This window comes from Schistocerca americana, chromosome 8 (assembly GCF_021461395.2).
Source record: "Schistocerca americana isolate TAMUIC-IGC-003095 chromosome 8, iqSchAmer2.1, whole genome shotgun sequence".
NCBI lineage: Eukaryota > Metazoa > Arthropoda > Insecta > Orthoptera > Acrididae > Schistocerca > Schistocerca americana.
Window position 1 is genome coordinate 383,428,474 of NC_060126.1, and position 136,600 is coordinate 383,565,073.

The following is a 136,600-nucleotide window of genomic DNA, read 5'->3' on the forward strand; positions in this document are numbered from 1 at the left end:
GATTCACATTTTTAACGTGGTCAACAAAGGTGCATGGGGTTAGGAAAAACTTATAACTTAACAGTTCATTCACAGGTTACAACAAAAGTTGAAAGTAGCTGATCTGTAGCCTGGGTCTACGTAATATGCCTTTATATGCTTGTAGCCCTTGAAAACGGACAAATTAACACGGAAAATATTCTTCATTCTCATTTTTCTCTCTTAAGCCTTCACTATTCCTAAAGCCCAAACAGAGGTATGATCCTCGATTGCAAGTTGATTTCTGAGCACAGTTTCAAAAAATTAGAATCAATAGGAGAATACTGCTGACTTTTTGTAGTACCCAGAAGCAGCGAACGGTGGATGGACTACGTTTTCTTTAGTGAATTTTAAAATTTTCCCGGCGAATTGAATGTTCGAACAAATTTCTGGCTTGTAGCCTGTCGTCGTTGAATCCACCGCACGACATTTTGACTGGGTACCTGTCAGTCATCTTAAGGTGAGCCATCGAAGATGCAAGCCATAAATTTGTTTGATCACTTTTTCTTTTATTTGCTTATTTAATATAGTGTTTTGATTTACGTGTCTTGGAACTCAGGGCGCCAAAATTTTTCAATCTTTGCTCGATATCTACGCGTATTACTGGAAACCATAGGAATAAAAGAAATCGAAAATCTGTTATTTCAGAAATCGATTATTTTGAGCGGTTTTTACACCCACGTTAAACTGGCATTGAAGAGACATTGTAACCAAAAACAGGTGCTATCAGCGGCAACCAACATCCCTAGTATGCGCTGATTGTTTTCTTGGTAAGTCGAAATTGCGTATTTGCTATGATTATAATTTCGTGTACCAGGTTAGGAAAACGTTTTTCCTATGTACTCTAGTCCATACGAGGTGAGAAATTACAGCGTTCATCTAGGAATTACTCTAGATATTTCTTTACTACGTTTCCTCCAATCGTTACATAGTTTAGCGTTATTTGAGTGTTTATTACGAGATTCTATTTCAGAAGGTTTTAATGATAGCTTAACATATCAAACCGTCCTTCACCTCATGGATAGAGGGATAGAGAAACAATTAAAATCGCTCAAAAGAGGAAAGGCCTCTGGACCTGATGGGATACCAGTTCAATTCTACACAGAGTACGCGAAGGAACTTGCCCCCCTTCTTGCAGCGGTGTACCGTAGGTCTCTAGAAGAGCGTAGCGTTCCAAAAGATTGGAAAAGTGCACAGGTCATCCCCGTTTTCAAGAAGGGACGTCGAACAGATGTGCAGAACTATAGACCTATATCTCTAACGTCGATCAGTTGTAGAATTTTGGAACACGTATTATGTTCGAGTATAATGACTTTTCTGGAGACTAGAAATCTACTCTGTAGGAATCAGCATGGGTTTCGAAAAAGACGGTCATGTGAAACCCAGCTCGCGCTATTCGTCCACGAGACTCAGAGGACCATAGACACGGGTTCACAGGTAGATGCCGTGTTTCTTGACTTCCGCAAGGCGTTCGATACAGTTCCCCACAGTCGTTTAATGAACAAAGTAAGAGCATATGGACTATCAGACCAATTGCGTGATTGGATTGAGGAGTTCCTAGATAACAGGACGCAGCATGTTATTCTCAATGGAGAGAAGTCTTCCGAAGTAAGAGTGATTTCAGGTGTGCCGCAGGGGAGTGTCATAAGACCGTTGCTATTCACAATATACATAAATGACCTGGTGGATGACATCGGAAGTTCACTGAGGCTTTTTGCAGATGATGCTGTGGTGTATCGAGAGGTTGTAACAATGGAAAATTGTACTGAAGTGCAGGAGGATCTGCAGCGAATTGACGCATGGTGCAGGGAATGGCAATTGAATCTCAATGTAGACAAGTGTAATGTGCTGAGAATACACAGAAAGATAGATCCTTTATCATTTAGCTACAAAATAGCAGGTCAGCAACTGGAAGCAGTTAATACCATAAATTATCTGAAAGTACGCATTACGAGTGATTTAAAATGGAATGATCATATAATGTTGATCGTCGGTAAAGCAGACTGGGATTCATTGGAAGAATCCTAAGGAAATGCAATCCGAAAACAAAGGAAGTAGGGTACAGTACGCTTGTTCGCCCACTGCTTGAATACTGCTCACCAGTGTGGGATCCGTACCAGATAGGGTTGATACAAGACATAGAGAAGATCCAACGGAGAGCAGCGCGCTTCGTTACAGGATCATTCAGTAATCGCGAAAGCGTTACGGAGATGATAGATAAACTCCAGTGGAAGACTCTGCAGGAGAGACGCTCAGTAGCTCGGTACGGGCTTTTGTCAAAGTTTCGAGAACATACCTTCACCGAAGAGTCAAACAGTATATTGCCCCCTCCTGCGTATATCTCGCGAAGAGACCATGAGGATAAAATCAGAGAGATTAGAGCCCACACAGAGGCATACCGACAATCCTACTTTCCACGAACAATACGAGACTGGAATAGAAGGGAGAACCGATAGATGTACTGAAGATACCCTCCGCCACACACCGTCAGGTGGCTTGCGGAGTATGGATGTAGATGTAGATGTAGATGTAGATAACAGCATAACGTTTGTCTTCTTGAGTCACCGTTAAAAGCATACAACACGCCACTTGCAAATAATCACACGATTCCTACTGACATGGTCTACGTCTGTTTCTCTCCTGGACGTATTAAAGATGCGTTATTCGGAGGCAGTAGTGATTTGGGAAGTTGCAAAGCACCTCTGGATAAACTACGTAAGGCAACGAGAGAGAGACGGCTGTCATAGGTTATCAAAAATGCTGGTAATGTCGATCATCATCGACAGAGCGTACATAGAACGAGTGTCCATCGATAGCGAGACCGCCTTATTCACTGCATCTTCTGCACAACAGTGATGTCCAGAAGACAAATGAGTCTGTAGGATTTAATTGTCATGGGATCATTGTCTTACCCTTTACTAATAACCTCACAAATCTCCCGCGGTACCAGGGTGATCTACTGTAAGAGACACACGTTTTACAGTTCACGCAAGTAGATGCCTAACTGAGGACATGACATTTATATTACTTCAGTGGGCATTTCTTTTTGAATCTTAGAATTATTTCCCTCAGCTCTTCTTGCGCTAATGGTCACACAAGCTTATTACTTCTACAGTCCGTCTATATCATACTTGGTAATCTGTGCTGTCTAGTCTCATTCTACGTCAGGAAGCAATATTTCCTTCAGCAGGGCAGAAGACTGTTCCCAGCTTTCTGTTACCATTCCAGCACCTGTTTTGAGATACTCGTTTCTACATTGATATTTGATTTGAAGAGCGGGACGGATTCAAAACAGATGACACAGTTTTCATGCTCAGACTAGGGGAACCCATTGAGAACACGGCAAGTTTCCTCACAATGGCATTCTTCAGTACATGTTTTAAACTGCTGGAGAGGCATATGTATATAACAGCTGACCCGGTGTTGCTGGTCCTAAAAAAGCTGGATTTAGAGACAAAGAAAACTAGTAAGCCGTACTATACAAAAATTGACTATCCTATCGCTAGGTGTTAGGTACTATTCTATTTCACGTTTACGATTGTGACATGCCACTAACGAATTCACAGAAATTCTGCTATGCTAATGACATAATAACCATACAAACATCGAGAAGCAGGCATGGATCAGCTGAATCACTATTGTGAGAAGTGGCGACTGTGAACAATCTAGCGGAAGTAAACTTGGCCGGTCGGTGTGGCCGAGCGGTTCTAGGCGCTTCAGTTTGGAACCGCGTGACCGCTACGGTCGCAGGTTGGAATCCTCCCTCGGCCATGGATATGTGTGTGATGTCCTTAGGTTAGTTAGGTTTAAGTAGTTCTAAGTTCTAGGGGACTGATGACCTCAGATGTTAAGTCCCATAGTGCTCAGAGCCATTTGAACCAATAAACTTGCACATAGCTCCTCTGCAGCCAAAGCTGAATGATTCTTACAAAAACAGCTAGACCTAACTGAATAAACACTGAAGACCAGAAATAATATAATATTGAAACTGATAGGAACAGTTTGCAGGTAGACTACGCAGCGGTGCACAGTACCAAGTGTACTCAACTGCAGAGCTTTGGTGCAGGAATGACAGATGTCCATATACAGTTTTTTTTTTTTTTTTTTTTTGAGTCATCAGTCTTCTGACTGGTTTGACGTCAAATTCCTCTCCTGCGCCAACCTCTTCATCTCGGTGTAGCACTTGCAACCTACGTCCTCAATTATCTGCTGGATGTATTCGAATCTCTATCTTCCTCTAAAGTTTTTCCCACCACAGCTCCTTCTGGTACCACGGAAGTCCTTCCCTGATATCTTAACAGATGTCCTATCATCCTGTCCCTTCTCCTTGTCACTGTTTTCCATGTATTCCTCACCTTATCAGTCCACCTAATTTCTAACATTCGTCTGTAGCACCACGTCTGAAATGCTTCGATTCTCTTCTGTTCTGGTTTTCCTACATTCCATGTTTCAATACCATACAATGCAGTGCTCCAAACGCATACTTTCACTTTTTACCAGTGTTAATCTACTTTTGATGTCCTCCCCGCTCTCTCTGTCATTGGCTATTTTGCCGCCTAAGTAGCAGAATTCCTTAATTGTGAACATTAATCCTGATGTTAAGTATCTCGCCATTCTCATTTGTGCTACTTCCTATTACTTTCGTCTTTCTTCGATTTACTCTCAGTCCATATTCTGTAGTCGTTAGACTGTTCATTCCATTCAGCAGATCATGTAATTCTTCTTCACTTTCACTCATCATAGCAATGTCATCAGCGAATCGTATCATTGATATCCTTTCACATCGAATTTTAATTCTACTGCCGGCCGGGGTGGCCGAGCGGTTCTAGGCGCTACAGTCTGGAACCGCGCTACCGCTACGGTCGCAGGTTCACATCCGGCCTCGGGCATGGGTGTGTGTGATGTCCTTAGGTTAGTTAGGTTTAAGTAGTTCTAAGTTCTAGGGGAATGATGACCTCAGACGTTAAGTCCCATAGTGCTCAGGGCCATTTGAATCATTTAATTCTACTCGAGAACCATTCTTTTATTTCCATCATTGCTTCTTCGGGGTATAGATTGAGCAGTAGGGGCGAAAGACTACGTCCCTGTCTTACACTCCTTTTAATCCGAGCTCTTCGTTCTTGGTCGTCCACTCTTATTATTCCCTCTTGGCACTTGTACATACTGTATATTATCCGTCTCTCCCTATAGCTTACCTCTATTTTTTTCAGAATTTTCTTTCATCTTGCCCCATTTTACATTGTCGATCGCTTTTTCCAGGTCGACAAATGCTATGAACGTGTGTCGATTTTTCTTTAGTCTTGTTTTCATTATCAACCGCAACGGCAGAATTGCCTCTCTGGTACCTTTACCTTTCCTAGATGCAAACTGATTGTCATCCAACACATCCTCAATTTTCTTTTCGTTTCCATCTAAAGTCCCGAAAAATAAAAATGTGACAATCCCAAGGTCAAGGCCACTTTATTTACAAGCGATGTGATAAGTAGAGTATATGATAACAAACTCAGACCAAATGAAGCATAGATGTCACAGTAAAGAGTGACCTAACAGTAGCATCAAATCTGATGATAACGCAGGTGTGTAATGTCACATGCAGACAATCATAAAGGTGTCGAATGGCATCCTGAATAGACTGTCCCAAGCATCTTGCATCTTTTGTTGCAACTCGGAAATGGTTCGTGCAGGCTCTGGAGAACGAATAAGTTCCCGCTTCTCCATACGTGCTCAGTTGGCTAGAAATACGGTTTTTTTGTTGGGCAAGACAATAGTACACCACGAATAGCATGTTGCATCGAGGCAGCTGTACGCGGACGTGTCGGGCTGAAAAAGTTCCTGTCGAAGAAATACACTCCTGGAAATGGAAAAAAGAACACATTGACGCCGGTGTGTCAGACCCACCATACTTGCTCCGGACACTGCGAGAGGGCTGTACAAGCAATGATAACACGCACGGCACAGCGGACACACCAGGAACCTCGGTGTTGGCCGTCGAATGGCGCTAGCTGCGCAGCATTTGTGCACCGCCGCCGTCAGTGTCAGCCAGTTTGCCGTGGCATACGGAGCTCCATCGCAGTCTTTAACACTGGTAGCATGCCGCGACAGCGTGGACGTGAACCGTATGTGCAGTTGACGGACTTTGAGCGAGGGCGTATAGTGGGCATGCGGGAGGCCGGGTGGACGTACCGCCGAATTGCTCAACACGTGGGGCGTGATGTCTCCACAGTACATCGATGTTGTCGCCAGTGGTCGGCGGAAGGTGCACGTGCCCGTCGACCTGGGACCGGACGGCAGCGACGCACGGATGCACGCCAAGAACGTAGGATCCTACGCAGTGCCGTAGGGGACCGCACCGCCACTTCCCAGCAAATTAGGGACACTGTTGCTCCTGGGGTATCGGCGAGGACCATTCGCAACCGTCTCCATGAAGCTGGGCTACGGTCCCGCACACCGTTAGGCCGTCTTCCGCACACGCTCCAACATCGTGCAGCCCGCCTCCAGTGGTGTCGCGACAGGCGTGAATGGAGGGACGAATGGAGACGTGTCGTCTTCAGCGATGAGAGTCGCTTCTGCCTTGGTGCCAATGATGGTCGTATGCGTGTTTGGCGCCGTGCAGGTGAGCGCCACAATCAGGACTGCATACGACCGAGGCACCCAGGGCCAACACCCGGCATCATGGTGTGGGGAGCGATCTCCTACACTGGCCGTACACCACTGGTGATCGTCGAGGGGACACTGAATAGTGCACGGTACATCCAAACCGTCATCGAACCTATCGTTCTACCATTCCTAGACCGGCAAGGGAACTTGCTGTTCCAACAGGACAATGCACGTCCGCATGTATCCCGTGCCACCCAACGTGCTCTAGAAGGTGTAAGTCAACTACCCTGGCCAGCAAGATCTCCGGATCTGTCCCCCATTGAGCATGTTTGGGACTGGATGAAGCGTCATCTCACGCGGTCTGCACGTCCAGCACGAACGCTGGTCCAACTGAGGCGCCAGGTGGAAATGGCATGGCAAGCCATTCCACAGGACTACATTCAGCATCTCTGCGATCGTCTCCATGGGAGAATAGCAGCCTGCATTGCTGCGAAAGGTGGATATACACTGTACTAGTGCCAACATTGTGCATGCTCTGTTGCCTGTGTCTATGTGCCTGCGGTTCTGTCAGTGTGATCATGTGATGTATCTGACCCCAGGAATGTGTCAATAAAGTTTCCCCTTCCTGGGACAATGAATTCACGGTGTTCTTATTTCAATTTCCAGCAGTGTAGTTGTAGCAAGGAGTCAACGAGCTGTGCAATGTAGGGGGTGTCGGTTACTTTACCTTGCTGAAACACCAAATGCGACGGCGGGTTGTAACCAGTGACCCACCAGGCCAATAATCCTGGGATGTGACCTGTGTCTCGTGGGCAGATACACTACGGAATAGCCCGCTCACCAGGTGTGCGCCGCGCATGCGTACGTCCACGGCTCACATGCAGACATACTATAGTCTGTACCACAAAATTTCTGGGGAACTGCCGTATTTCTGCGGCTACTCCAGTGTCGTGAAGGCGTCGACTGGAGAATGGAATAACATTCAGTTGTCTTTAGTGATGAGAGTATAGTCTGTGAGCTTTAAAACTTTCCTGGAGTACATCTTGTTCCACAAAATTTCGGAAGAACTGGCGGAAGGTCTGTAACTTCCTGCCACAATATTTAGGCGCAGAGTCTTCTAGCCATCTTGAGCTTTTGCAGACTGTATTTCTGAAGAATGGGTATTCATCCCAGCAAGACAGCGGTGCAGACTCATAAGCGACAGAGCCAAGAAGAGGGAGAGTCCTGTAAAATTGCCTATTTACCATATATTGGTAATAATTCAGCCCAAATATACAGAATATTGTTGGAGTTCGGCAAAAGTAAAAGAAATCTCTCGCCCTCCTGCAAAAATTTCGTCGCTCTTGGGATCTGTCAAAGACGACCTAGAGCTGTGCAAGGCAGTTGTTTACAGCATTCCGTGCGAATGCCGCAAATCTTATATAGGGCAAACTACGCGTACTGTTCAATGGCTCTGAGCACTATGGGACTCAACATCTTAGGTCATCAGTCCCCTAGAACTTGGAACTACTTAAACCTAACTAACCTAAGGACATCACACACATCCATGCCCCAGGCAGGATTCGAACCTGCGACCGTAGCGGCCACGCGGTTCCAGACTGTAGCGCGTAGAACCGCATGGCCACACCGGCCGGCGACGCGTACTGTGCATTATCGCATTGTAGAACGTGTGCGGCATTCTCCTTCAGCCTTACAAGTCTGCCATCGCCGAACGTTGTATTTCCAGTGGTCATGTATTGAATTACAGTGAGACAAAAATTGTTGCTCATACGTCCAACTTTTGGAGTTCTATTATTAATGAATCCGTGGAAAGACGACTGTCTGAAGTGTGTTGTTGAAAAATCTTCCGGGTTATATAGCCGTGGTCCATGGAATTCTTCCATTCCCAACGTTTCGTCCAATACTACGTTGGACATCTTCAGAGGTATGGCTGGTCCCGCTTAGTCCTGGTGACTGACGAGTCGGGCGTCGGAGAGCGGCCTACATACCGAGGAAAGTGAGCCTGGTCTAGCTTGCACATAGTAGCAGAGAGAAAGTTAGTCAAAGATGAAATGTAAGTATCGATAATAAAAAAAAAAGGTTTTGAGCACTATGGGACTTAACATCTATGGTCATCAGTCCCCTAGAACTTAGAACTATTTAAACCTAACTAACCTAAGGACAGAACACAACACCCAGCCAACACGAGGCAGAGAAAATCCCTGACCCTGCCGGGAATCGAACCCGAGAACCCGGGCGTGGGAAGCGAGAACGCTACCGCACGACCACGACATGCGGGCTATCGATAATAGTCAGTCATAGATAACAATCACGTATCGATTCTGTAACGCCACTGTCCATATCTCGCTTAATTTCAAGGCCTCTTCTTTTCTATTAAAGTTATCTTCATGTTTATAAATTTCAATAGCCTCCCTATAGAGTCGTGGATAATAGTTTGTGGAAGCACTTAAAGCTGTAGTTTCAGAAAACTACATGCTCACCTGACTGGAGTGCATGTTCCGCAACGGCCGATTTATCTATTTTTCCCAGTCGTCAAAGACTTTTATGCTCCTTTACCCTCGTATTCACACTTCTTTTCGTAGTACCAATATAGACCTTGCCACAAGTACACGGAATTTTATACACACCGCTAGATGATAATGGTGGCCTTCTATCTTTAACAGAACGAGGTACTTGTCCTATTTTCCTGGTAGGTTTGAATACCGGTTTCACTTTATGTTTCAGCAAGATTTTGCCGATTCAATCTGTAACCTCACTAATGAAAGGTAAAGACACCGTGTTCTTCCATTGCTGCGTACCGTCCTTGTCCTTTGGCCTGCTGTAATTAGGTCTTAAAACACTATTAATTTCTTTGTTTGAGTACCCATTCTTTTCGAAGGCCTTTTATTCCATGCACCCCGGACATAAAACCCGGAAGAATTATCAGCAACAGTACCATCCGGTCGTGAAAGCCTTCTTTGTATGTCTGAAGTCTCTTTTTAATCGAGACGGCGGTTTTCAGTTGAATTCGACGTGGAATGCAGTCGTTGAAAAACTTCGTGTTCTCCGTAGCCGACGTAGTTCTGTGATGCAACCGAGGGAAGACAATCGAATTGATGTCGATGTGGCGAGTTTTCAGTACGGAGGACGCGCGGCGCAGCAGAATCAAACGCGCTTAAGTAAGGCACGCGCAGAGCCAAGTGACTCCAGCACGCACGCGCCATCGCGGCCTTAACTATCAGAGGTCAGTGCCTTTTCGGCAGTATCACCTGACGACTCCGCGCCGAAATATTGTAGGAAGTTACAGACCTTCCGGCAGTTATTCCGAAATTTTGTGGAACAAGATGTGAATCTCACAGGCTATACTCTCATCGCGAAAGTCAACAGAGTGCTATTCCATTCTCCAGTCGACGCCTTCACGACACCGGAGTAGCCGTCGTGTCGTGGTGGTCTGCCAAGAGGCTCGCTTGTTCTTAGTCCTGCTGCGAGCAGACAGTTGCCATTGGCCCTTGGTGACGCAGCAGGTACAACACGCGCCCAGGTTTCTTCCCTGGATGATGCTAGGTCGACCGTCGCCGCTCACACAATACGTCCACCTTGACACACGTCTGTACTACGTGTATGTCTAGAAGCTGGTCTACAGATATCGGAATGTTCCACAGACCTTTGCTGAAAACTGCGTAAAACTATATACACTACTGGCCATTAAAATTGCCACACCACGAAGATGACTAGCTACAGACGTGAAATTTAACCGACAGGAAGACGATGCTGTGATATGCAAATGATTAGCTTTTCAGAGCATTCACACAAGGTTGGCGCCGGTGGCGACACTTACAACGTGCTGACATGAGGAAAGTTTCCAACCGATTTCTCATACACAAACAGTAGTTGACCGGCGTTGCCTGGTGAAACGTTGTTGTGATGCCTTGTGTAAGGAGGACAAATGCGTACCGTCACGTTTCCGACTTTGATAAAGGTCGGGTTGTAGCCTATCACGATTGCGGTTTATCATATCGCGACATTGCTAATCGCGTTGGCCGAGATCCAATGACTGTTAGCAGAATATGGAATCGGTGGGTTCAGGAGGGTAATACGGAACGCCGTGCTGGATCCCAACGGCCTCGTATCACTAGCAGTCGGGGTGACAGGCATCTTACCCGCATGGCTGTGACGGATCGTGCAGCCAAGTATCGATCCCTAAGTCAGCAGCTGGGGACGTTTGCAAGACAACAGTCATCTGCACGAACAGTTCGACGACTTTTGCAGCAGCATGGACTATCAGTTCGGAGACCGTGGCTGCGTTTACCCTTGACGCTGCATCACAGACAGGAGCGCCTGCGAAGGTGTACTCAACGAAGAACCTGGGTGCACGAATGTCAAAACGTCATTTTTTCGGATGAATCCAGGTTCTATTTACAGCGTCGTGGTAGTCGCATCCGTGTTTGGCGACATCGCGGTGAACGCACATAAGCGTGTATTCGTCATCGCCTTACTGGCGTATAACCCGGCGTTATGGTATGGGGTACCATTGGTTACTCGTCTGGGTCGCCTCTTGTTCGCATTGACGGCACTTTGAACAGTGGACGTTACATTTCAGATGTGTTACGACCCGTGGCTCTACCCTTCATTCGACCCTTGCGAAACCCTACATTTCAGCAGGATAATGCACGACCGCATGTTGCAGGTCCTGTACGGGCTTCCGGATACAGAAAATGTTCGACTGCTGCCCTGTCCAGCACATTCTCCAGATCTCTCACCAATTGAAATCATCTGGTCAATGGTGGCCGAGCAACTGGCTGGTCACAATACGCCAGTCACTGCTCTTGATGAACTGTGGTATCGTGTTGAAGCTGCATGGGCAGCTGTACCTGTGCACGCCAGCTGAGCTCTGACTCAATGCCCTGGCGTATCAAGGCCGTTATTACGGCCAGAGGTGGTTGTTCTGGGTACTGATTTCTCAGGATCGATGCATCCAAATTGTGTGAAAATGTAATCACATTTCAGATCTATTATAGTATATTTGTCCAATAATACCCGTTTATCACCTGCATTTCTTTATGGTGTAGCAATTTTAATGGCCAGTAGTGTATCTCATCATGGACGAGGCTGATTTTTTTTAAGGCTAAAATGGGTTTCATCAAAATAACTTTATCGTACTTCATTTTCAAATATTTGACATCTTTCGTGGCAGAGCACTGTCGTCATCCAGTCTTCCAAATGTGTCACGAAACTAAAGCAAATGATAAAATGAAGGTCAAGAATCACAAGCTACACTACTACCACTTCGCTGAGAGGGTCGAGAATAGGCTAATTTTCGATTTTTGCATTGTCAATATTTTCTGCACCAGAAACCTTGACAGCTATGGTCCGTTCCGAGTGTCCTGTTCCATTCCGTTGACGATCTTTGTTGCTGACGATCTTTGTTGCTGCTGCCATTTTAAATGCATTTTGCAATATTTTGACGTTCACTTCTGTTCCTGATACCTAATACTTCGACCCGATGAATACCAGTTCCTTACCTTCAATTATGAAAGAGCAAGATGTACGTCTCGGTAAAAGGATTGCACCATTTAAACATATCGAGAGGAAATGTTTGCGACATCGTTTTACAAAGTTGTTGAATATTCATTTAAGGAACAACATGCTTCTTCATGGTCTTGTTTCACTCAGATCGTAGTAAAGGTGTCTTAGAGATCCGCAGAATAAACATCGTAGTACACAGAATCTTTCAGAAGACAATCGAATGAGGAAGGGAAAGTGAATGTAGGCTTGTCTATTATTTTTTTATTTTTCGATTGCACAGACTCCAGGAATACTGTGATACTGCGCGTTACATTCGATGCTACTGTGAAGAGTCTGACGCAGGCATCTGTACTTGACGGTCGCAGTCCGGCTTCTTCCACCACACATGAAGTCGGCCACAACAGGGACCCCATTTTCCACTTTATCCCTGTAAGCAGTACACGTGTTTTACAGAAATTCGAAATTTAATTGCAAAATTAACATTAAGATGAAAATATAATAAGATTGTCAAATGGTTCAAATGGCTCTGAGCACTATGGGACTCAACTGCTGAGGTCATTAGTCCCCTAGAACTTAGAACTAGTTAAACCTAACTAACCTAAGGACATCACAAACATCCATGCCCGTGGCAGGATTCGAACCTGCGACCGTAGCGGTCTTGCGGTTCCAGACTGCAGCGCCTTTAACCGCACGGCCACTTCAGCCGGCAAGATTGTCATTGTTCCCCATTATGTGATGAACTAAACGCTGATACTAAACCTAAGCACAGAATACTGTGTGAAACGTATCTGCTTCTTTTTACCAAGTCATGTAATTTAAGTAGTGAGCACATACTCCGAACTGTTTACCATATACGAAAACTACAACATTCGAACAGTGGTTACAAGCGCTTATTTAATGCAGTGATTTTGGTAATAATTACGTCGTTCATTACGAATTATATTTGTTCGATGTCGCCGCATTCCAGTGCTTCAACTAACAATAATACTGTACGCATTTTTGCCGCGTCTTCATATTAATTATCACTTTCAAGAATAAAACTACAGCGGCATTATTTAGCAAGGATCAGAATTATTGGAATATGTTTGCGAGCCGCGAGCCTTCGACAACTACTCGTTATTTTCTCACATCTAAGTTTCTTACGATAATTATAATGATAGTGAACTCTCCTTCGCTATTATATTTTTAGAAATGATTTGTTCAATAAAACCTACTTTTCTTTTACATGTATTCTCGATTGCAAATACGAACTACCGTCAGCTGTACAAGGGAATGACGACAGTGAAAATTTGTGCCACACCGGGATTCGAACACAGACAACTCGCTTCACACTAACGGTCTCCTTAACAGCGCCCTACGTGCACGGGCTTCGTCTAGACCAAAATTTCCATACGTCGTCGTTCCTGCGTCACAATCTCTACTCGTACAAGGGAGGACATGCATGAATGCCCCAAGATACAGTGCATCGTTCTTCTTAACAACACAGGCATATTTATCCGCCGATACCGGGCAGAGACTTTCAGTTAAAAAGTCCTCCCATGTACGGGAACTACAGAATGTTTGTACAAGTACAGACTGAGACGCTCGAATTGCGACATGTGGAAGTTTCGGATAGCCAAACGCCGGCACGGTAACTCAGCGTGTTCGGTAAGAGGGTCAGCTGCCCTCTGTAATAAAAACTGAACTCGAAAAAGCTTCACGGCACGGGACGCCCGCCCCGAACAAAACACCGACCAATAACGAACAAAATGAGATTTAAATAAAGTGGTTGAGGTGATCACTCGCATAAAGCGGGAAATCCGAGCTCGAATCCCGGTTTGCCACAAATTTCCACTGTCGTAATTTCCGTGTACAGCTAATCGTTGTTCGTATTCGCAACCGCTAATACATTTCATGTATTTCATAATGGCTGCGATCGCCTCAATCCCAAGAACGTTGCGTCTTTCTTCTTAACAAAACAGGCACTCGAATATCGTACTTTGGTTTTGCTGAATTCCAGTGCACGGTTCCTCGTTGCTGTTATTCACTTCTGGTAACTTCGTACCAAAATCATTTAAATACTTCTTCCATTAATTTCAAAGACTACACTAAAACTGAATCCACTGTGCCAGTACCATTAATATGTGTCTACATAATATTCTTTTAGCATTTGTAAGCATTATTTTTTCTTGACTTACTACAGTAATATCAAAGTAATTTATATTTTTGTCTTATCTTATTACATATAAAATCATACTGTCACCATTTGCTAGTTTTGCTCTTTCTTTTGTATCTATGTGGATATTTTACAGCGCTTTCATTCGAAGTGCTTGTAAAATATGCGAGTCTTAATGTTCGCTATCAGAATAGTTATCTTCAACCGGTCAGGGCAAAGTAGGCGGATTATCGTTGGTAGAGCGTTTGGACAACGACAACACTTGACAATTGACTGTACTGTGCTGAATAAAGTTCGTTCACATCTAAAAACTTATCATATTGCAGTTTGTGTTGATGTATGTTAATGATCATTCTGTTCGGTAAATTCTGGGGATGGACAGATTTTATAACGTCTTTCAGTTGCTCCAAAATTACGTACGACCGATTTTGTATTCGCTTCATTGTGGAGGAATCAGCTCTTTTCCACTTCCTTCATCGTTATTCGCCAGTTTTCGCTTTTTAATATATCAGATTAAATTTTATTAGCTTTTTACTTAAACACCGTGATTACTAGTGGGAATATTAGTTATGAATATACTTTGTCGCTATATTACCAGTACAAAACACTGAATTGACCATTCCATAGCATGACTTTGACAACTATTGTATTCATTTCTAATCCATGAGCACAGCAAATTGGCAGTACAACTCAGTTGGTAGATATTCACAGAGCTGTGATAGTTGAACAACAGTAGAGATTCAAACGTGTTAAGGAACCGTAGCAACTTTATCAGCTTCGTTCGTCATAATTACTAATGCCAAGCGTGTATCTTTGTGACAGCATAGAAGTTTTGATAGACAAGTTCATTTATTTCTGAGGCGTGTTCCAAAGATCCCTTGATGAAAGTAAGCCTGGAGGATGTGAAGCGCGTGTACGCTAAAAAAGGTGAAGCAGCAGTCAGAAACTACATATATAATTAATTATTGTTAAATTTCTATAAATCGTTTGGATCTACTCAAGCCGATAAGAACTTCTACACTCCTGGAAATGGAAAAAAGAACACATTGACACCGGTGTGTCAGACCCACCATACTTGCTCCGGACACTGCGAGAGGGCTGTACAAGCAATGATCACACGCACGGCACAGCGGACACACCAGGAACCGCGGTGTTGGCCGTCGAATGGCGCTAGCTGCGCAGCATTTGTGCACCGCCGCCGTCAGTGTTAGCCAGTTTGCCGTGACATACGGAGCTCCATCGCAGTCTTCAACACTGGTAGCATGCCGCGACAGCGTGGACGTGAACCGTATGTGCAGTTGACGGACTTTGAGCGAGGGCGTATAGTGGGCATGCGGGAGGCCGGGTGGACGTACCGCCGAATTGCTCAACACGTGGGGCGTGAGGTCTCCACAGTACATCGATGTTGTCGCCAGTGGTCGGCGGAAGGTGCACGTGCCCGTCGACCTGGGACCGGACCCCAGCGACGCACGGACGCACGCCAAGACCGTAGGATCCTACGCAGTGCCGTAGGGGACCGCACCGCCACTTCCCAGCAAATTAGGGACACTGTTGCTCCTGGGGTATCGGCGAGGACCATTCGCAACCGTCTCCATGAAGCTGGGCTACGGTCCCGCACACCGTTAGGCCGTCTTCCGCTCACGCCCCAACATCGTGCAGCCCGCCTCCAGTGGTGTCGCGACAGGCGTGAATGGAGGGACGAATGGAGACGTGTCGTCTTCAGCGATGAGAGTCGCTTCTGCCTTGGTGCCAATGATGGTCGTATGCGTGTTTAGCGCCGTGCAGGTGAGCGCCACAATCAGGACTGCATACGACCGAGGCACGCAGGGCCAACACCCGGCATCATGGTGTGGGGAGCGATCTCCTACACTGGCCGTACACCACTGGTGATCGTCGAGGGGACACTGAATAGTGCACGGTACATCCAAACCGTCATCGAACCCATCGTTCTACCATTACTTGACCGGCAAGGGAACTTGCTGTTCCAACAGTACAGTGCACGTCCGCATGTATCCCGTGCCACCCAACTTGCTCTAGAAGGTGTAAGTCAACTACCCTGGCCAGCAAGATCTCCGGATCTGTCCCCCATTGAGCATGTTTGGGACTGGATGAAGCGTCGTCTCACGCGGTCTGCACGTCCAGCACGAACGCTGGTCCAACTGAGGCGCCAGGTGGAAATGGCATGGCAAGCCGTTCCACAGGACTACATCCAGCATCTCTACGATCGTCTCCATGGGAGAATAGCAGCCTGCATTGCTGCGAAAGGTGGATATACACTGTACTAGTGCCGACATTGTGCATGCTCTGTTGCCTGTGTCAATGTGCCTGTGGTTCTGTCAGTGTGATCATGTGATGTATCTGACCCCAGGAATGTGTCAATAAAGTTTCCCCTTCCTGGGACAATGAATTCACGGTGTTCTTATTTCAATTTCCAGGAGTGTATTAAAGCGGTGAGGGTCACCTTAGGCATCTGAAATGAGTTAAATCCTACAGGCTTTCGTTGAATGGTAATAACGAATCGTGCGTAATAGTATTTTATATAAGGTATGTCCAGCTGAAAAGAAGATCTTTGCTGTAACGGCGTTGTATATAATGCCAGTGGGTCAATTACTTACGGAGAGACCGCGTAGTGGTATTCCCAGTTATAGAAACGGAGTTAACGACTTAGCAGCAATTTATTGATTTCTGGAGAGTAGTTCTCGCAGTTAATTGCCTGACGGTTTGCTCCAGATCAGCACAAAGAGCGATTATCCAGTTTCTTCGCACAGTAGAGGAGCATACGTCACAAATTTATCGCAGGACGAAAGAGGCATAAGAAGAGCAGTAGCTCGCACGGTGAACAATATTCTGGTGATGTCGACGTTATGGGACGGGACAAGTAGACATCGAGGACATGCCGTGCTGTGGCCAGGCGCTCCTTGTCACCACCACTGCCACGATTTCGATCGTTAATGAGCTCATACGGACGAATCGTCAGATTGATGTTGAAGTGTAGACTTATCGATATTTCAGCATCAATTTCTTAAAGCGAATTGAGCATCATATAATCCACGAGAATATTGGTTAGGGTAAAGTTTGAGTACGTTGGTGCCCAAGCATCTTTCAGAGAATCCAAAGACGGCGAGAATGGGTGTTCGCCTCACCCTTCTATTGAGATACGGGGAACAAGGAATGGATATCATTGTTCTGTTTGTGGCATGTGATGAAACGTGAAACGTGGCTTGCCCACTTCGACCCTGCCTCTAAATGGATGAGCATCTCGCCTCACCTCGTCCAAAAAAAGCCCACTCTGCCCCGAAGGTCAGGAAAGTGATGATCACTTTGTCTTGCGACAAAGAACGACCTCTACTCGTCGACTGGCTACCACTGGCCGCAACGGCAAACGGTCAGAAGTATTGAAACACGTTGCTGATGCTCAAACAGGCCATCAAGTACAAGCGCAGGGGCAAGCTCTCGGATTGGATAGTGCTTCTTCAGGACAACGCTAAAAACCCTCGAGCTCCTTAAAAAATTTCAATGGGGGGTCCTGGAATATTCTCTTTACAGCCCCGATATCTCCCCATTAGACCCTCATATTTTTGGCTCCTCAAAATAATCCTTGAAATGCCAGGGTTTCACGTACAGCAAGAAACTACTGCATACCGTGGGAAACTGGGTCCTTGAACATCCCAGGAATTTCTACAACGAAGCCATCCACTTACTTCCTACATGCTGTGATTGATGCATCATTGTATGTGGCAGGTATGTATAGCTTCCATGTGAACTGTAATTATATTATCGTTATTAAAACTTCTTTGCATATATCTGAAGTCTCCTTTTAATTTGGATACACCTTATACCTTTACTCACTAAGCAAGTTTCCCACTTCTTTGAGAAGATTTGCAGGAGGCCAACGATTACATACTTGTTTCTGCTGTACCTACCGAAATGGCTAGAGATGATTATAAAAACTTTTCAGTGACTGTTAAGGACGAAAATGAGGTGTTATTTCATCTTCATCTCTTCAAACCAATATCAGATATTTCCAACTGTAGGGTATTGAAGATGCTGGGTACATATATTTCCAACTGTGGGATATTGCAGATGCTGGGGGCAATAGAGGTGTTGATTACAGAAAGAGTACTCAGAAAAAAAATAACATTATTCGGGACAGTGAAAAAGACTTCTAAATCGTTTGATATTCTTTACTGTTCTATAGACATACCCAAAGCGTTCCTGTGACTTCTTAGCAACGTGTAATGCAACCTGAAATAAAGAAACATGTTTCTATAATACACACCTCGCCCGCAAGGGCCGTATTCTTCACAGAAAATCGTTCTGGGAGCAGGAAAAAAAAAGCAATACGACAATACGTTATTAACTTCAAGGTACCCTAAAATTTTCTATCAAAACGATAAAGCTGTATCAAAAAAGGCTTAGAAAACTGCAAACCAATCATCCCAGTTTCCCACATTAAAATTTTTGGTTTGAACCACATTCAAGTTCAGTCCATCTTCATCCTCTCTTGATGGCGCGATGGAAGAAATTTTACGCTCAGTTATCAAGAAAAAGATACTTGGCACCTTGGACATGTGACTAAACGTGATTAAAATTGGCCATGTGTAAGTGGGAACCGCGGTTTGAGGATTGAGTACAAACTTAATTATGTATATACAGGGTAGGTCAGGAGTAAAGATACATGCTTTGACAAGTGATACGATTAGTGATTCTGAACAATAGCTTTATACGAACAAATACTCTTTTCCGAATGGTTTCCGAAATAAAACACATTTAATATTACTCGTACATTTTTCCAGAACAACGTGAAAACCAGCGAAAAAGTGCCCCAGTACATAAATTTCCTATAAAAAAATATTATTTCTGTTTTTCTCTAGGACTAATACTTAGCTCGAAAATAGAGGAACAATACTGAAAATACCGCGCGGCGCACATACTCTGCAACTAAATAGTTTTTGTAGGCCAATGTGAGGGAGTTTTCTGGCTTGATAGACCACAAGTGTCATGCATTCAGATGTTCGTCTTATCCTCCTCTACACTGCTGTACTACCTCGTAAACAGTGACAATGAATAGACAGAAAATAAATAATAATGCACCATAAATATGTCATATCTTGGAAACCATTTGGAACAGGACACAATCCATCTGAAAGGTCTTGTTCAGAAATACTATCACCCATCAAAGTATGTGCCTTTCCTGCTAACTCACCCTACAGATAGTACATCCATCGCTGGGATGGAGAGTTTCTACAATTTTTGCTTGTTATCGATATCGATACTTGCAAGATTATGAAAGCCCACTCTGCCCCGAAGGTCAGGAAAGTGATGATCACTTTGTCTTGCGACAAAGAACGACCTCTACTCGTCGACTGGCTACCACTGGCCGCAACGGTAAACGGTCAGAAGTATTGAAACACGTTGCTGATGCTCAAACAGGCCATCAAGTACAAGCGCAGGGGCAAGCTCTCGGATTGGATAGTGCTTCTTCAGGACAACGCTAAAAACCCTCGAGCTCCTTAAAAAATTTCAATGGGGGGTCCTGGAATATTCTCTTTACAGCCTCGATATCTCCCCATTAGACCCTCATATTTTTGGCTCCTCAAAATAATCCTTGAAATGCCAGGGTTCCACGTACAGCAAGAAACTACTGCATACCGTGGGAAACTGAGTCCTTGAACATCCCAGGAATTTCTACAACGAAGCCATCCACTTACTTCCTACATGCTGTGATTGATGCATCATTGTATGTGGCAGGTATGTATAGCAGGTGTTGACAGATGCGAAAATTATCGAACTATCAGTTTAATAAGTCACAGCTGCAAAATACTAACGCGAATTCTTTACAGACGAATGGAAAAACTGGTAGAAGCGGACCTCAGGGAAGATCAGTTTGGATTCCGTAGAAATGTTGGAACACGTGAGGCAATACTAACCTTACGACTTATCTTAGAAGAAAGATTAAGAAAAGGCAAACCTACGTTTCTAGCATTTGTAGACATAGAGAAAGCTTTTGACAATGTTAACTTGAATACTCTCTTTCAAATTCTGAAGGTGGCAGGGGTAAAATACAGGGAGCGAAAGGCTATTTACAATTTGTACAGAAACCAGATGGCAGTTATAAGAGTCGAGGGGCATGAAAGGGAAGCAGTGGTTGGGAAAGAAGTGAGACAGGGTTGTAGCCTCTCCCCGATGTTATTCAATCTGTATATTGAGCAAGCAGTAAAGGAAACAAAAGAAAAATTCGGAGTAGGTATTAAAATTCATGGAGAAGAAGTAAAAACTTTGAGGTTCGCCGATGACATTGTAATTCTGTCAGAGGCAGCAAAGGACTTGGAAGAGCAGTTGAACGGAATGGACAGTGTCTTGAAAGGAGGATATAAGATGAACATCAACAAAAGCAAAACGAGGATAATGGAATGTAGTCAAATTAAGTCGGTGATGCTGAGGGAATTAGACACTTAAAGTAGTAGAGGAGTTTTGCTATTTAGGGAGTAAAATAACTGATGATGGTCGAAGTAGAGAGGATATAAAATGTAGACTGGCAATGGCAAAGGAAAGCGTTTCTGAAGAAGAGAAATTTGTTAACATCGAGTATAGATTTAAGTGTCAGGAAGTCGTTTCTGAAAGTATTTGTATGGAGTGTAGCCATGTACGGAAGTGAAACATGGACGATAACTAGTTTGGACAAGAAGAGAATAGAAGCTTTCGAAATGTGGTGCTACAGAAGAATGCTGAAGATAAGGTGGGTAGATCACGTAACTAATGAGGAGGTATTGAGTAGGATTGGGGAGAAGAGAAGTTTGTGGCACAACTTGACTAGAAGAAGGGATCGGTTGGTAGGACATGTTTTGAGGCATCAAGGGATCACAAATTTAGCATTGGAGGGCACCGTGGAGGGTAAAAATCGTAGAGGGAGACCAAGAGATGAATACACTAAGCAGATTCAGAAGGATATAGGTTGCAGTAGGTACTGGGAGATGAAGAAGCTTGCACAGGATAGAGTAGCATGGAGAGCTGCATCAGACCAGTCTCGGGACTGAAGACCACAACAACAACAACTTGCAAGATATCGGTCCCGGTAATTCCAAGACGTTTGACAATTTGTTAATTTTATGTTTTAAGTTTAAATTTTTTGTGTAATTTTGCGATTGCTATGACAAAAAATCCTTTTTTTCGTGTGATATAGTAACAAATTAACAGTTTTATGATTTGTTCCCTTTACGTATACAGTAAAAACCATGCTTCTTGCTAAACTTCGTGATTCTACGTCAACGGTAAATACATTTTCGAGTATCAACATTTATGACTGAAGTGGCCCCATTTTTGTATTGTATTGACGTAGCAGCTTAAACTTTTTATATTAGGAGGGATTATAGACTTTAGTATGAGACATAAATTTCAACTTAGTACGTCTACGCCTTCCTGAGAAAAATATTCTCAACCGTCAGCCAGCGAGACAGACGGACGACAAATTGACCTGATAAGGATTCCGTTTTTAGCGATTTAGGTACAGATTCCTCAAAATGGAGTATCGTGGAAAATTAATTTTGTGTATTTGAATGGGAATAATGCTGCAACATTCCATGCTGAGTTGTCCCCGATGTTCGACAATGATGCACCATTATATGACACAGTGGTTAGGTGGCACTAATGTATCCAAAGTGGTCAAACATATTCTCATGAGAACGAAGAAATGGGAATCGCGGTAGAATTGGTGACCCAGCTGCTCGAAGATGATCGAGGCCATATTGGAGAAAGTGCAGATTATTCACGGATCTGTTTTCATCAACTTGAACGAAAGAATCGCTGCCGTCTGGGTTACTTAATAGTTCCCACTCATTCAAAGCTGCCGTCTCGTTCTGCAACTATCTTGTTGGTCAAAGGAAATTGAGATCTCGTGCTTCGATCTTACGAATCACTTATTTATGAAGGTCCTGATATTCTGTGTAGGAGTTCGATTTCAACGGTGAAGGATGTCGAAACAGTAACAGTAAAATGTGTAACAGTGGACGAGAGCGAAATGAAGCACTGGGAGGAAGTTTCTGGTTGCTGGCAAGTAATGACAACAGACCCAGCACTGCGCGGTAGCTGGCAGTCGGAGCTAACACTGATCAGCTTAAAAACATATTCTCCATCACCATAACGCTCCTTATTGTACTAGAGATGAATGCTGAAGACTACAATCCGAAGTGTTAACGTGCAACCAATCAAGAGGTTCGGGGAGGAAAAATCTCTGTGAGAGAACTTGACTAACAGGAGGGGAGTGGGGGGGGGGGGGGGGGGGGACGTTTGGAACGTAGATTTACTGCAAAGTTCTTACACTCGTAGTACTCTATGAGGACAACAAAATGTGTAGGCAGTAGCGCGACTTCTCAAGCACTGGACCTGACGGGATACCAATTTGATTCTACACAGAGTACGCGAAAGAACTTGCCCCCCTTCTAACAGCCGTGTACCGCAAGTCTCTAGAGGAACGGAGGGTTCCAAATGATTGGAAAAGAGCACAGATAGTCCCAGTCTTCAAGAAGGGTCGTCGAGCAGATGCGCAAAACTATAGACCTATATGTCTTACGTCGATCTCTTGTAGAATTTTAGAACATGTTTTTTGCTCGCGTATCATGTCATTTCTGGAAACCCAGAATCTACTATGTAGGAATCAACATGGATTCCGGAAACAGTGATCGTGTGAGACCCAACTCGCCTTATTTGTTCATGAGACCCAGAAAATATTAGATACAGGCTCCCAGGTAGATGCTATTTTTCTTGACTTCCGGAAGGCGTTCGATACAGTTCCGCACTGTCGCCTGATAAACAAAGTAAGAGCCTACGGAATATCAGACCAGCCGTGTGGCTGGATTGAAGAGTTTTTAGCAAACAGAACACAGCATGTTGTTATCAATGGAGAGACGTCTACAGACGTTAAAGTAACCTCTGGCGTGCCACAGGGGAGTGTTATGGGACCATTGCTTTTCACAATATATATAAATGACTTAGTAGATAGTGTCGGAAGTTCCATGCGGCTTTTCGCGGATGATGCTGTAGTATACAGAGAAGTTGCTGCATTAGAAAATTGTAGCGAAATACAGGAAGATCTGCAGCGGATAGGCACTTGGTGCAGGGAGTGGCAACTGACCCTTAACATAGACAAATGTAATGTATTGCGAATACATAGAAAGAAGGATCCTTTATTGTGTGATTATATGATAGCGGAACAAACACTGGTAGCAGTTACTTCTGTAAAATATCTGGGAGTATGCGTACGGAACGATTTGAAGTGGAATGATCATATAAAAGTAATTGTTGGTAAGGCGGGTACCAGGTTGAGATTCATTGGGAGAGTGCTTAGAAAATGTAGTCCATCAACAAAGGAGGTGGCTTACAAAACACTCGTTCGACCTATACTTGAGTATTGCTCATCAGTGTGGGATCCGTACCAGGTCGGGTTGACGGAGGAGATAGAGAAGATCCAAAGAAGAGCGGCGCGTTTCGTCACTGGGTTATTTGGTAACCGTGATAGCGTTACGGAGATGTTTAATAAACTCAAGTGGCAGACTCTGCAAGAGAGGCGCTCTGCATCGCGGTGTAGCTTGCTCGCCAGGTTTCGAGAGGGTGCGTTTCTGGATGAGGTATCGAATATATTGCTTCCCCCTACTTATACCTCCCGAGGAGATCACGAATGTAAAATTAGAGAGATTAGAGCGCGCACGGAGGCTTTCAGACAGTCGTTCTTCCCGCGAACCATACGCGACTGGAACAGGAAAGGGAGGTAATGACAGTGGCACGTAAAGTGCCCTCCGCCACACACCGTTGGGTGGCTTGCGGAGTATCAATGTAGATGTATATGTAGATTACTGAGAAAATCGCAAGATAATTTCGGTCGTCAAATATGTACCTGTACGTGGCCGTTATTATCACAAAGCGGCGGCCATTAGTAACATGATGCGGCGGCGGCTGAGTACGCCGGCACGGTAGCTCAGCGTGTTCGGTCAGAGAGCCGGTTGGCCTCTGCAAGAAAAAACTGAGTGGAAGGATCAACCACCGAGCTCGAACAGGATGTCTTGCGACGTCCGCAACGACCAAACACAGCGATCAATAACGAGGGGAAAGAAAGGAAGAAGTTGGTTAGCGCCCAAGCCCCCACAATCGTAGGTCGTCGGTCCCTGGATCGAGTCCTGGTCGTCACTTTTTTTTTTCAACACAGTCCTATTCTTTACTATTTACATTACAGTTGACATAACGGGAAAAATACGTGTAAACAGATGAACTTTTATTAAATTTACAATGTTATTTGGCAGTCTACAAAGTTTTATTATCACAAATAATATAATAATCATAACTACCGACTAGTAAACGACCAACGAGGGGAGGGCCAGGCCAACACCGACTCAAAGGAAGGCCTCGGCGCTTGTTGGTGACGTCACGTCAGCTAGGCACGGCGAACGCCAGGCCTGTTGCAGGCAGAAACGCCTTTTGGACAAAATGTTTGGTACTGTTTTGGATTCTGCAGTTTTATTTAGATGAAAGATTTTCTTACTATAGTAAAGCTACAAATGAAGATCATAATTCTGTATTACTAAATCCTGTCGAAACAAACGTAGATCAATATGAGAAGCTGCTTTGACCCATTGCAAGCTTCGGAAATTTTACATTCAAGTAACTATATTTACTTGATCAATTTTGTTATCGAAACTTACCACAACCCCCTTACAATTAACTCGTTTCTTTCATTTATTTATTTTCGTTTGACATCGTCACTGGAAATGTTAACTAATTTACATGTTTAAATGCCCAACTGTTGCCAGTCATTAGATTACAGTCGTTTTCAACGAAAGGAATTCTAAACTGGAAACAAAATAGCTCCATACATCGAAAATACTGCTGAGCTTAAACTTTTTTAAACATGCACATTAGAAAAGATAAATATTCCCCTTTTGCAACTGAAAGGAGAAACTTTATAAGATAAGAAAATTTTATTTGATAAAACAAGTATCTCTCTTTTGCCTCTTCTTCTGTCCCCCACCCCTTCCCCCAACGTGTATAATCGCAAGATATTTCATTAACATTCAGTGATCCTCACCCCATAGTCAAGCAAGATACCTAAAGAAGAGCACCAATATGTTCACAGTTTCTCGTAAAAGCAACCCAGTACAAACGTAACTTCCTCAGATTTACAAATAAGGTAAAGAAGCACGAATTCTGTTGCTGCTGGACCATGAAGTTGTTTTTGTTATGTCAATCCTTAAAAGAGGTGGAAATTTAAGTTCAGGACTACACTATTTGTTAAGAAGTGTAATGAATTGCACAATTAATTGATTGCAGAAATCTCTCAGAACAATGTGTGTTGGTCAACTACCGCCAATAGTTTCACATTTTCCTGTGTCAGAGAGGGAGACACCACCATTATGGGTATGCCTGCAACAGACCTGGCGTTCGCCGTGCCTAGCTGACGTGACATCACGAACAAGCGCCGAGGCCTTCCTTTGAGTCGGTGTTGGCCAGACTCGAACCGGGTAGAATGGGGATCATTCGACGGTTAACTCGCACAACGGTGGGACGTTGCTTACGTTGCAGGAAGAAATAACGTACGTGCGAATTGTTTGTGAAGTATAAAACCCTACGTCGTGACTAGAAAAATGGAAGTGGCACCCGGTTCGTCGAGAACTGTGGACGAGGAATGTCATGAGTATTCAATCCATAGTGCAGTTGCGAAACGTCGTTTGAAAGATGCGTTCGTATATTGTGAGAGTCTTCTTCAAGAAGCGGACGTCATTGATACAGCAGCATTAGCAACGATTTCTGCCGATGCTATGGTGATTGGAGTAGAATTGTATCGGGCTACCATGCAAATGTTAGCAGAAAAAATACTCATCATTGATGAGGACCTTATTAATTTTGATGAAGTAGACAAAGAAGATCAATTCCGTGAAGTCGAAGAAAATTCTTCAGACGATGAAAATTATGAGCCAGCAGAAAAGGCGTCAAAAGGCGATTATGTTCCGTTGGCGACCAAAATAAAAACTGTTAAACTGGCGAATGAACACCTCAAATGGAGTCTTCGAACTCTCCAGATAAAAGGGTCTAGAAGTTTGAGAAGAAAAGACGAATTGAAGAGATGGGAAGAAAACATGAAATCTGGAGGATCGACGTTCGATAAATATTCGGTAATTGATTCGTGGACCTATGACCGTTTCGTAGAGTCTCGCCAAAATTATCTGCAAGTAAGTGTACATTTTTATCGCTCTACGTGTAATTTTTTATATCTTCAACAACCTCATTCGAAGAAATAATCATATTAATAAAATGAAATTTTGATTTTACTTTTCAGGTAACAACCAGAAACCTACAGCAGTGGGCTCTGGCTGCTGCAGGCCAACTCATATCGGAGAAATTCATCTTCAAAGTATCGCTTTCACGGTTAAAAATATTCAAACAACGGCACAGAATTCGGCAGAGGTAGATCACGCAGTATGTGAGTTTGAGGGAATGTGTGTCTGCAGAAGAAACGCTGGAAGTCGCGAGAAAGTTTCAATTGCAGACGAGGGCAGTCATCCGGAATTTCGAAAAGAAATTTGCTATCAGTACAGACCAGACAGGTTGCCAGTACCATTCCACATGCAACAGAAGTCTCGCTGAAAGAATTCGAAGACCGTGTTTGCCAGAAGACGTGACATGAATAAGGTGACGCACTCGTACACGGCACAATATGTGATAACATTGTGTGGCGAATTATTGCCACACGTGTATCTTTGTTTGCGAGAAGCCACGGGGGAACTTTGGACCAAAGGTTCAGAACACTGTTGACAAATTAATGAAAGATCTTCCGAACGTCGTCGTAATGAGTTCGAAATCCGGGAAACTTACCACGCAATTATATTGATGCACGCCAATTTGCCTACCGTGCGATGCTTATTTCTACAGGCAAGTTAAACATTTTATTAAGCGTCTTCAAAATTTTTCTTATTTAATCGAAAGACAACGAGAAATTGCTTCTCATGAAGACGCTATTAAAATACACTCGATACTACATGACCAATTATCAGCAGCGATATTTAAGGAAATGCTGTCTTATGCATGGTTTGCTTCCAAATTATCGGATGAAAGAGAGATTTTTAAAAATGTTAGCGAGATTTGTTTTTCCATGGAAAACCTCAAAAGACCTTGCGTATGTGGAAACATAGCACTTATTCAATGCAGCTAGTGCCGTTTAACTTTATGTTTTCCACGTTTTTACGAACCATCCTGCAGCTTGTAGTGGTAATGTTGAAAGCGATGATTAGTTGAACTTTTTTTGAAAGATGTCTGTGGCAGTCAAAACTTGCAGGTAACAAGTAGTTTCGGGCTCCTTCAAGGTATAAGGAATTTCTCAAATTACGGACAAGCAAACATTTTCATTATCACTTTATGCGTTTATATGGTTTATATGGTACGGAGACTTGGACATTGAGGAAGGAAGATGAAAGAAGATTGGAGGCACTAGAGATGTGGATATGGAGAAGACTGGAAAAAGTGAAATGGGAAGACCAAGTGCGGAATGAAGTAGTATTAAGAAGGGTTGGAGAAGAAAGAAACATACTGAAAGTTATCAGAAAGAGAAAACAGCACTGGGTTGGACATTGTTTGAGGAGGGACTGTTTATTGAAAGAAGGAATAGAAGGAATGGTGGAGGGAAAAAGGGGAAGAGGAAGAAGAAGATATCAAATGCTGGAAAATATAAAAGGAGACAAATATTCAGAAATGAAAAGACTGGCTATGGACAGACGAAAGTGGAAGAGGCTCAATCCATGACAAGACCTGCCGTAAGGCAGAACACCATACTACTACTACTTATGCACTTGGTCGTTTACTAGTGGGTAGTTATGAATATTAGATTATTTGTGACAATAAAAATTTCTAGACGGCCAAATAACATTGTAAATTTAATAAAAGTTCATCTGATTACATGTAATTTTCCCATTATATCAATTGTAATATGAATAGTAAAGAATATTACTGTGTTGTAAAAAAAAAAAAAAAAAAAAAAAAAAAAAAAGGCAACGAACGTGACTCGATCCAGAGACCAACTACCTACGATTACGGGGCTTAGACGCTAACCACTTTTTTTTTTCTTTTTGTTCGCTTTTGTTCGTTGCATCTGCTCGGGGCAGACGTCGTAAGACATCCGTTTAAGTTCGTTGCTGATCGATTAATACAGTTTTTTTATTACAGAGCGCAGCTAACCCTCTGACCAAACACGCTGAGCTACCGTGCCGGCAGTCACTCAGCTGCCGCCGCTTCGTGTTAATTACGGCCGCCGCTTTGTGATAATAACGGCCACGCACAGGTACATATTTGACGACCGAAATTATTTTGCGATTTTCTCCATAGCGTTTGCGAAGTACGCGCTACTTGATTACACATTTTGTTGTCCCCATGCAGTGCTTCGAGTGTACGAAGTTTGTAATAAATCCGTATTCCAAACGTCGTGGCCTCCCCTTGTAAGAGAAGGGATAGCTTGATTGGACACCTGGTGGGTCGTGAAAAAATTGTCGAGTTGGTAGTAACGGGAAATGTAGAGGCGGGAAGGAGGGGGAGGGATATTGTGATACGTCACCAAGGCCTGTATACTACAAGTAGGTTAAAAATGATGTAGGCAGCGGTAGTTATACGGAGATGAAGACGCTTTTACTGCGTAGATGAGGATGATGTACTGCGTCGGACCAAACACATGACTATAACGACGACTGTCATTTGACCTATTGTCACATGTTTTGCAACACTGCAATCGGCTCTGTATGCAACGCTGTAAGCAGTAATTCTCGTTGTTTCTTTGGGATTTTGCATCCTTCTTCCTTGCCTTACGGAAGGTAGAAGGGGAGGGGGATAAGATCCTAGAAAAGGTGGACGTAGTTCTGATATCACGGGTGTATTCTTGTAACGCAACTATGATATTTACCTCTGGGTATGCAGGAACGTCACCACGGCAGAAGTTGTTGCTGCACGTCGATTCCTCATCGTTCGGCTTTTTCCCGCATGTGCAGATGTTGCATCTGTGTAGATATGACGAGCCAGGTGTGCATTCTTTACCTACAACAAGGAAGAACAATAAGTATCAATAATCCGTGATAACGAAGAAACAAGAGTGGCAGATGTTTCGTACTGATACTATTGTGACGAAACAGCAAGTTACGTCAATAATGCTTCGTATTGAAGCCTTGAGCTGGAACATATGAGTATTAGTACAAATTATCAGACAATGTAATCCCAGTGGAATGGTATGGAATACTCGTACCGTAAGTGATCTCTAGTATTGGAGGGCAGCGTGAAAAACCGTAGAGGGAGACCAAGAGATAAATACGGTAATACGGATTCAGAAGGATGTAGGTTGCAGTAGTAACTGGGAGATGAAGAAGCTAGCACGGGATAGAGTAGCATGGAGAGCAGCATCTAACCAGTCTCTGGACTAAGGACCACAACAACAACAAATGATCTCTATAGCTAGATTTGTGAACCATGAAGCATAACGTCTTATATAACGTTATAACTACGGTAATGTCTCGTAAATGCGAATGCGAAGCGAAATACAAAAAAAAAAAAAAAAAAAAAAAAAAAAAAATAGCAAGACTATGTTTTTCAAAACACGACCACAAAAAGAAAAGAAAAATAAATATCGGAGTGTGGCAAGTACTCGGGTAGGAACGATTTCCTCGGAACCAAAAAGAATGGAACGAAAAAAAAAAACTAAAGCAACAAGCAACAGTTTATTCTATTTCCGACACAAGAGAAGCTTCTATGGACAAAAAACCAAAGAACATACATCTACGAGCGGTCCGTAGTAATGATAATAAGCCTACAAATAGTGGATGAAATGTTCGCTTACATAATTTTGCGAGGAAGAAACGTGCTGGTTTCAGTGAAATGCTAAAATGTCGCTATTATTTCTTCTGTTGTTAGGATTTCATATTAAATGGTACAAATCCAAAACCAACCAAATAATTTCAAATTAAAATATGAGAATACGTCATAGAATTTGTGTTAAACTGTATGAATATTCAAAAACATAATTTTGTGTCTCTGTATTGACCATGTGTTACTTACGCAAAATGACACGATAGTTTTCATCTATTGTGAATTTTTGGTGTGGGATGTTACTAGTTTTAAGAATCTTTAAGTCAGTTCCAATGTTTGTTGCTTGGTGATTCTGTGCTATCAGGTGATCTGTGAATGATGAGTATGAGTTATTGCTTCTTGGTGCTCTGAGACGCTCTGTGCACCTGGTTCTGAGATTCCTGCATCTGTATATGCAGGAATTTCAGAACCAAGTACACAGAACCTCTCAGGGCATGATTCCATGAGAAAAGATACAGACGATTTATTAGTTTTACAAGCAAAATTGGTGTAGTTTTGAAAGAACTATCTGTATCTACCACTCCTTGTAATACAACCCCCTATAAGATTTTAACACATCTCCCTCTTCTGGTATATCGAAAAAAAAGAACAAGTACCACTTGCATGTTGACATCGAGCATATTCCATATACACTTATCGCTCCATTGGAATGGTTGACCAATGGTTGAAATCGCTTGCACAGACCTGTGTAAAGTTTTGTCGACTGTACCGGGGGAAGATCATATGCAGCAGACTTTCAATCATAAGAGAGAGTTCCTATACTGTTCTTTCGTAAGCAGTCTGATACATTGTTTTTTTCAGCTGTAACACATCGAGTACACCGCCATACATTTTGTTTTTCTACCATGACGTCGAGGTCTGTGTCAGGTGCTAAACCAGCATTAACACATTTTAACAACATTAACACATTTCGACTCATTGGCTCCCACAGAAAGCTGAACACCATGTGGTGTAAACTGTGCAGCTCGCACGACACACAGCAAGGTAGAAATAAAACACAGAGGAAATGCTTCTCATTGACAAAAATGTGGTAGACAATGCAACATATGGAAACTATAAGAGTCTGTGGCATTGTTCAAATGGAGACCTCGCAATTGGTAATATGCATGCATAGTCTCTATATGTACATGCGTAGAGCTATCAGCAGCGGACATTTGCAGTTTGAATGCATAACTTGCTAACTGTTCATCCATTAATTACGTTACTGGAGGTGCACACTCGGTAGGTACAGAGAAGAGAATTCTCACATTCCAGGACACTAAGTATAATAGACACACTGTCAACTAAGGAATAACTTATAACTAGGATAAAAACGTACCAAAAATCCATAGTTTGTAGATCTCCTACAGGAGTTTGGGGACGTATGAGAGTTGGATGATGTAAATAAAGCGTGGAAGTAGTGAAGTTCATCTGGTAAGCAATAAGAGCATACACTTGTGGGAAAAAGTATCAGTACCGCCACTACTACTAATAATAAGCACTGAGGCTCGGAAGTGTGATTGAGAGTACATACATGGACAAAGCTCGCTCTGTTCCTTCACAAGATCCTTCTGGTCAGTTTTAGATTAAATTGCCGGCAGTGTCGGAGGGAGTATTGGTCAATGGAAATGTGGGGGGATCTGTTAATCTCCGACTTTGTCCTACGAATGTGAGAATACCGTGTGATGCCCATCCACACAGGAAAAGGTGGCCAGTCGTAATCGTAAATTCTGTACTAAAATCCATGTACTGGAAATGTGTAGATAACCCTAACTGCATCAGTATAGGATACTGTCTGGTATACTTTGGTGTATACGACCAAATGGACATTCTGGACTGTTATCTATCTGCATTTGCAATCCAACGTATGGTATTTGCAAAGTAGTGGAGGGGTGATTTAGCGATGATACAGAAATCGGGAAGCATTCTGTTGTGTCATTGGCTCATGTTGAAATTATGGAACAACTGCTAAAAATGAGCGCTCTATTAGCTATGGTGCATATTACAGTATATCGTCCCACATCAACGATGTCTTTCTCATCCAATCTGTCCACTGGTACCCTGTTGATTATCACGTAACGACTGACTGACACATCATGGTTGAAATGGAGAGAGCTTTGTTAGAGCACTGGATATCTGCTACTTGTCACTGTAGAGCATGGGAGTAGGTATATAGGTCATCACCTCCGTACAGTTGTTTGGAAGCATTCCTCAATGCTGCAGACTCATCATACTTCCATCTGCTGTGATGCCCTCCACATATTTTCTTCACCTCTTTTTCATTTCTATCTCACACATGTTGTGAACAGCAGCTTCATGTGATGTTCAACACTGGAACAGTAATCATGTACATGACTGCAAAATGAGGAAACAATGCTTTTCGAAATGGAACACCGACGCATCTGTTACCCTGTCACTGTGGAAGATGAGGTTAACTGTATACCTTCAGATAGCTGTTTGGAAACACTCTACAGTGGTGCAAACTCTTCTGGTTTCCGTATGTTGTAATGTCTTCCACATTTTTGTCAGTGATAGACATCGCCTCTGCGTTTTATTTCTAGCATCCTGTGTGTTGTGAGAGCTGCATAGTTTACACCACGTGATGTTCAGCTTTCTATGAGAGCCAATACATCGAAACATGTTAATGTCAGTTTAGCACCTGATACAGACCTCGAAGTCATGGTAGAAAAACAAAATGTATGGCGGCGTCCAAAGCTGTAGTCATACACTGCGAGACACCCAGACACGCGTGGTAGCGCGCCATGTTTGAGAGGCGTCCTGCAAGGGTTCCCGCGTGGCTTCCTCCCCCCCCCCCCCCCCCCCCCGTCTGTGGTTCGAGTCCTCCCTCGGGCATGGGTGTGTTTGATCTCAGCAGTTTGGTCCCATAAGATCTTTCTACAAATTCCCAAATTTTCCATACAATGCCTGGAAAACAGTCTATTAAACTCCTTAGGAAAGAAAAATACAGGAACATTCTCTTGTGATTGATAGTCTGTTGGACGTGCCTCTCCCGCACAGTTGACAAAACTTTACACAGGTCTGTACAAGTGACTTCAACCACTGGCCACCTGCTCCAGCGTACGAGGGTTGGAACTTTAATAGTGGCAACTATTTATTTACAGCTCGTACAAAATAGATACGTGTTTTGAAGTTTTACTGGCGTTCAAAGTAGTCACCAGCATTGTGCGTAACCCGGTGCCAGCGATGTGGAAGTCGTAGGATACTCTTAGCAGTGCCAGTTGTGTTGACAGTTCTAGTGGTGATGTCTATCGCCCGACGAATTTGTAGCAGTTCTGAAGCGAATGGCGTGAAGTGTTTCCTTCAGTTTAGAAATCGAGTTGAGCTCACGAGGGCTTAAGTCAGGGGAGTGCAGTAGGTGGTATAGCACTTAGCAGCTCCATCAGTCAAACAAATCAGTAACAGCTTCCACTGTAAGTGCTTGAGAATTGTCCTGCAAAATGATGGTCAGGTCTTGCAGGATGTGTCATCACTTCTGTCTCTAAACTGGCCGTAGGCTGTGTTCCAAAAATGAACAGCATACAGACAGAAGTGATGACACTTTCTGAAGGACCTGACCATAATTTTGCAGGACAGTGCCCAAGCACGTACAGTGCAGGCTGTTACTGATTTATTTGACTGATGTGGCTGCTAAGCGCTATACCACCTACTGCACTCCCCTGACTTAAGCCCTTGTGAGTTCAACTCGATTTCTAAACTGAAGGAAACACTTCACGGCATTCGCTTCAGAACTGTTACAAATTCGTCGGGCAATAGGCCGCGCCGCTCGAACTGTCAACACTACTGGCACAGCATAGAGTATCCTGCGACTTCCACATCTCTGGCACCGGGTTATACACAATATTGGTGACTACTCTGAAGTTCAGAAAAACTTTGAAACACGTACCTATTTTGTACGAGCTGTAAATAAATAGTTGTCACTATTAAAGTTCCAACCCTCGTATACGCAATCCTCTAGATGTCAACACGCAGATGGTATTTGTTTTTTTCGACATATTGGAAGAGAGAGATGCAGTAAAATCTTATAGGAGGTTGTATTAAAAAAGGAATAGTAACTTAAATATTTTAAACGTAGCTGCACAACAGCAACGGTTTCACGTAATAAAATTATAAACAGCCGACCAGTTGCAATGGATAAATAAATTCTTTACCTAGGTTTCGACAAATATAAATTTGTCTCCTTCAGAAGGTAGCAATTTTACATTAGTAGAATTTTAGTAAGGACTAATGTAAAATTGCTACCTTCCGAAGAAGACAAATTTATATTTGTCGAAACCCAGGTAAAGAATTTCTTTATCCATTGCAACTGGTCGGCTGTTTAAAATTTTATTAAAAGGAATAGTATAACTGGTTGAAGTTTAGATGCAGACAATTCTCTCAAAACAACACCAATTTTGCTCATAAAGCTAATAGAAATCGGCATTTATTCTCTTGGAATCACGACTGCTTTTATTATTATCATCATGATTGCGTGCTTAAAAGTAGGTCATACCGCAAGTCTTGTGGTATTTCATACTTCATAACCTCTAATTATAAAGTAGACACCATGTGAATTATAGCTCGTTATGGAACCTGGAAATTATAGTGTTTTTCCCGACATGTGTGTAGATTGAATAAACAGGCTATCATGATCAAATTGCTAACAAAACTAGAACGCAAGAATCTACAGCTATTTCGAATGATTGTCTGCTGATAACAGAAACTTTACAGGCAGGTCGATAGAGGGGAGCTATGGAGTAAAAATGTCAAATGTAAGCACACAGCCAGCACTTATTTTCCATGTATCACAAGAGAGAGACGCAGTAAAATCTAATAGGAGGTTCTATTACAAGACAGGCTCTCAGAATTTGTTTCGTAAACGCTAGTGTGATATAGCATTGCATTGGTAAAACGGTACCTACCATAGCGTTAAAACAGCAATGTTCTCTTGTACTCGTATTATACCGTATTGTTGTCGAACGTAAAGTGGCTTTGTTTTTCCAAATTGTGAGCAAATAGTGTGAAAGGCTATATTCTCTAATGTTATTTGACATGTCTGAAGTGTTTGTAATAAACATGTGTATGACAGTTTATTTACAAACACTGATCTGAATACAAGGGAGGCTCTGAAACCATGTAATTTGTCCATCAAGCTGAAATAACTCACTTAACATAGATTTTTGCTTCTAATTCTCTGTTTTTCTTTACTCCAGTGAAGGTTTAGAAATAACATGAACGTTCTGAAGTGATCAGTAGTTTTCACAGCAAAATAGTGGAAGTCTTTTTTGATTTTACGCTGGGTGACATGTGCAGGGAGTGTGTAGCCTGACCTGTGTAGTTGGGTCATCTGTAATCGGCGGTGTTGCTGCAGTTCTTTCTCCCTTCGGTGGATGTCGCAAAAAACCAGAGGTGGGGGGGGGGGGGGGGCTGAGAGAAAGAGAGAGAGAAATGCCTATTGTATCCAGCAGTCGAACGTAAAATACCGATTTTGTTCATAAAACTAAAAGTAAATGCACTGTGTCTACTTTTGTGGAAAGAGGACATTTATCATCGTCACGTTTGTGTTTTCTTTTTTTAAATAGATGCTCACTTATAGGAGGTGTTTTGACGTTAAATACAACTGTTAAAGCCTTGCAGAATGGCGTGCACTTGCGGGTGTAGCCACCAGAGGGATGGACGCATGTTCCATAGGACGCAGCAGCTGCTCTTTTAGACAAGCAATCTGTGGTCAGGACAGTCATATTTATGTCGCTTTGTTCCGAGGGATATCAAAGTCGTGGCCTATTGCATATTATAGCTTTTGTCGGCATCGATAGCTCTGACCACCCGGCGATGTGCTCGTCAGGGACTCATTGTACTGAAGAGTCTTCCACCATATTCGCGGGAGATTGCTGTGACCGCAGTTGGCCAAAGATTATGTTCCCTGATACGGGGGGGGGGGGGGGGGGGGCAGGGGGGAAGGCTGCAGTCAGCATACACAGTGGAAGCTGCCAGCCGCCTGTTCTCTAATGAATGGACGTTTGAAAAGTCAATGTGTAGAGTTCTGTGGAATTTCTTTGTTGTTCCAGGGGGTCCAGTCTTCCCGAGAATGATATTTAACAGATTGCATGAAGCGTCCTGTTCTTCTCTTTTGTCTATCTGTCATTGACTTCAGCAGACTGGAGGCAGTACACCAGTGCCACCAGAAGGATTTCTTTGTGGACCATCAGTGACAAGGTAGAACAGGCCTCTTCCTCTACCTACGGTGAGGACTGGGATGGATGAGTGGTGGTAGGGGGAGGGAGGGTAAAGCTGGTTCAAAGTTGGTTAGCTCGTGATCGCCTATCAGCGAGAATACACGTTCAGCTACCACCTCTCCCTCATGATACAATCTTCTGGGGACGGTTTTTGTGGCACTTTGTTATTACAATGATTTTTCCCTATCCCCACTACAAGTGTTGCATTATGATCCATCGTTTACGAGCACTGTTTTTGGTGTAGTTAGAACAGTGGAGCATTTTCCATCAGTTATGGCAGCATGTATCGGCCTTCCTGAATTTCGAACACCTGGGTTGCAGGTGACTGTCGAGCAATCCAGCAGGAGGCGTCTGTAGCGAACTCTGACGTCCATGGCTGTATGCTTAGAGGTAATACACTTATTAAGCTTCTCTCTGTTCGTCAGCAGCATCTCGTCAGTTGAACACAATCCTCGCCAAAAATAAAGATATTACCTTCCAGTCAAGCCTTTTTACCGACAGTATGTAGGTGAAGGGTAGAGTTTTTGAGTGCGTCTGCCACTGATTTCGAATGGTATTGTAGGAGGTGGTGTCTTCATTGCAGTTGGCAAAAATTCTGTGACTACTGAGGTCGAAGTAGAGTGTGATTGTGAAGTTATCGGGACACGTTTAACAAGGCTAGGAGAAATAAAGTTAATTGTTGGGTGTTTCTACCGGCCACCAGGTTCCACCGTGACAGTTCAAGAATCACTCAAAGCGAGTCTACACTCTGTATCGCAGAAGTACCCGGTTCATGCCATGTTAGTCGGAGGCGACTTCAACCTACCTAGTATAGACTGAGATGTCTATGGATTCATTACAGGTGGTACAGACAAGCCGTCGTGTGAAGCACTTTTGAACACATTATCCGAAAACTGTCTTGAGCAGCTAAATCGACAGCCAACGCGTAATGGAAATATTTTAGATCTGGTAGCCACGAACAGACCAGACCTCATCGACGGTGTCAGTGTTGACATGGGGATTAGTGATCATGATGTTGTCATTACAACTATGGTTACAAAAGTTAAAAAGTCGGTCAAGAAGGCTAGGAGAGTATTTTTACTAGAAAGAGCAGATAAGCAGTGGTTTGCATACCACTTAGTAAATGAATCGACTTCATTTACTTCCGGTACGATGGACGTGGAAGAATCATGAGCAAATTTTAAACACATTGTAAATCACGCATTGGAAAAGTATGTGCTGAAAAAGTGCGTTACGGACGGAAAAGACCCACCGTGGTTTAACAGCGCAATTCGGAGGATGCAAAGACAGTTGCAGTCGCGGTACAAGAAAAATCGGGAGAATGAGAACAGGCAAAAGTTAGTAGAGATTCGTGCTGCTGTAAAAAGAGCGATGCGCGAAGCATACAACCACTACCACCGTCATGCCTTAGCAAAAGATCTTGCTGAAAACCCAAGTAAATTCTGGTCTTACGTAAAATCGGTAAGCGGGTCGAAGGCTTCCATCCAGTCACTGACTGATCAGTCCGGCCTGGAAACAAGAGACAGCAAAACGAAAGCTGAAATTTTAAATTTAGCATTTGAGAAATCTTTCACGCAGCAGGATCGTACAAACATACCGCCGTTTGAGTCTCGTACAGATTCCCGTATGGAGGGTTGTGAAGCAGCTGAATGGGTTGAAAATAAATAAATCGCCAGGTCCTGATGGGATTCCAATTCGGTTTTACAGAGAGTACTCTACTGCATTGGCTCCTTACTTAGCTTGCGTTTATCGGGAATCTCTTGCCCAACGTAAAGTACCGAGCGACTGGAAAAAAGCGCAGGTGATGCTAGTATATAAGAAGGGTAGAAGGACGGATCCTCAAAATTACAGACCAATATCATTAACATCGGTTTGTTGCAGGAGTCTCGAACATATTCTCAGTTCGAATATAATGAATTTCCTTGAGACAGAGAAGTTGCTGTCCACGCATCAGCACGGCTTTAGAAAGCATCGCTCCTGCAAAACGCAACTCGTACTTTTTTTACATGATATTTTGCGAACCATGGATGAAGGGTATCAGACGGACACCATATTCCTTGACTTCCGGAAAGCGTTTGACTCGGTGCCCCACTGCAGACTCCTAACTAATGTACGAGCATATGGGATTGGTTCCCAAATACGTGAGTGGCTCGAAGACTTCTTAAGTAATAGAACCCAGTATGTTGTCCTCGATGGTGAGTGTTCATCGAAGGTGAGGATATCATCTGGAGTGCCCCAGGGAAATGTGGTAGGCCCGCTGTTGTTTTCTATCTACATAAATGATCTTTTGGATATGGTGGATAGCAATGTGCGGCTGTTTGCTGATGATGCTGTGGTGCACGGGAAGGTGTCGTAATTGAGTGACTGTAGGAGGATACAAGATGATTTGGACAGGATTTGTGATTGGTGTAAGGAATGGCAGCTAATTCTAAATATAGATAAATGTAAATTAATGCAGAGGAATAGGAAAAAGAATCCCGTAATGTTTGAATACTCCATTAGTAGTGTAGCGCTTGACACAGTCACGTCGATTAAATATTTGGGCGTAACATTGCAGAGCAGTATGAAGTGGGACAAGCATGTAATGGCAGTTGTGGGGAAGGCGGATAGTCGTCTTCGGTTCATTGGTAGACTTTTGGGAAGATGTGGTTCATCTGTAAAGGAGACCGCTTATAAAACACTAATACGACATATTCTTGAGTACTGTTCGAGCGTTTGGGATCCCTACCAGGTCGGATTGACAGAAGATATAGAAGCAATTCAGAGGCGGGCTGCTAGATTTGTTACTGGTAGGTTTGATCATCAAGCGAGTGTTACAGAAATGCTTCAGGAACTCGGGTGGGAGTCTCTAGAGGAAGGGAGGCGTTCTTTTCGTGAATCGCTACTGAAGAAATTTAGAGAACCAGCGTTTGAGGCTGACTGCAGTACAATTTTACTGCCGCCAACTTATATTTCGTAGAAAGACCACAAAGATAACAGAGATTAGGGCTCGTACAGAGGCATATAGGCAGTCATTTTTCCCTCGTTCTGTTTGGGACTGGAACAGGGAGAGAAGATGCTAGTTGTGGTACGAGGTACCCTTCGCCACGCACCGTATGGTGGATTGCGGAGTATGTATGTAGATGTAGATGTAGATGTAAATATTGTGATTATTTTTTCCTAGAAGGATAACGCCAGATGTACGGCATCGTCAATTTTTGAACTGTACTGCGATTTTAAGCACTCCTTGTTAGCGCAATGCACGTAATTGTGCAATTAGGACCGATCTTCATGACTGATTACGTAATTAGGACCGATCGTCACTTCAGTGTCCTAACCAAAATAAGCAAACTTCCTCTCCTGCAACTGGACTGTTTCATTGTGTCGGGGATTGTACTTGGGTTTCCTGTCCTGAAGGACCAGGGTTCGAGACCCTGAAAGGGCGCCGCCATTTTTAATTTCCCGCCAGTTCCCAGCTGGGGTGGGAGGTCCACATAGTCCTGGGACGAAGAAATTCCACCAAAATTCGAAATTTCCGCCAAAATTCGAATTCCCCCCAATAGGGTAGGTGGGCGTAGGGGAGAGGGAGGGATACGGGGGGGGGGGGGGGAGGGGTGCACACGTTCCATCTTGGGAAAACACATGACATCATCCGAGAGGGTTGGGGAGATGGTGGGGATAAATAATTGATCAATTTAATTAATTGGCTTATCAATTTGATACCAAAATTACACCTGCAGCTCCAATACCCTGCCGTTACCAACTCCTTGTCACTTGCACTGCGGGACGGAGACAGGCTGGCCACGGATTTCGTGTTATTCATGATAAACGTACAATAGTGACATTCAAATGCACCTCCACGCCGTCCTCACCCATCACCAGTCAGGTTTTCTAAGATGTTGTTCGCGGCTTTCCGTCCTACTCATGTACAAAAGTTTGTACACGAAACATTCCCGTTATTTGACCCTTTTTGGTCTCTGTTGATTCGGCTATTACGCCACCAGAATAGTCAGCTATTCGTTAACATTTTTAATTTAACTGTGCCCGTGAGGGTAATGAAAGAAAAATTACTTTTGCGAACGTTACAAGTAATTGCGTTGACAGCTAGATCTAAACTTAACCCTTGCAAGCACAGTGGTTTCGTAGCCAGTAGGTCTGACGAATAAAACGATGTAATTGTTTATTTTATGATGTTAAAATTCACAAAATTACTAGGCAAAATTTTACAGTTTTTTAGTGCTTGACTTAGTCAGTGGCGTGAACCGTCTAGTCACTTAAGACTAAAAGAGGTCGAATGTTGGAAATAATTCGTGCAGTCGTAAATATTTGTACAGTGGTAGGAGGGAGTGCCATGAACAATATACTAGAAATCCTGACAGGTGGGGGCTGAGTGTGAGACTGGTTGTGCGTTTGAAGATCACTTTTGCACGTTTTTGTTGAAGAACTCAAAAACTAAGACCTCTAGCGAAAATATATCCCAGTATAAAATAAAGCTATATAAAATTTTCTACAAAAAGGTCGTGTTCATTTTTCTGTAGGATTAATAATTTGGGCGTAGTGAGAGAATATGAAAATCTCGGTCGTGATTTATGAAGTCCAGTTGTAACATTGAGGGTTGCATAAAAGACGACGGTAGGGGCAGCTGTGTCACCCTGTATACCCTACCAGGCGTGGCTACAACACTAAACACGAAAAACACTGATGTACTCTGGTAGCCGTTGTACTTGTAACAGAAAATTGCAACTCGTATCATTTACATACCCGCCGAAGCTCTATACGAATATGAAATTAAATAAAATCCGACCACATATATGGGTGCTTCACTTTTCTTCCGGTAGTGTAGAAAAAATTGCCACATTTAATGAAGCGACTGCGAAGTATCTTAGAAAATCATAATTTTACCGACATGTGAATACAATGATACTTTGATAACTATCAAACATCTCACTTAAACTCGAGTACCAATTACCATTTTTGACTTCCATCTCTGAGATAGTTGCAGCTCCTGTATCGACATATCGTCGTTTTCATTTGTATCCAAACACTTTACATTCATTACCAGGGCCAGATCGCCGGTCATGCAATAACATCTGTGACACATCATTTCCAACAACTGCTATGAACTTGTATAGTCCTGTCTTCCTCAGTTGCGTGTAATATTACGGTATATTAATAATTTTTACTTACGGACCGTCTGACAGCAAGTGACACACACACAGGAAAAAAAAAGAATCACACACACACACAGCACAAAAAAATATATATCACACCAAGAAACACTCACACACACACACACACACACACACACACACATACACAAACGCACACACAAATACATACACGAACAGACCACAGATACTTCAATAATTACACTCATAAGTTTGGCAATAACATTCGATCTTTGGCAAAAAAATTTGACAGTCGTCAACAGAACTGCGATTTTAAGCACTCCTTGTTAGCGCAATGCACGTAATTGTGTAATTAGGACCGATCTTCATGACTGATTACGTAATTAGGACCGATCGTCACTTCAGTGTCCTAACCAAAATAAGCAAACTTCCTCTCCTGCAACTGAACTGTTTCATTGTGTCGGGGATTGTACTTGGGTTTCCTGTCCTGAAGGACCAGGGTTCGAGACCCTGAAAGGGCGCCGCCATTTTTAATTTCCCGCCAGTTCCCAGCTGGGGTGGGAAATATTTGTACAGTGGTTGGAGGGAGTGCCATGAACAATATACTAGAAATACTGACAGGTGGGGGCTGAGTGTGAGACTGGTTGTGCGTTTGAAGATCACTTTTGCACGTTTTTGTTGAAGAACTCAAAAACTAAGACCTCTAGCGAAAATACATCCCAGTATAAAATAAAGCTATATAAAATTTTCTACAAAAAGGTCGTGTTCATTTTTCTGTAGGATTAATAATTTGGGCGTAGTGAGAGAATATGAAAATCTCGGTCGTGATTTATGAAGTCCAGTTGTAACATTGCGGGTTGCATAAAAGACGACGGTAGGGGCAGCTGTGTCACCCTGTATACCCCACCAGGCGTGGCTACAACACTAAACACGAAAAACACTGATGTACTCTGGTAGCCGTTGTACTTGTAACAGAAAATTGCAACTCGTATCATTTACATACCCGCCGAAGCTCTATACGAATATGAAATTAAATAAAATCCGACCACATATATGGGTGCTTCACTTTTCTTCCGGTAGTGTAGAAAAAATTGCCACATTTAATGAAGCGACTGCGAAGTATCTTAGAAAATCATAATTTTACCGACATGTGAATACAATGATACTTTGATAACTATCAAACATCTCACTTAAACTCGAGTACCAATTACCATTTTTGACTTCCATCTCTGAGATAGTTGCAGCTCCTGTATCGACATATCGTCGTTTTCATTTGTATCCAAACACTTTACATTCATTACCAGGGCCAGATCGCCGGTCATGCAATAACATCTGTGACACATCATTTCCAACAACTGCTATGAACTTGTATAGTCCTGTCTTCCTCAGTTGCGTGTAATATTACGGTATATTAATAATTTTTACTTACGGACCGTCTGACAGCAAGTGACACACACACAGGAAAAAAAAAAAAAATACACACACACACACACAGCACAAAAAAATATATATCACACCAAGAAACACTCACACACACACACACACACACACACACACACACATACACAAACGCACACACAAACGCATACACGAACAGACCACAGATACTTCAATAATTACACTCATAAGTTTGGCAATAACATTCGATCTTTGGCAAAAAAATTTGACAGTCGTCAACAGAAACCAAAACATTGCTTTAAAAAAAGCGTTCTGTGCATAGTGTTGTAGAATGGCGAAAAAAACCGCAAATTGGCGTTCATAAGAAGAAGAACAACACTAAAAATGCAACAGGAGCGTAATATGTAGGAAATTGTCCACGCAACCTGTAAGTACAGTTCAAAACATTACTACTTAATAGGAAATACCAACCACCAGAACTGTTTATAACCTATAGGCACAATGACAAAAATGTAAATAAATTAGCTAACATATGTACATATTCCAGGCCACTGATGATGCCTTGCAGAAAATAAAGGCGAAACGCGTATGGCACTAAAATTGTGTTTTATTCAGCTGCTGTCAGTAAAAATTATTAATATACCGTAAAACTGCTATGAATGTTTTTTATGCGTTCTTAAATGAGGATTCCAACTCACTTCTCACTGCCTGCATTACAACAATAGTATTCTCTTTCCTATAACTCCTACATCGGTTTCATACAACATGCTTACCAATTCTATCTTAAAAGTACGAATCTTCATCTACATCCTACTCCGCATGCCAAATAACGGTGAGTGGTGGAGGACACTTCTGGTACCACTGACCGATTGCCCCCTACGCCGTTTCACTGGCGGATAGCGCTTGGAAAGAGTGATTGTCGGTAAGCCCCTGTATTTGCTCTAATTTCTCGAATTTTCTCATCGTGTCATTAGCGGAAGAAGTAACTTGTTCCCCGACTCTTCCCGGAAAGTGCTCTCTCGCAATTTTAATAGTTAAACGATCCTGTGACGAAACCCGCCGCTTTCCTTTGGAACTTCTCTAACTCCTCTATAGTCCTACCTGGTAAGAATTCCATATTGATGAACAAGTCAAGAAGCGGTCGAACAGGGGCCTTATAAGCTACATCCTTCGTGGATGAGTAACATTTCCTTAAGTCTCTCCTATGAATCTTAGCCTGGCATCTGATTTTCCTAGCATCTGTTTTATGTGGTGATTCTACTTAACGTCGCGCTGGACACATTCCTAGATATTTTACAGCGGATACTGTATCCAGCAGTTTCTTGTCAACAGAACAGTCGTACATTTGTGACTTTCTTTTCCTATGTGTGTGGAATATCCTACAATTATTTACGTTATGCGTCAACTGTCAGAGCCTACACCATTCATCATTCCTCAGCAGCACATTCTGCAAATCGATTCTTTCTGGCTTTGCTGCTTTGTTACAGACAAGTGCATCATCTGCAAACAGTGCGAGAGAACCTCCGACACTTTCTGCTAGATCAATTATATGCATTGTAAACTGTAACGTTGCTATCGCACTTCCATGGGGTACTTCGGTAATCTTTACATCTGTCGGTTTGTTCCTTTAAGAGCAACATGTTCATTTCTATCAGCAAGGACATCTCGAGTCCAGTCGCGAATCTGGTCAGCATTTTTTTCGCTAAACGACGGTGCGCGACGGTGTGAAATGCCCTCCTGAAGTCAACGAACACAGCATCAACCTAAGCGCCGTTGTCTGCGGCGCAGTGGATTTCATGGAGGAACAGAACGATCTGAGTATCATAAGATCTCTGTCTGCGGAATCCATGTTGACTTTTGTAAAGGAGATTTTTATTCACCAAAACTTCATAATTCTTGAAGATAAATCAAGTTCCAAAATTCCACAACACATCGCCGTCAACGATGCAGGTCTGTAGTTGTGTGTATCTGTTCTAAGGCCCTTCTTGAAAACGTGAACGGCATACGCTTTCTCGCTGTCGCGAAGCACCGTTCTCTGCTCTCAGAGTCCTCCCGCAAATTGTCTCCACTACCATTGTTACTGAGAGGAAATCACACTAATCACCTCCATGTCATTAATGGCACTACAGTTTTATGGACGTTTGTTTTGCTTGTAAATCAAACGTTGAAGAAAGACAACTTGATTACTGTGAGCACTCACGCCTACAATGGTAGTAATTTCAATAACAAATAAATATAAAATAAATTTTTAATTATTTATTTTTGTTTCCAGGGTATCAGATTTCCTTCACTTCGTCTACTTTGTCGTCACTAATGCGGATTTTAAGTTTATCGATTATCTCATTTCTACTAATCGTCATTACTTTCGTCTTTCGTTGGCTTACTCTCAGTCCATAATCTGTACTAATTTGTTATTGATCCATTCGGTAAGTCCGGTAATTCTTGTTTACTTTCACTCAGCATAGCGACGCCATCAATGAAGCCCATAATTCCAGGTTTATGATTCTGGAAAAATCGCCCAGGCTTGTGGCTAAGTCACATCTAGGGAATATCCATTATTCCAGGAATCCTAGTTCCGCAAGGTTCTCAGGAAAACATCTGTGATGTCTAGAAGGTAGGATGTGAAGAACTAGAGGAAGTTAAGGTGTGAGGACGGGTCGTGTGTGGTGCGCTCGTAGCCGAGTAGCTGAGTTGGTAGAGCACTTGCTCGCTAAAGGCAAACGTCCTGACTTACGCTGGCATGATTGCTCAGAGGGCCCGCTTAGATGATTCAGTTCTCTGACATTCAGCCAGACCAAATGAAAAGAATAAAGAACAAAATGAAGAAAGAAAAAGATAAAAAGTTCGAGTCTCTTTCCAGCACACAGTTTCAATACGCCAGGAAGTTTCACTCTTGTAATTGATATCATTTCACTCTGAATTTTAATCCTAGTCTTGATCTTTCTTTTATTTACATTATTGCTTGCTCGATGTAAAGGTTGAGCATTATGGGCCAAAGACTGCAAAACTCTCTTACATTCTTTCTAATCAGAGCATTTCGTTCTTTGCCCTCCATTATTTTGTCTCCTCTTGACTCTTGCAGATATTGTATATTACCCTTCGTTTTCCTATAGCTTACATATATTTTTCCGAAAATTTTGAAAATGCGTCTTCCGATTTTTCTCTATCTGCAAATCCTATGAACTTGTATTGATATTTCTTAAGTCTAGCTTCCATTATCAAGCATAACGTCAGAACTCTTTTCGTTGCTGCCTTTATCTTATGCGTATTATTCTTGTCAGTAACTTGGATGTATGAGCTGAGTATGCGACAGTTCTCAGACTTACCTGCTCTTGCTTTCTTCGGGACTGCGAGGATATATTTTTCTGAAGGCCTGATGCTATGTCTCTTGTCGTTTAGCCGTGTCTTCCCTCAATAATTATAGAAATTTTTATCAAACCAGTCCTATCCGTCGTAGAGGCTTTCAGTGTACTCTTTTCCACCTGTTAGCTCTCTCCTCTCCGATTAACAGTGTAATTCCCAATGCACTCTTATGTTGGCGCCCTTGGTTTTAATCTCACCGAAGACTATTTTGACTTTTCTATATGTTGAATCATTCCTTCCGACTACCATTTCTTTTGTGATTTCTTCAGATTTTTTCCTGCTGTAGCCATTTCTCCTTGGCTTCATTCTTTACCTGCCTACAGGTATTTTCAAAGTATATCTCATGATATCGTAGTTTTGGGGGTGTTAGCTATTACTTTCCGAAACTCACCGCAGAATTCAGCCAGTCTTTCTCTTCTCTCATTCCTACTAGTAAGCCCATAATCACCTGTCACTCACTCCTCTACGCCTTCCTCTATTACCGCGTTCGCATCATTCCTGATTATTATTAGCTTATCTTCTCCATTTACGTACTGAATTGCCTGTTAAATATCCTAACATATTTGCTCTACACTCCATCTTCTCCTTGTGACGTTATCGGCTGTATGTAAGCCATTATTACTGGCGTTGGTTTGGTGCCGATTTTGATGAGAACAACTCAGTCACTGCACTGTTCACGCTAACTCACTCTCTGTCCTACCTACCTATTAATTACCAACATCACTCACGTTATTCAATTTTCTGCTGCTGTTGATATTATACTAGACTAGTAACCTGATTCTTCAATCCATTTCACTACATTGAGCCTTACTATGTGTAGAGTGGGCCTTTAGGTTTTACTTTTTCAAGTTTTCTAGCCTCCTTACCATGTTTAAACTTCTGCGCTCGTGATCGTAAGAAGTTCTACTTCTATATATATAATCGTACATCTGCATACATGTTCAGTAGGATACTGATGGAGGGTACCAGGTACCAGTACTATACGTTTTCTTTCCTATTCCACTCGTAAATAGAGCAAGGTGTTTATGAGCCTCCATATGGGCCCTAGTTTCTCTTATCATGTCTTCGTGGTCCTTACGTGAAATGTACACTATGTGATCAGAAGTATCCGGACATCCCCAAAAACATACGTTTTTCATATTAGGTGCATTATGCTGTCACCTGCTGCCAGGTACTCCATGTCAGCGACTTCAGTAGTCATTAGACATCGTGAGACAGCAGAATTGGGCGCTCCGCGGAACTCATGGATTTCGAACGCGGTTAGGTGATTGGGTGTTACACGAGTCATACGTCTGTACGCGAGGTTTCCACACCCCTAAACATCCCTAGGTCCACTGTTTCCAATGTGATAGTGAAGTGGAAACGTGAAGGGACACGTACAGCACAAAAGCGTACAGGCCGACCTCGTCTGTTGACTGACAAAGATCACCAACAGTTGAAGAGGGTCGTAATGTGTAATAGGCAGACATGTATCCAGACCATCACACGGGAATTCCAAACTGCATCAGAATCCACTGCAAGTACTATGACAGTTACGCGGGAGGTGAGGAAACTTGGATTTCATGGTCAAGCTGCTGCTCATAAGCCACACATCACGCCGCTAAATGCCAAACGACGCCTCGCTTGGTCTAAGGAGCGTAAACATTGGACGACTGAACAGTGGAAAAACGTTGTGTGGAACGACGAATCACGGTACACAATGTGACGATCCGATGACAGGGTGTGGGTATGGAGAATGTCCGGTGAACGTCACCCGCCAGCGAGTGTGGTGCCAACAGTAAAATTCGGACGCGGTGGTGTTATGGTGTAGTCGTGCTCTTCATGGAGGAGTCTTGCATCCCTTGTTGTTTTGCGTGTTACTATCACGGCTCAGGCCTACATTGGTGTTTTACGCACCTTCTTGTTTTACACTGTTGAAGAGCAATTCGGGGATGGCGATTACATCTTTCAACACGATCGAGCAATTGTTCATAATACACTTTCTGTGGTGGGATGGTTACAAGACATCCCTGTAATGGACTGGCCTGCAGAGTCCTGACCTGAATGCTATAGAACACCTTTGAGATGTTTTGGAACGCCGAATTCGTGCCAGTCCTCACCGACCGACATCGATACCTCTCCTCTCCGGGAAGAATGGGCTGCCATTCCCCAAGAAACCTTTCATCACCTGGTTGAACGTATGCCTGCGAGAGTGGAAGCTGTCATCAAGGCTAAGGGTGGGCCAACACCATATTGAATTCCAGCATTACCGATGGAGGGTGCCACGAACTTGTAAGTCAAGTCACTTTAAGCCAGGTGCCCGGGTTTTTGATCACATAGTGTACGTTAGTGGCAGTAGAATCGTTCTGCAGTCGGTCTCAAATGCCAGTTCTCTAAACTTCGTTAACAGTGCTTCGCCGTCTTTTCTCCGTTCTTCCCCTTCAGGGATTACTCTTTCGCTGGTTATTCTGTCTTTTTCTTATACTGCTTACGATAGCATCTCCCCTTATCGCTGCCTCCGCCCCAATCACAAGGTTTCCGAAAGTGAGCTCAGCGTAGGATGAAACTGAAATGTGAACCATCTGAAACGCAGTGGAAACGAAGAGAGGAGCATGACATGTGTTGTGATTACTTATAAAGGTGCTAGAAAAATTAGTAGAAGAAAGATCTCCAAGGAAAATCCTCAATAACAAAAAAGTTAGAATGGTGTTGCTTTTACTATGGAACAGAAAAGAAGTATTAGGTGTGTGTGTGTAGAGGGGGGAGAACTAGCGAAGACTAGTCATTGGTGAGGTTTTGGAGTGTAGTACACTACGCAGAGTTGAGTTCTGCTGTAGTGAATTATTAACGAAGATTACACATTGGTGGGGCATTCTGGTGCAGTAGGCAATGTAGAGTTAAGTTCTATATTAGTCAATTATTAACTTTAACAATCATAATAATGCGAAAGTAATGATGAAGTGTGGTGGAAATGCGGAAATACGTTTTGTCTATTAGCTCTTTCTATAAATGCCCGCTACTTAATTAGATATCAAAAGCTTAAAACAATGATTTTAGAATTTGTACATACCACCATTAATATTAGTTAAACACGTGTACTGGACGCATACTTTATGTGGCCCAAATTGTTTGCACCATACGCAGTTCTTGACGTCTGTAAAAGAAACAGACACATTAGCAGTTTACATACTTATTCACATTAACATTATAACAGCTGGAGCATTTAAATTAACAATGAATGAATGGTAAGTATTTGTTGTCTGTTTCACAAATAATAGCCATTTAATATCATTTGTCTAAAATGGACCGTAGTTTACCTATTAAATTTACTTTTAATAACAATGTAAACAATAAGCGGGTTAGCTGTCAATCATATGTTAATACTCCATAACAAAGACATCAAAGAAAAGTAAAATTCAGCGGACCTGCCAAAAGAAACTATTAATTTTACATATTATTATTAATTCTAATAATCTGCTGACTTTCATACACAGAATATTATTTCTTGCACTTTGTTTTTGGATCATCAGACTTCTGAACAGTTTAATAATGCACGACACTAATTTCTCTAAAACAAAGACGTCAGACAAAGTAAAATTCAGCCTGCCTACCACAAAAGGAAATTCTTAATTTTAAAGATTTTGATTAATCCTAATGATCTACTGATCTTCATATACAAAACATCGATTGCATGTAATAAGTTTTTGAATCATCAGTCTTGTTACAAATTTGACGTGACACATCACGAATTCCTCTCCAAGCCCACCTCAAAAATCTCAGAGCAACACTTGTACCCTATTTCTTCAATTGTTTGTTGGACATATTTCAATCTCTGTCGTTTCCGTTTCCTACAATTTTTACCCCCTACAGTTCCTTCTAATTCCATAGAAGTTATCCTCTGATGTCTTAATACAGTCCCAAGCCCTGTTCTGTCTCCCTGTCAGTGTTTTCCATGTCTTTCTTTCTCCTCCAGATCTGCGGGAAACCTCGCCATTTCGTATCTTTTCAGACCACCTAATTTTCAGACATCATTATATGACACCACATCTCAAACGCTTCGATTTTCTTCTTTTCCATTTTTACCACAGTCCATGGTTCACTACTGTACTCCAGACGTACATCGTTAGAAATTTATTCCTCCAATTAGAAATTTACCTATGCTGGTCTCCTTTCTATCTCCACCTTGCTTTGTCGATCACGTATTGTCTTGCTTCGAAGGCAGCACAATTCTTTCACTTTATCTACTTCGCTGTCACCACTTCTGATATTACGTTTAACGCTAATCCTGTGTGTGCTACTTCTCCTTACGTTCGTCTTTCTTCGGTTTACTCGCACTCTATATTCTGTACTCGTTAGACTGATCATTCCACTCAAGATAGCCTACAATTCTACACTTCCACTGAGAACAGCAATTTTATTAGAGAATTTTATCATTGATATCCTTTCATCCTGAATCTTACTCTCAGTGTGGAGTTTTCTTTTATTTCCATCGTTTCTTCTTCTGTATTTATATTGAACAGCAGGGTCGAAAGACTGGAGACTACACTTATATCCTTTTTAATGCAAACTCTTCGTTCTTGTTCTTCCATTGCTACTGTCCCCCCTTGTTCTTGTACGTTTGTATAATGTCCGTCTTTCCACATAACTTACTCCTATTTTCATCAGAATTCCGGACGCCTTGTATAGCTTTACATTTTCGAATGACATTTTTTAAGACGACACGTCGAACGAACGTCTAATGACTTTTCGCAAGTCTTGGTTTTCTTTCCTGTTCTCCGTGTTAAGTTGATCGTTCTATAGTTCTCGCACATATCTACCTTTACTATCTTCGATACTATATGTTTTTTCGAAAAGACTGATAATACGTATCCGGAATCAGAGATTCTACTCCCCAAACAGAACAGTCGTTCAGTAGGCAATAGAACGATTGCATGTACAAAGTTGGTGACTGACTCTTGCAGCCTGTAATATAGTTGGGTTAATTGTAAATTTAGACAGTATTTTACATGAAATTCGATTTCACACAAGATGTGCTTGACGATTGTATTTGCTGTGGTTTTCAGTACGAACATTAGTTTGATGTAGTGCTCACCCTATTCTATTCTGTCCAGGTATCTTCATCACTGCATGACTACTGCAACCTAAATCTATTTGAATCTGATTGCTATAGTCAACCTTGGCCTCCGTCTTGCTGTGGAGAGATTGTAAATTTAGTAGCAACATGGGCTGTGAAGCGGCAGTGAAAACACGACTATAAACACAGTCTCTAAACTAAAAGTATTGTTCCAAAAATGTGTTTGAAAGGAGCACAATAATGTAATCAAAATCTTATTCGTTTCTTTGATAGAAATCACTTATCTGATTAGAACTGTGTGCCGGACTGGGAAGCAAAACTGTACATTGTCACTTTCGGAGGCAAGCGCTCTATCGGCCAAGTTATCAATACATGTCGGATGACCTTCTATCACAGTTTACTTCTCCCTGTACCTCTCTGCTATCTTCAAAACTTCACAGAAGATGCCCTCCCATATCTAGCGGAACAACGACTCCGAGAAGGAAGGGTATTCCGGGGAAACAGCTCAGCAAAGCATAGGGAACTGTTTACAGAATGATTGCAGGGTAACTTTTCGCGAAGGTGATGGGAGTTGAAGCTGTGTAGATCGGTCAGTAGTCGTGGCTGGATGGCACAGTCTGCAGAATACAGTGCATGTTTCCCTTCTTTCTTCCTAACTTGTAAAAGCCTACTGCCAGGTGAGTTTCTGGGCAAATACGACATGTCAAAATCACCACGAGGGTGTAATACATGAGAGATTGTTATAAAAATGGTTCAAATGGCTCTGAGCACTATGGGACTTAACTACTGAGGTCATCAGTCCCCTACCTGTATAACTTAGAATTACTTAAACCTAACTAATCTAAGGACATCACACACATCCATGCCCGAGGCGGGATTCGAACCTGCGACCGTAGCAGCAGCGCGGTTCCAGACTGAAGCGCCTAGAGCCTCTCGGCCACACCGGCCGGCATATTGTTATAACTTTTCTCGTTTTCCTGTTTATGTGTCCACTCCCTGCCTGTCTCCAGTTCATGGTGTGGGCAGTGTACCTGACGTTAAACATTATTCATGTATTCAAGGTCTTGACGGCATTGCCGACAGTCAAATTGGTTTCCAAATTTTTTTTATTGAACCTGTAGTTACATACTACATACTTTACTGACCACAGTTTTTATGCTAGATACTATTCAGTTGTAAACTGCTGCAGACTTTATGACAGCAATGAATCAACTCTGGTTGAAGCCAATTATAGGAAGCTTCTCAAGGTGCAGAAAACCAAGATTCAGCACCGGAAAGCCGGACTGACAGCCTGAGAAAAAAAAAATGCATGAGCGGTTTTTTGAGAAAAACGAAGGCAAAACACATAAAGGAAAGACCTGGTCTTGGCTGACCAACTGAACCCTAAAGAAGGAAATCGAAGATTTTTTCTGTATGAAAACAAGCTATCAGAACTAATGCCGACAAAGTAACAGTAGAGAAATCAACAGCCGCGTGGGATTAGCCGAGCGGTCTAGGCGCTGCAGTCATGGACTGTGCGGCTGGTCCCGGCGGAGGTTCGAGTCCTCCCTCGGGCATGGGTGTGTGTGTGTTTGTCCTTAGAATAATTTAGGTTAAGTAGTGTGTAAGCTTAGGGACTGATGACCTTAGCAGTTAAGTCCCATAATATTTCACACACATTACATTAGAGAAATCAACAAAATACCCAAAATGTAGACATTGCAAATAAGCAGACGAAACTCTGAATGATATCCTTAGAATTTACCAGAAGATCGTCCTGGCTAGTTGCACGCTAACGCACAAGCATGTGACACGAATGGTCCTGTGAAACGTATGTCAAAATTGCTATCTACCGGTGGCAACGAACTGGCGCGACCACAAGCAAGAAAAAGTTGTTGAAAACCAACATGACAAATTATTGTGGGACTTGTAACACGTCGAAGTTTGAAACACAATACACCAGACCACAATTCTTGAGGAAAAGAAAGTGTAGATCATTGATATTGCCATACCAGGTGATAGCAGTATCGACAAACAACAAACTGAAACCCTGTCAGGTACGACCTACAGTGATCAAGGAATAATCCTCTGATAGTGGTCACATCGCTTTCCGGCACACTCAGAGCAGCTCTGAAAGGCCTGAGTGACATTGATAAAATATCCGTCTGGCAACTACAAAAAACCGCAACCATCTTTTACAGTGCAAGACGTGCAGGAGAAGAGTCAAAGAGTTTGTGGAAGGTACCGACACGAATGTGGAGCCTTGCTGCCTGTAGTATTGTGGCCAGCTGCCGCTGGATTTCTCAGTTGTGGATCTATGTAGCGAACAGCCCAATCGAGGTGGTTCCATAGATTCTCGACTGGGTTTAAACTCAGGGAGTTTGGTGGCCAGGGGAGCTTGTAAAACTTATTCTGGTACTCGTATATCCACTCACGTAGACGTCGAGCTGGTGGCACGTTGCATTGTCCTGCTGGTAGAGGCCTACGCGAAGAGGACAAATAATTGCACTCAAGGATATACATGGTCTCCAAGGAGAGCTGCACACATGTGTCGATCCAGTGTGCCTTTCAGAACGATGAGATAACCCAGGGAATGCCACGAAATCATTCTTTAGAGCTAATGGTCCCTCCTGGTTGCAGGGTGTTCGCTTTCAGACGTTCCACGCCGTACACGCCAACGGCCGTCTGCATCATGGAGCATAAAGCGTGATTCATCTAAAGAGGACACCTGTTGTCGCTTAGTGGCCATCCAGTTGTGGTACTGGCGTGCAAATTCCAGCAGTGAGCGTGGGTGGATGAACCAGGCGCCTGCTGTGGACGTCTATGCGCAGCAACCTTCGCTGAACAGTCGTTGAGGAGACAATGTTGGCAGCCCCTTGGTTCATCTGAGCGGTCAGATGCTCAAAAAGTTGCACGTCTACTCGCCCATACACATTTATGCAGCCATCGTTCACCTTCCGTCGTCTATGGCGCGTGGTGCACTACAACTGCCTCGGCGCCGGATTTGGATAGTGCCATTTTGCCATACACGGTATACCTTAACCAATGAGTTACGCTAACAGATTCGGAAATGCTTCCACCTTCGGCCCGGAAGCCAATGATTATGGCATTTTGGACGTCATATAAATCCCTCCTTTTCCATATTTCGACAGCGACTGCAGTGGCGTCCTCGTTTCCCCGATACGATTTATATACTCCCCACTCCATGCTGGCACTTACTGTCTGTGAGTGGTTATAGCACGTTGACATTTAATATAGGCGTTGGTCTCATTAACGTGATCGGATTGTGTAGCATCAGTAATAGTAATAGCAATAGTTACTCCGCCTTGAGTAGTTAGTGTATTGAGAAGCTCAGTAGATACTTTTCATGGCCCAAAGTCATCTGAAATGAGGAGCAGGATGACTATAGCAGGCGTTAAAGAACAGCAACGGAAATTACGAAACAAGTGGAAAAAAGCGTCGGTCATTTCAAGCTTGAGGAAGAGTTGGCAGACAGAAGAATAGAATTATAGCCCTTGTAAGGTGTCAGGCAAATCCAACACCCTCCATGAAAACCCTGACATGATAGCAAATCCGGCAGTATGTCACATAGCTCCGAATAAATCCTGACATTAAATTAACCAAAGTAAAACGATCAACGAGTGAGAAAATGGAATATCGCAGACTAACACAAGAACGCTTAAATGCATGTCATACCTTCCCACCGTGAAACAGACGCAGTTCCGAGGGGAGAAACGAGAACAGAAGCCGAGAGCAGAACCGTGTAGGCTAGAAAGCCCTATGATAAAGGACACCCACATCGCCAAGAGCAGCCCCCAGCCCATGTTAAAAGATAGAGCCCTCCAGAAGAACAGTGTAGATCTTACAATAACACTAAAGGGGCCACACCAGCTGCAAGTTTTAGCGTGAGTCTATACGCGTCTCTGTTACGTAGCAAACATTAAAACCATTGCCCCACGACGAAAAGTATAACGTTTCTCATTGAATAGACAGAATTTTTGTAGGCAGAGCTTAAGGTTAATATTGAGACACTTATTGGTCAGTTGAAAACACAGCCAGACACCTTTTTCTTAAACCCACTTCAGTAAATTGTAGTAAGGAGAAGTTATAGAGAGTTGCTTCCGAGACGGCGAGGTGTGTGGAGCTGCGCCGCCCGCCGCCCGCTGACGCTGCCTAACCACCGACAAGGTAATGAACGCACGCGATGCCGCATAAGAGCACATAAGGCTTCACTCAGAACTGCAGAAGTCTCATCTGTTACATCCCCTTTTTGCATAATACTAATGTCGATCGTCAATTAAACTTCATGGTATTCACATTTGCTACTAGAAGATAAAATGTGAAACGCGATGATTTTTCTGTTATATAATTATTGAGAAGCCACATCAGCCACTGTAATTTACGACAAGTTAAATAAGTAATTAAAGATAATTGAGGGTAACTGTAGACCATTTTTTATAGCTTTCTCTTTTATGAAACTTAATTTAAACCTAGATTATAGATGTGATATGACATAAGTCATCATTCGATTCATTGTAGAACTTGGAAACCCACTCAGGGAATATTCGTTCACATTTTTTGTTGAACGTAGTTGGTTTTTATCATCCTGTGTTAAAATATTTCTTTTCATCAATAGTGCAATTTATAAACAGTGTTTTGAGAGTAGAATAAAAATTCCAATGGTAAACTTAACTGCCTTTTCGACATTATTTTACCAGCTAACTAAAAATAGGGAAGCCTTGAACCCCTTCCACTAAATTTAGTTAGTATTAAGATTCTTTTACAGGGAGTGCAGTGGAGCTGACGCTGAAATCATTAAGTATTTGATTATATCATCGCTAGTCTCACTGAACTCTTCTGAACTCTACATGTCATGTGTGGTCTGGCGTCTCCTTACCAGCAACAGGTCCCAGGTTCAAACTAGTCAATTACCTAAAAAACACGCTCAGAGCGTCGTTGCGCGAAAGTGGTAGGGAGACACGACTTAGAACAAACAGACACCAGGCAGAATGTTAGACCCTACATCGCTGACGTCAGTCTGTTGTACAATAAGGAACATGTTTCATACCCATGCATTTTGGTATTTTTTTGGAGAATGGAAATTTTTCTCTACAAAAATTAACATGGATGCAAAAACAGAGATGGTGCAGTAATCAGCAACATCTCTTCACCCATAGGATCCACGGACAAAGGCACTCAGGCCCTGTTCCTTGACTTCTGCAAGGCATTGTAATCTGTTCCACAATGTAGATTACTGAACAAACTACGAACATACCGAGTAGCAGACTATATTTGTGACTGGAATGAGGAATTCTTTGCAGCTGGAATTTAACACGTCATTCTTAACCGAGTAAAATCACACGATGTGAAGGTAATTCCGTGATTACCCAAAGGGAGTACTGTAGGGCCGTTTTGTGTACTGTTTGTAATAACGGTCTACATTCTAGCAGATAATGGTGGAGGTTCCGTACAGTTACTCACAGACGATGCTGTTTCCTAAGGAAGGTTGTAATACCAGCAGACTGAAGCAAACTGGAAGAAGGCCCATAGAGATACAGTGGGAATCGTACTGGCAACCAGTTGCACGCCAAAGGTTTATCAAAATCTTTGTCTATGTTTCCACAGATGTAAACCTGTCCTCCTCAGAGGAAGTAATAACACATAAAAATAGTATATATTACAACCCTATAGAATGCTGGCGACTGATTTAGGGACTGACTGTTGACTTTGAATGTAAATACAATAACTGTAACCTAAACAAAAGAAACACCGTCTAAACAGGCCTTCAGGCCTTGAAGGTCCAACGGTACCTACCAGCCACCGTGTCATCCTCGGCCCTTGGGCGTCACCAGTTGCGGGATACGGAGGGGTATTTGGTCAGCACACCGCTCTCCCGGCCGTTGTCAATTTTCGTGACCAGTGCCGCTACTGCTGCTCAATTGGCCTCACAAGGACTGAGTGGACCTCGCTGTGCCAACAGCACTCGGCAGACCCAGACGGTGACCGATCAAAGTGCTAGTCAAGCCACACAGCGCTTAATCTCAGTGATCTGACGGGAACCGGTGTTACTACTCGTACTGTGCCAAGGCCGTTGGCGTAACTGTAATGTACTTCTCTTAAAGAGGCGAAGAGATCGACTAGTTTTCGGATTGCTGTACACACCGGTACCTCTAATACGCCGGCCGCGGTGGTCTAGCGGTTCTAGGCGCTCAGTCCGGAACCGCGCGACTGCTACGGTCGCAGTTTCGAATCCTGCCTCGGGCATGGATGTGTGTGCCGTCCTTAGGTTAGTTAGGTTTAAGTAGCTCTAAGTTCTAGGGGACTGATGACCACAGACGTTAAGTCCCATGGTGCTCAGAGCCATTTTTGAATACCCAGTAGCACGCCCTCTTGCACTGATGCATGCCTGTATTCGTCGTGCCATCCTATCCACTAGTTCATCAAGGCACTGTTGGTTCAGATTGTCCCACTCCTCAACAGCGATTCGGCGTGGACCCCTCACAGGGGTTAGTGGATCACATCGTTCATAAACAGCTCTTTTCAATCTATATCAGGCATGTTTGATAGGGTTCATGTCTGGAGAACATGTTGGCCACTCTAGTCTAGCGATGTCGTTATCCTCAAGGAAGTCATTCACAAGATGTGCGCGATGGGGGTGCGAATTGTCGCCCATGAAGACGAATGCCTCGCCAATACGCTGCCGATAGGGTTGCACTATCGGTCGCAGGATGGCACTCACGTATGTACAGCCGTTACGGCGCCTTCCATGACCGCCAGCGGCGTACGTCGGCCCCACATAATGCCACCCCAAAACAGCAGGGAACTTCCACCTAGCTACACTCGCTGGACAGTGAGTCTAAGGTGTTCATCCTTACCGGGTTGCCTCCAAACACGTCTTCGACGATTGTCAGGTTGAAGGCATATGCGACACTCATCGGTGAAGAGAAAGTGATGCCAATCTCGAACGATCCATTCGACATATTGTTGGGCCCATCTCTACCACGCTGCATGGTTTCGTGGTTGCAAAGAAGGACCTCGCCGGCCGCGGTGGCCGTGCGGTTCTAGCGCTGCAGTCCGGAACCGCGAGGCTGCTACGGTCGCAGGTTCGAATCCTGCCTCGGGCATGGGTGTGTGTGATGTCCTTAGGTTAGTTAGGTTTAATTAGTTCTAAGTTCTAGGGGACTTATGACCTAAGATGTTGAGTCCCATAGTGCTCAGAGCCAGCCAGCCGGATGGACCTCGCCATTCACGCCGGTAGTGAAGTTGGGCATCATGAGTCTATTGCGCACAGTTTGAGTCGTAATACGACGTCCTGTGGCTGCACGAAAAACATTATTCAACATGGTGGCGTTGCTGTCAGGGTTCCTCCGAGCCATAATCCATAGGTAGCGGTCATTGACTGCAGTAGTAGCTCTTGGGCAGCCTGAGCGAAGGATGTCGTCGACAGTTCCTGTCTTTCTGTATCTCCTCCGTGTCCGAAGAACATCGCTTTTGTTCTTTACGAGAAGCCTGGACACTTCTCTTGCTGAGTGCTCTTCCAGGCACAAAGTAACAATGCGGACGCCATAAAACCACGGTATTGACCGTCTAGGCATGGTTGACCTACAGACAACACGAGCCGTGTAGCGCTTTCCTGGTGGAATGACTGGAACTCATCGGCTGTCGGACGCCCTCCGTCTAATAGGCGCTGCTCATGCATGTTTATTTACATCTCTCGGCGGATTTAGTGACATCTCTGAACAGTCAAAGGGGCTATGTCTGTGACACAATATCCACAGTCAACCTCTATCGGCAAGAGTTCTGGGACCCAAGGTGGTGCAAAACTTTTTTTGATGTGTATAATAAGTGTTGTGGAATACCTAGGAAAAGGCATCCATTGTTGGAGAAGGTGGAGTGAGCGCAGGAAATATACGAGGCGTGTGAGAAAAGTGATGAGACTGACAACACTGCGAATGATCTGACAACGCTGTGTTGTTCTAGTTGTATAGACCGATGTGTTCATCCCTTCCAGATGCTCAGTCCGAGTTTCACCTCCGTACAGAAATCACGTAAATTTTGACAGCACCATCAGTGAAGTTGTGGTTTTTGTTGCGTATTACAAAAATGAAACAGCGGAATTTAGAGCAACTTTATGCAATCAAGTTTTGTGGTTAACTTAGGGAATCAGACAGTGTGACCTTTGAAAAGTTGAAACGTGCCTATGGGGAAGATTCTTTATCAAGAGCACAAGGGTTTCGCTGGCACAAATCGTTTTTGGAAATCCGAGATCACAATGAAGATGAACTTGGCTCACGTAGACCTTCCACTTCAAAAACCGACCAAAATGACGAACGTGTGCGTGCTCTAGTGAGATCAGACCGACGTTTAACAATAAGGATGATGGGTGACCTGTTAAATACTTCCAATGTACATCAAATTTTGAGCGAACTTTTGGCAATGTGAAAGGTTTGTACTGAAATGTTGCCGAAAAACCTCACAACTGAGAAAATGGACTATCGAAGAAACGTGTGCGTTGATCCTCTTGAGAAGGCTGCCAATGACCACGAATGGTTCACTCGTGGGATGACAGGTAATGAATTCTGGATTTTTGAGTACGATCCTGAGATAAAGCGGCAATGTGAGAAGTGACACTCTCAGACTTCTCCTCGACCGAGAGAAGCTCGAATGAGCAAATCAGAGATCGAAACAATGCTGATTTTCTTCTTTGAGCGTTCGTTCCAAGCAACACATTACTTCCTCCCACCACGTAAGTCCCGCGAAATGATCACGTCGACGAGAGATTAGAGACAATGCGGAGGTTTACCGACCGACATTCTTCCCATGCACCATTCGTGAATGGTACAGGGAAGGCGCTTAACAGGCAGTGTACCGGTACCCTCTGTCACGTACCTGCGGAGTACACATGTAGATTTTGATAGCGGGATAAGACCTTGAAGCTCAAAGTCACAATACCTTAGTTGTACAAATGAGATCGATTAATTACGATCTCCCGTTTACCTCCAACATATTAACGGGAATCACTGCAAATAAAGCAACGCATCAGGACTGGTGAATATACTAGGTTATCTCGCACATGGGAGTCTGGGATACCCAGAGTATTATTTCAGAGTCTCTCAAATATCTTCAGCCGGAATTTCTTAGGAATTTTAAGCATCCGAGCAGTACTGAAAGAATTGTCAGTTACGGAAAATAACATCAATTCAACGTAAAATTTTAATTTCGATCTGAGAGAATTTCATTTCTCTCGATAAAGTCAAGAATCAAGCCGTACAACGTAATCAACGCATGCGCCGCCATAAACAAGTACAAATGAAAGGACTCTGCAAAAGAGAATGCCTCCTGGGAACACCAGGAAGAAGGTGCTTAAATTATAGAAAACCACGTCAGACTGCTGCTAGGAGTCTTCAGTGGGCAAAAACTGGTGCAGAAAAGAAATTTGAGAGAATAGTTGGATTATACTAGGCGTTTGAAAGAACAGCCACAAACGGAAAATGGATAACTGGTTGCTATCGCACCTTTAATCTGCAATTAAAGTGAAAATATTGCCTCGGTCTTTCTAGCCATAAGAAAACGTGGATATCCCACGACCAACATTAACAAGTACTTGAAGTAGGTCGTGTGACCATCACCAGGCAGAATCAGGAATAAAGTTTGAAGGTTAAGGTGAAAAATATTCATAATTTGACTGCAAAGTTTCATCCTAACAAATCCAAAATGGAAACGACTAGGACAAAAAGAATTGCCAATGAATACTTAAACTAACTAGAGATAATTTTCTTGCGAATTTGATATATCAGGCAGCACCTAATAGAGATGACTTAAAACCTCAATACAAAAGGCATCTCGAACATTGTCACACTACCAAGAAAAATATAGATGGTCAAATGACACTTGTGACAAACCAACATATGAAAGATTTAAAATGTGCAACTATGGAACTCTCACAAACAGAAACCTTATTCTTTTATTGGTGCCTTTTCCTGTGGTTTCACAGGGTTGGATTTGGCAGAATCGAGTGGAAGGGGTGGCTGGATGCCCTTCCTGCCACCACCCCATACCCCCTGGGATGGAATTACTGTACCCTAGCTGTCTGCAGCTAGTGTAATCTATGGAATAGTGCGAACGTGTTCAGATGCCTGCGAGTCGTGTAACTGAGGCGGAAAGCGGAAATCAGCCCCATATTCACCTAGCTGGATGTGGAAAACCGCCTAAAAGCCACATCCAAGCTGTCCGGCACACCAGCCGACGTCGGTAATCCTCCACGCGGATTAGATGTGGGGCCAGCGCGCATACCCGCATAGCGCTCTCGGCTAACCTGTCGGGTTCTCACAAACAGAAATCCATGTGTAGGAATTCCTCAAAATAAAAAAATAAATAAAAATGCAACCGAAATAGTCAGAACAGGTAAACGTAAATTCAAGCACAGCATACTAACGGAAACTGATGAAGTCTTCACACGAAAGAACACTAGAAACTTCCACTAGCAATTTAAAGTAGAGGTCCGACTGTATTAATCCCGCAACGTATGCTTCAAAAGCCCGAATGGAACGCTGGAGGCAAAGATGATTCCAAACTCCTTGCAATCTACTTTCAGAATTTATTAGGCTGTGAGAAACCTCGCTACCAACTTATTTTTAAGAACCAGTCCCGAACCAAGAAGAAATATTCCTAAAGTAGGAAGAGTCAAAAAAATAATCTCGCATATCAGAAATATTTCGGCACCAGGTGAACCCAAAATAATTGCGAAATAGGTGGTGACAGGTTGACTTACGCCATTCAAGTAATATTATTCTTAGCCAAGAACTGAAACATTTCACATACCAACAGGAAAGCTATGTATGTAGAGTTACAAAACAAGAAAATATTCCACAGTCAGGGGGCATAGTAAGGATTCAGTTTCGTCATAGGAACTGGAAGATCTCCAAATGCTCCGATATAAGTAATGGTGGCGGAAATCTGTACAGACGTAGTCCTCTGCATGTTAGATCAATATATGCGTTCATCAGGTCGGTACTGGTCATCGTTCCTGTAGAGGTCCAACGGAGTGGTTGTAGTTGACAACTGAGATGATAACCATCAGATCACTGTCTGCAGACGGGAGATCACTAGACACTTATGTCAGACAAGAATGTCAAGTGATAACAATGAGGAAACGTGCAAGGACGACAGAACAGTTTCACGATCTGGCAATGGCAGAGTTGTTAAAAAGATCAAGAGAGAATATCTTTAAGAGTGATACAAATTTTTTATATTTTTAACTTTAAAAATGTTATATATATATATATATATATATATATATATATATATATATATATATATATATATATATATAATAAATTCATTACACACACACATATATATATATATAGTATTGAAGAAACCCAGCGTATTTATAGCTACAGGCCTTGTGCTTAACGTTTATGATGTCATATCTCCTGAACTATGTTTCATATAATGATACAACTCTGTTGGTACATTTAACATCGTATGTGGATACAGTCTGCAAAATGTATTGCGAATGGATTTGAAGTAACAAATTTAGAGGCCACGCATGACGCGGCAGTTTTTCATCGATCTCGCTGTTTGTTGTTGTTGTTGTGGTCTTCAGTCCTGAGACTGGGCCGGCCGCGGTGGTCTCGCGGTTAAGGCGCTCAGTCCGGAACCGCGCGACTGCTACGGTCGCAGGTTCGAATCCTGCCTCGGGCATGGATGTGTGTGATGTCCTTAGGTTAGTTAGGTTTAAGTAGTTGTAAGTTCTAGGAGACTGATGACCACAGATGTTAAGTACCATAGTGCTCAGAGCCATTTGAACCATCCTGAGACTGGTTTGATGCAGCTCTCCGAGCTACTCTATCATGTGCAAGATTCTTCATCTCCCAGTACCTACTGCAGCCTACATCCTTCTGAATCTGCTTAGTGTATTCACCTCTTGGTCTCCCTCTACGATTTTTACCCTCCACACTGCCCTCCAATACTAAATTGGTGATCCATTGATGCCTTAGAACATGTCCTACCAGCCGATCCCTTCTTCTAGTCAAGTTATGCCACAAACTCCTCCCCAATCCTATTCAATACCTCCTCATTAGTTGTGTGATCTACCCATCTAATCTTCAGCATTCTTCTGTAGCACCACATTTCGAAAGCTTCTATTCTATTCTTGTCCAAACTATTTATAGTCCATGTTTCACTTCCATACATGGCTACACTCCATACAAATACTTTCAGAAACGACTTCCTGACACAGAAATCTATACCCGATGTTAACAAATTTCTCTTCTTCAGAAACGCTTTCCTTGCCATTGCCAGTCTCCATTTTATATCCTCTCTACTTGGACCATCATCAGTTATTTTGTTCCCCATAAAAAAAACTCCTTTACTAATTTAAGTGTCTCATTTCCTAATCTAATTCCATCAGCATCACCCGACTTAATTTGACTACATTCAATTATACTCGTTTTGCTTTTGTTGATGTTCATCTTATATCCTCCTTTCAAGACAATGTCTATTCCTTTCAACTGCTCTTCCAAGTCCTTTGCTGTCTCTGACAGAATTACAATTTCATCAGCAAACCTTAAAATTTTTATTTCTTCTCCATGGATTTTAATACCTACTCCGAATTTTTCTTTTGTTTCCTTTACTGCTTGCTCAATACACAGATTCAATAACATCGGGGAGAGGCTACAACCCTGTCTCACTCCCTTCCCAACCACTGCTTCCCTTTCATGTCCCTCGACTCTTATAACTGCCATCTGGTTTCTGTACAAACTGTAAAAAGACTTTCGCTCCCTGTATTTTACCCCTGCCACCTTCAGAATTTGAAAGAGAGTAATCCAGTCAACATTGTCAAAAGTTTTCTCCAAGTCTACAAATGCTAAAAACGTAGGTTTGCCTTTTCTTAATCTATTTTCTAAGATAAGTCGTAGGGTCAGTATTGCCTCACGTGTTCCAACATTTCTACGGTATCCAAACTGATCTTCCCCGAGGTCCACTTCTACCAGTTTTTCCATTCGTCCGTAAAGAATTCGCGTTAGTATTTTGCAGCTGTGACTTATTAAACTGATAGTTCGGTAATTTTCACATCTGTCAACACCTGTTTTCTTTGGGATTGGAATTATTATATTCTTCTTGAAGTCTGAGGGTATTTCGCCTGTTTCGTACATCTTGCTCACCTGATGGTAGAGTTTAGTCAGGACTGGCTCTCCCAAGGCCGTCAGTAGTTCCAATGGAATGTTGTCTACTCCGGGGGCCTTGTTTCGACTCAGGTCTTTCAGTGCTCTGTCAAACTCTTCACGCAGTATCATATCTCCCACTTAATCTTCATCTACATCCTCTTCCATTTCCATAATATTGTCTTCAAGTACATCGCCCTTGTATAGACCCTCAATATACTCCTTCCACCTTTCTGCTTTCCTTCTTTGCTTAGAACTGGGTTTCCATCTGAGCTCTTGATATTCATACAAGTGGTTCTCTTTTCTCTAAAGGTCTCTTTAACATTCCTGTAGGCAGTATCTTACTCCTAGTGAGGTATGCCTCTACATCCTTACATTTGTCCTCTAGCCATCCCTGCTTAGCGAATTTGCACTTCCTGTGTATCTCATTTTTGCGACGTTTGTATTCCTTTTTGCCTGCTTCATGTATTGCATTTTTATTTTTTCTACATTCATCAATTAAATTCAATATTTCTTCTGTCACCCAAGGATCTCTACTAGCCCTCGTCTTTTTACCTACTTGATCCTCTGCTGCCTTCCCTACTTCATCCCTCAAAGCTACCCATTCTTCCTCTACTATATTTCTTTCCCCCGTTCTTCTCAATTGTTCCCTTATGCTCTCCCTGAAACTCTGTACAACCTCTGGTTTAGCCAGTTTATCTAGGTCCCATCTTCTTAAATTCCCACCTTTTTGCAGCTTCTTCAGTTTTAATCTACAGTTCATAACCAATAGATTGTGGTCAGAGTCCACAACTGCCCCTGGATATGTCTTACAATTTAAAACCTGGTTCCTAAATCTCTGTCTTCCCATTACATAATCTATCTGAAACCTATAAGTATCGCCAGGCTTCTTCCATGTATACAACCTTCTTTTATGATTCTTGAACCAAGTGTTAACTATGATTAAGTTGTGCTCTGTGCAAAATTCTACCAGGCGGCTTCCTTGTTCATTTCTTATCCCCAATCAATATTCACTACGTTTCCTTCTCTTCCTTTTCCTAGTATCGAATTCCAGTCACCCATGACTATTAAATTTTCGTCTCCCTTCACTATCTAAATAATTTCTTTTATTTCATCATACATTTCTTCAATTTCTTCGTCATCTGCAGAGCTAGTTGGCATATAGACTTGTACTACTGTCGTAGGCGTGGGCGTCGTGTCTATCGTGGCGTTCATTATGTTGTTTGTAGTAGCTTACCCGAATTCCTATTTTTTTTATTCATTATTAAACCTACTCTTGCATTCCCCCTATTTGACTTTGTATTTATAATCCTGTATTCACATGACCAAAAGTCTTTTTCCTCCTGCCACCGAACTTCACTAATTCCCTCTATATCTAAGTTTAACCTACCCATTTCCCTTTTTAAATTTTCTAATCTACCTGCCCGATTAAGGGACCTGACATTCCACGCTCCGATCCGTAGAACGCCAATTTTCTTTCTCCTGATAACGTCGTCCTCTCGATTAGTCCCCGCCCGGGGATCCGAATGGGGGGCTATTTTACTTCCGCAATATTTTGCCCAAGAGGACGCCATCATCATTTATCCGTACAGTAAAGCTGCATGCCCTCGGGAAAAATTACGGCCGTAGTTTCCCCTTGCTTTCAGCCGTTCGCAGTACCAGCACAACAAGGCCGTTTTGGTTAATGTTGCAAGGCCAGATCAGTCAATCATCCAGACTGTTGCCCCTGCAACTACTGAAATGGCTGCTGCCCCTCTTCAGGAACGACAGGTTTGTCTGGTCTCTCAACAGATACCCCTCCATCGTGGTTGCACCTACGGTACGGCTATCTGTATCGCTGAGGCACGCAAGCCTCCCCACCAAAGGCAAGGCCTATGGTTCATGACGTCAAATCTCTTCGACTATGTGTCGCACAGTGATATAACGTTGTAGGTGGATACTGTCTGCGAAATTTATTGCGAGTAGAGCGAGTAGCAAAGAAGTAATAAATTTAAATGTTATGTCTGATGCGGCAGTTTCTTACATATCTCATTTTTTTCATATCTCCTGAACTAAATAGCGTACAATGATATAATTTTGCACTTACATTCAGTGGTATTTGTGCGTACTTCCTGTACAATGAGTCCCGAATACAGTTAGTAGGAAGTAATAAATTATAACGTCATGCCTCGTGCTCTACTTTTACTGCTTTAACTGAGGAGAAGTAGTAATCGTTAAACTTGTTTCCTTTAATCATTTTTAAGGGTTGTCACCGACAAAATATTTCGTAGGCCTTTGAAATTATGTATAAAGTTTGTTGTAAGTCGTTAAGTGCTCCCATTCTCAAATAGCGAAATAATGAAATCTGGGGGTTCACATGTCTCGGGCTACACTTATTTTTCACCCCATCCTCGGAACTTTAACAGGTGCACTATATCATCAAAAGTATACGGACACCTGGCAGAAAATGACTTACAAGTTCGTGGCGCCCTCGATCGGGAATACTGGAATTCAATATGGTGTTGCCCCTTCCCCCCCCCCCCCCCCCCCCTCCATTCATGACAGCTTCCACTCTCGCAGGCTATAGGATTCAGGTCAGGACTCTGTGCAGGTCAGTCCATTACATGGATGTTATTGTCGTGTAACCACTCAGTCACAGGTCGTACATTATGAACAGGGTGTCGATCGTGTTGAAAGATGCAATCGCCATCCTCGAATTGCTCTTCAACAGTGGACAGCAAGAAGGTGCTTGAAACATTAATGTAGGCGTGTGCTGTGATAGCCCCCCGCAAAACAACGAGGAGTGCAGGCCCTCTCCATGAAAAACACGACTACACCATAACACCACCGCCTCCGAATTTTACTCTTGGCACCGCACACACGCCGGCAGATACCACAAGACTATACAGAAACTCCAGACATTCGCAGAACCCGTTTATTCTGAATCTGGGGACCTACGACCACAACCGTAGATGGAAACATAAAAGACCAAAAACATACTTGTAAGGACCTATCATCTACGGCCAAGTTCACGCAAACACAACGGTACAGGCGAGCCCCTGTTAATCAGCCACCATTACTGGATATCCAGTTGGAACCCACATGCCGAATAACTGGCACCACACAGGGAAGCTGTACCGTACACTGACTACATGCAGGCAAGATCCCCCCCCCTCCCCCCCCCCCTTCACACACACACACAGTGAGATGATATATGGCCGATCTCCCACTAATATACAGTATAACAATCCTGATTGTTCCAGGAATGCAGCAGCTGCAGCAAACTAGGATGCATCGCCATCGCCTGCCACGGTAATGATGCCCATGCTAACAAACCCAACCTTGCATGAACTATCGCAGCTAGTAAGCCACTACTGCTCTTACTACCCATCCCAATGTCGCAGAAGTTTTTTTTTTCCCACGGCACGAGCCTTGGAACTTTTTTCCCTCTGCTCTTCAAATTGCTACCCTCATTCGCGTATCGTCCACTATCTATCACCTGATGGACCGTGTTAATGCGTAGTCTTACCCAGACGCACGGATAACATCACAGCCCAGCATCCTGTGATCCACCTATTATATAACTAACATGTTGACGGAGGTGACAGTAGAACTTTTGGTCTGGTCACCACGTTGGTGCGGGCGTGGAGGTGCCCCATCTCTGTTTTTCTTAAAAAAAAACGCTGGCAGATGACGTTCACCGGGCATTTGCCATACCCACGCCCTGCAATCGGATCGCCATATTGTGTACCGTGATTCGTCACTACACACAACGTTTTTCTACTGTTCAATCATCCAATGTAGTACGCTCCTTACACCAAGCGAGGCGTCGTTTGGCATTTACTGGCCATATGTGTGGCTTATCAACAGCCGCTCGACCATGAAATCCAAGTTTCCTCATCTCCCGCCTAACTGTCAAAGTAATTGGAGTGAATCATGATGCAGTTTGGAATTCCTGTGTGATGGTCTGTATACATGTCTGCCCATTACACATTACGAACCTCTTCAACTGTCGGCAGTCTCTGTCTGTTAACAGACTAAGTCGGTCTGTAAACTTTTGTACTGTGCTTGTCCCTTCACGTTTCCACTTCACTACCACATCGGAAAGAGAGGATCTAGGGATGTTTAGGCATGTGGAAATCTCGCGTACAGACGTATGACACAAGTGACCACGTTCGAAGTCCGTGAGTTCCGCGGAGCGCCCAATTCTGCTGTCTCACGATATCTAATGACTACTGAGGTTGCTGATACCTGGCAGTAGGTGGCATCACAATGCACCGAATATGAAAAACGTATGTTTTTGGGGGTGTCCGGATACTTTTGATCACATGGTGTAGGTGGTTCTCATCCCCTCAACAACCGTTGCATGATAGTAAGACAATGGTACCAAGTTTGGTTAAAGCAATATATTATGTATGCCATGATTGTACTTATATCCTGAGCAATGAGATGTATGCACTTTGCTTTTGCCTTCTGTGTTGCATGGATCGATAAACCAGTCCCGTACAATGGGCTCAATGACTCAAAACTCTAAGAATAGTATGCTTGTTATTCTTTGTGACTAATGAGTTATCCCAAATGCCTAGTATATAGGCTAACCTTGGTAAACCAGCCACATATGGTTCAAATGGCTATGAGCACTATGAGACTTAACATCTGAGGTCATCAGTCCCCTAGAACTACTTAAACCTAACTAACCTAAGGACATCACACACATCCATGCTCGAGGCAGGATTCGAACCTGCGACCGTAGCAGTCCCGCGGTTCCGGACTGAAGCGCCTAGAACCGCACGGCCACCGCGGCCGGCAGCCACATATAATACTGGAAATAATATTATTAGCTATAGTATTTTAGTAATTATTTAATTGAACTGTATTGTTAAGGGCTTCGTGTAAAATCTGATTGCAAGTACAGTGCTCATATCTTGCTAGGTTAAATAAATAAAAATATAGCACCAGTTCTTAAATGATCATTTACTTTTCTATGATCCTAACTATCTATGAGGGCAATTACTGTTAGTATTAAATGCAATTAACACGTCAGGCATTTGAAACTCCCTGGAAGTGTAGATGTGTGCTTTGAGAAAGTTCTGACAGTTGACATGACAAGCTAAATAGGAAAGGCAGATGAAAGAAGATGGTCATGTCTCTAGTTGTGTGTAGAACAACAGTGAGCAGTAATACGATTTTTGTGGTTGTAGGGCATAAAACGCCTACAGATTCATAGAAGGATGTTTGAAATGTATGGAGTTAGCTGCATTAGCGAGAGAAGAGTGTATGAGTGGGTAAATGGCTTTAAAAATGGACCTATGTCAGACCCAGCATGGCCGTTACTGACCTCTGCCAGGCACTTAAATGTGATTTGCAGAGTATCCATGCAGATGTAGATGTAGATGCAAAATCTGGAATGTTCTGATGCCACGATTCGTGAAAATCGGAGTATTTCTGGAGAAACTTTAGCCAGGAAGCTGAGTATCACTGTCACATGCACTCATACAATTATTAATTAGGTCCTCAAGTGCCGTTATTGTGTGCATGATAGCCGGCCTGAGTGGTCGTGCGGTTCTAGGCGCTACAGTCTGGAACCGAGTGACCGTTCCGGTCGCAGGTTCGAATCCTGCCTCGGGCGTGGATGTGTGTGATGTCCTTAGGTTAGTTAAGTTTAATTAGTTCTAGGTTCTAAGCGACTGATGACCTCAGCAGTTAAGTCGCGTAGCGCTCAGAGCCACTTGAACCATTTTTTGTGTGCATGATAGGTGTCTAGCTTACTCACTGGTGACCACAAGATGATGCGTGTTCTGGCTGCAACATCGTTTCTGGAGCAATATACCGCTGAAGGATACGACTTTCTGACACGTATCCTCACAGAAGACGAAACCTGGTACATCACTAAGAACGAGAAAGCAAAAGACACTTTTCACACTGGCGACATACATCTTCTCCAGCGAAGAAGACATTCAAGTCTCAGCCCTCTACCACAAAGGTCCTTTTCACCCTCTTCTGGGATATGAAAGGGCTGATTGTGGAGCTCTATCAGCAGAGGGGTGAAACAGTGAACAGTGCCCGGTACAGTGCCAAGTTTGAGAATGAGTTAAAGGTAACTGGATGGAGTCGTCATGGGGACTTGGATCTAGAGGCATTCTTCTCCTTCACGACAGCGTGGGCCCCCAAACTGGCCACTACAACTCTTGCCGTAATTCAGAAACTGAGATATCAGGCTGTACTGCATTCCCCATACAGCACCTATCTTGTTCCTTCAGACTACCATGTGTCTGGAATTTGTTTTCCTTTATTGTGATTTCATTCCCTGGCCCATATGGGGCAGGGGAGGGCTGACAGTGGCACAATCCACCGCTCGTCAGCTGATATGACAGTTAATAAAAGGAGAAAATTATACATATAAAGGTGATGAAAAGGGGGACATAAAAACAGAGTAATGGGAGAGAATGAAGGTAAAATAGACACTGTCACAGAGACGTTCATTGGGGGACAGTTAAAAAAGTGTGCATAAAGTTGAGAATGACAGTTGGTTAATCATTGAGCACAAAAAAGACACTGACGTGACACACACAGGTTGAAAGTTGCCCACAGTATTAAAACACTCCAGAACAAAGACACCTTAAAACCACTTTAAGAGACGAAGCACACATGACAAAGAAGAAGATCTACCAGAATGGACCTGCCGAGGGAGAGGCCTGAGGGGACAGTAAAAGAGGGGAGAGCAAGGTGCAGTGGGGGAGAGGGTGGGATGAAAGGAATAGGGGAGTCAGGGTGTGTACAAAGAGACAGAAGACAGATGTGGTGGGAGATGAAGAGAGAAAAAGGCAGGAGGGAGTGCAGAGACACTGAAGAGGAGCAGAGGAGAGGGAGGAGGTGTAGGGGGGGAGTCACTTGGAGGAGAGGGAGCCCTGAGGAGGAGCAGGAGGAAGGTGGGGTTAGAATTGGTAGGAGGGGTAGACGTCAGGGAGAAGTTCATCATCTGGGATGGGTAGGTGCTGGAAGTTGTGTTGGAAAAGGAGGTGCAGGGTGTGGAGATGGAGAGAGGGCGGGACACAACGGTAAAGGCGCAGCAATGGCCTTGTGGTGGAGAGGTGACACCAGAGGGTGGGGTGATGGAGTCAGCAGGCAATATAAAGGGTGCGGATGTGTTCAAGGAAATGGAGAAGGTGGGGGAAGGTTCAAAAAAGGTTCAAATGGCTCTGAGCACTATGGGACTTAACTTCTGACGTCATCAGTGCCCTAGAACCTAGAACTACTTAAACCTAACTAACCTAAACACATCACACACATCTATGCCCGAGGCAGGATTCTAACCTGGGAGCGTAGCGATCGCGTGGTTCCAGACTGTAGCGCCTAGAACCGATCAGCCACTCCGGCCGCTGTCGGGGAAGGGGACGAGGTCATAGAGGATGCGCATGGGTGACAGAAGGTGGATACGGAAGGCCAGGCAGAGTGCATGGTGCTCGAGGATTTGTAGGGCGTTATAGAACCTGGGAGGGGTGGAAATCCAAGTAATGCTGGCATAAAAAAAGGATGGGGCGGATCAAGGAATTGTAGGTGTGAAGGACGGTGGAAGGATGCAGTCCCCATGTCTGGCAGGACAGTAGTATCAGGAGGTGGAGTCTGTTGTGGGCTTTGTGTTTGATTGTAAGGAGAGGTGGAGGTCGAGGGTGAGGCTAAGGTATTTGAGGGTAATAGTGAGGTGGATAGGACTGCCATAAATGGTTAGGTAGAAATCATGGGGACGGAAGGAGCGGGTGGTGTGGCCTATGATTATCGCCTGGGTCTTGGAGGGGCTGATAAGAAGGAACCACTGGTTGCACCAAGAGGTGAACTGTCAAGGTACGTTGGTAGGGTACGCTGGGACCGTTGAAGGATAAGCTAAAGGGCTAGGAAGGCGGTGTCATCAGCAACAGACGGGGGAGGTTGGGCATAACATCTTATGAACCCTGACGTACACTGTCAGAGGAAAACGATTTGAAAGTGATGGTGAGATTAAACAAGCGGTGCAGTATTGGTTGCGGGCACAACAGGAAACCTTTTATTCGAATTGAATAGAAAAGTTGGTGCAATGTTGTGAGAAGTGTATCGAAAAGGAGAGCAGTTACGCTGAAAAAAGGCATCTCATTTGTATCTATAAGTGAAATATATGCTTCACAAAAAGTAGTTTGCCGTTTCTTTTTGAATCACCCTCATATTTTTAGATATCGAACTTGTGGTATAATCGTTATTTCAATCATGTGCATCGTTTTTGATGCTGCAGTTGTCTCATACTTTAGCGTGTACAGATACTAGTTACGTTTTCTTTCGAATCGTGTCAATAAGGTTTCGGTTGATGAATGCTTTATGAAATGTTAATTAGTGTTCTCAATTTTATGCAAGAGAGCAAACTAATTGCCTTGCCACCAAGCGGCGACTGATCGCAGCAGCAGCTGAAACACGGCAGACGCGAGAGGGGGTGATGAAGAGCAGATTGTGGCTGCTGTCCATATCCGAAAAGCAGGCAGTTGCAGGTGGGGTGATCGGAAGCAAAGTTCTCCACAGGAGTTACTTCGAAAAAAAAGGCCATTTCGTTCCGTGAATCATTGCAGTTTTACCACTGAGTGTACACGTTGTGATGTGTACACAAAGCAAGAGTTGACTGATTAGTTTTAAGTAAACTGAAGAATTTTTATACAGAGAGGCGAATTAATTTTGCATATTGCATTATAGAACCTGGCAATGTGTCACAAGAGATGAAATTAAGTGTTTACCTACCTGCATGAGGTGGTGTGCAGGGGAAGTAGATGCACACTCTCAGCCTGCCAGGAAAGTACAAACATTTATTACAGCCATGCTGCATATTTACGTCTCTTCTGACTCGCGTAGATACTGGAACTGTAAAAACAATGAAATCACATTAGATTTTTCTAACGTTAGATGTAGCCGCGGTCAGACATTTCAGGTGATGAGCGTACATTTAAATGTTTCCTTGACACTACTATAATGAAGCCATAGTAACAGTATATAAATTTTTTTCCTTAAAAAGAAAGTGTTACATTACCTGTTTCAACGAACTACATTGTCATTTGTTCATAAAATAAAGAAGAAACCAACGTGTACGTTTCGAGCTGCTCGCAGAACAGTAGCATCTAAAAGTGGTAACAATAACTGCTAGTGAAACTGCCTTAAGTTGTGTGAGAAGTTAAAAAAAAAAACGAAGTAAGGTTAAACGATTGTTTTTAAAATTTTATTCTTTCTGTCAGGATGAAATATATACGTAAAATGAAAGATGTTTAAATTCTGACAAATAAGTAAAAGTAATAATAACCTGTATCATCAATCAATTTTTGATAACTGTATCGATATGTAAAGAGAAGCTATAATCATTCAACAGTAGAAATATCTGGTGGAGATAGGATTACCATGCAGAGTTGCCATCCGTTCCGATTTATCTGGACAGTCACCGTTATGGATCTTCTTGTCCCGATATCCTGATAAGACCCAATGTTGTCCCGATTTTACGAAATACTATTACGAGCTTGGTCCAAGAACTGAAGTAACGCCATCTAGCACAGCATGTAAATGCAACCTCAGGTAGTTTTCTTTATGATAAGAAGATTATGTTGAAAAGGTCGTCTCACAGATGGCATTAGACGTTGCATAACCTATATCGACAATGCAAGCATGTTCTAGATCTAGCGCCATCATTCGAGAAAATACCAAACTTCTTCTGTAATAAGGCGATGGAACTATTGAAGTAGCGCCACGCAGAAGTATCGGGAATTGCCCATAAGAATAGCGATCTGATAAGACGATTCTTTCGAAACTTAATACGAACAGTGAGCGCAAGTTAGTAATGTTTGAAGTGTTTACTGCAAGTGCACAGGGCGTGAAGTGCATAGTGCCAGTTTAGCTACATGCTCAATGCATGGTTTTATAAATAAGTAAAACGGTAAAAAGATTTGCTGAAAAAGGTGAAAGCTTCCGAAAAATGTGATGTACCAACTACTTCTGCCGTAACAAGTTCCATGTTGTTGTATTCTAAATTAAAAAAAATTACATTAAATAAATCTTTTACTTCGTTTCCACACCTCCTTCTTAGGGTGTCCCGACGAGGTCCTAGCCTGATATGGTCCCACCTTGATAGATGGAGAAGAAGTCTTTCAGATTTCTAAAGTTTGTCTTTTTCGTTTCTATTAGGATGGTTGTAGGTACGTGTGGCAGTCTTGTAATTTGGTTTATTCTGAATAATATTTAATTTTTGACAACCATTTCTACAGTTAATTTATTCTCCTATAGATTTCTCACATATGCTTTTATGTTGTATTTTTTCTGTTCTGGAAAATGTGTTTCAGGAAGAGTAATGTATATTGTTAGAATGTCGTCTGACCGATGGTGTATCGCGTCTTGCTATTTAATCATTTCATTCCAAATAGAACCTGCATATTTTTAATACAAAGTCCGAATCAATATTACTAGCACTGCACTAAGGTGGAAACGAAATTAACACTTTTTACGTTCAGTCCGCTTATGGAAAAATGTCACGTTCAGTAACCCCCACGGCTTGATCCACGCGTCAACCAGGAAAACAAGTCAGTATTTATCGGAGTAATTAATCATTTGATGTGTGGATTTAAACTGAATACATCGTGCCATCCAGTTTGTAGTGCGTCCTTCAAACGGCAGATCTTTCCATTATCTCTACCTCTTTTTTTTTCTTGCTACCAGACAAGAGATACATTACAGTGACGATGCGCAACTAGACTTACTTTAGGTTTTGTACCTGCTTTATGAAGTGTAATTTGTTGCGAGTGCAAATATGACAAACTACTTCCTTGTTATATGCAATGGGACGCCTGGGGAAGAAGTAATAAAATTGCGAATAGTTATTTGGATGCAAAGTATGCAAAAAAAATCAATCACAGGCAAAATCTCCCAGCACATAAACAGAAGAAGTTTACCAGGTAATGGGCTCTTTCATTTACTTTTTAGCGCCGAATGGCACGAATCTTGACGTCTGAGAGACAGTTGCAATATCCCATCATTAATTATATCAGTTTGTAATTTAAGTGGTTTCAATGACAAAATAATATCGAACTCACAATTTGTTACATCAAGATGCCTACTGGCGCGCATATTGTAGTTAATTTGTTCGAGGCTGCAGAGCGTTTTTTCTCGCGAGCTGAGCGGGATTTTTAAAGCATATTTTGTGTTATGACTAAAATTGATAAAAGAGAAATCAGGATCTTGGGGCTACCGTTCGACTACTAGAAAATGTCGAAAATAACAACAGGCAGGAAACGAATGCCGAAGTTGTAGGCACAGTCGCCATTCAGGTCGAATCGTAAATGCAGGCTTATCCTTTACAAACACTTTCGCAACAGCCTTTTCTAACGCTAGATACTTTGATTTCACTATTTCAAAAATTAGAAAACATTACGGTAAATAATTTCGATCTGTGACACAAAGCCTTGACAGTAAACTAAATGCGCAGGACGAACAACAGTCCGACCAATTTAAAAATAATTTTGAGCTTATGGTACAGAATCTTGGCAGTAAAACAGATATGCGAATGAAACAGAATTTCGAGTAAATGACGAAAGAACACTCCGACCAAATATCTTCAAATGTGTTATGAAGTCTTATGGCACTTAACTGCTAAGGTCATCAGTCCCTAAGCTTACACACTACTTAACCTAAATTATCCTATGGACAAACACCCATGTCCGAGGGAGGACTCGAACCTCCTCCGGGACCAGCCGCTCGGACCAAATAAAAGTTACTCTTGGTCGCATCGCGAAAGAGCAGTCGGGACAAATTTCCGCGAAATTCATAGCAACTACTACCGACATAACTGCATTAAAGGAATCATATCGCACAATACCGCAGACGACGCGACAGTTGTCGAATGAAGTAAGCGCACCGGTAACAAAGCAAGACAGTACGAAGATTTTAACGCAGCACCTCAGGAATCAGTTCCAAACTTTAGCTAGGGAACATGAAAACAAAATCAAAATTTTGACGCACAGCGTCAGGAACTAAAAATGGTTCAAATGGCTCTGAGCACTATGGGACTTAACATCTATGGTCATCAGTCCCCTAGAACTTAGAACTACTTAAACCTAACTAACCTAAGGACATCACACACATCCATGCCCGAGGCAGGATTCGAACCTGCGACCGTAGCAGTCGCGCGGCTCCGGACTGAGCGCCTAGAACCGCGAGACCACCGCGGCCGGCCGTCAGGAACTGACAAATGATGTTTCTACATGGCTGAAAGCGCAGGAAATGCATATAAATGAATCTATTAAGACCGAGTTACGTGTCGCACACATAATGTAAGTCAGGAAATAGCACACGAGTATAGGGCCCCCAACAATAATCTAAAGCACGACTTAGTACAAGTCGAAACACAAGTCAGCGACTTAAGGAAGTAATAGCAGGCGTAAGGAATGTAGTACACTTAGTATATGAAGTTTTTAGTTTAAGATAATCGTTTCTTTCATATCCATGAATACTGACAATTCCTCCTGGGACACCTTGTAAATAGGCATTTACACACTTATAAGTCTAGTTTGTTTAACAAGGATGGGACAGTTAGATGGCCGTGGTCTTATAGTACGAAACATCCCAACACCTGCCTGAAGTAATATGGGGAAACCACTGAAACGCTAAATTATAAGGAGACCTCCACCCTCCCGAATATAAGGACACTCTGTTTAAAAGAGTTCGGTTTACCCCTATTGTACAACAGTTTTGCAGAGGAGTTATTTAAGGATGTAAAAGGTCTCTGTTACACTGTTCAGTTATTTCTCACTGCACTCACTTCACATATTACACACACATTGTTTGACTGTGTAACACTACACCCACTATCAGCTGATATCAGGACCATAACGACGATGTCTTCCTTTCGTTTTGTGTTCCGCAACATCCCATTTGTTAGCCTGAATACCCCAGTCAGTATAATTTTATAAAGAGCGAGATGCTGAGAGCAGGAAGTATTGTATATTGCGTAGCTTTTGGATTATTTTTATTCCAGAAAAGGAAAAAGGAAGGAAAAAGTCATTGCGTGAAGGTGTTATGTGAAATGATATATATTTTATTATTGTTATTATTATTATTTATATGTGTTTATTTTATACCAAATTGCTACTCTGTTTTACCTACGTAATCCTTGGGTGTATAGAGTGTATTCCTTAAGAGGTTCTTTTAGCGGTCTTTTTAAATATATTTGAGTAATCTCTTTAATCTCCTTGTGCAACTTATTTTACAGTTTTATTCCTCAGCAGAAAATGCTTTTTTGAGTAGATCGAGGTAAATGTAAGTTCAATGTAGCTCTTGTTCTACAGTCAGAGGCAGAGCTCTTTCTGCAGCAACTAGCAATGTTATTTTTGATGCATTCGACGGATTTGTAATTTACTGATATGGTATATTTAAATCCCTAGTATTTTGAACGGATCTTTAAAATAAGCTCGACTACTGTTTTTGGTTATTATTGTTATATCCTTTTTCTGTAGTTTGCATACTATGTCCATATTTCATAGATAAGAACTGAGAGTACAGAACAGCGTGGAGCTAAATGACGCTGGTTGTTACATACTGATGACGTTACTTTAAGGGCATAATATGCTGATGCTATTCAGTATAGACGTATCTTTGTGTGTTGACACCACTTCAACTGAGAATCAATATTAATTCCGGTAAATGTTGTGTTTGTTAGTCAGTCTCCAGAGATGGAAAATGGAAGTCTGTGATGAGGATTTATGGGACTAAACTGCTGAGGTCATCGGCCCCTAAGCTTACACACTATTTAATCTAACTTAAACTAACTTATGTTAAGGAGGACACCATACACCCATGCCCGAGGGAGGACTCGAACCTCCGGCAGGGAAGCCGCGCGGACCGTGACAAGACGCCTCAGACCGCGCGGCTATAAAGGTGTCATCTACATTTAATGTAATAGTGTTATTTAGCTTCTTCATACTGACATTAATGGCATTTGTTTTCTTTGTGTTCAGTGTTACTCTGCTGCATATTGACTAATTGTTAACTTCCTTGAGAATTTTATTTGTTTTCTCTTCTAAGAGTTGTTAATGCTTCCATCGGGGATGGACATTTACACTGTCTTTTCTAACATACCTTATAAATAAGGTAGAAAGGCAACTTGTACCTTGAAGACTATATAGATTTGCAAATTTTTCTTGCAGAAATATTTGTGAGAGAACAGGTTTTTGGAGGATATATGAAAAGAATGATAAGACGGGTGCAGATTTTTGAAAGTGTAGAGGACAAGTTGCAAGGAGTTTGTGTGTGTAATCTCCTAAATCAACAAAAATGACGTCGCAATGATTGTTACAATGGTAAGACCATATGAAACAAGGAAATATTGTGGTATGAAAAGGAAAGCATCTACATGAAAATTGCTAGATATATACATTCACTATCTGATCAGAAGTATCTGGAAACCCCAGTTTATTGCGAAAGTGACCGCTATACGTCACGAGAACCGGACCATCCAATATAAAAGGTGGCGATGAGTGTTGTGTTATAGCAGAGACGCAGTAACAGCAGAATGACTCAGTCAGGAGATCTGAGACAGTTTAAATGTGGGCCAGCCAGGGGATATCACTTGAGTAACAAATCCATCAGGAACGTTTCAGCGCTTCTAAAGTTGGCCAAGTCGACTAATGGTGATTTTATTAGGAAGAGTAAGCGAGAAACAGTTAAATCAATGCCAGGTAGATTTCAACCAAAGATGGACCGTGACCGTCCAGCACTTTGGAACAAGTGGAAGGAACCACTCGTGATTTCCAAATTGCAACTAGCAGTCCTGCTAGCACAGCGACAGTGCGAAGCGGGTTAACAATAATGGGGTTCAATGCTCAATCAGTTCCTCGTAAGCTACACACTTCATTGAAAGTGACCCTGAAGGGTCCAAGCCGTCATGAATGTGAAGGTGGACACGCCTCACATTAATGTACACTAATAGAAGTGCACATACCTTAGAGCGGATAGTTAACCTCTTTGTCGACTCTGTTTGAATGTATTAAACAGCTAGATACAAAAAAATATCAAAACACTTTTTTTTTAGGAGATGACCAGTAATGTTTACATCTGGCACCAGAAAGTTATATTTGTATGTTTGAAACTGAATAAGAGGAGTCTGTGGTATTAGCACTTAAAGTGTTTATAATCGACCATCGTCCTTATATTCTGTTTTTATGTACGTTCGTCCCACGAACGATCTTTGCTGGTGTATCTATGGCACACTGACTGACTTGCGCTTATTCACGGCCGTCTCAGCGACACAGTCTCTCTGAGGTCTTTGAGGCGTTTCTGGCTTCAGCCAATGTCTAGTGAGGGTGTGGTTGCTTGCTTTGGAGAAATGGCGTTCTGCTTCAGAGTATTTCTATTGGGGTGCTGTTGAGCAGTAACAAGTACTGAGAGAAGAGAGGCCGCTATGCGTGAAGGTAGCAATGGTTTTGTAGTGACGAAATGGTTATAATACGCATGAACAAGCTTCTTTCTATGTGCAAATTCTGCGACATAAGGTAATGTGTTTTTCTACTTTACTATGGGGCGAGCGATATTGGACTAGTTATGTCTGCCGGCCGGGGTGGCCGAGCGGTTCTAGGCGTAACAGTCTGGATCCGCGCGACCGCTACGGTCGCAGGTTCGAATCCTGCCTCGGGCATGGATGTGTGTGATGTCCTTAGGTTGGTTAGGTTTAAGTAGTTCTTAGTTCTAGGGGACTGATGACCTGAGAAGTTAAGTCCCATAGTGGTCAGAGCCATTTGAATCATTTGAACTAGTTATGTCTGCTTAGGCGTAGCAGAGTAGCGCTCGTAGATCCCGTTTTGTTTACGTCTTGTTTCGGCTTCGCGATCCTATTTAATAAGCCGATACCTCATTCACGAAATAGTATTTTACATTTTCTAAGCCCTTTCAAGTGTATACCAACGAACTGGTCATTGCGTGACTGTAACGGAAACAGTAGGTGTTTTGAGAAATCTTAATCGGTTTGAACTATGTAAGATTTTTGTAATTCTGAAACGTAATAACAATCATAAATTTTAATGTCAATCTGATATCTTTTCATTCAAATTCGCACCTTTCATAAACTTAATTAGCTGAAGTACTAATTTTATCAGATAGCAGAGGCGAGCACCCATGAAGCGTAGCACAATGCCTACGTAGAAGTAATTCAATTAAAAATTCTCGTGCTTAATAACAACTTTTTCCGGCAAAACTATTTCTGCTTGTTGTAGATGTTCTCATAGAACCACTTTTTGTGTTGGTAGATGATTTTCATTACACAGATGGTAAGTTACGTTGAGACTTCCGAGATGGCGGCTACTCAACATTTTAGCTACTGGGTTTAGGATACTGTGGTCTTGCAAGGTCATTCAACAAAATATAACGACTTCCCACATAAAACGTAAACTTTGGTTTTTGTATCCCTTATCAGGCAAATAATGTTAGGATGATTCAAGTAGGACTGAGCAAGGGGAATGATAACAAATAGGGAATATTAAAGTACTACAGGTATTAAATAAAAGGTAACGTGGAGCTACTTATATAACTATTAGTATTTGTAGGACAACAACTGAGCATAGTCAGATTGCATTTTATTTAATTTTTAAAGGAAGGGTAACCTTTATGTGGGTCTCAGTGACCACCAAGTGTTGCAGTTAAGATGATATGTATTATCCATGTACTATATAGAGGCTATTTGCTGTGTCCACGTAGTTTATTGAAGTGAAATGTATTCTTGCATGTTTCGGCATAAAAGATGTAGATTATATATGGAGGGTATAAACAAATATCGAGACACCAAATACACGTTATCATTCCAAATATGTGGGAAATCTAATTGCTGGTAATGGATAAATTCAGGTGCTGTACGGTTTTCAAGGGAATCTTATACCACTCTTCTTGCAAAATAGTGACAAGGATGGAAGTGGATAGCGATCACACATCCTTCTTTCCAAAGTACACCATAAAATTTACATAATATTGAGATCTGGTGACCGTAAAGGCCAGAAAACATGCGACGATTCATCCTACTGCTCACAAAACCATTCCTGACGATGCAGGTTATGTGAGCAGGGGCAGTGTCGTCTTGGAACACATCATCTACATTGGGGGATAAACGTTGTACCATGGGATGGACCTAGTCAGCCAAAATACTCACATAATCATTGGCAGTAGTGCGACCCTGTGATGAAACAGGTTTATCAGGAGTCCTTTGTTTGCATTTCTGGAATTTCTAAGTACCTTGGATGTCTCCAACGATAAGCGAAAATTTTGAATCGCCTATTATTCGCGCACAGTCTTTGATCAGAGTAGCTACTTCGTTGGAAGATGTGCTTGCTTTTATCAACAGTGCTTGGCAGCGAGGAGCGCGGGAGTTCTATCGTTAGAGAAGATTAGTGAGACAGACACTAAGCAGAGAACTCGTGGTAATGTAGACGTAAAGTTAAGTGCATGCGTGTGTTTGGATATTCTGAAACAGAGGAGAAAGATTCGATTACTCTTTAGAATGAAATGAGGTATAATGAAATTAGAAAAGCATATAAAGAGGAATCAAGGTAATTTTTTCTATTTAGTTGTATTGCAGTCGCTCGTAGTTTGGAACCATTGTTAAATGAGACATCCATAACAGGGAACTTTAGATTTTTCTTTAAAGATTGATTAATTTTCACTGTAAAGTATTTTGCATATTTATTAATTATTTGTTTAATATTTTCGAGAGTAAGAGTTTCATATCATATGCACCTTGTCAGTGTTAATGAGTGTTGTAGCATGAATTTCACATAAGTAACAATTCACCGAAGAGCCAAAGAAACTGGTACGCCTGTGTAATATCGTGTAGGGCCCCACGAGCACGCAGAAGTGCCGCTACACGACGTGGCATGGACTCGACTAATGTCTGAAGTAGTGCTGGAGGGAACTGACACCAAGAATATGGCAGGGCTGCCCATAATTCCATAAGAGCACGAGGGATTAGAGAACTCTTTTGAACAGCACGTAGCAAGGCATCCCAGATACGCTCAGTAATGTTCATGTCTGGGGAATTTGGCGGCCAGCGGAAGTGTTTAAACTCTGAAGAGTGTTCCTGGAGCCACTCTCTACCAATTCCGGACGTGTGGGGTGTCACATTGTCCTGCTGTAATTGCCCAAGTCTGTCGGAATGCACAATGGCATAAACAGATGCAAGTGACCAGACAGGATGCTTACGTACGTATAGTCTGTCAGAGTCGTGTCTAGACGTATCACGGGACCCGTATGACTCCAACTGCACACGCTCCACACCAGTACAGAGCCTCCACCGGCTTGAAAAGTCCCCTGCCGACATACAGGGCCCATGGATTCATGAGGTTGTCTCCATACCAATACGCATCCTTCCGCTCGATACGATTTGAAATGAGATCATCCGACCAGGTAACGTATTTCAGAATCATCAACAATCAGTGTTGACGGATCCAGGCGAGATGTAAGTCATGAAAGGTACACGAAGAGGCCTTCGGCTCCGAAAGCCCACATCGGTGATATTTCGCTGAATAGTTTGCACGCTGACACTTGTTGATGGCCCAGCATTAACATCAGCACCAATCTACGGAAGGGTTGGACATCTGTCACGTTGAAGTTCTCTTCAGTCGTCGTTTGCCTCGTTACTGTAGGATCTTTTTCCGGCTGCAGCAACGTCGAAGATTTGATGTTTTACCGGATTTCTTCGGTACACTCGTGAAATGGACGTACGGGAAAATCCCACCTTCATCCCTACTTCGGAGATGCTGTGTCCCATCGCTCGTGCGCCGACTATAACATCATGTTCAAACTCACTTAAATCTTGTATCAGCATTAACCGATATGTCAACTGTGCCAGACTCTTGTCTTATATAGGCGTTCCCGCCGCAGCGCCGTATTATACCTGTTTATATATCTCTGTATTTGAATACGCATGTCTGTACAAGAGTGTATCAGGGTATATCAGATAATTTAAGAACAGTTTGTTAAAGACATGTTTCACCTAAGAGCATTGTCTACATCCTCATTCTTGTTGCATTCTCGCAGGAAGATATGTTCGAATTCTCTTTCTGGTCACTAACAGCAAAACAACAGCAAAGTTACAACCAACTAACCAAGCCAATACGAGTTGAAAAATAAACGAAAATAATTTACAAGCGAAACTTTCACTTGGCGACAACTCTGTTCGGTTTGGTCGTCGGGGAATTTTTTGTGAAATTTGTAGTCAGATACGTGCACTGCTCTCTGTAACATTTTGTTCGTAGTTAGTTTTTGTGCTGCGCTTATGAATTAATCAGTTGTGGTTTCTTTCCAAAACAGGTCAACATATTTAATTTTGACAATTGTTTTCTTGAGAATATTGTTCTTTATTGCGACGCCGCGTAAGACAGTAAACGATAGTTCTCGTACCAGTATTGCTCGACTATTAGCTACGTCCAGTTTAACAGAAAATAACACAGCGATTTCTGACGAATTATTGCACCGAACAGACAAACAGGCAAACTCGAAAACGCAAGAGGTAGATTCTTCCCAAGACTGTCAGTCACGTTCCAACAAATGTGGAAACGTTACCGAAGTCGGATAGCAATGTGTTAGCAAGTCTAAATATATTTTTCGTCAATGATGCACCTACTTCAACTTCGCAGGTTTTAGATTTCAGACAGTTGGAATTCACCACATCACAGATATTGCAGAGTCAGGTGACAATAGAAATGGACAATAAGAATTTGATGAACAATCAGCTCATCACACAATGATTAACGGCAATTCTTTAGAGAACACTGACCTCAGGACTATGCTTCATATTTTACTCGCAGGAAACAACAAAATTCTAGAGACTCATCTTAACAAAAAACAACAGGAAAGTAACATTCTGGCGACTCAACGACAGGAAAGTAATAAAATGTAAGATACACATTTTGACATCAAACAGAAAGTAAGTAACGAAATTCTAGTTAGCTATCAAATCATATTGACCAAAAATTATGAAAGTACAGCGAAGCAATTGAGAATCAGCTAACAAACCACATCGACACGAAATTAAATGAAATTTCTGACAATTTAGAAGCGCTTGCAGAAAATCAGTCACAATTGCTGACTTCAGCGTGGTATCAAAATAATCACAACAGGCGAAACGATTTTGACGGACAGCTTCATTACACTTAAAACTACAAAGCTGATAGGCCGTGAGCGATGTATAAAACTTTCCCCTGATGTTTCGTCTACTACTGCGGGGGACATCCTCCGAGGTAAAGCGGCAGTTTTAAGTTAAGACAATACCGGCCGTGAAAGCCTACATTGTATGATCAGCCTCAGTACAGTCAGCAACAAAACTAGATTAGATTAGATTAATACTTGTTCCATAAATTATGAATACGACACTTGGTAATGACGTGGAACGTGTCAGGTTAATAAAAGATGTCTGTACAAGATGTTACATTACACAAAATATTGCATGACACTAATGTTTAAGTTTTTTTCCATTAATTTATATCTAAAACTTCAACCAATGAGTAGAAGGAGTTGCCATCTAGAAATTCTTTTAGTTAATTTTTAAGTGTTAGTTGGCTATCTGTCAGGCTTTTGATGCTGTTTGGTAGGTGACCAAAGACTTTTGTGGCAGTATATTTTACCCCTTTCTGTGCCAAAGTTAGATTTAACCCTGCATAGCGAAAATCATCCTTTCTCCTGGTGTTAACGCTATGCACACTGCTATTACTTTTGAACTGGGTTGGATTATTAACAACAAATTTCATAAGTGAATATATATACTGTGAGGTTACTGCGAGGATCCGTAGATCCTTAAATAGAAGTCAGCAGGATGACCGTGGTTGGGCTCCAGCAATTATTCTGATTGCACGTTTTCGAGCAATGAATACTTCTCTCCTCAACGATGAATTACCCCAGAATATGATGCCATACGAAAGCAGTGAATGAAAGTAGGCATAGTAAGCTAACTTACTAAGATTCTTATCACCAAAATTTGGATAAATAGCTGAACTCAGACGTTCCAGCAGACCATCAATGTGTTGCTTCCAGTTTAACCTCTCATCAATGGACACCCCTAAAAATTTTGAAAATTCTACCTTAGCTGCAGACTTCTGTTCAAAGTCTGTATTTATTACTGGAGTTGCGCCATTTACTGTACGGAACTGTATATACTGTGTTTTATCAAAATTTAAAGAGAGTCCATTTGCTGAGAACCACTTAATAATTTTGTGAAAAATATCATTTACAATTACATCACTTAGTTCTTGGTTTTTGGATGTTATTACTATACTTGTATCATCAGCAAAAAGAACTAACTTTGCATCTTCATCAATGTGGAATGGTAAGTCATTAATGTATATCAAGAACAGTAAAGGACCTAAGACCAAACCCTGTGGAACCCCGTACTTGATAGCCCCCCAGTTTGAGGAATCAGCTGTTGTTTTAACATCACATGAACCACTTATTTCCACTTTCTGCATTCTTCCAGTTAAGTATGAATTAAACCATTTGTGCACTGCCCCCTCAAACCATAATGATTTAGCTTATCTAAAAGAATTCCATGATTTACACAATCAAAGGCCTTTGAGAGATCACGAAAAATACCAATGGGTGATGTCCGGTTTTTCAGAGCATTTAATATTTGATAAGTGAAAGCGTATATAGCATTTTCTGTTGAAAAGCCTTTCTGAAAACCAAACTGACATTTTGTTAGTACTTTATTTTTACAAATATGGGAGGCTACTCTTGAATACATTACTTTCTCAAAAATTTTTGATAGAGCTGTCAGAAGTGAGATTGGGCAGTAGTTGTTGACATAAGACGTATACCCCTTTTTATGCAATGGTTTTACAATGGCATATTTCAGTCGGGGAAAACAGCCTGCTCCAAAGAGCTATTACACACGTGGCTGAGAAACCTACTTGTCTGTGGGGAACAAGCTTTAAGTATCTTGCTGGAAATGCCATCAATTCCGTAAGAGCTTTTACTTTCCAGTGAGTTTATTATTTTACTGATTTCAGAGGGAGACGTTGGTGGAATTACAGTTGTTTCAAACTGCACAGGTATGGCCTGTTCTATTAGTAGCCTTGCCTCTTCTAGTGAAGATCTAGATCCTATTTTCTCCACAACATTTAAAAAATGATTATTGAAAATATTTTCAATTTCTAATTGTTTGTTAGTACACTTGTCATTCAGTTTTACGGCACTAAAGTCTTCCTTTGCTCTTGGGTGCCCTGTTTCCTTTTCAATAATATTCCAAATTGCTTTAATTTTATTATCAGAGTTACAGATCTCAGATATGATACACATGCTTCTGGACTTTTTAATAACTTTTCTTAGTACCGCACAACAGTTTTTATAATATTGAACAATTTCGTGGTCAGTGCTGCCTCTTGCTGTTAGATACAGTTCTCTTTTACGGTTGCAAGATTTTCTTATTCTTTTAGTTAGCCAAGGTTTTTTATATGTTTTCTTGGAATTCTGCTGGCAACAACCAACAGTTTCAGCAACAAGATAATAGCAATCACAATTCGTCCCAGCAGAATTACGGATCACAGTAGAATTACAATAATAATGATAATAATAATAATAATAATAATAATAATCAGGGAAACCATTATGTTCATAGAAACAATGAGTTACATTCCAATCGTCACGATTATACTACAGAAGAAAGGACAACAGACAACACAACCACATCTCAGTATTAGGAATTACAGACACAGTAACCGCAAGACAACAGGAAAAATTATAGTTACGGACAGCAGCAACACTGCATATTAGTTGCTTCCATCCCCCGGACTGACAACGGCTAGAAACTCAGCGTACTCAAGGTGCGCACAGCAAAACGTCATGAACGCAGTATTATCAAGTTGGAACATGAGTGACACTTTACTGCAGGAAAAAGAACAGCTGCAAGAGAATGTGTACCTTCCGATTATCAACATACAAATCCACTCACTTAATTTCACCAGTGTATTCGACTCTGGATTTTCAGTTACAGTGATTAGTGATTCAAATGTTTAAAATGGCTCTGACCACTATGCGACTTAACTTCTGAGGTCATCAGTCGCCTAGAACTTAGTACTAATTAAACCTAACTAACTTAAGGACTCACACACATCCACGCCCGAGGCAAGATTCGAACCTGCGGCCGTAGCGGTCGCTCGGTTCCAGACTGTAGCGCCTAGAACCGCACGGTCACTCCGGCCGGCATTAGTGATACAGATCTTGTCAACAAACTGATATGAAATAAACATCTGAGCTATGCTCATTACGGACCAAGAAAGTGTTTCCTCGTACTTCGTCAAACATCCTATTTCATGAACAGGGAGGAAAGACTTAGGTCCGCGGTGGCGAAATGCAAACTCTTCCAGCAAGCAAAATCTTCCACTACGTTACACTTGGCTACACTTTTTCCAATTAACCCCATTAAATTATGTCATTCAGTGGCGGTCGATCTCTACGGGTTATTGCAGCTGAGTTAACATTTAAATTTGTTTCCTTTACGCCAATTAATAGTGCTACAATCAAAACTGTTTCAGCTGCATTCACTAAGAATATTTTTACCACACGTAGGACATGTGGAAAAGGTTATATCTGACAATTGACCACAATTTTGTTCCGCTACTTGGACACGCAAATTGCACAACGAAAGATTAAACCCATTTTTATTTGCCAGGTACCATGCCTCCTCCTGTCCTTGTGAAAGGTGCCACAAACAACGCACTGAATGGGACAGATATATTCAGATTTTTCAGAACGCCGTTAACTCAATTCCTAATGACTCATCTTAGCTATCGCCACATTTAGTTTTGAAGAATAAAAATCCGCCAGACAAAATATAAGAACTTATTTCTTTCCCCAAGTCACAGTTTTTGCATCATCGTGAACTGATTGACGTTGCCGTTGCTAATATAAAAACGCTGCTGAGAAGAGGAAAATTCTACTAAAGAAGGTAGGTCCCACTAGAAAATTCGAAGTTGGACAAATAGTTTTAATTCGAACACACCCATTCTCTTGTAAAGCAAAGAACATGTTTCAAAAATTTGCATTAATTTATAACCGACCGTTTCGGATTCGACGAATTTCACATCCCAGCATAATACATCATGAAACACTCAGAATGAAAGCTTCGAGAGGTCTTCATCACATCACCAATTTAAAACTGTTGAATAATTATTTCACTTTCCTTCTTCCTATTGAGGACAACAACTCACCGATACATAAGTCACGTTGTGGCAACACGTATTTCGTTTGTTTTGACATCAACAGTTTATACATAGTTAGTAGTTATCTTTTTCTCTGAGTTTTCTTTCATTGAGATGTAGGTGTACATAAGAATAACAGTTTTTGTGCTTCACACAGTACTGTAAGTATAAGCCATTTCGTATGTTTATTTCCGCTATTTCATAGCTTTTCTGTAGTAGACACAATGATTGTTAAAGAGCACGTACAACGGCATTTTCTAATATAACTTAACCACATCTTTACAATCCATCATTAAACAGGCAAAGATTACGTAAAAGACAGCCATGATTTTTTCATTAAACACAAAGGCATCAAGGAAGAAAAAAGCAACGTGAGAAACAATAACCTCGGATTTTGCGCATCATAATCCATTTTCTCTTACAGAAATTAGAGAAGTATGCAATAATATATTTCAAATAGTGATGATCCAGAGAAATAAATAATTTCAGAATCTTCCACTGAGCTACAAGCAGGGTTTCTTCATTGACTGTAAGACTTTTGCTACGGATTGTTAGGGACTGTAAGGACTACGTGATGGCTTCACTCTTGGTGCATGCTTTGTTGGTTGTGTTATTGGTGTGTTTCTCTGACGAGTAGTATTTCAAACGTTTTGCGATAAGGTTTTATGAAACGATAAACAAGTCTTTGAATTTACAGGAACATAAACACTTTGTTTCAACAATATGCATTTTTTTCTCTGTGAATAGCAACGTGAAGGATTGAAAACGCTTATTGCCATGCACTTGCTTTGATCAATTTGTGATATTGCTTGCGCTAGTGGAATTTTTTCTCATTCACAGGATAATACAATTTGTCAATCTGTTTTAGCTATAGTTAACCGATTTCATCGGAAACAGATAATTTCTTAATTTTCATTCTATATGTTTACTTTGCTTGTTCGTAGATATTAAGTACTCTTCTTAATACCACTTCAATTTTGCTACTAAGTAAGACTAAGTAATTGACACGTGCATAGGTTAAGGTTTTGTGATCACATTTTAATTTGCTTTATGTTTTGTGATTGACAGACAAAGACAAACGTAATAATTTCTTTTTTTTTTACAGCAGCAAAATGTTGTGCACGTTCCTTTCCTACCCTTCCCTTTGCCCTGTATCCTTATGCGCATTTACTCGAGTATACAAAAAAAAGAAAAAAATAGATTCTGCAGAAATTACTATTCTACTCTCGCATAACACACGGATTCTACTCACACTCATGTAAAACGTGAGAAGACTAGTAACAGTGTTTGCCTATTGACATTTTCGCAATGCATTGTATATGTAATGGTTACAATATTTTAATGTTTCTGTCCTCTCACAGCCGCTAAAAAAGATTTCGTTAATGATAATTTTCTTTGATATGTCACTACTGACACATCTGCATAAAATGTAATTTAGATGGTCATAAAAGTGTTTATTATTCTTCGTCATGCAAGATGAGAGCTTACTATACGTAGTTCTAGATAAATGTCTTAGGTTTATTTTATTTCGCTGTATTATAATAGAATACGTGTGCTTTGTAAAAGAAGCACATTTATGTACTCACTTAGAGTTACTCTCTGCACTGTAAGTTAGACGTATTATGAACGTTTTCTTTACTACGAAATGCCACATCGATTATCAAGATTTCAGATGTCTTCACAGACATTTGGTGAAAATTACATGGCAGTACCTTTTGTGAGTGGTCTGGATCTGACCTGTCACTGAATTTATTGTGGACAAATACTGCATTCTCTGGGTTTGCTCTTAGCCGCCTCACAATCAATTTTGATACAACGCTTTCACTTGATGAACTATTACAACGTTGTAAGAGCTAAAAGACACTTAAACACGGGCTAGGTAGTATAATGTGTACACTCATGTCAACAACTTCGTGTCCAACAGCCACGAAAAGACATTGTTTCGATACATATTTGCTACGACGAAAAGACAATGTAATCACAGTCAATCACGAGCTTATTGTACAAAATAACGACAAAAATAAAAACGCCATGAATGTCATTTTTTCCCACTATTGATGACTTTATAACTAGTGCTCACTAATGTAATAGACAATTTTCATATATTTGTGCATACTTCTTTCAAACGAAATGTGACACATTCTGAGTGCATCTGAGCACTAGTGTAAGCAACATTTGTGACTTTAGTTGGGAGTGCACCTGAGCACAAAATGTACAAATCTTTTTGCAAACAAATTTATGTGCGACTGAGTAGCGCTACTTACAAAACAAAAATGTTTTTCATGAGTTCTTTACAGTGCATACGTGCACATCACATATAGCCTAAATATCGCATATTTTGTAATCCTTTTATGTTCTTTGTGATATACTGTACTGCATCCTAGCTTATCACTACTTTCGGTAATATTGTATAGACAAATTTTTCAGTATAAACTTTGCCGTATGCATAAATCAACCTGAAAAATTCTTCCTGGAGAGGCAGTGGAGTAGTGAAACAGGTCCATTGGGAATTTGTTAGTTGCATTTCTGAAATTTGTACATACTTTGGATGTCTCAACCGCTAAGCTAGAATTTTGAATTGATTATTATTTGCGTGCAGTCTTTGATGAGTGCAGCTATGTTGCTGGAAGATACGTAATTTATTTGTCATCGCTGCTTGCCCGCGAAGAGCGCGGGAGTTCTATCGTTACAGAAGAATAGTGAGACATGCCGAACAGAGGATTCGTGGCCAGGTGGAGGTAAAGTCAAGTTCATCCGTGTTTAAGTAAAACGATTTGTATTTGGACATTGTGAAAAAGAGGAGAAAGATTCGATTAGTGATTTAGAATGAAATGAGATGTAATGAGATTAGAGAAGCATATGAAGATTAGAGAAGCATATGAAGAGGAATCAAGTCAATTTTTTTCTCTTTTGGTGCACTGCAGCCGCGCGTAGTTAGGAATCACTATTGAATGAGACATTCGTATCAGGGAACTTACGATTGTTCATTAAAGATTAAGTAGCTTTCATTGTAAGGTATGAGTAATAACAACAGATAATTCATAAACAGTTTGTTAAAGAAATATTTCACCGAAGAGCATTGTCCACATCCTCGATCTTATCGTATTCTCGCAGGCAGATATATTTGGTTTCTCTCGCAGTTATAAATGCCAAAGTCACCCAACAGCAAAATTATTTATACAAGCAACCAGCCAAGTCAGTTCTAGTTAAAAAACGAACGAAAATATTTTATAAAGGAAATTTTCACTGGGTAACTATGAGATCCATGGAATACTGCAATATGGGTGCCTACAGCATCACCGAACCCCCGACATATGTCACTCTTGCGACGTAAACTCGGCCAGAATTTGGAAACAGTGTGAAACAAAACTCGTCTGACCAAATGATTTGCTTTCGGTCCTCCATAGTCCAGGTATTAAGGCATCGGTAGCACGTTTCCTTGTTAGGTCACTTGATCCCTGATGAGTGGTTTTGGAACTCCAGCTGCATATGGAGCTCGCTTCATGGTGTTTTGGTGCAGACGGCGTTCGCGAGTGAGACATTCAGTTCTGCACTGGCTTTAGCAGCAATGGTCCTCTTCCCGTTTGTCACAGTCCTCTTCAATGACCGTCTGTGACGATCACTCAAGACTCAGTTTCTTCCGTTTTGTGGCTTATCGGATTATGCTTTTCCACTCTCCCTGGATGTGATAAAAATCGTCGGTACAGTGCCTTTTGAAACACCAAATACTTCGATTTTACGGGAGCTCCCACCACACGATCACCAACATTTTGCCCACTTTCTAATTCACTCAGCTCCTACGTAATGCGCTTCGAACGACACAGGACACTGCTCTGACCATGACTGACACTTGCAACGAATTGAGAACATCGCACAGGCGCAGTTCGTGGTCAGATACAACTTGGCTATAACCTGTATTTATGTTCAGGGATGTATTTCTCTGTGTTTCCACGTTTTTATCTAGTCCTGTACTTTCAGGTTCTAAACTCTTGGGTCCTGTTAAATTAAATGACAGCATTTTAATGCTTAAGCATGGTTTTGGAGCATTTTGCGTGTCCTGTCAGTGAATAAACTTTAGAACTTGTGGTGAATGTTCTTAGTGCCAAATGTCGTAGGGTAGCAGTCCACATGAGACATTGAATATCTGTCCATGCCAAGGAAGCTGGTGTATTTCTACTTAATCATACCAATTTATGTTTCACTGGTTGATCCTCTGAGCACAAAAAGTTAATATCATTAGTCATATATAAACGTAATAGGCTTTGACAAAAACAGCGTCTGTTTCCAATGTGTAGTTAACACGTCCGTATCTTTATGAAGCTACACACCATTATTAATATAGATGGTTGTAGGATACTTGCATACAGCTGCCACCTTACCACTGTGATTATAAAAGAGAGAGAGAACGAATATAGCCATCAAGGAATAGTATGGAATTTAAAAGACAGGAAGTATTTTATGTAAAAAACCAAAGTGGAATGTTGGGCGTGATGGTCGACTTGATGATGACGACTGGTGGGTTTTATTTTCACTTGTCCTCTCATGTTTTACTAGATCCTCTAAATGCCCCATTTAATAGTCGTGATCAAAAGTCATAAATCAATAGTATTTCCATCTTCCCTGTGTATCAATAAAATTCAGCTATAAGATAAAGGAATATGATTAATGAAATTTTATATTACGATCGGGTACCAAGTCTTCAATTAATGTCACCAATAAACGTTTTATTGACAGTCCCGGATTCATCTACAGTTTTAATGAAGAATTTTTAAGGTTAACGTAGGTGGAAAAACAGGTTTTTTCCCGTCGCTTTTGTCAGATAAGCACACATTTCGTTAACAGGTTTGCATCGGGTATGCTCTCATAAAGATATGAAATAAGCGTTATTGACGAGAGCAGAGTCAAGTAAAGGTTATCAACAGACGTCATACATAGAAAACTGAAACAGCCCATATATTAAACCGAAGTACATTCGCATGAAGTTCTTGTGATCTTTTATAAACTCTTACACCCTGTTTTACGCCTATATGCGTGACAGTCGTGATATTACTCTGTATCTGTCACCGAACACAAAAAATTTGTGTCCGACTATAAAGAAATCGTAGGAAGTATTATGAAGATCACTCAAATATATTAATTTACTGTGTTAACTTTCACGAAAAATTTCTGTCCGATTATAAAGAAATCGTAGGAATTATTACGAAGACCACTCAAATACGTAAATTTGCTGTGTTAACATTCTCTATTGAATCGAATTTCTATAGGGGACCGCGAAAACAATAATTCGAAAGTCCAACCCCTTATACACCAGGTTCTTTTGCTGGATTTACTTCGTAACATTTTCTAAATTTCATCCACGTTGTAAAAGCTTGGCACGAATCGTATGACAGGGCTCTCCATCATACTCTGTCTAATGTACTGTCTGAAGCAGAAACGATAGTAATGATGTTATCATTAGTCATGCTATGTTATGATTTTTACGAGATCTTCGACAACCTAGAGACTAATAGTTTGGCTGCCGCCATAATATATTGGTGTTTGTGAAGCGTCGTGTGAGTTCTGTACTACAACATAAATCAGTCATGAGGAGTTTCTCACTAAAATCGTCGCTGTTGTCTTGTATGTCATCATCATCATCATCTTGACCTTCATGAGGAGTTTGACACTGCTCGATAAATATCTACTCTAGAACTATGCATGTGTTGCTACCGTTAGGTATGCTCTAGAGCTTCTGTAAAGTTTGGAAGGTAGGAGACGAGGTACTGGCAGAATTAAAGCTGTGAGGACGGGAAGTGAGTCGTGCTTGGGTAGCTCAGACTGTAGAGCACTTGCCTGCGAAAGGCAAAGGTCCCGAGTTCGAGTCTCGGTCCGGCACACAGTTTTAATCTGCCAGAAAGTTTCATACGTACCTATAAATTTGTCTTTGCAAGGGGTCCAACTGGAGCAAAACATATTTTTTCTTTTCTTCTATTACCCAGATATGTTTCGCTAAGGTTTGAGCATCATTGATGAGGTTTTATTTCCTTCTATTAAACAATAGGAAAAGTTTAATTTACTACTTTTACAGATATAAATTCGAGTTTTTAAGAAAGTAGAAAAGTTATTTATCTCGAAATTTATGACTGGGAATGTTGTGGTTGGGCTTAATATTAATTAAGAGACAAAGAGAGTCGATGAAGGGTTGTGGGTTTTTATTTATTTAATTACTTTTTCGTATTATTATTAGGCCCATTATTATTTATTTATTTAATTGAAATTTTGTGGATTTTGTTTATTTATTTAGTTTTGTGTTTATGTGTTAGTGTTGTCTGATAGTTCTTTTATGGCACAGAAGACAGTGCTGTTGCAGAGAGCTGTGTATTCGTTTACTATCTGTATCCCTTCGGCCATGGTTTTTATATTTGGTAATTTTCCTCAATTAATGGTTTTTGTGGGAGGCTGTTTCTGCAGTTGAGAATTTTCAGGTCGATATTGGTTTCTATAGGGATGTATCTCATATCTGTAAGAAGTTCAGGAAATGTACAATGACAGCTTTTTCGTTTCAGTGCTCTTCGGTGTTTTGTGTATCTAGTATTAAAGTTTTTACTTGTCTGACCAATATTACTTGATTTGTAGTCATGGCATGTCAGCAGGTAAATACCAGATGTATTGCGTTTGTCTATGTTTGTATTGGTTGTCCTTATTTTCTCTGTGTTATCTGTTCTGTAGGCTACTTTTAGTCCTTGTTATTTGAGCATGTTGCCTATCCTGTGAGCTGCTTTGTTGTCGTAAGTGAGACTGTACCATTTGCTTGTTGTTGTGGTCGTTTCTTGTTCGTGTATGCTCATGTGTGTGTTCTTTGTGTTTTTGTTCTGGATATTTACGTTCTGTGTGTCTGTGTTTATATGTTGGTGATCAACAGTTTGATTTTGTGCGGTAGGTACCCCCTTTATTTTTTATTTCATGACTCAGTTTCTCTATGATATTTGTGTCATATCCATTTTCTACAGATATTTTATTATCTATAATTAATTTTATGTTTGTCTTCACTGAGAAGATTTTTTTAGCTTTCTGCCCCTGCATCTCCCTCTGGTACCATGGAGAATATTCCCTGATGTCTTAACATATGTCCTATCATCCTGCTCCTTCCTCTTGTCAGTGTTTTCCATATATTCCTATCTTCACCGTTTCTATGGAGAACATCCTTATTCCTTATCTTATCAGTCCAATTATCCCCAACAGTCTTCTATAGCATCACATCTCATATGCTTCAGTTCTGTTCCGTTTTTCCCACTGCCCGTGATTCACTACAATACAAAGCTATGCTGCAAACGTACAAAGAGACTCTGCTCGTATTGGAAATATAGCAGCGGAAAGATACAATCAGAACGTTCACTGTGTGATTGCAATGATAATGTTACCAACGATAGCACCCCTAAAGCGAAAATCCAGAAGATTGTTTCCCAAATTTCTTTCCCTGAAAAAGATGCCCTTAATATTCAAAAACTAGAATCAAGAATAGCTGTTGACATCACTAATTTGGAAGTAAATCCCCACGGAACAGCGAAGCAACTTATATTAAATACATCGAAGAAACCGATCTATTGCCACAATATTAGGACGAATTCATAGTTCTTTTGACATAGAACTGGCTCTTTATTCACATGAAGTAATGAGGGATACCGATAGTGGATCTCAGTCTGGTTCCTTATTTCTTGATTTTCAGATGGGTTTTGACGCTCTACCTCAAGAGCAGCTTATAATAAAACTACCTGTCTTTGGATTCTCTTCTCAGCTGCCACACTGGATTTTGTGATTTCCTTTTAGAAAGGTCACAGTTCATAGGAAATGACGGGGACTGATCTAGTGAAAGGGGTTCCTCAACGAAGCGTTGTAGATCCTCTGCTGCTCTTAATCTGTTTAGGAGACAATCTGTGCAGCTTTCTTAAAGTGTTTGTAAATGATGCCATCATTAAGAATGTAGTAAAGTCATCAGAAGATTACAACAAATTACAAAATCATTCAGATAATATATCTACTTGGCGTGAAAAGCGGCAATTGATCACGAACAATAAAGAGTGTGATGCCCTTAACATGGTTACGAAAGTGTTTTCGGCAAATTTGGATAAAACTTCGAATCTCACAGATTTAAAGAAATACCCATGGATAAAAATTAACAGTTTAAATTGCAGCTGATGCGCAGAACATTTTATGGAGAAGGCGGACCACAGAATGCACTTTTGAGGCCCTTGGAAAGTACAACGGATGTACTTAAGAGACTATTTAAAGCTCGCTTGTCCATCTTCTGGGGCATTGCTACCCGTTGTGGGACTCTTACCAGATACGATTGACGGAGAACTTCGAAAAATTCCCAAGAAGAGCAGTTCGTTTTTTATTATCGTGAAGCAGGGGAGACACTGTCTACAGATGTCATCAACTTCTCTTCTACTAGCTTGAATCTCCTGGCAGCACGGTCATTGTAGATGAAACACAGGCTACCTTCAGAAGAAGATTAATCATTTGGATAAATTTTAAACAATGATGACGCCGTTCTTCTGTTCCCTCCAACTACTTCTATGACCTTACAATGTCACAAAAAATTCGTTTATAAAGGTGATTTCTGATAGTGCAGACTATGAGATGATACTGTGTACCTTTTTCTAAGAAATATCGATGGCTCACATTTCTATGTCTATGAAAACACCTTAAGTTTTCTTCAAATTCTTCTTAGATATATTGGCGCACATTTATTATATGAGACATTCAGTTCTTTCCTTCCCTAAACCAGGGTGTGTTACGGCAACTAACAGCTTTACGCTTACGTAGGGACATTTCGAAAATCTCCACAGTTGTATCAGGCAAATAATTAGATAAAAATGTTAAATTGTCAAAACCTGTTCCCACAAATAAAGGAGTCAGTTGAGTTGGTAGACTTTTAGCCACCAATAAATATTATAATAAACTAGCAGAGATCCAGTCTTGCCTGTGTGTGTATTAATTCAAATCTTCTATCTCCTCCTGACCCTCTCTCTGTCCATCACCCTCCTCTTTCATCTCATTTCCTTCCCTTCCTGTGTCCATCTCCTCTTCCCCCTTTTCTATCAATCTCCTCCTGCACCTCCCTCTGTCAATCTCCTCCTCCCCATCTCTCTGTCCATTTCATCATATGCCGATCCTGTGTCCATCTCCTCCTCACAGTCTCTCTGTCCATCTGCTCATAGGCCCTCTCTTTGTCCATCTCCTCTTACCCCTCTCTCTATCCATGCCCTCCTGACCCTCTCTCTGTCCATCTCCCCCTCCCCTCTTTTCATCTCATCCCTTTCCCTTCCTGTCTCCATCACCTCTTCCTCATCTCTGTATCTATCTCCTCCTGACCCTCTGTCCATCTCCCTCCTCTTTCATCCTTCCTTTCCTGTGGCCATCTCCTCTTCCCCATCACTCCATCCATCTCCTCCTGCACGTCTCTCTGCCCATCTCCTCATAGCCCCTCTCTTTGTCCATCTCCTCTTACCTCTCTCTCTATCTGTGTCCTCCTGACCCTCTCTCTGTTCATTTTCCCCTCCCCTCTCTTTCATCTCATCCCCTTCCTTTCTCCATCACCTCTTCCCCATCTCTGTATCTATCTCGTCCTGACCCTCTGTCCCTCTCCCTCCTCTTTCATCTGATCTCCTTGCCTTCCTCTGGCCATCCTCTCTTCCCCCTCTCTCTACCCATCTCCTCCTGCACATCTTTCTGTCCATCTCCTCATAGCCCCTCTCTTTGTCCATCTCCTCTTACCCCTCTCTCTATCCTTGTCCTCCTGACCCTCTCTCTGTCCACCTGCCCCTCCCCTCTCTTTCATCTCATCCCCTTCCCTTCCTGTGTCAATCTCCTCTTCCCCCTCTCTCTATCCATCTCCTTCTGCACCTCTCTCTGTCCAGCTCCTCCTCCATCTTTCCTTGTCCATCTCCTCCTCCTCCCTCTCTTTGTCCATTTCCTTCTCGCCCTCTCTCTGTCCATCTCCTCATCGCCCCTATCTGCATCCATCTTCTCCTTCCCTCTGATTGTCCATCTTCCCTTCTCTTCTCTCCACGTTATCACACCCAGCTGAATAGGAGGGTGCATGTCCTTACTTCCAAGTAGTAATATATGTGACAAAATTAGCTCAAATCGATCCAGTGATCTACATGAGCTTTTCACCCATTGCTTTGCTGTGCAACGCACGTCACATATATTTCACACATATTTGTACACATATTTCACCTGTAACTCTAGCGAATTACGCTCTCCAAATCTATTTTCACGCAGCTCAATGTTTATGACATCATATCTCCCGAATTATGTGTCATCCTACGATATATTTTTGCAGGTACATTGATTGGTAAATGCAAATACTGCCTGCGAAATCTTGCTCCGAATGGAGTTACGAGCAAAGAACTAACAAATTTAAACGTCATGCCTGATGCGGCAGTGAAGAGCGCAAACGTAGTAAACGATAAAGTTTTTTTCCTTTCAGTGTTTTGTGGGGTGTCAGCAAGAAAAAACGTCGTAAATGTGTGAAATTATGTGTCAAGTTTGTTTCAAGTCACTAAGTGATCTCATTCTCAAATAGTGGATGGATAAAGTCTGCGCGTTGAGAGCTACGCTCCCTTCTCACCACGACCTCCTCCTGTTTGAAAGGTACATGGCTCTAACCCCTTCAGTGGCTATTTCCAGACATTAAATAATATGTCTTGGGGGGGGGGGGGGGGAGCGCTATCAAAAGTTACTGTTGCTGCAGCATTAAGCAAGGTAGCGCGACTCCGACGCGCGTATATAAGCAACAACATGTAGGCGAGGTATTAGTGAGGCATTCGTGTCATCCCGACGTGCGTGTGGTCAATACGCTAACGTGAACTGTGATGACGTTGTCACCAAACGTGCCCAAACAGGAGGAACATAGGAATGAAGATTACGTAGGGGGTAGCATCCCTGTCGACAACGTCCAGGAAAACTGCGATAAGGGGTGCTCCGTGATAACGCCCGTCCCCATATTGCACATGTCGTGGCGCATAATTTACCCCAATGCAAGTGGGAGACACTGTAGTACGCGCTCTGTAGTCCTGATCTCTGCCCCTGCGATTATCAAGCCTTCGGTCTCTTAAAAAAGACCTTCAAGATTCGATTATTCCTGACGGACGAGGACGTGCCGCAGACAGTTACAGATTTTTTCACGCAGGAAAACACGGTGTTTCACCAAGGCGGGATCTTCACCCTCTCGAGATTCTTCCGCTCACTGTGATTTTTCCTGAATGGCATACCGAGTCTGGACTGTACAAACGGAGCATACGAACGCCTTCGAACGGAAACTTTTTGATGGTACTCCTGCCACGTTCTAGGCAATAACCTAATAATCACAGCAGCGGAACAAGATTAAAATATACCGGTTATGTTTTCAAAAAAGGTTTGATCAGCGCTTTAAAATTCTTGGTGTTCCAAAGTAAGACGATGGATTCACACTCGGCAGGTGTGATAATAATTACGCATTCAAAGATGTGACATCGGCACGAAACAAAAGCGATGTAGAACGAAAGTGAAACCACCACTAAGATCAACAACGAGGAAAACTGGGAGAAATTCTTAAAACAATTCATGAAGGAATCCTAGAGATTTGGTATACCATTGGTAACGATGAGTATACTGCACGCATGAACATCGTTTCGGCTTAGATTTCCAAGGCTTTTGAGGGAGCAGCGTTTCGTAACCGTATTTGTATTTCGCAAGTCTTGAATGTGACACTTTATAACAGAGTAGAAAGGATAACAGCCAGTACCCGAATAGAAGCGACAGAAAGTAGAAACGGTAGAAGCCAATGCCCAACACAAGCGACAGAAATGAAAATTTTGAGAAGCACATTTCAGAAAACTTTTTTTTTCAACCAGATCAGATTAAGGTTGTCAGGCCCTCTCTTACATCGGACAAGGTCAATCGTTCCCTAATGCTGTTTCTGTAACTCTCTAAACTCTCTGGTTCTTTGAGTTTATCCGGGTCCCATCTCCTTAAATTCCGAACTTTTTGCAATTTCGTAGTTTTAATCAACAGTTCATAACCAATAAATTGTGGTCAGAGTCCACATCTGCCCCTGGAAATGTCTTACAATATAAAACCTGGTTCCTAAATCTCTGTCTTACCATTATATAATCTGTCTGAAACCTTCCAGTACCTCCAGCCCTCTTCCACGTATACAACCTTCTTTCATGATTCTTAAACCAAGTATTAGCCATGATTAAGTTATTCTCTGTGCAAAATTTTACCAGGCGACTTCCTCTTTCATTCCTTACCCCCATTCCACATTAACCTACTCCTTTTCCTTCTCTTCCTTTTCTACAGTCGAATTCCAGTCCCACACGGCTGTTAAATTTTCATCAGTACCCCAATTTGATTTTGTATTTATAACCCTGTATTCACCTGGCCAGAATTTTAGTTCTTCCTGCCACCAAACTTCACTAATTTCCACTATATCTAACTTTAAACTATCCATGTACCTTTTTAAATTTTCTAGCCTACCTGCCCAATTAAGAGATCTGAAATTCCACACTCCGATCCGTAGGACGCCAGTTTTGTTTCTCCTGATAAGACTTCCTCCTGAGTAGTCCCCGCCCGGAGATCCGAATGGGTGACTATTTTACCTCCTGAATATTTTACCCAAGAGGACGCCATCATCATTTAACGCTACAGTACAGCTGCATGCCCTCGAGAAAAATTACGGCTGTAGTTTCTCCCTGCTTTCAGCCGTTCGTAGTACCAGCACATCAAGGCTGTTTTTGTTAATATTATAAAGCCATATCAGTCGATCATCTAGACTGTTGCCCCTGAAACTACTGAAAAGGCTGCTGCCCCTCTTCAGGAACCACACATTTGTCTGGCCTCTCAACAGACACCCTTCCGATGTGGTTGCACCTACGGACGGGTATCTGCATGGCTGAGGCATGCAAACCTCCCGATCGACGCCAAGGTGCATGGTTCATGGATACTATTACGTCCGACGAATACAGACATCACAGAAAAAATTGTGAAACTAATGAAAGCAAATCGTTTACAAAAACATTGTCGCTTCCACCTATACAGAAACTTGTCTGCATCTGCGCTTTGCTTTTGAACTGGACCGCAGGCGTTATATAGGAAAAGAATGAGAGAAGTCTAACAAATACTGAGTAGAAGATTATACACCAGATAGCCCACACAAATTTGAACAAAAAAGGAATAAAGAAATCACCTAGGAATTGTTTTAAAATTTTTGTTGGCATATTGCTGGAAACGATACAGACATTTTAAAGTGTTTTGAGGTTACTTAAGACATTTAAATCTTAAGTATAAGCCATTTATTTACCAGTTCAATCAACAGGTAAGCATCAATAATGGTGTAATAATTTATATACGTTTCCTGCCTAAATAGACTGACGAATCCCGAACAAACCGGAAAGGTGGTCACGCATACTACAATCTGCGTTGCAGATAGTGAAACGATTCTCATTACAAGTAAATCTTATTTGTACTTTTGTACGTGTGGTACCCCAAAAGTGAGCAGAGCTTAAATTCCTAGCGACTCTCAGAGGGCTTTCGAGCAATTAGAGGACCAGAAGTGGAAATCTCTTACCAATAGTCACACTTATGACTTGGTGACATTGACAGTGAAAGATAAGGAAGATAGAACTTTCATTTGATGTTAAAGTTGTAGCAAGGTAGACGACACATAGTGGCAGTAGAGTGACTTGCAAAAAGAGAACATCGTAGTACTGAAGCTGTTATTTTATTTATCGTATAGTTTTACAAGTGCACAAAAGCATCTACAATGAAATTGAAATGTCTTAATGTGACAACCAGTTCAGGGGAATCGGAGTCAATTTGTGCAGAGTCCTCAGACAAATGTCCAGTGGGCACTTCTTAACAATCTGTTGTATTGCTTGCTCCTGCACTCCACAGTCGCAGTCAGCAGGTGAACGGGAACTCCACTTCTTCAAGGTGTAATCACACCTCACTTGACCCGCCCTAACGCGGTTCAGGTTTGGTGCCGTAGTTGGAATCCCTCAACCTTGTGTGTTGAACCAAGTTAGCGCAATTTTTGATTTTTGTTGGAGTGACCGGTTTCGATTCTATTTAAGAACCATTTTCAGACTCTAACGGTGGGTGGACTCCGCGGAGTAAGTTGCGCAGACCTCCGACAGTGGAATAACTGCTAGAAGGTCGGCTCAACTTGCTCCACAGAGTCCACCCACCGTTGTGGAGTCCGAAGATGGTTTTTAAATAGAATCGAAACCGGTCACTCCAATAAAAATTTGGCATTCTGTCAACATGCTTTGTCCAACATTTCAATGGTTTACCATTTTCTTCTTCCAAAAGTTTGTTCCTATTTTTTCCCTTATTTTTATATTTTTATCTGAAAGGGTAAATCTTTTTACTGTTCTTTAGGATTTCATTTCGGCAGCCTGTATCCTATTTTTATCAGCTTTTGTCAACATTCACAAAAGCTGAAGCGCCTAGTAAACAACTTACACGCTGACAGGCGATGTAAGGTATCCTGAATGAACAAACTAGTAGATGGAGGACTCTAAATAATGGTCTCCCTCAAGTATCAGTTTTGTCCACCATTCTGTTTAACCTCTGCACGCATGACATGCCAGATATGGGCTACGAGAAATTCGGAATACAGGTGACCTAAGATTTTTCTTCCAGAGTAAAGATCTTATGAACTATGAGAATGTACTGATAACTGATTGGCCGTAATTGAGTGATTGATTCCGTAAATGGAGAGTTCATTATAACCCAAATAAAATTGAGCTTTCTGCGTTCCAGTTTAGTAAAAAGGAGTTTAAAGGGAACTACTGTGATTTTCCACGGAATCTAAGTAACTACAACACAATATATAGCTAGGAATCACTCTGGATCGGTTCTTGACATTCAGACAACAATGCACTAAGTTAACTAATTAGCTTGGCTCAAGACTGAATCTACCTCGCAAGATTTCCGGCAGAAGTTGATCTGCGGATGCCAGTACTCTATGCTCTGCTGCACTCGCTCTTGTGTATTATGCTGGTGGGTGTTGCGCACCTATGTGGGAAAACAGCACCCACACAACGAAGATTGACGTGCAGCTTGATGAAGCGACAAGAGTTATCACCGGGTATGTTAGATCTACCCGCATTCAGTGGTTAACTGCCCCAGCTAACACTGCTCCACAAGATCTAAGGAGTTGTCGTTGATCTGGCTTATATTTATGAAGTTTTTTAGTAAAAAATCTTGTTTGATATAGTTACGGGCCCTATCTAGCACGGTCCTATGGTGCGCCTGCCACTTTAATGCTTCCGGAGCTGTAGAGGGTTTAATTGGTCGTTTCCTCCACTGGAGAAATTGCCTTCACCGAGCTATCGAACCTACACTGTCCGTTCAGAATAGGAAGAATAGAATGAAAGACACCCTCGCGAGTCGAAACCTTATACCGACAATGTCGAAAAACCAATAGTTAGCCAAGAGACGCTGATAGGAAAGTATGCAACAGAAGTCTGACAAAAGTAAATCGAATGCTCTAACCAACATGGACACTGCTTTGTTAAGGCAGTGTCTCTTCGAGGCAAGTCACCCATGTTCGAGCAATTATATGGTTAAAAACTAAAACCAGAAAACAAACACGAATGAGATTCTACAAAGTAATGACTGTGCCTGATTTTCTCTAGGGATGATTTCAATAAGCTTTGACGTCAATCCTCCTCTCCACACGGTATCATCAACTTTCATAAGATCCACAAAAACTTCAGCTAATTTGTGAACTTGGTGAAATCTAGCCGTCAATGTTAAGACTTGGTCGCAGTAGCTCTAATGTTTCCTGAACCCTTAGAATGCGATTTAGAATAAGCGTTTCTAGTATCTTGTACGTCACTCTGAGAGAAGATACTGGTCGGTAGTGAGAAGCATCGGCTCCATCTTTGCCTGGTTTCAGGACGGCAGTTATCTGTTTGAAATGCTTTGGTAATTTTCCAATTCTCAGAATCACACTGAAAAATTCAGTGAAATACGGTTTTGTTCTAGATTCGATGGCTTTAACAAACTCTAGATACAATCCATTAGAGCCAATAGCTTTACTTCCCTTTAGTGTGTTCAAGTGTACATCAAGTTTCTCAATGCAGGAGTCACATTAGTAGTCTGGATGTGGTTTTAGACATCATCTCTTAATGTACAAATCTTTCTTCACAATTTGTGTGAGTGCTTTATCTATTCTGGTTCCCGAATACTTCATTAGACTGGTACCAACCGAATATACGTTTGTATGTGGGACTCTGTTTTTGACAAACCTTGGGCCTGTAGAAAGTTTCTTATAAGGTTTCAGACTTTTCGACTATAATGTGTAAAGTTTAGTCCTGCCGTTGTTTTACGCCATTTTTATATTCTGTTCTTATTGAGAGTCTTCAAGAGGATATCAGCTGTTGTGTCATTGTGAGATTGTTGATATTTAGCATATAACTCATCGCCTTCTTGAGACCATTTGGGGATGTAATCCTTTCGGAACGCACGTGGAATATATTTCTCAGAAATCCACTGAACTGTATTATCAAGACGCTACTGAAACGCTTCCCAGTTCGTAACTTGAAAATTCCATCGACGTTGAGGGTCGGACGTAAGTAATGAACTGTCAGCTGCGTAATAATAACTTGATGACCTTTCGTTTTGTCATGCTGTCATACCCAGAGTTGTATACACTACACAAATCAGAAAAATAATAATTTAGCCATCCACCAGATCGAAACGTACCTGATATTTAGCATGTAGCTCATTTTTAGCTTTGTACACAAGCTGGAGGTTGTACGTTTCCACTCATTCACTAAGAATAGTCCTTTTGCTGTTTTCTTCCTGATATCAACAGACATGACCTTTTTTTTTTTTTTTTGAGTTATCAGTCTTCTGACTGGTTTGATGCGACCCTCCACAAGTATCTCTCCTGTGTCAACCTCTTCATCTCAGAGTAGCACTTGCAACCTACATCCTCAATTATCTTCTGGATGTATTCCAATATCTGTGTCCCTCTGTAGTTTTTGCCCTCTACAGCTCCCTCTAGTACCATGGAAGTCAGTCCCTGATGTCTTAACATATGTCCTATCATCCTGTCTCTTCTCCTTGTCAGTGTTTTCCCCATATTCCTTCCCTCTCCGAGTCTGCACACAACCTCCTCATTCCTTACCTTATCAGTCCACCTAATTTTCAACATTCGTCTGTAGCACTACATCTCAAATGCTTCGATTCCCCTCTGTTCCGGTTTTCCCACAGTCCATATTCCATTACCATACAATGCTGTGCTCCAAAAGTATATTCTCAGAAATTTCTTCCCCAAATTAAGTAGACTTCTCTTGGCCAGGAATGCCCTTTTTGCCAGTGCTAGAGTGCTTTTGATGCCCTCTTTCGTCGTCCGTCATTGGTTCCTTAACTTCATCTACTTCGTGACCATCAATCCTGACGTTAAGTTTCTCGCTGTTCTCGTTTCTGCTACTTGTTATTACTTTCGTCTTTCTTCTATTCGTTCTCAAACCATGTTCTTTACTCATTGGATTGTCCATTCCATTCAGAATATCATGTAATTCTTCTTCACCTTCAGACATGACTGTGACTGTTGAAATTACCGACATATACAACTGGATTGCTAAAGGGCTTATATGTGGACTGGGCAGACTGGCTTGCGAAGGTTTGTAAATATTTAAAATGCTGATGCCGGAAATCTCTATAGTCATCTGCTGTTATGTATTAATAAGTTACTCTTTAATAGCCAAGATGGGATCTGACATTGTTCGTACTTGTCTGACATTGTGTTGTTCATCATTTATGGCCCAAACTAGCGCATATCCGTCTACACTTCCTCTTCTGTAAAGTCCTGTGTTATCTTTGATATGGATCTCCTGTACTGCTGTAGCGTCTACAGCGTTTCGAAGCATCGAGTGTGAGAGAAATTGACTCTTAGTAGATGAAATCGATTCAGTGTTCAAGTAATATATCCGTAAACTGATACCAATGGACATTGATGTGTGTTCCGTGATTGGTTGATCCTGAAAAGGACTGTTCACATATTAGTTCTCCTGCAAACTTGTTGCTGTATCAGCAACATCTTTGAAGAATTAGCTGGTATGAAGGCGTTGCCCAGGGATCGCCCTATTGCAGTAACCACACACTCTTCGGGGACACTTCTTCCTCGATCCCCAGTGAAGCCGTATGAATTAAGCCGTATTCTGAATTTCTCCATGTCTTAAGTAAACAGGTACACTAGCAGTGAGAGTTACAGCGACAAATACCGCAGCGGGATGAAGATTTACGTACGTTTTAATTCAGCACAGCATACCAACAAAGCCGCGGTACAGGCAGGACTATCTTTCGAGGAGACTTGTTTCATCAAGAGCCCTGATGCCACAAAATTTTGACAACACGACGGATATGTGTAGGACGTTCTATTGCTTGAGAGCACAATAAACAGTAGAAAAAGCTTACAGAAATTCAGGTGCCCTGAAAAAATATCGAAAACAGAACAGTCGATACATAAACAGTATAATAATAGAATGAGATTTTCACTCTGCAGCGGAGTGTGCGCTGATATGAAACTTCCTGGCAGATTAAAACTGTGTGCCGGACCGAGACTCGAACTCAGTATAATAATACTTAACCGGGAAATGAGTACAGAAATGTCTGTTGTTCCATCAACTTGGATTACAACTAATATTGGACATGCTCATTTGCACCAATAAAAGTGGCTACATTATGTCAGCTGCATGTTCAACACAAGAATGGATGGAAAATCTTAAATTCGGGAAGTAATATTCCACCTAAAACATCACAGGATAGTGATAATGATGGAATTATTTCTGATGTTATGTTTACACTTCTAGCAGCGTAATCCCAACCTTTAGTAGTAAAGTAGGAAATGAAACCAACAAATATTTTGTAGGTGATCATAAAAGAGTAGAACGCTTATTGTACTATTACTTGGTTCTTGTCAGTAACTTGATTTAGTTCAAGAGAAACTGTGTTTGAATTCTGCTGTACTTAACTTCTAGAGAGCCTTTGGATGAAAAATAGAACATCTGTTCCAATTATGTTTATTCACAAAATGCGCTACATCTCATAGAAACACTGGCTGGATCTCATTAGCTACTCACGGGGGAAAGGACATGTAAGCTATTTGTGGCTCACAGACTAACTAGTAGATGTCTGGAGCGATTATTTTTCCGAGCAGACAAATCTGGCATCGCAAAGGAAGGGCTGGAGCAGCTGAAAGCGCTTTCTTTTTAATAAAATGCAAAAATAATTTTTACCGTTCTGTAAGTTATAAAATAATGTTTACTGATTCACTCAATTTAAACTTTATAACGTAAATTATCCTAAGGACAAACACACACACCCATGCCCGTGGGAGGACTCGAACCTCCGCCGGGACCAGCTGTCCAGTTAAACTTTATCCCAATTACTCGATAGTAGCAGTATATAAACAGTGACTGGAGCAGTTAAAATTATTTCATTATTTCATAAATGACCTGACCTCGACCAGTTTCATGCCACATTAATAAATTTAAGTTACGTTACTGAAAGTGTAACAAAAGCAATCAAGTTAATGTTGATTTTAGTTACACAATTTGGTTTTTATGGCTACATTTTATTCAGCTATGAGTAATTAGCGATCCATATCATTTGTTCATATGTAGTTCCAATAATATTTTGTCCTGAAACACGAAACACATTCACGGAAAACCGTGAAACTGAGTAAGAAGAAAAAGAAACAGAAAAGGAGAACAAACAGAAGAAGATTAAAAAAAAATCTGTTGGTCAATCTTCGAGGAACTGGGTTCCTGAAGCCAATCAATCGGGAGGCGTTCTGAATGTAGGACATTGTTTTTCATTGCTTCTGGAAGAAATTATTTCGTCCCTGATAAAATTCTACTATTTTGTAGCTTTTACACTTTACAACGATTGTTAACATTATTTATCCCAATAATAACCGTAAAGAGATAACATTCAATAATGTGATGCACTTCATGGCGTGAAAAACAGTAGTATTGCGGTAGTAATCTGAAGCAAAGCATATATTATTACTAGTATGCAATTTCAGCTATTTATCATGCTGACGTGATACATATTATATATCCCTGTAACAACGTGTAAGCATCCTAAAAATATTAGTTATGAATCACATATCAGCTTTGGGGCCAGCTAGCAGGTTGCAGGTCGTTAGCTCTTAGTTACTACATAAATTAGGCTTCAAATCTGTACAAGATACGTATTATTCGCGAATGATGAGTAAAATAATATGCACGAAGTTTTCCTAAATGTACTCACAGCCATCAGGGTATTGTGCCTTAGCAGAAACGACGCTTAACAGAGCAGCCGCCCATAACAGACCCAACCTCATCTTAACTGCTGGCGAAGTTCACTGGGAGTGACACGACCTCACGTTGCCGCCGCCTTTTATAGCGGTGCATCTAGCCAGCGCTATAAGTTTACTCGGAAGTAATGACACTAAGGCGACGATCTAATCCCGGCTCTTGTATCTGTACTGTACTCACACGTTATATACATGTTGAGAGAGAGAAAGAGAGAGAGAGGGAGAGAGATGGGAGAGTGACTGAGAGAGCGAGAGAAAAATCGCTATATAGACGGTTCGAACTATCTTAATGGACTCAGTACTTATAACTACGATACTGAATTTAAAAAAAGAGAGATTGTGAAGCATACATTGGGAGATTAGAATCATTATCAAATACACACATTACTATCTCGTGTAAAAGAAAAAGGGTTTTGTATATTTGAGTATTTTTGTGATACAGTAAAATAGGAGCACTTGTGGAAGGAGCACCTTCAGGTTAGCGAAGTTTTGGAGTAAACTGTAAGGTGTGCTTTCTTGGGCATTATATTCGAAGATCTCACTTTCTCGATGGTGTCTAAAGCGAAATTGTTAGCTACTGTGTTTGACGAGCGCTTATCATGGCGTGATCACTTAATTCACATAATCAAGAAAACACAAAACAGCATTAACGGAATGAGATCTGTAACTGGAATTTGGCACTGTATAGACCTTTACGTTCTCTATATCATGCGCAAGATCCTCGTCCACTCAGTCTTCTATTCCGGATGTTTCTGATTTATTTATTTAGCGTATGGCGCTACACACGATTTACAATCGTTACGTGATCAGTGATGAAATACTATGTAAAATATATCAATCAAGGATGCAAAATCAGACAAGAAAAATGAGATAAAATGTAGAATGCAATAAGAAAGTAAAACAAAAAATAATATCGCAGCAGGTAAATTATGTAACTTGGTTTTCTCATATTCTGACGTCAAGATTGGCAATGCGCTTGAGGGAGGCATTGCTGATGAGCTCTTCGTTCACAGTCCATGACCATGCGTTGAACAGTGTGGTTTGGAGCCCCACAGCTACAACTAGAACTGAGTAGCTTTCCCTACTGGCGTCCACGTATTCCATATCCCGTTCCGAATCTGTTTAGGCTTTATTCACGTCTGTCGTGAAAGTTCAAAGCTCTTAGGTCTTTCCACTGGATTGACACGGTCGCGATCATTGGTGGAGGCACTATCTGTGAAGCTGTCGTGCTATTTACTGCCTCTGGGCAAGTCAGTAGCTAGCGGTTGTTGGGCCACTCTCAGAGGGGGGTTTCTAGAACGAAGTCTAGTCGTTTCCAATATTGGGATATCCTCGTGGATGGAAATTAGAGGATTATTCATTACTTTCCTATATGCCGCCAACGGCCTTGCCGCAGTGGTAACACCGGTTCCCGTCAGATCACCGAAGTTAAGCGCTGTCGGGCTGGGCTAGCACTTCGATGGGTGACCATCCGGTCTGCCGAGCGCTCTTGGCAAGCGGGCTGCACTCAGCCCTTCTGAGGCAAACTGAGGAGCTACTTGACTGAGAAGTAGCGGCTCCGGTCTCGTAAACTGACATACGGCTGGGAGAGCGGTGTGCTGGCCACATGCCCCTCCACCTTCGCATCCAGTGACGCCCGTGGGCTGAGGATGATACGGCAGCCGGTCGGTACCTTTGGGCCTTCATGCCCTGTTCGCGAGGAGTTTAGTTTAGTTTAGTTTTCCTATATACCTTCGCCAAGGCTTCCTATCCCTCCAAGGAAGGCGGGCTATATAGCTAAGCGTTGGAAGACAATACAGATGGGTAGTCTCTATACATCCAGTTATAATCTTCATATCAGCGTTGAGATGAATGTCCACGTCCTTTATGCTTGCTGATTAGCCACATGGTGCGCAGTACTCGGCTGCAGAGTACACTGAAACGAGTACAGAGATTCGTCGTGTATCCGCTGATGCTCCCCAGAGAGCCTCTGAATAAGATTGTTGCGTGAACGGTTTCGACATCCTGCTATAATCGCCAAAGTCCGTTGCAATGCACAATGGACATGAGTGGACGCAGGTGATCAGACAGGATGCTTATGTGCGGGTCACCTGTCAGTCGTATCTAGACGTATCAGGAAGTTCCATATCCCTCCAACTGCACACGCCCCACACCATTACAGAGCCTGCGTCAGCTTGAACAGTCCCCTTCTGACATCCAGGGTCCATGGATTCAGGAGGTTGTCTCCATTTGAAACGACACTTGTCTTACCAGGCAACATGTTTCCAGCCATGGACAGTCCAGTGTCGATGTTGATGTGTCCAGGCGAGGCGTAAAGCTTTGCGTCGTGCAGTCATCAGCGGGTTACGAGTAAGCCTTCGGCTCCGAAAGCCCATATCTCTGATCTTTCGTTGAATGGTTTGTACATTGACACTTGTTGGTGGCCCAGCATTCAAATCTGCAGCAATTTGACGACGGGTTGGGCTTCTGTCACATTGAACGATTCTCTTCAGTCGTCGTTGGTCCCCATTTCGTCGCTACCTCGGAGATGCTGTGTCCCATCGCTCGTGCGCCGACTATAACACCACGTTCAAACTCACTTAAATCTTGATGACCTGCTGTTGTAGCAGCAGTAACCTGTTTAACAACTGCGTCAGACACTTGTTGTCTTATATAGACGTTGCCGATCGCAGCGCTGTATTCTGCCTGTTTACGTATTTCTTTGGCGCTTCATTGTATATCCTCTCTACTTCAGTTTTGCTCAAATAGCAAAACTTATCTACTACTTTGTCTCGTTTCCTGATGTACTTTCCTTAGCGTAACTTGATTTATTTCGACTATATTCCATTATCCTTGTTTTGCTTTTGTTGATATTCATTTTATATCCTCTTTTCAAGACAACGTCCATTCCGTTCAACTGCTCTCCCAAGTCCTTTGCTGTCTCAGCCAGGATTACCTCGTTCTGTATGAACTGCAGGTGGCGCAGAGGTGTCGGAGCTGGAGTTGCTTGTATCCTCAGTGGAAAAACTGTCTCGTCTATGGACCTTGACATCCTGCTATTCAGTGTGATTTGCCTGTTAAGACTAGGGTACAGATGTCTGAGCATAGCGTGTACTTTGTTGGCGACGTGTTGTATGTGATCCCCCTCAAGGGAGTTTCCGATCCAGCTAGACACCGACATATCCGACTTTTTCACAGAAGTGTATTGGACATGGGTGCAGTGATATTTGTTTATAGACTTTGTGCAATAATTGTGGCCTACGTACAGGTTGACAGTTATTGAACTATATGACAAAAACGCAAATTAGTTACAAACCAAGGCGTGCACACACTTTATTCTCTACGGATAAAATTCGGATTTAGGTTATGAGATGTTCGATATTCTTGCCATCATTTGTGTTCATGTGGCGCAGATAAATAGCGAAATTCACCAAGACCCGCTGAAGTCTCGGAACATCGATACTGTCGATGACCTTTTGAATGGCTGTTTTCACCTCAGCAGTGATTTTGGGATTACTGCTGTACACCTTGTCTTTATTATAGCCCCACAAAAAGGAGTCGCATGTGTTCAGATCAGGAGAATTTGGGGACAATAGAAGCCTATGACAGCGGCCTTTGGGTATCTAGTAGCCAGAATGCAGTCCCCAAAGTGCTCCTCCCGGACATCAAACACTCCCCTGCTTCAATGGGATTGCACTCCGTCGTTCATGAACTACATCTTGTCGAAATGGCCTTGGATAATGGGGATGAAATCACCTTCCAAAACCTTCACGTATCGTTGGGCAGTCACCGTGCCATCAAGGAATATTGCATCGATTATTCCAAGACTGCACACTGCCCATAACACGGTCACCCATTCAGTGTGATGAGTCTTAAAGATCGCGAAATGTGGGTTCTTAGTCCCCAAATGTGCCAATTTTTCATACTGACTAACGCATCCAAATGAAAGCGGACTTCGTCGCCAAACCACACCATACTAATTACCATCATGCCCCGTGGCAGAACATTTTGAACGCCCTAACGCAAACTATTCAGACGTTATGACGATTTTTTCTCATATAGTTACTTACTTACTTACTTACTTTCCGTGTCCGGAACTAGACTTCAGACTTCCAAAAATCAGCAGCCAATATGGCCTTGTCATTTGCCTCCCATAAGTCATTCATTGTGCAGGGCTGGTCTAAATATGGACAGATGAGCAGGTGTTGAGGATCCTGGACAGAACCACACAGACAGAGAGTGTTCTCATTCTGTTTTAGGAAACCTCATTGCTGCAAGTTTGTCTTGCACTTTGCCACTTCTACCCTCATACGGTTTAGGGTTCTCCAGACTGTGTATGGTAGGGCTCCACCAGGCGCCAGTTCTCCTTTTACATCTTTATGGGGGTTTCTCAGGTCGATTTCCTACTTTTTCAAACGATTATCTGCAGCCGACCTTTCCAGGGCTCGGGTACGTGACAGGAAACTCTTCCTCGAACAAAGCCGTCGGTCAGCAGGCTGGTGTCCATATAAAGGGTGACGCATGTCCTTTTCTTGCTCGGTTTTTTCGGCTTAGGCAGCGATGTCACGTCGTATGTTGGGCGGTGCGATCCCCGTGATTAAGTACATCTTGTGCACTGGGGTCGGCCTCAAGCATCCGGTAACAATCCGTGCCATTTCATTCACCGCGACATCAACTTTTCTCGCGTGTGTTGATGCAGACCATACTGGAGCGGCGTATTCCGCGGCTGACACACTGAGCGCGAGGGCTGAAGTTCTCAGGACTTTTGGGTTTGCACCCCAGGATCCGCTGGTTAGTTTCCTGATGATGTTGTTTCTAGTTGAGACTTTTTCCCTTGTGGCATTACAATGATGTTTATAGGTCAGTGTTCGATCCAACGTGACACCAAGATATTTGGGCGTTTTACAATGCTCGAGACGTTCACCTCTCCATATTACATTTAATTCACGATTTGCCTCCCTGTTCTTTAAATGGAGTGCACAGACCTGCGTCTAGGAAGGGTTCGGCATTAGGTGGTTCATAATACTGGGATAGAGCTTCCAAGGTACTGGTTAATTTCTCCTCTACATCCATAATATTGTTACCTTGGTCTGCAACTGCAGTGTCATCGGCATACATAAATTGGCGCGTGATGTTTGGCACTAGTTGGTCATTTGTATATATATTATACAGAGCTGGGGCGAGGACGCTTCCCTGAGGTAGGCCATTCCTCATATTTCTCCACCTGCTCTTCTTGCCCTGGAGACAGACGAAAAATCTCCTATTATGCAGGAAAGTACCTATCAGTGATGTCAAATGGTAATCTCTTGTTACATTATATACTTTCCTAAGGAGCCTCCGATGGTTTGCAGTATCATATTCAGCTGAAAGGTCTATGAATGCCACTCCCGTGATCTCTTTCCTCTCAAACCCATCCTCAATATGTTGGGTCAGGTTCAGGATTTGACTGCAGCACGATTTGCCTGGTCGGAAACCTGCCTGCTGTGGGATGATCTGTTGTTCCAAGTCGCTTTCTATGCGACTTAGCGTCAGGCGTTCCAAGATCTTAAAACAGTGACATAAAAGAGACACAGGTCGGAAGTTTTTTGGATCATCAGAGTCCTTTCCTGGTTTCAGAAGTGCTACCACTCGGGCTTTCCTCCACATCTTCGGAATATGGAGCCTTTCTACACATTTGTTTATCAAATCTAGCAGCCACTGTAGGGTATTACTGCCAAAGTTAGTAATTTGCTCGACTCTAAGTTCGTCGATACCAGGAGCTCTGTTAATCTTTAAGCTGGAAATGGTTGCAGGAAGGGCTGAACTGTAAATGGTGCCTTAAGGTGATGATTTTACTCTGCTGGATCACGTGCTAATGGTTCCTGGTACTTTCTGCCGTGGGTTTTGCCACTCATAAGGAGTGTAGTGGCGACTTGGTCTGCCGTGACGTTAGTAAATTTATCATTTGACTTTGTGGCGCCAACGTTAAGGTTCTTTAACAGTTTCCAAGCCCGCCTACTGTTCACTTTCATGTCCAGGTTCTCCACGAGGTCACACCATTTGGCTTTGTGGTTCTCAGCTATGACTGACATGAGTTCATCGCCTGCTAGAAATGTCTCATCATCAAATGAGTCGTTATCGAAGAGCTTCTGGTATCTTTCCAGTAGTGGCTTTGCGTCCTCAGACAGTCCGTTAATATACAGTGTTCTGCATCCTCGCGGTATTGTTTTCCTAGACACCTTCTGAACGAGTTTGACAAAAGAGTCGTACATCTCAGGTTGTGGGGGGATTTTTGTTATTTCTACATCAATGAGCTCTCTAAATTTCTTCCAATTGGCCTTTTTAAAATGAACCTTCTTTTGAAAGGAACTTGTTCAGGCTTAACAACTGCATTGACCGTGCAAATTATGGGCCGATGCTGCGTGTGGGGAATTGGCTCCCCAGTCAGTTTTCCACATTGGCCAGCGAGTTTCTTGCTAACAAAGATGTTATCGGGATTGTACCCTTTCTTCCATCTGCCACTATTAAAGGAGCTTGGAAGTTTCTGGTCATGTATGACCAGTAGATCGTGTATCTCAGCCCAGGTCTCTAGTTCCACTCCGCTGGTGATAGTTTCCTTATAGCCCCATGCAGTGCTCTGACGGTTGAAATCGCCCAATAAAAAATTAAAGTCTTGGTAACTGAAATTGCCAGGCTCAGTGAAGACAAAATCTTATCCTGGGGGTTTGTACACAGAGGTAATATTATACTGCTGAGTTCTAACGGTTAATATCTCAATGTCTTGCCTGTCATTCAGTGATGCAGAAGTGACTCTAGTTCCTGGCCTGGCGAAGATGGCACTACCGTACCGTTCATGTGGTCTCTCCAAGATCATCTTCATTCCATCTATTTTGGGTGTGGGTCTTGTACTGACCCGATGAGTTTCTTGAATCAGGAGGAAGTCACATTGATATTCTTTACACAAGTCAGATAATAAAACTTCTTTGTCTCTCGATATTCCTTCAATGTTTATCGACATCGTCACAAGTGGCCTTAGAAAAGACCGTTTGGGTATGGTCTTACTGGTCTTCATTTCCTCAGAAGTCCGTTCCGGTTGTTGAAGGATTAGCCGCTGAAAGATCAACGTTGCCCGGGATGCGCCTGTTTGCGGTTCTCGTTTGTATCTTGCTGTCCTTTGTAGAGAGAACTGCCTCAGACTTGTCAGCGTTTACCCTGAAGCGTCATTTCTCCACCCGAGGATCGACATATCTGAGTGATGTCTGTAGTCGTGAGTTAATGTTTGATGGTTTCCAGTCATGCGCTAATATAGCGGAGTCATTTGCGTAGATGGCAACCATCGTCTTATGTGTTGTTGCAAAAACGTTATTATGGAGGTTAAACAATGGAAGCCCCAGGGCACTGCCTTAGGCATGGAATACATATCGTGTTGGTGGTTTGTGCTGAATGTAAGTAACATATGTTTAAGAGACATGCGAGTGCGTCGGGGAAACAAGCGTAGCTGAGTCTGCAGCTGCGCCACAAACAGTCGAGACCTTTGTTGGTGTCCGAGAACACAGCTCCAGTTACTTCGCTGGTTTTGTAGCCGCCAGGTTGGCGTTCTACTACACGGAGAGGTCGTTGTGTCGCAAAGTTCTGATTCCTGAAGCTGAAATGCTCCGGTCTCAGGTGTCCTTGTTGATACAGGGCTTAATGAGCCTGTCAGCTTTCAGCAGGCTCACTTAGTATGCTGACGGGTCAGTAATTTTGTGGGACGGATTGGTCTTCCCCTGGCTTCCTGAACATCAAGACCTTTGCCACTTTCCAAAAGTCAGCGACGTGTTGGTGTCGTAGGATGACATTCATGGTGTGTGTTAAATATTTTAAGGCTTCATCCATGAACTCCTTGGGGTCTCGGTTTTGAATGTCAAAAGGGCCCGGAGCTTTCCCAGATGGGGTGTGCTTAATAGCCCATGCGATTTCATGTGTGCTAGCACATCTGATTTCGTCGCTAGCGTGCTGGGCTACAAGTTGTGTAACCACCTGGTCCATTTCAAGAGTGAATACTGTGTCTGCAGAAACCAGATTCGGTGTGAAAGACGCAGCTAGTGTTCTGGCTAGTAGTTCTGCCTTTTCCTCTGCGACCGAGCGAGGTGGCGCAGTGGTTAGCACACTAGACTCGCATTCGGGAGGACGACGGTTCAATCCCGTCTCCGGCCATCCTGATTTAGGTTTTCCGTGATTTCATAAATCGCTTCAGGCAAATGCCGGGATGGTTCCTTTGAAAGGGCGCGACCGATTTCCTTCCCCATCCTTCCCTCACCCGAGCTTGCGCTCCGTCTCTAATGACCTCGTTGTCGACTGGACGTTAAACACTAATATCCTCCTCCTTTTCCTCTGCGTAGTAGGCAGTTCCACTAGGTCCTCGTAGAAGTGTGTAGTGTCGCACCACTGAGAAGTGTTGAGCTAGATTCCATCTGGTCGTGTGGTACCCAGCTCAGCATATGTCTCGTATCATGTGTGTTACTGAATGTTTGTACTTTCTCCCGTATTCTCTTGATGTGCAGTTAATGGAAAAGGCGCCTGGTACGCAACGATTTCTCATGTAGATTATGCCCAGGACGTCTTGGGACAGGGCTGTTGAGTGTTAACGTAAGTATGAGAACTGGAGTTGCGTGAGCCATTGCGTCCCGGACTCCGTGCTCCGACAGCTTCATCAATTCGTGCTGTGTAATTTCGTGTGTTTCTGGGATACAGTTCCCTCAATTGTAGTACAGTACAAGGTGTACAACTTTGATTCCGCCGTTTGTCGATAAGTGGTGACAACGGTAAGTAGCGGTCGAAACAAACAGATCGCAAACGTCAGGCAGTTAGCTTGGACCTCGGTCAACATAACCTCAAACAAAAGTCGATTTGTGTCTCCATCATAAAGTTGTTCTTGATTGAAAATGTCAGTTTACGAGACTAATTCTCGTCATTTTCGGGAGGTGTTACTATTTTGTTTCGATGTGAAGAAAACAGTCACTGAGTCTCATCGAATGCTCGTATGGTATGGACGTTATTAGTGAAACAACTTGTCGTGAGTGGTTTCAAAGCTTCAAGGACGGTGATTTCAACGTTGTAGACCGGCATAGAGGTGGAAGAGAGAGTGTTCTCGAAAATGCAGAACTGGAGACATTACTGGGTGAAGACTCGCGTCAAACTCAAGAAAAATTGGCATGATTAGTGGGAGTGACACGCAAGCCATTTCAAAACGTCTCAAGGCTATGGGCATGATTCAGAAAGAAGGAACTTGGGTCCGGTGTGATCTGAAACCAAGATACGTTGAACGGCGTTTGTGTGTTTGTGTACAGTTGCTTCAGAGGCAGAAACGTAGGGAATTTCTGCGTCGCATTGTAACTGGGGACGAGAAATGGGTTCATTACGATAATCCCTAAAGTCAAAAAATCATGGGGATATCCAGGCCATGCTTCCACGTCGACATTCAAACCGACCATTCACGGCTCCAAGATCATGCTCGGCTTTGAGTACAATGAAGTGATAAAACCAAGTGAAACAATCACAGGTGCTCGTTATCGAATGCTATTAATGCGTGTGAGCAGAGCATTAAAAGAGAAACGGCCGCAATACAGTGAGAGGCACGATAAACTGATTTTGTAGCACGACAACGCTCGACCCCACGTTGCAAAAGAGATCAAAACTACTCGGAAACGTTAAAATTGGAAATCCTATCCCACCCGCCGTATTCTCCAGACGTCACCTGACTATCACCTGTTTAGATTAATGGCGCATGGCCTGACTGACCAACAGTTCCGATCTCATGAAGAAGTCACAAATTGGATCGATTCGTGGATCGCTTCAAAAGAAGAACAATTTTTTCGACGTGATATTCGTGCACTGCCCGAAAGATGGGAGAAAGTAGTGGCCAGCCATGGAAAATACTTTGAATGATACATGTGTAACCAATTTTTTTCATTAAAGCCGCAAATGTTGGGGAAAAAACAGCGGAATCAAAGTTGTACACCTTGTACACGGAGTGATTCTGTGTCGTGCAGTGCCTCTTCTGTGTGCATTACAGCCGGCATGTGGATGGAGGCCGGGTCGTTTTCAACTTCAACGATGGGTGTTCCTGTGATGCCGCAAGTGGACATGAGCGTGGGTACGTCGGGCGCTAATTTGATGCAGTTTCGACTTACAAGGGGAGGCCGCCAATTGTGAAATTCAGATTCGATTCATACTGCGCATAATAAAAGCTCATGGCCAGAGGTGTAATGTGGCAAAGCACCAAGATGCACTTCCCAGCCGTTGTCGATAAAATCGACAGTTAAAAGAAACCGTTGCGGTGAAATACTCTCTACGATTAATGATTTTCTACAGCGTCGTGGTGCAGCGGTAAGCGCTCGGGTTCGTAGTCCAAAGGTAGCCGGATCGAATCTCTCGCGCCATGCAATTTTTTTATTATTAGTTTTTTGTAATTCAAATATATATATATATATATATATATATATATATATATATATATATATATATATATATTAATGAATTGCTTATGCATGTTGGTGAAGGCGGATCGCTCTCCAATTGTTCCGCCTCCATTTTTCCGTTTTTTTTAACAGGGTGTACCAAAGCTCTCCCGTCCGCACTGATTTTCGACGATTTTATAAGTTGCGCTAGAGACCGCATCTACCTTCTTTCGAAGTTAGCAGGCAACTACGCTGTTATGCGGCGGCTCGTTTCGGCCCATTCAACATCTGTCCTCCAAGTGTAACGAGCGAGTAACGGAGTTTATATTTCATACCTGCCACAGCAAATTTGTGTTCGTGGGGTCTCTATTCTAATTCGAACGTTTGACTTAAGCTATACGTATTCGTTTCGGAATATCGTTTCTACGTCTTCCGTTGGCTATACGTGGTTAACATTATGAAGACAATTAATAACATATATATATTTGAATTACAAAAAACAAATACTAAGAAATAAAAAGCTTGCATGGCGCGAGATTCGATCCGGCGACCTTCGGATTACGAAGCCGAGCGCTTACCGCTGCGCCACGACGCTGTAGAAAACTGTTAATCGTAGAGAGTATTTCATCGCAACGGTTTCTTTTAACTCGATTTTCTCGACAACGGCTGAGAAGTGCATCTTGGTGCATTGCCACATTACACCTCTGGCCACGGGCTTTTATTATGCGCAGTACGAATCGAATCTTAGTTTCACAATTGGTGGCCTCCCCTTGTTAGTGAATGTTTGTAGGCTACATTTCTTTCGGTCGGAGTTTCGTATTCCTGGGTTTCAATGTGGTTTATTCCGTTAAATGATCTCTAATGGCGATGACTTGCTGAGCAATGTCGAGTACTGTGCTGATATCAAGTGTTATATCGTTATTCAATGGGTTTTATAGCGACATAAATGCAGTATGAGTTCCACTGAACTCGATCATGATGAGACAAGTTTAGAAACAGCCGTTACAACGTAGAAGAATCATATTATGAAACTTCGTGGCTGATTAAAACTTTGTGCAGGACTGATACTCGAACTCGAGACTCGATCTCGGGTCTTGGTCCATACACAGTTTTAATCTGCCAGGAAGTTTCATTCATTCGAGGATCAAAACAATTTACATTTCCTCGTATCATGTAGCTTCAAGCCCTTCAGGATGAGTTATGAATGAGCTTGCAAAGTTGTCTGCTGTCGTTGTTAACATTGCTGTTAAGATTCGTACATTCAATAGTTTGAACAAGTCAGAAATGAACTGCCTAATGATTCAATACCACTACCACCAGTCCACTATATAAGATCAGGAAGATTATTCCACTGCCTTCATTATTCAAACTGAGGAACAGTCGCGTAGTAAAGCTTCCTTTTATTAACATTCAGAAAACTGCTGTGAAGCGCCATTGGTATCATAGCCTTAAAAGGACAGTGGGACCATTTACTGTGGGGCGAGAATTACTTGTAAGTCCCGTAATTTGTCTAATAGAAGGAATTTACTAACTCACTAGTTCCCAGTCTATGTAGGATTATTCCAAGTGTGTCGTGCACCAGAATGTCATAGAAGTGGAGCCACTCAGGGCCAAGTGGTAGAGAGGAGTGCATCACATGTTTAACAGGACACTGTTTTATGAGTAAAGATGGTGAATTTTATTGTGACATGACTTGAGATGTGGTACATGTAGCTACTGATGCTTATTTAAATTTATGTACACTGATATGTAGTATGATTTGAGATCAGGTATGATTTTAGACGTATTGCTTGAATGTTTTTCCCCAGGAATCTAGAATGACTGGTAAGTGCAGAATGAAAGCTGCGATGGGTGTATATTACATGGCATTGCTGAAGACAAATTGTTAAGCAGAGGGTCCCAAGAAACAACTGAAAATGAAAGAGTATTAAAAGGGAAATGGTAACAGGTAACAAAGGCGTCAGATATTCGTAAGGTATCGACAGTTAACGTAGTTTGAGATGAACCGTGAATGAAATGCTGTCTTGTGCAACCCACAATTAACCATATTTATGTGTGTACATATCATACCTTTCCTTGAACTGAGTGTGCTTCTGTAATTATGTTGCATAACATGTTCATGTGAAATAATCTCATCTAGGCAATACGAAGGAGTAATGATTGCAGGAGATGTGCTTATAACAGTGTCGGAATATTTTTCACTTCGTTTCAGGTGAGATGGAGGAGCAATTTTCATGATAAGAGCCATGATTATTTTCCTGACAAGCTTTCTGTTGCGGATGCAGCTTGGTCTTATTCTTTATAATCTTTTATTAATCTAAGAATCCTGCCTGCAGGAAACTGAATGAGAACTGGAGAGTTTATATTTTGTAGGTTGAGAGTAGCCGTGCTGTAGTGTTATCAGCAGTTGGGTGTAGGAGTTTCATAACTGTCAGCAGCTCGGAGGCAGTTCCGCAACAATAGTGCGTGTTAAGAGAAAATGAATCTTGTGACACAAAATTAAAAAGGTTCTTTGGAACCACCATGAACAAAAGCGAGTATCTTGGGATTTCTAGAATTAAATGCACTGACACGAATTTCAATATGTATGCTACGTATTTTTGAACCATCTATTTTTTGACTGACACGAATTTCAATATGTATGCCACGTATGTTTGAATCATTCATTGGCGGCCGCTGTGGACGAGCGGTTCTAGGCGCTTCAGTCCGGAACCGAGCTGCTGCTACGGTCGCAGGTTCGAATCCTGCATCTGGCATGGATGTGTGTGATATCCTTAGGTTAGTTAGGTTTAAGTAGTTCTAAGTCTAGGGTACTGATGACCTCAGATGTTAAGTCCCATAGAGCTTAGAGCAATTGAACCATTTGAAACTTTTGTTTGTTGTTCTAAGTATTTGGATTGGATTGTTTGGGGGAAAAGACCAAACAGTGAGGTCATCGGTCTCATCGGATTCGAGAAGGACGGGGAAGGACGTCGGCCGTGCCCTTTCAAAGGAACCATCCCGGCATTTGTCTGGAGTGATTTAGGGAAATCACGGAAAACCTAAATCAGGATGGACGGACGCGGGATTGAACCGTCGTCCTCCCGAATGCGAGTCCAGTGTGTTCTAAGTATTATACGAATATCTTATTTGTTTAATGTCTCTGGGTACGCCACCTTATGCCAGTTCACAATTTTTTTTCTTTTTAAAAGTCTATATTTGAATATTGTATATGTTCCTTGAGTGGTGATCGAGAGTCACTCTTATTACTTGTAAATAAGATTTGTTTTTGAAGATTCTGTAATTATCCACGAGTGATCGTTTTGTTAAAGCGTTACTAATTACTTGTATATTTTTCATTATGAAATGAGAGATGAAGGATTTCATGAGAACACTGACGTGAGGAAGTATAAGATATTGGGAATTGCTATCGGCTGATTACTTTCCCACACCGGACGACAGGTAGTTCTGTTAGAGGACCGTTTGTCATACATCATAGCCGAGGAGAATGGCACTCAGGGTGCGAACTTTCAAGCCAGGATGAGTTGCTAGTTGCAGAGACGGCTGCGCAGAGTGCAGACAGAGGGAAGGCTCACATACATAACCAACTGCTGCCATAATTCTGTAGCGTGGGGGACGTCAAGTCGAACTACCATAACAAGATTCGAGAGTGAGACACTCATACTTACGGAGCATGGATGAAGCTATTAAATGTTAAAAGAATCAAAAAATAAACTTCAGCGTAAATGAAGAGTGGCAAGAAATTAACCGTACAATAACGAAATTAGCTGAAGAGGCTATAGAAAAGAGGATGAAATATGCCAACAAAAAAAGGCTTCATACTGGAATTAAGATGTAGTAGGGATGGTTCGTGGAACGAAAGATCATTGTTTAAAATATCTCGATATAAGAACGGTACAAGATCACATTCAATACAAAAGACAAATAGCACTGGTTAAATGAAACACGAGAAGAGTGAAAAGACAGAGCTGAGAGGTATTCCTCGAAAATTTAAAATACGTTATACAGCGAAGAAAATAAGCTCTTAACAAATAGGAGAAAGATACCCTACAGTGGAATAACATCACCGATGAAAAATGGCTAGAGTACTTCCAAAACCTATGGACAAGGCACGAAGAAAATACCGCAACAGTTGAACCAGATGTGAATGCAGATCCAGTCTTCTTCGTAGAACTGGTAGATTGATATTCATGAATGGCAAACACCGATTCACATAAGTGACATGTTGCGTAATAATTCGCGTTTGTATTAACAGTGCTGTGGCGAGATTTACAGCAACAAATAACATGTGACATCCCTTAAATCAAATGGAATTGCTCCTTACTGAAAAGCAGGCTCTAATTTTGCTGTAATCACAACAATCACAGCATGATGCCAAACACAGAGCAACGACCAAACGTCATCTGCTGTACCGAGAGGAGCATTCAATTTTAGAAGACGCCGAGTTAGCGTTAGAATTCTGGGATATGTGGTTCACGCTGTACACATACAAATAAATTCCTCACGTTCACTGGTAAACTCTTATAAACATCCATCTGTGCACAGATGATTAGAGCTGAGATGTTGTCTCTGTTGTGAATGTATATATTTAGAGGAGAAGTCGTACTTCAATTTTTGTGTGAAAGGAGATAGTGTATTTGTTTGTTGCAGGCTAAAGTGCAATGCTGAATTCAGTTTTTTGTAGGATGTGACATGATCAAAAAAATGGCTCTGAGCACTATGGGACTTAACATCTGAGGTCATCAGTCCCCTAGAACTTAGAACTACTTAAACCTAACTAACCTAAGGACATCACACACATCCATGCCCGAGGTGTGACATGATCAGTTTCGAATGTTTTCTGCTGGTCTTCCTGAAAAGAAACATTCCAAATCTGCTTTTAATTACAAGCGGAGAATGATGAAAGCTAACTGTTCCATTAGCAACTTTCATTATTCATTCATATCATGTATTTGTTACGCTGTTAACGTAATTCTATACCTAGTTATCGACTGTGACCAACATAATTTGTCTTTGAATCGGTCTTTATTATGTTAAGGATGATTTAGATTTCCGGCTGAGCAGACCAATCAGGTCCCAGCTCACTTCGATGCGAACGCTGGTAACCATTTTTGTAAAAGCGCTTCAGAGAAGCCTCTTGATTTGCCTTCTGATGGATTGGTTGGCAGTTTCCAGGGCAATGGTATGGGTAAGGTACAGGTTTGCCGTGTGCAAGATGAGCAGATATACGAAATGCATTTGATAATCGTTTACAGAGATGGAATAGTTCACGTGTAATCAATTTATTATTTCGTGTTGTGAAATTTTAAGGAGGAGAATAGCAATTAAACATTCACGCCACCAAAGTATGTTTTCCAAGTGGAGGTACTGTCTCTGGGCCTTTGTGAGCCGAATAGATTACGATACAAAGTAAGAAATCTGACAGAAAATTCAGTTTTGTCATATTCCCTGCCAACGAGGTTTCTTCGTCGTCCTGTGACGTGTAGAGTTTCCTTTGTCCCATGTTCTTATATGTGTTAAATGCTTTCTGTACCTCCTGTTTTCTGACTACTAATGTTGGCTGTGCTATCGTGCATTAATTGCATTTGGAGACAGTTACATGTGTTTGAATTACGAATCTGACACATTTCTTTCTACAGACAATAATAGGAATAAGAACAATATACACAAAGTTTTAAAATCACTTAATCTTGCCCAGAAAGGAGTCCAGTATTCAGCAACGCATATTTTCAATAAGTTACCAGCAACCATTAAGAGTTTAGTTTCAGACAAGGCCCAATTCAAACGTAAATTAAAAGAATGCTTGGTGGCCAACTCCTTCTATTCCATCCATGAGTTTCTCAACAAGTTCAATAGACCATTTTAATGAAAATTTATTATACTTTAATTTTTGACAATCCTTGGGTGTAACAGCCAAGTAACTAACAACTGTGTGAATGATGGATCTATGGAAAGCAGATGTAAGTCTTAAGTCTGTAAACAGTGGAAGTTTAATTTTAAATATTGTACATAATCCGACTGTTCTTAACTGAGGATCACTGAAATAAATAATTTACTTTAATTTTTGACAATACTTGGTTGTAATAGCCAAGAAACTAGTAAATGTCTCAATGATGGATTTAATGAAATCAGATGTAAGTATTAAACCTGTAAATATTAGAAGTTTAATTTTAATTCATGTACATAATTTTACTGTTTATTGACTGAGGATCATTAAAATTAATGAAACTCAAGTTTTTCTAATTACATTTTTGTAATGTGTTTATCTGACATGTTCCACACCCAGGAGGATTCCCTCTTTTATGGGTCTATGGAATGAATAATTAATCTAATCTAATCTAATCTAATCTAACAATTTCGGTTGAAAAAATGTGTAATTCGTTCTGGGACATCGTGGGAGATTCCATTTCATCCTTATGGGTGGTGGCGCTATACGCAGCCTTCAGAATGGGTCTGTAGCGGAGGCTCGTTCCAAGCAGACAGATATCATTGAGATTCTTTTGGCGGAAAACCAGGGCATCTCAGATATTCATAGGCCCTTGCAGAGTGTGTATGGAGACCCACCAGTGAACAAAAGTACGATGAGTCGTCATCATCACAACGAAATGACGCAAACCTGTCCAGCATGTTAGCCGGGCACACACAGCTGAGGCTACTGCAATGTTGGAAAGTGCGGACACTCTCATTATAGATGATCGGCAGATTACAGTTAAGTACTTTGCTGCTCAAATGGACGTATCTGTTGGCAGTGCTCAGACACTCGTCCACCAGTTAGGGTACTCAAAAGTGTTTGTGCCCGCCGGGTTCCTCACCGCCTAACAAGACCACGTACAGCAACGAAGGACCACCTGTGCTGAATAGCCTGTACGTTGCGAGGTTGAACGCGACAATTTTTTGTCGAACATCGTCGCAGGCGATGAAACACGGGTTCGTCACTTAGATCTGGAAACAAAATGGCGATCCATGGAGCGGCTCCACACCGCATTTCTCCGAAGAGAAAGTTCAAAGCAGCACACTTAGCTGGTAACGACATGGCGACGGTCTTCTGGGATTCTGAAGGGGTTATTTTGTTTGATGTCCCCCCTCGTTGTACAATGGTAAACTCTGAAGTGTATTGTGTTATCCTCAGAAAACTGAAGAAAAGACTTTAGCTTTTTCATCGCCTCAAAAATGCAAATGAACTTCTCCTTCTCCATGTCAACGCAAGAGTTGACACAAGGCTGCACACTCGAGAAGAGCTCACAAAAGTTCATTGGACTCTTCTTCCTCATCCATCCTAGAGCACGGATGTCGCATCTTCCAACTTCCATCTGCTTGGACCAATGGAGGATGCACTGGTTGGAAGCAGTACGTATACGACGGGGAGGTACTGACGCTGCAAGACTTTAGCTCTAACATTGACTAGTGGAGTGGCACCATGCGTGCATACAGGTCCTCCCACTCAGGTGGCATAAGGCCGTCGCATTGATCAGAAATTATTCTGAAAAGTAAGGTTTTCTAGCCGAAATAGTGGGGCATAGTATGTTGAATGAGGCCAAGCTACTTTTAGATTTTGTTCCGTTACTTGTTGAACCCTCGGAAATCAGTTCTTCTTGATATTACTTTCCTGTTTGGACGGATGGATGCGACTTGCGCTTAAGAGTTAGCATACCATCTCCCAATCTGGAGCGTACTACTTGTCTTTAGCAGTGGTAAAACTATTCTCGAATTCTTGCTTCAATTAATATCAAAACTAGAATCAATCACTGTGAACATTATCCATCGAGCTCCTATACACATTATTTTTTTCAACGTAAAAGGGAGGTATCTGAGGCTGGCGCAGTTGAAAGAGTTAGTGTTTCTTCATTTGATCCAGAGTGTAATATTGTTTCATGCTTTGCATAACGGGATGGGGCGACATTCCCATCGCATAGCAAGCAACTGTAAGCGACGTTTCAGACGAAAGTCAGTTTACCTTCGCTGTGCCTACTAGTTTATACGTGAGCCTAGACACTGCTTACGAGATGGCTTTACAGTTCAGGACGTTTTACGGACCTACTGTCATAAGTAATCCATATTCCAAAACCGAGCAGGAACGTCACAAGTATAAGTTATAAACTGCTGGAGAGGCTTGTGTATAACACTTGACAGTCTTACTGCCCCTGAACAAGTTGGCTTTAGAACTACCTGCAATTGCTGCAAGCTAGTACTGCCTTTTACGTTATGTTTTGAATCAGTATTCCAGAAAGACTTAGAAACAGCAGCTCTATTCGGGGAAGTGACTGCTGTTTACCACAAGATGTTGCTAAATGTGCTAAAACTGACAAAAAAGATTCACTCCGGAACCTTACCAGACTCTTGGAGGACGTCATAATTCATCGATACAGAGCACAAAATACTAGTAAGTCATATGATATAAAAATTTTGCTGCCACTGCTACCGCTGCTGCTACGCTAAAACATCTAAAAGATTTAGAATGCTTTGTGACTGCAGACTTGAAACAGATGATTGTGGCCAAACACAGACAAAAAGGAAGTTGCGCATTCCTCCCCAGTAACCCATTTAGCAAATGCAAAGCCAAATGTTCTTATAAATATAGTTGCGTGTAATTGCATAAGTGTATAAAAACTGAAGACCAGAAATACATTGTTCAAAAGAATTGGGGGAACATGTTATCAACGTCCGGTATGTCAAATCAATTTTGATACAGACGGTACCTGTGGTGTTTCTGCGTGGCTTGAGATATTCGCTTTCAACGCAGGAAACAATTAAAATCATTCGCCATCTAATTGTGTTACTCGTCACAGTTCCAGTGAGCCCTCAGAAGGAAGTGACTACCGGAGTCCCAGTATTTTCGAGTGAGGCACACAGGCGGCAGTTGTCATTTGTGGACCTTATATTCAACCAACCACATATAGTGCGACATCTTATTGCAGTGCATGTTACAAGGGCGGTCTTTTTGCAGCAGACGTTGCTGCAGATGTCAACGCCTTTCCATGTGTCATCCACAGGTTGTGCACCCACTACAGGGAGCCAGGTCAGTAAACAAAGACGATGCTTTTCCATGTGTCACTCATAGGTTGTGGACCCCCTGCTGCGAGACAGATCAGTACACAAGGCGAGTTGGACAGGGTCAATGTTACTTATAGTCCGTCTTGATTGCAAAAAATGTGTATTCACATGACCGGTTTCGGTTCCTCTAGAACCATCTTGAGATCTGCAATTTCGGTTACAGAAGTAACCCGTCCACACACAGCAACCTTCACATTAATGTGACGCAGCATGTGAAGGTTGCTGCGTGTGGACGGGTTACTCCTGTAACCGAAATTGCACATATGAAGATGGTTCTAGAGGAATCGAAACCAGTCATATGAATAAACATTTTTGCAATCAAGACGGATTATAAGTAACATTGTATAACCAGTGATTGCGGTATCCCTTCAGACATTATGTCTGTTTTTGGGCAAGGTCGCTGACGCAATGCAGCCCCACGTGAAGATCGATATCTGGCCATCTCGACATTGCGGTGACATACACATATCGCCAGGAAACTGCAAGACGATCTCAGAAACGCGACTGCGGCGCCTGTGTACGATCAGGCTGCAATGGATACGGGAACGGACCTTACGATCCAGTCGTCCTGTTCGAGTACGCAGCTTGGCACAACATCTTAAGCTCGCCTCCGGTTTTGCACTCCTATGTCAAATGGCAGCCTCGTCTCTGGCGAAACGAGTTATTCACAGACGAGTCCAGACATCCTCTGATGCAAGGTGATGGACGATTGAGTGTGTGGAGACCGGTGGTGAGCGGTACCTACCAAATGTTGCCCAGGAAACCGAGATATTTCCAAGGTTCTGTGATGTGGGGATCCTTTCCTGTTGACAGCCATACAGATCTTGTTGTTGTCAACGGTCCACTTCCCACCAGGCAGTATATCGAACACATTCTGTTGGACAGCACTTGGTAGCTGTTGCATACGTTGGTGGTTCTGGATTCATCCTAATGTTGCGACCTATGTGGAGGGTGTCAGCAGGGATGTCTCGTGAAGCCTTGCCATTGAAGTAATGAAATGACCGACGGTGAGGCCCTACCTAAAGCCCCTCATGTATATGTGGGATGTGGTTCACAGACGTGTTCATGGTCGTCCTGTTCCACCAAAAATCTCCAAGAACTGTCAGGGGCTCTTAGAGAAGAATGAGAGCGAATATCACAGAGTGACCTCCGTAGACTTATTCGGAGTGTCGGTCGGTACCGATTGGCCTTCCACGGCCTGTTCGGAGGGAGTTTATTTTTTTTTAAATTTTTATGACCCATAGGTGTCAGGTAGTGATAAATGCTCACGGATTACGTACAAGTTATTGAAGCTCTCAAAGTGCAAAGAAACACATCCAAGATAACGGGACTTCTTTCAGTTATTTTCGACACCTGTCAGACATTTCAGTTCTTTTTATGTAAACGATCGAGAATGTAATGATGTTTTCTTGAGCACGTAATTTACGACATGTAATTTACAACAGGACTCGCACTATCGAGGAAGATTTGGTGCCACCTAAAGACGATACGAAGGGTCTATGCCAGACGAACTATAGGGCTACCTTACATAGATGGGGCGTCGCCTTCTGCTTTGAATATAATTAATATAACTGCAGAACAGCAGATCAATTCGTAGATCACATCTTTCACACTTTTCCATGTAAACGTACGCTGGGACACAGAGAGTGATGTCTTGGAAGCTACAGATGAAATTGGATATCAATTAGTATTGATATAAATACGTGAAAGTTGAATGCTTTGGTAAAACTAATGTATTTGTTAAATTTGTGATTTCTACTAATTTTTTGTTTACTTTATAGTTTTTCTTTCTAAAATTTGTGTTTTGTAATCTTTTTGAATTTGTAATTTCTGATTGGTAGACCTATGTTTGCCATACGACAAATAAAATAAACGAATAGCAATGGAACAAATAAAATATGATTCACAGTGAATGTCAATGGCCTATCGTGTAGCGAAACGGAAAATCTCAGAGGAATGGTAGACTGGTGGGACGTCATCTTAATGTCAAGGCTCTCTGGTCTGCACTAAATTGTGAAAGCAACGTTATGGAGGACTGCCCCTCCTACACGAAGGGGAATATGATATCAGGATTTATGAATTAATAATGGTTGAAGAGTTTATTCATGGCTAAAGAAAATTTGTGACGGAAGTTTTGACAAATGGTAAAATTCTACACAGTTGTTAGTCACTGAAAGACTTAAATAAGTGTTTCCCAAGCATTACGAACATCTCGAGAAAATGTATACATGCAGTCACCAATATCACGAATATTACATTACATCATTTCATTTCACTCTTTGCATCTCATTTTTCTTTATAACTGTTAAATTTCACAGCAAGAAATCAGCAAAGCTGATGTTTTCTCTGTTGAAATACATTTCATTAAGAAAAGCTGTATCATTGTTCGTTTCAAACATTTAGCCTCTCTTGTGGGAGGACATTAGTAGGGCGTATATGAAGTTCTCATGCAATCTTCCCAATGAGTCACGGAAACAAAGGAGATAACGAAATCAAGTTTAAGTAGCAGGTATTCCAGTACTGTAACATGATTGAGATGAGCGAGACTAGTTAACTTACAATGTTAGCAGAAAATGCTACCATTAAAACTTTCTTCTTGATTGACTGTGACATTCCGTTGTGACCATCGCAATCCATTCCACTCACGAGCCTTGTGACTGCAGTCACTTTAAGTGCATTAGGCAGTATTTTGACGTTGTGTTCCGTTCAGTGACGTCTGAAGCGAATCGACCTTCATCAGTTCAGCCCCTACTGGGAAGTGATGAGTACCGGACACTGAAGTGCTGAATGAAAAGTTGTACCAAGGCTGGAATTCGAACCCAGGTCTTCTGCTCCGTAGGCACTAGGTGTTGTTGTATTGCAGAACCGCGGAATAAACCGTAGAGTGCAGTGTAACTTGCAGGAGACAATCGAATGTGAAAGGAAAAGTGACTTTACACTTCGCTAGAAGTTTGTAACATTTTTATTTTTAGATTGTACAGAGTACAAGAACACTTTGACAGAACGAGTTAGATTTGATGCTATTGTGAAGAACTTGAAACCGGCGTCTGCACTTGGTGGTCATAGATCGGCGTCATCCACGAGACAAGAAGTCGGCCACAAAAGGGATCTCGTTTTTCACTTCATCCCTATAAGCAGAACAAGTATTGGATCAAACCCAGAAACTCATACACGAAACAGAAATAAGACAGCAATGTTACAATATTATTATTACAACGTTCTGGCACCTGACTTACCGACATTCGCCTTCTTGCTGGTCGGTACAAAATTGCTAAGTCTCAATTTCAATCGGTTCACTTTTTAAACTCTTTTAATTTTGTTTGCATATGATCGAACAACTCTTGTGCACAGAAAACATTCTCAAGACGTCAAGATGTTATGTAGTTGGGCTGCCATATAGTCAAGTTCATTAATTTTGTGGATTATGGCTATTGCTTCTCTTTGTGGTCATTGATTCGTCCATAACGTTTTTCCATATCCTCCCATCACATGAAATTTTAATGGATCGTTTCAATTCTCCTTGAAATATACTGTTAACAGTGTGCTGAACTGAAACATACGGCACTTCGGGTTATCCAGAGTTTAACTTTTGTGTTCTTTTTGACTGTAAACCTGCTTTTTCATTACCATTTAATCAACAGTGAGTTGGCATCCAATTCATTGCAATTTCATTTTTCTTCTGTTGTTGAGACATAATTACTTCCTGCAGTTCTTCAACTTGTGGGATTTTTGGACCCTGTGTGTAGATAACATTGCTGCCATGTTGTCTCAAAATATGACTGTTTCGTCGAATGTGTGTCAATAGTTGAGAAGTAGCCTTACTGAAATCTGATGGCTGCAACTTCATCTTCATAATTAAGGGGTGTGATCTTAAGGTTAGACAGAAATAAAGAATATCGGCCTATATTTCTACGGCAATGATTCCTTCTTTTTCCGTTAATGAGCCACTTATGTGGCTGTGGAGCCTCTGATCTTCAGGGTACCTCATATTTATTATTTCAGTTACTCTCTCATTATTAATTTCTCTTTTTCATTTTCTTTATAATTATCCATTATGTCTCGTTTGTTTTGTAACTGAGGAAGTATAACTGGAGATAGGATGGAAAATAAGTTTTTCAGTATCTACTCGTATTTGAGGCAGCTTAGTCTGGTTCCAATTGCCTGCCATCTGTGACACACCACCAGATCAGGAAAGATAAATATTTAGGTTTTCTGTGTTTCCTCTTAGTTTAATTCTTAATTTCCTTGCGTGTGTTTGTATTTAAGAGATGTAATTTCGCGTTTTAGTAACTGTAAAGTGTAGCTCCACGCATTCTGTATCGCAGTTGTCATTTCTTTCGAACGGATAGCTACACAGCGCAATAAGAGGTCAAAATGGCTCAAATGACTCTAAGCACTATGGGACTTAACATCTGAGACCATCAGTCCCCTAGACTTAGAACTACTTAAACCTAATTAACCTAAGGACATCACATACATCCATGCCCGAAACTGGTTTCGGACCTGCGACCGTAGCAGCAGCGCGGTTCCAGACTGAAGCGCCTAGAACCGCTCGGCACAGCGGCCGGCCAATAAGAGGTAAGCCTCCGTTTGTGGCACATAGTACAGTAGCAAGTCAATATTTGGCTTCCCTCTGTGTGCTTTTATGGTTAATTCTTAAGCCACTGATACTAGGATGGATAGGATGTGTGCATGCTGTGAGTGGACGCAGGAGGAACTGACCGCAGTTAGCGAATAGCTGAAGACGCTTTTGAGTATAGTCAGCCGTCTTCTGCTGCCTCTGGGAGAAGCGACGGTGAGAATCTGGCACTACGTATAGGATACCTGAGGTGTCGCTTTTTCGCCCATGGTCTTTGCTGCGGAGTCTCCTTGCAGCATACCCGACGCAGGGATCCACCCACACCACAGGGTGAGCGGCGTATGGTAACGCGTTTGAGTTGAAAGTCTACCCCTTGTTTGTTATGCTGATTATTTTTCATGTAAGAAGTGTCTCCCTTTAATATAAGCGGACGCAGTGCTCCATGGTTCCCATTTCTACCGCTAGGTGTCTAATTCTTTCAATTAGGCCCGATAAATTGAGATATGGGTAATCAAACCCGCTAGAAAAGATGGTATTCTAATTTAAAAATGAAGCAACGGATAACGCAACATCGGTGAATGGCCATGGAACAATACGTGCACATTAGGGACTGTAAAACTTTCTTTTTTTTATACTATGAATTCAGTTAGTCGCATAAAGTGCATAATGCGTACAATGGATATGCCTGGATTGAAAATTCATAGAATATAGTCATTATCTCGGTGGTGTGGATGAAGAATACTGAATAACGCTAAGAGAGAGAATTTCAATTATCATTCTGATTTATTTCGATAATATTTAAGAAAACTATTAACCTCTGTGACAAAACATACATGAAATCTGTTATATTTAAGATAACGACCACTCTCAGTGACAAAACCTTCAAGAAGCACTCACTATCTCTTGCATCTCGTCATACCGCAAACACAGACAACACTTCGTCGCCAGTTACATCTACTAATGATTAAAATAGGTAAAAATGAATGTTACTGAATGGTGGCCTCTTAATACCATTTAGTTATTGTCACATCTATTTAACGCGCGGAGTAGGGAAGGATATTACCATTCACTCTCTGAAACATTACTTGGGTTACTACACATGCAGTTCAATGCGGATAAGCTCATGTTGAAACCGAGGCTTCATGACTCCACATTATTCATACAATAATTAACGAATGGCAAATCCAGTGACTAACGTTATGAATGCTGGCAACACGTGGCCAAGGTCGACAACAAAGAAACGAGTAAAATAAACCGTTGAATCATGAAAAATTTAGTTTGCTTGTATCCAGAACTAAACTATGCAACAAATGAAACGTTAATGAACCTATCCGCTATTGACCTAAGAACAAGAACCGTTGGTTCATGCCCTCAATCACCTCGCGCCCAAATCCGCTAGTTGAAGCACATTAATCTGAAAAATTTCTACAAATAAAATATCGCTGAACGTTTCCCGGTATTAATTCACACCCGAACATGTTTCACAATCAATGTTACCCCTAAAAACCTACATTATGAATAACTTTTCTCACCATCCACGACGATCGCCGCACCCCTGCGTCCGTCTCGTTCAATCGGCGGCCCCGGAGTGTCCTAACATGGCGCGTTCCAGGACCAACCGCCAACCGTTCAAAAAAAGCTGGTGGTGGGGGTAGGACCTCAGTGAGAACCAACCTCACAAACTCTGCCCTGCTCCTCCCCACTATCTTTGGAATCACGAACTCTCTGCCGAATCTGCTCACGTTTTTGTATTGGTGCTGAACTACCCTACTGCTACCATCTTTGACTAACCCAGATTATTATATATTCCATGCATAATTACTTTTGTCAATCAACATACATCACGGGATCAAAGGATGAGACAGGAGGTGCGACAGCAATAGAAGAAAAAATATACACGGAAGCATTCTTGAATCCAGAGGTTAATTAGGTAGACGAAACATTGAAAGGACGCTCTCGGCGTAAAATGAATTATTAAACAATTAGAAATTAATCAGTTAGGTAAATGAAGCGTAAACCTGTGACGTTTCAGAGTCAGTGTGGAAGCTGGCTGGTTGGCCCCGCCCGTGCAATCTTTGAGTGTATTTCTGGCCGCTTCTTCAGCAGAGTCCGAGGGGAGGGATTTGCTAGTTATCGGGAGTTCCTCTTGGGCACTTTATGGAGCCGCTTAGGGAAATAGCTTCCAGGGCTGGTAAAAATCAAATGTGCGCTCGGTATGTCTGCTGGGGGTCCTCATCCGCGATGTGGAAGAGTCCCTATCTGTACCTACTAAGAATGGAGGGCGCAATCAACCACATGTTTTGGCTCACGTCGACACCAATGACGTCTATACTTGGGTTTGTACCCTCAGTACATACTGTAAGAGCGATGGGCGGAGGTCGTGAAGACTGTTGGCCTTGCTCGTGGGATTCAAGGAGAGATCAAAATTTTCAGAATCGTTCCCAGCACCGATAGGAGTCCCTTGGTTTGGAGCTGAGTGAAGGGTCTCAATCAAGGGCCCCTACCATTCTGTAACGGTGTAGGCTGCAGATTTCTGGACCTGAGTTATGAGATGGTAAGCTGTAGACTCCCATTGATAGGTCAGGGGTGCACAACACAAAAGGAAGCAACGACTTGTATAGCAGAGTACTTGTGTACCGCATTCGGGGATTTTGTAAACTAGGCATTAGTTTGTGGTAAATAACGAACGCTCGCCTATCGATGGACATAGAACGAAATAAGAGCGCATACAAAGTAACAGCACTTCAGCTCTCAAAATTTTAACAGTAAACTGTCGAAGTATTCACAGCAATGTTCCTGAATTTACTGGCCACCAGGAAACTTGTCGCGTTCAAATGAATCTAGAGACCGAGAGCCGGCTGAAACCCGAAGTAGAGAGCTCTGAAATATTTAGCGAGGCATAGGAGGGCGAGTGTTCATTGCAGTCGAAAAATTTTTTGTGTCTATCGAGGTCGAAAGAAGTCTGACTGTAAGGCTATGAGGGTGATTGTGACAGGTCTGCGTGAGCTCACGTGAATTATCGGATGTTTTAAACGCCCAGCCAATTCTGCAGCGACAGTTTTAGAATCATTTTAAGAAAGTCTACGCTCTGTAGTGCGGAAATGCTCAGACCATGTAATATTAGTTGTAGGTGATCTTAACCTACCGAATATAAATTTGGATGTCTATGGATTCATTTTAGATGTTATGAACAGGCAGTCTTGTGAGGACTTTTTAACGCGTTTTCCGAAAACTGTCTCGTGCAACTAGTTCGACTATACAGATGCATAGGAAATATTTTAGATCTTATTGCTAAAAGCAGGCCTCACCTCATCAACCGTGTTAGTAGAGAAACAGGGATTAGTGATCATGATGTTATCACACTGAGTGTGATTGCTAAAGCTAATAAATCCATCACGAAAGCTAGGAGAGTATGTTTGCTAGAAAGAGCACATAAGCAATTGTTAGTTCCCCACTTAGCTATGGACATCATTTATTTCCAGTATGATGGACGGAGAGGCATTATGGAAAAATTTTAAAGTGAACATAAATCGCCATTTGGAGACGTATGTGCCGAGTAAGTAGATTTGGTAACAAATTGCAGAAAATTCTGAGGA

The 136,600-nt window shown here is 42.1% G+C and overlaps 1 protein-coding gene and 1 pseudogene across 1 annotated transcript; one reads left to right on the top strand and one right to left on the bottom strand.

The window, feature by feature from the left end:
• Positions 1–12,391: 12,391 nt before the first annotated feature.
• On the bottom strand, positions 12,392–109,056 carry LOC124545980. The gene is made up of 5 exons (XM_047124944.1): positions 108,932–109,056; positions 73,176–73,295; positions 49,288–49,371; positions 29,205–29,335; positions 12,392–12,547 (listed from the first exon to the last, which is right to left on the bottom strand). Exons 1-5 carry the CDS (start codon positions 109,002–109,004, stop codon positions 12,542–12,544), a joined length of 414 nt encoding a protein of 137 aa, XP_046980900.1. The 5' UTR covers positions 109,005–109,056; the 3' UTR covers positions 12,392–12,541.
• Positions 109,057–110,354: 1,298 nt separating this feature from the next.
• Positions 110,355–110,472, top strand: LOC124546093 (annotated as a pseudogene).
• Positions 110,473–136,600: the final 26,128 nt, after the last annotated feature.

Excerpts from the sequence above, each read along its gene's own strand:
- LOC124545980 (XM_047124944.1), bottom strand. The coding sequence starts at position 109,004 with ATGAGGTTGGGTCTGTTATGGGCGGCTGCTCTGTTAAGCGTCGTTTCT. Across the intron at positions 49,372-73,175 it reads CTGCACACCACCTCATGCAG|ACGTCAAGAACTGCGTATGG; the intron begins GTAGGTAAACAC and ends TTTCTTTTACAG. Across the intron at positions 29,336-49,287 it reads TTTAACTAATATTAATGGTG|GTAAAGAATGCACACCTGGC; the intron begins GTATGTACAAAT and ends TCCTTGTTGTAG.